Source organism: Bombina bombina, chromosome 7 (genome assembly GCF_027579735.1).
Source record: "Bombina bombina isolate aBomBom1 chromosome 7, aBomBom1.pri, whole genome shotgun sequence".
NCBI lineage: Eukaryota > Metazoa > Chordata > Amphibia > Anura > Bombinatoridae > Bombina > Bombina bombina.
The window spans coordinates 513,132,996-513,258,944 of NC_069505.1; the positions used below are offsets into that span (position 1 = coordinate 513,132,996).

General features: G+C 41.0%; 1 protein-coding gene across 1 annotated transcript; it reads left to right on the forward strand.

Moving 5' to 3' along the window:
* The first annotated feature begins 1,820 nt into the window (after positions 1 to 1,820).
* LOC128666924 (oocyte zinc finger protein XlCOF6.1) lies at positions 1,821 to 108,988 on the forward strand. Its single transcript, XM_053721745.1, has 4 exons — positions 1,821 to 1,860; positions 45,483 to 45,609; positions 55,283 to 55,393; positions 107,939 to 108,988. The coding sequence occupies exons 2-4, from the start codon at positions 45,489 to 45,491 to the stop codon at positions 108,964 to 108,966; spliced, it is 1,260 nt and encodes a 419-aa protein (XP_053577720.1). The 5' UTR covers positions 1,821 to 1,860; positions 45,483 to 45,488; the 3' UTR covers positions 108,967 to 108,988.
* Positions 108,989 to 125,949: the final 16,961 nt, after the last annotated feature.

Sequence of the window (125,949 nt, forward strand, 5' to 3'; positions counted from 1 at the left end):
GAGAACAGATCTAACAAGTTTAGATGTTATACAGTGCTTGCAAACAAATAGCCGTTATTTCTAACAAGGTCAGGCCGGCTGTCATCACTTATAGATTATGTGCAAACCCCAGCAAAGGGAAAAAAAGAATAAGTAATAAGGGTCCAATACTGAGCCAAGTCATTCCAGGGTAGAGGCGGCTGAAAAGGAAAACAAAACTGCAAGTTTTATCCCAGGAGTTCTACGTTACCCAGAACCATTAGCCCAAGATTTGAGCAGGGGATAACCAGCGGTCATCAGCCTCAGCCCCCCCTCACGCAGCATCGGTGGGAAGGGGAGCGTCTTCCAGGTCGAGGGGACAACAATTGCCGGGAAACAAATCAGCAGGCTGTGCTACACAGAAACCAATATCCTCGTCTCCTGCGACTTTTTCAGAAAAGCCGGTCAGCTACTCTCAAGGGTGTGACTCATATGCTGCCACAATCACTCTATCAGCCGACATCAACAATACTCCTGAGTCTCAACACCTTGGCAAGAGGCAGAAGAAAGAAGGCAGAGGCGGGAGGGAAGGCATCCACAATTACCGCTCCAACAGCTCCACGTTATCCTTCCCGGAACCAGCCCTGCACCAGGGATCGACCCGTCTCCTCCAGCAGTGGCCCCCCCTCACGCAGCACCGGTGGGAGGGGGAATGGCACTTCAGCGCAGAAATGCAGAAAAGAAAAACAGCGGGCTACACCATCCACACCCACTGGACTAGCCACATTGCCGGTACGATGCACAGGTAACTCCAGCTCCAACTCCTAGGTATTCAGTAAAGCTGCACTCAGGAGAGCGGTAAGTTCTCAGAGACCACACAGCTTATGATAAGTGCAGCGCCTCTCAGCTCCGTCCTCCATTTCAATTTATTCGGCAGTGATCGGGGATTTGACTTGCCTGTTGGTTTAACTGAGCACTTCTTCTTGGGTTACCCCGGGTTAATAAGGGGGTTGTGTGACAGCAAGCGTTTTTTTTTTTTTTTTTTTTTAACGGGTATTAATTTTGCTGTAATGATAGGTCCTTTTTCAGGGCTTCCAGTTTCCAGCAGCGGTGATATTCAGCAATACAAGCCACCCTAAACTAGAGGGTTTTAGGCGTGGTTCCACACCAACAGCTTGTAGGTAGGAGAGATCAGGACAGGTGCAGCACCTGAACACACACCTGTGCTCCTCCTCCGGAAGCTCCAAGAGCATGCAATTTTAAACAACTTTCTAATTTACTTGTATTATCTAATTTGCTTCACTTTCTTGGTATACTTTGCTGAAAAGCATATCTAGATAGGCTCAGTAGCTGCTGATTGGTTGCTGCACATTGATGCCTCCTGTTATTGGCTCACCCATGTGCATTGCTATTTCTTCAACAAAGGATTTATGAAGAATGAAGCAAATTAGATAATAAAAGTAAATAGGAGTGTTGTTTAAAATTGTATTATCTACTTGAATCCTGAAATAAAATTGTTGGGTTTAGTGTCCCTTTAAGGGTAAGAAAATGTAACAATGGTCTGGTCACTAAGGGGTTAATGTTCATTCACAGTGGTTACCTTATAAATCGCAATCTGCATAAAACACTGTGAATGAACATCAAGAAGAACAAGAAAGCTACAAAATGTTTCGTTTTCATAATCATTGTCACAATCTATAGCTTGTTTGTTACATTAAAGTTGATTTAAAAAAAAAAAAAAAAAAGCTTTGAGTGGAGGTCACATGCTTCCTGTCTACAGTGGAGCTCCACTCTGCAGTTGGACCCTTCTCAAAAAAAACGTTGAGTGGAGGTCAGTCACATGTTTCCTGTCTAGAGTGGAGCTCCAGTCTGCAGATGGTAGTTTCAGGAAGGTAACTTTCTGTAAGTATAATCACCCTTGTATAATGCTAAATATCTTTATATACTAAAGCAATAATAGTCCCTATTTGTAAGGCAGAAGGAACATATAACTTTATATATATGAATAGAACATACTGGGCTTTGTGTATGATATAAAGGAAATATATATGTACTATATCTGTATATGATTTGCTAGAGATGGGCTCTGTGTGTCAGGTAGTTTGAAAAGTTTATAGATCCTGTGTATAAAACCTCCCAACATTTCTCAGAGGCTGTCCAGGATGCAGAGGTTAAAAAGCCTGCGGGCTATAATATGCATATAATCTGTATATATATATATATGCTACTAGGGTGTGAGGCACAGAGACTCTATAATATATGGCTGTATATAACTTATTAGGCAGGGGTTTGTGTGTGTGTGTGTGTGAGGCACAGAGTTTGTATATAAGTTACTATGGAGGGGCCATATATCTGTGTGTCTTTATATACACTGTGTGTGTATGAGGCACAGAGACCCTTTCTATAATACATGTCTGTATACACACTACTAGGGAGGGGGCTGTGTGTGTGAGGCACAGAGACCCTCTCTATAATACATGTCTGTGTATACACACTACTAGGGAGGGGGCTGTGTGTGTATGAGGCACAGAGACCCTTTCTGTAATACATGTCTGTGTATACACACTACTAGGGAGGGGGCTGTGTGTGTATGAGGCACAGAGACCCTCTCTATAATACATGTCTGTGTATACACACTACTAGGGAGGGGGCTGTGTGTGTATGAGGCACAGAGACCCTCTCTATAATACATGTCTGTATATACACACTACTAGGGAGGGGTCTGTGTGTGTATGAGGCACAGAGACCCTCTCTATAATACATGCCTGTGTATACACACTACTAGGGAGGGGGCTGTGTGTATGAGGCACAGATACCCTCCCTATAATACATGTCTGTGTATACACACTACTAGGGAAAGGGCTGTGTGTGTGAGGCACAGAGACCCTCTCTATAATACATGTCTGTGTATACACACTACTAGGGAGGGGGCTGTGTGTGTGTGAGGCACAGAGACCCTTTCTATAATACATGTCTGTGTATACACACTACTAGGGAGGGGGCTGTGTGTGTGTAAGGCACAGAGACCCTTTCTGTAATACATGTCTGTGTATACACACTACTAGGGAGGGGGCTGTGTGTGTAAGGCACAGAGACCCTTTCTGTAATACATGTCTGTGTATACACACTACTAGGGAGGGGGCTGTGTGTGTGTGAGGCACAGAGACCCTCTCTATAATACATGTCTGTGTATACACACTACTAGGGAGGGGGCTGTGTGTGAGAGGCGCTGAGACCCTTTCTGTAATACATGTCTGTGTATACACACTACTAGGGAGGGGGCTGTGTGTGTGTAAGGCACAGAGACCCTTTCTGTAATACATGTCTGTGTATACACACTACTAGGGAGGGGGCTGTGTGTGTGTGAGGCACAGAGACCCTCTCTATAATACATGTCTGTGTATACACACTACTAGGGAGGGGGCTGTGTGTGTGAGGCACAGAGACCCTTTCTGTAATGCATGTCTGTGTATACACACTACTAGGGAGGGGGCTGTGTGTGTGTGAGGCACAGATACCCTCTCTATAATACATGTCTGTGTATACACACTACTAGGGAGGGGGCTGTGTGTGTGTGAGGCACAGAGACCCTTTCTGTAATACATGTCTGTGTATACACACTACTAGGGAGGGGGCTGTGTGTGTGAGGCACAGAGACCCTTTCTGTAATACATGTCTGTGTATACACACTACTAGGGAGGGGGCTGTGTGTGTGTGAGGCACAGAGACCCTTTCTGTAATACATGTCTGTGTATACACACTACTAGGGAGGGGGCTGTGTGTGTGTGAGGCACACAGACCCTTTCTGTAATACATGTTTGTGTATACACACTACTAGGGAGGGGGCAGTGTGTGTGAGGCACAGAGACCCTCTCTATAATACATGTCTGTGTATACACACTACTAGGGAGGGGGCTGTGTGTGTGTGTGTGAGGCACACAGACCCTTTCTGTAATACATGTCTGTGTATACACACTACTAGGGAGGGGGCTGTGTGTGTGTGTGTGAGGCACACAGACCCTTTCTGTAATACATGTCTGTGTATACACACTACTAGGGAGGGGGCTGTGTGTGTGTGAGGCACAGAGACCCTCTCTATAATACATGTCTGTGTATACACACTACTAGGGAGGGGGCTGTGTGTGTGTGAGGCACAGAGACCCTCTCTATAATACATGTCTGTGTATACACACTACTAGGGAGGGGGCAGTATGTGTGAGGCACAGAGACCCTTTCTGTAATACATGTCTGTGTATACACACTACTAGGGAGGGGGCTGTGTGTGTGTGAGGCATAGAGACCCTTTCTGTAATACATGTCTGTGTATACACACTACTAGGGAGGGGGCTTTGTGTGTGTGAGGCACAGAGACCCTCTCTATAATACATGTCTGTGTATACACACTACTAGGGAGGGGGCAGTATGTGTGAGGCACAGAGACCCTTTCTGTAATACATGTCTGTGTATACACACTACTAGGGAGGGGGCAGTATGTGTGAGGCACAGAGACCCTTTCTGTAATACATGTCTGTGTATACACACTACTAGGGAGGGGGCTTTGTGTGTGTGAGGCACAGAGACCCTCTCTATAATACATGTCTGTGTATACACACTACTAGGGAGGGGGCAGTATGTGTGAGGCACAGAGACCCTTTCTGTAATACATGTCTGTGTATACACACTACTAGGGAGGGGGCAGTATGTGTGAGGCACAGAGACCCTTTCTGTAATACATGTCTGTGTATACACACTACTAGGGAGGGGGCTTTGTGTGTGTGAGGCACAGAGACCCTCTCTATAATACATGTCTGTGTATACACACTACTAGGGAGGGGGCTGTGTGTGTGAGGCACAGAGACCCTCTCTATAATACATGTCTGTGTATACACACTACTAGGGAGGGGGCTTTGTGTGTGTGAGGCACAGAGACCCTCTCTATAATACATGTCTGTGTATACACACTACTAGGGAGGGGGCTGTGTGTGTGTGAGGCACAGAGACCCTCTCTATAATACATGTCTGTGTATACAAACTACTAGGGAGGGGGCTATGTGTGTGTGTGAAACACAGAGACCCTCTCTATAATACATGTCTGTGTTACACTATCACCAATAGGGTGATTCGCATTAGCTGGCACGATTCCATCGCCTGAATACCACAACCATTACTCTGTTGTGAATCCGGATATCCCTGAGTACAGACGGTTAGCGGGAGACGTTTAACAGCAGTCTTATTTGGGCGTGTGAGCAGTTTGCCAGGATTTTAACTCTTTATGAGCTTGAATAGTCTAACTCAGTGTGAGTAGATAATATTATGCGTGTCATTGTATACTAATAAAACTACACTTGAATATCCTTTGCGCTCTATTTCTTGTTTTGCATGTTCATACTGTTTAACAAAGCCGTGTAAAGGAAGGACGGCTCAAAGGAAGCAGCAGGGTGAATCATTCCTGGGAAGGTGAAAAAAATCATATCTCAACCTCTATATTACGCAATATGCAAGTTTGATTTTGTACAACTTCAAATTGAGGTACTGTGTTCTGGATTACCACTTATAACCAAGGAGACTTTTTGGGATCTCTTTTGAGAGACTTTTTATGCAAGAGACTTCTCACAGTTATCATTGCATGATAATATATATATATATATATATATATATATATATTTTTTTTTTTAATATATATTTTACATTTGATAACAGGCTTTGTGGCTTTATGGCTTGTTGCATTTAATCTGCCTATTCTTCATTTTTGTATGTTCTCTATGTAGGTTGCTGTGATATTTAATTATAATCATTAATCAATATTTCCTCATAGGTAAAGGACACAATAGTATCTAATTCCCCATTTAACATCTAAGGATACATTTGATATATTTCGTGTATAACAACCAACTAAGATTAGACTGTTGGCTTAGCGCTTTAATAGTTTTTTTGTTGATGTCTGTGTATGCACACTACTTGGGAGGGGGCTGGGTGTGTTTGAAGCACAGAGACCCTCTCTATAATACATGTCTGTATATACACACTACTAGTGAGGGGGCTATGTGTGTGTGTGAGGCACAGAGACCCTCTCTATAATACATGTCTGTGTATACACACTACTTGGGAGGGGGCTGGGTGTGTTTGAAGCACAGAGACCCTCTCTATAATACATGTCTGTATATACACACTACTAGTGAGGGGGCTATGTGTGTGTGTGAGGCACAGAGACCCTCTCTATAATACATGTCTGTGTATACACACTACTAGTGAGGGGGCTATGTGTGTGTGTGAGGCACAGAGACCCTCTCTATAATACATGTCTGTATATACACACTACTAGTGAGGGGGCTATGTGTGTGTGTGAGGCACAGAGACCCTCTCTATAATACATGTCTGTATATACACACTACTAGTGAGGGGGCTATGTGTGTGTGTGAGGCACAGAGACCCTCTCTATAATACATGTCTGTGTATGCACACTACTAGTGAGGGGGCTATGTGTGTGTGTGAGGCACAGAGACCCTCTCTATAATACATGTCTGTGTATGCACACTACTAGTGAGGGGGCTATGTGTGTGTGTGAGGCACAGAGACCCTCTCTATAATACATGTCTGTGTATACACACTACTAGGGAGGGGGCTGTGTGTGTGTTATGGTGACCACGTGTCCCGTATTGCCCGGGACAGTCCCGCATTTTAAAGGTCTGTCCCAGGTCCCGGGTGCCTCCATTCATTGTCCCGGACTGACTGACTGCTTAAACTGACAGTACACTGACAGCACTGACAGCCACGCGGATTGACTCTCACTGATCTTTAGTTAGTCTCAGCTTGTTGCCGGCTTCCCGCAGCGCAGATAGATAGTGAGGTGAGATTGTGTTGAGACTCCAGACAACATCATCCCAGGGGGCCAGACTTTACTGCAGACCAGAGGCGCCGGATATTAATTTAATTTATTTAATACAGTATATTATATGCAAGCAAGATTTCTGAGGCCGGCCCACCCACACCCCTATGGGTTGCTGTGACTGTCTAGTCTAGTCTTCTCTAGCTCTATATAATGTGAGCCATCCAGTGGCGTGGGCTACTACTGATGACCTGCCTGGTGCCCGTGGAGGACGTTACTAGTAGTGGAGTGACTCGAGGAGACCGGTGGAGGAGAGAGTGACTGTGACTGCTGTTGCTGAGTGACTGTGCCGCAGCCGTTGTCAGAACTCCGTTGGACTGCAGCCAAACATTAGGTAAGTTAAATTTAGCGGTCATGCATGCAGGCAAAATTTTCATCTTTGCACTCGCTCCAATGACAACATTTCCTCCTAAGGTAAGGTAAATCAAACGGTTCTCTCCAACCGAGAACTGTTTGATTTACCTTAGGAGGAAATGTTGTCATTGTTTGTAAAAGGGAAAGTGCTGAAGGGACTGCTGGGTACTAAGAAGTTGCTACGGAGATCACTGTGGTCCTGGTTTACTAATCTATAGCCCTTGGCTCTGTCTGTTTGAAACAAGTCTGGATTGGCCCCTCTGAAAAGGCAAGTGGTGAAGGTAGTTTGGCTAATATAGAAAAAATTGCAGCAAATAAAGTGTAAATGTATTAAAGTAATCACCTAATATTACAATTTAATGCAGGAAAGTGGAAAGGTGTTTTTAAAGGTCTTTACTGCCCCTTTAAGGTATTGTGAGTGTGTTAAATACAATAATAATATGATTTTGTATTTCACCCCTTAATGAGGCTGTTTTTAGAAAACAAACAAATGCACAATAGTTCAGGGACTTTGCTGTGCGTTAACCCTACAAAACAAAGCTGTTTTTTTTTTCTTTTAGCAGACACTGGAACCAAGAGTATTCACATTCTTATTTACCATAATAGTAAATTATGATATTTTAGTATAAACTTCAATATCAGAAAATATATAAATATTGTACAATTGGTAAAAACAATATGCCATTTTTTTCTCCTCCTCTCTCCCTTATTCTTCCTTCTCTCATAGGTCCTGAGTCTGGACCACTAGCTCCTATTCTGCCTCTTTAGAGAGTAGCTAAGACTGACGCACATATTTATTTAGTTGCCTATTATTCCCCTTGGTACCCTTCCCCTTCATTGCCCCTCATAATTCACTACATACTCACTCCATTTAGGGAAATAGTTTGGTTTATTGTTACCACCGGTCAATAACAAGGGCATTTGATGATGGTTTTCTGTGTATGTCTGTCTGTTAGTAAGTTTTAGTATAGCTTTAGTTTAATCATGTGTGTTATTCATATAAAAACCTCAATAAACCATAGATGAACAACTTTGATAATTAGTTTATGAAACTTTCTATATGCAATATGCATTAGACTAAAAATTATGCCATGCAGGTGAAAGAATAGTATTTTAAAATAATAAAATATATTCCTTTATTCCTGGTTTCTATATTGTATATTCCTTTATTCAGTTATAAACCAGGAATAAAGGAATATATTTTATTATTTTAAAATACTATTCTTTTTTAGTCTAATGTATATTGCATATAGCAGATACGATCCATCTACATAGCCTCATGTAGGGAGTGTTATCACTATAATCATTTGAGTTGATACCTATTTTTGATGTCAGTGTTGCTAACAGTGCAGATACATTATTTAATTTTACCTCAATAGATCAGTCATTTCTTCTGTTATGTGCGATCAGTCCACGGGTCATCATTACTTCTGGGATATAACTCCTCCCCAACAGGAAATGCAAGAGGATTCACCCAGCAGAGCTGATATAGCTCCTCCCCTCTACGTCAGTCCCAGTCATTCTCTTGCACCCAACGACTAGATAGGATGTGTGAGAGGACTATGGTGATTATACTTAGTTTTTATGACTTCAATCAAAAGTTTGTTATTTTACAATAGCACCGGAGCGTGTTATTACTTCTCTTTTTTTACTATGATTTTAACCGGAGTAGTTAAGATCATATAGCTGTTCTCGGCCATCTGAGGGAGGTAAAGGCTTCAGATCAGGGGACAGCGGGCAGATGAATCTGCATTGAGGTATGTAGCAGTTTTTATTTTCTGAATGGAATTGATGAAAAAATCCTGCTATACCGTTATAATGACATGTATGTATACACTTCAGTATTCTGGGAATGGTTTTTCACCGGAACTACTCTGTTAAAGGTCACTAATCCTTTTAATAAATATTGTCATGTTAAACGTTTTTGCTGGAATGTAGAATCGTTTACATTGCTGAGGTACTGAGTAAATAAATGTTTGGGCATTATTTTCCACTTGGCAGTTGTATGCTTTAAATTGTGACAGTTTCGTTTCTCCTCACTGCTGTGTGTGAGAGGGAGGGGCCGTTTTTGGCGCTCTTTTGCTACGCATCAAAAAATTCCAGTCAGCTACTATTATATTTCCTGCATGATCCGGTTCACTGACAGATCTCAGGGGTCTTCAAACTTTTTTGAAGGGAGGTACATTCTCTCAGCAGAGCTGTGAGAATTTTTATTGACTGTGAATAAAAACGTTACTCTTTTTATGTCAAATTTAGTTATTTACTAATGGGAACAAACCTTTGCTAAAAGTTGTGTTATTTTAAACTTGATGCTATAACTGTTTCAGTTCATTATCTCAACTGTCATTTAATCGTTTAAGTACCTCTTTGAGGCACAGTACGTTTTTGTTAAAAAAGATTATAACCAGGTTGCAAATTATTGCTAGTGTGTTAAACATGTCTGACTCAGAGAATGATATCTGTGTCATTTGTTCCAATGCCAAGGTGGAGCCCAATAGAAATTTATGTACTAACTGTATTGATGCTACTTTAAATAAAAGTCAATCTGTACAATGTGAACAAATTTCACCAAACTGCGAGGGGAGAGTTATGCCGACTAACTCGCCTCACGCGGCAGTACCTGCATCTCCCGCCCGGGAGGTGCGTGATATTATGGCGCCTAATACATCTGGGCGGCCATTACAGATAACATTACATGATATGGCTACTGTTATGACTGAAGTTTTGTCTAAATTACCAGAACTAAGAGGCAAGCGTGATCACTCTGGGGTGAGAACAGAGTGCGCTGACAATACTAGGGCCATGTCTGATACTGCGTCACAGCTTGCAGAGCATGAGGACGGAGAGCTTCATTCTGTGGGTGACGGTTCTGATCCAAACAGATTGGATTCAGATATTTCAAATTTTAAATTTAAATTGGAGAACCTCCGTGCATTACTAGGGGAGGTCTTAGCAGCTCTCAATGATTGTAACACCATTGCAATACCAGAGAAAATGTGTAGGTTGGATAAATACTTTGCGGTACCGGCGAGTACTGACGTTTTTCCTATACCTAAGAGATTAACTGAAATTGTTACTAAGGAGTGGGATAGACCCGGTGTGCCGTTCTCACCCCCTCCAATATTTAGAAAGATGTTTCCAATAGACGCCACTACTCGGGACTTATGGCAAACGGTCCCTAAGGTGGAGGGAGCAGTTTCTACTTTAGCTAAGCGTACCACTATCCCGGTGGAGGATAGCTGTGCTTTTTCAGATCCAATGGATAAAAAATTAGAGGGTTACCTTAAGAAAATGTTTGTTCAACAAGGTTTTATATTGCAACCCCTTGCATGTATCGCGCCGATTACGGCTGCGGCAGCATTTTGGATTGAGTCTCTGGAAGAGAACCTTAGTTCATCTACGCTAGACGACATTATGGACAGGCTTAGAGTCCTTAAACTAGCCAATTCATTCATTTCGGAGGCCGTAGTACATTTAACCAAACTTACGGCTAAGAACTCTGGATTCGCCATACAGGCACGTAGAGCACTGTGGCTAAAATCCTGGTCAGCTGATGTTACTTCTAAGTCTAAATTACTTAATATACCTTTCAAGGGGCAGTCTTTATTTGGGCCCGGGTTGAAAGAAATCATCGCTGACATTACAGGAGGTAAGGGCCACGCCCTACCTCAAGACAAAGCCAAAGCTAAGGCTAGACAGTCTAATTTTCGTCCCTTTCGGAATTTCAAACCTGGAGCAGCGTCAACCTCCACTGCACCAAAACAGGAAGGAGCTGTTGCTCGTTACAGGCAAGGCTGGAAACCTAACCAGTCCTGGAATAAGGGCAAACAGGCCAGGAAACCTGCTGCTGCCCCAAAGACAGCATGAACCGAGAGCCCCCGATCCGGGACCGGATCTAGTGGGGGGCAGACTTTCTCTCTTCGCTCAGGCCTGGGCAAGAGATGTTCAGGATCCCTGGGCGCTGGAGATCATATCTCAGGGATACCTTCTAGACTTCAAATTATCTCCCCCAAAAGGGAGATTTCATCTGTCAAGGTTGTCAACAAACCAGATAAAGAAAGAAGCGTTTCTACGCTGTGTACAAGATCTGTTATTAATGGGAGTGATCCATCCAGTTCCGCGGTCGGAACAAGGACAAGGGTTCTACTCAAACCTGTTTGTGGTTCCCAAAAAAGAGGGAACTTTCAGGCCAATCTTAGATTTAAAGATTCTAAACAAATTCCTAAGAGTTCCATCGTTCAAAATGGAAACTATTCGGACAATCTTACCTATGATCCAAAAGGGTCAGTACATGACCACAGTGGATTTAAAAGATGCTTACCTTCACATACCGATTCACAAAGATCATCAACGGTATCTACGGTTTGCCTTCCTAGACAGGCACTACCAGTTTGTAGCTCTTCCATTCGGATTGGCTACGGCCCCAAGAATCTTCACAAAGGTTCTGGGTGCTCTTCTGGCGGTACTAAGACCGCGAGGGATTTCGGTAGCTCCGTACCTAGACGACATTCTAATACAAGCTTCAAGCTTTCAAACTGCCAAGTCTCATACAGAGTTAGTTCTGGCATTTCTAAGGTCGCATGGATGGAAAGTGAACGAAAAGAAAAGTTCTCTTTTTCCTCTCACAAGAGTTCCATTCTTGGGGACTCTTATAGATTCTGTAGAAATGAAGATTTACCTGACAGAAGACAGGTTAACAAGGCTTCAGGATGCATGCCGTGTCCTTCATTCCATTCAACACCCGTCAGTAGCTCAATGCATGGAGGTGATTGGCTTAATGGTAGCGGCAATGGACATAGTACCTTTTGCACGCCTACACCTCAGACCGCTGCAATTGTGCATGCTAAGTCAGTGGAATGGGGATTACTCAGATTTGTCCCCTACCCTGAATCTGAATCAAGAGACCAGAAATTCTCTTCTATGGTGGCTTTATCGGCCACACCTGTCCAGGGGGATGCCATTCAGCAGGCCAGACTGGACAATCGTAACAACAGACGCCAGCCTGCTAGGTTGGGGCGCTGTCTGGAATTCTCTGAAGACTCAGGGATTATGGAATCAGGAGGAGAGTCTCCTTCCAATAAACATTCTGGAATTGAGGGCAGTCCTCAATGCCCTTCTAGCTTGGCCCCAATTAACAACTCAGGGGTTCATCAGGTTTCAGTCGGACAATATCACGACTGTAGCTTACATCAACCATCAGGGAGGGACAAGAAGCTCCCTAGCAATGATGGAAGTATCAAAGATAATTCGCTGGGCAGAGTCTCACTCTTGCCACCTGTCTGCAATCCACATCCCGGGAGTGGAGAACTGGGAGGCGGATTTCTTGAGTCGCCAGACTTTTCATCCGGGAGAGTGGGAACTTCATCCGGAGATTTTTGCCCAAATACTTCGACGTTGGGGCAAACCAGAGATAGATCTCATGGCGTCTCGCCAGAACGCCAAACTTCCTCACTACGGGTCCAGATCCAGGGATCCGGGAGCGGTTCTGATAGATGCTTTGACAGCACCTTGGAACTTCGGGATGGCTTATGTGTTTCCACCCTTCCCGCTGCTTCCTCGATTGATTGCGAAAATCAAACAAGAGAGAGCATCTGTGATTCTAATAGCGCCTGCATGGCCACGCAGGACTTGGTATGCAGATCTAGTGGACATGTCATCCTGTCCACCTTGGTCTCTACCTCTGAGACAGGACCTTCTGATACAGGGTCCATTCAAACATCAAAATCTAACTTCTCTGAAACTGACTGCTTGGAAATTGAACGCTTGATTTTATCAAAGCGTGGTTTTTCTGAGTCGGTTATTGATACCCTGATCCAGGCTAGGAAGCCTGTTACCAGAAAGATTTACCATAAAATATGGCGCAAATACCTATACTGGTGCGAATCCAAACGTTACTCCTGGAGTAAGGTTAGGATCCCTAGGATATTGTCTTTTCTACAAGAAGGTTTAGAAAAGGGTTTATCGGCTAGTTCATTAAAGGGACAGATTTCAGCTCTGTCCATCTTGTTACACAGGCGTCTGTCAGAAAATCCAGACGTCCAGGCTTTTTGTCAAGCTTTAGCTAGGATCAAGCCTGTGTTTAAAGCCGTTGCTCCGCCATGGAGTTTAAACTTAGTTCTTAACGTTTTACAAGGGGTTCCATTTGAACCCCTTCATTCCATTGATATAAAATTGTTATCTTGGAAAGTTCTGTTTTTAATGGCTATTTCCTCGGCTCGAAGAGTCTCTGAGTTATCAGCATTACATTGTGATTCTCCTTATCTGATTTTTCACTCAGATAAGGTAGTTCTGCGTACTAAACCTGGGTTCTTACCTAAGGTAGTTACTAACAGGAATATCAATCAAGAGATTGTTGTTCCATCCTTGTGTCCAAATCCTTCTTCAAAGAAGGAACGTCTTCTACACAATCTGGATGTAGTTCGTGCCCTCAAGTTCTACTTGCAGGCAACTAAAAATTTTCGCCAAACTTCTTCCCTGTTTGTCGTTTATTCTGGACAGAGGAGAGGTCAAAAAGCTTCTGCTACCTCTCTCTCTTTCTGGCTTCGTAGCATAATACGTTTAGCCTATGAGACTGCTGGACAGCAGCCTCCTGAAAGAATTACAGCTCACTCCACTAGAGCTGTGGCTTCCACTTGGGCCTTTAAGAATGAGGCCTCTGTTGAACAGATTTGCAAGGCTGCAACTTGGTCTTCGCTTCATACTTTTTCCAAATTTTACAAATTTGACACTTTTGCTTCTTCGGAGGCTATTTTTGGGAGAAAGGTTCTTCAGGCAGTGGTTCCTTCTGTATAATGAGCCTGCCTATCCCTCCCGTCATCCGTGTACTTTTGCTTTGGTATTGGTATCCCAGAAGTAATGATGACCCGTGGACTGATCGCACATAACAGAAGAAAACATAATTTATGCTTACCTGATAAATTCCTTTCTTCTGTTGTGCGATCAGTCCACGGCCCGCCCTGTTTTTTAAGGCAGGTAAATATCTTTTAAATTATACTCCAGTCACCACTTCACCCTTGGTTACTCCTTTCTCGTTGATTCTTGGTCGAATGACTGGGACTGACGTAGAGGGGAGGAGCTATATCAGCTCTGCTGGGTGAATCCTCTTGCATTTCCTGTTGGGGAGGAGTTATATCCCAGAAGTAATGATGACCCGTGGACTGATCGCACAACAGAAGAAAGGAATTTATCAGGTAAGCATAAATTATGTTTTTTTGTCAGTTATTTGGAACAGTTCCAGATAACTTATTGAGGTAAAATTATATAATGTATCTGCACCGTTATGGAACTGCATACTAAAATAAACCCATTAAATGTATTTTTTATTTGTGCCATGTTAAAGGGTTAGACGTATTTAAAAAAAAAACATATGTTTTTTCAAGAGCAGTTGTTTTTGTACATATGTAAATATTTGTATGTGTTTATTTTTGTAAATGCTTGCCCTGTCCACCAAATAGAGTTGCAGGAGGTGTCCTTACTAGTCAGGTAGCAACTGAGTGAACACATATGCAGCGGCAGCCAGCACTTCCTGCTTTTTTTCAGAAATTAAAGGGACAGTTTATCCTATTTTTTTTCTCCCTCTTAATTTATGTCCAATGATCCAGTTTACCTGACTGAGGGCTAGATTACTAGTGGTGACTGCACTAGCTTGCACGCGTATTACAAATTGTAATAAATGCGTTAATTCAAGCACAAACTAAATTTGCGCTTGCCAGGATAGCGTGACTGAAGACTTTAAAAAAACACAAACAAAATCTGGTACACTCATATATACACCATCTGATAAAAATTATTAATATAAATATTTTTTTATAAAGGTTTAAAGGTACAGTATATGGTTTATGACAAGCTATTTGAATGGAAAGGGCTATATTTTCTAAATATGTGTATGGAGATATATATATATATTTATATTTGTATATATCATCAATAGCAAATGAAGATAAACAAGTATGTCATTTAAAGGGACATGAAACCCAACAAATTTCTTTCATGATTCAGATAGAGAATACAATTTTAAATAACTTTCCAATTTACTTCTATTATTTAATTTGCTTCCTTCTATTGTTATTCTTTGCTGAAAGGTTTATCTAGGCAAGCTCAGGAGCAGCAAAGCACCTAGGTTCTAGCTGCTGATTGGTGGCTGCATATATAAACTGATTGTCATTGGCTCACCCATGTGTTCAGTTAGAAACCAGTAGTGCATTGCTGCTCCTTCAACAAATGATACCAAGAGAATTAAACAAATTACATAATAGAAGTAAATTTGAAAGATGCTTACAATTGTATGTTCTACCTAAATCATGAAAGAACATTTTTGGGTTTCATGCGCCTTTAAGATAATTATTAGGCTGATTGGTTCAGTTTAAACATAATTTTAATTAGGTGCAACAGCAACATATCAGCATGTAATTTAATTGTGCTGAAATCAAGATAATAGACCGACTTACTGTTTGTGACTTAATTTTTTATTTATTTATTTTTGTATCAGTTCATAACTGTATTAAACTCTAATTGCCTTATACCTATCCCTTTAATTTGGACAAGACTTGCTTACAATTCATTTTACACTGATAGTCACTTACCTAGCTCTCTGAGTACAGACACTCACACATATGTACTATTTACCTGTATAAATATGCACACTCACTGATAGTCACCTATCTCTCTATGAGTACAGACACTCACACATACTGTATGTACTATTTACCTGTATAAATTCTCAGCATGCCTGATTCCCAAAATGTCCTGACTGCTTGCAACACCTTACATCACCTTACATCAAAGAAGTCAACTCCCAGTATGTGACAGTGATTAATGCAATCAAAACAGACCACAATGAAGTCATTATTTCCAGAAACCACTGAAACACCTGCGTAGATGTTTGCAGAGTTTATGTGATACAGTGGTAAGAAAGTATTATGTTCTGAATCTATTTTTAGAGGTTTTACTAAAATTGGTACAGCAGATTTTAACAAATCCATATAGCTAAGTTAGTATAGACTAATAATATATGGAGAGAAAAAAACTTAGTAGGAGAATAAAACTCTGCGGTCACATTCAAGTTTTATTCTCCTACTAAGTTTTTTTTTTCTCCATATATTATTAGTCTATACTAACTTAGATACAATGGGATGAATAGGCATTTAATTTATTCTTTTTTAAATAAACGTTTTTAGAACTTTTAAGCTAGTCAACTCCATACCTACCTTTTTTCTGTGGGAAGTGTTGCTTTTCAAAAAAAGTATAGACGCTTAGAGCATTTGCTTTTCTAGCTACTATGGGACAGTAAAAGATTATCAAGAATGTTGACCGTGCACCATCCTGTCAGTCTGTCTGAGTACCAATGTAATATACATGTGAACGCTCCTAAGCCCCTATAATCCTATCTCAGTTTAGTCTTTAACAATGGATACAAAGAAAACAAAGCAAATTTGATAATAGAAGTAGGTTGTAAAGTTATTTGAAATGACATACTCTGTTACTCACGGAAGATTAATTTTGACATTACTGTCCCTTTTTTAAAGAATTTTAGCTGTTCATTTATATATATATATATATATATATATATATATATATATAACATCTGCGATCGGAATCGTGCGATTGGTGCTAATATGGATAGCAGCGGGGATGAACAAGGGCCTTCGACTTCTGGAGCAGCAAAATCAAAGAAGATAAAGCGAATGTGCCGTTTCCGAGACTCATGGAAAACAACTTACACATGCATTACCACAGTGACTGGTAACTATCATAGAGCATATTGTACTCTGTGTAGGCGGGAGTTTGGAATTGGTCATGGTGGTGAAGGTGACATCAAAATTCACATATCTAGTGAAGGTCACAAAAATGCTGATCGGGCTGCAAAACAAAGTGGAATGCTTTCCAAATTCATGATTCCCTCTAAGGATATGGCAATGCAAGAAGAAATAATAGCATCTGAAATCTCAATGGTTTACCATTCCGTGTGCCACAGTCATTCATATAGATCTTTGGACTGCACCATGAAACTTCTTCCTGTTATATTTCAGGATTCTGCTAAAGCCGCTAAGATGTCATGTGGTCGAACCAAAGCTGAAGCCATTGTGACAAACGTGCTGGCTCCTTACAGTGTGGAAGCGGTAGTTAACGATTTGAAAAACAGTTATGCTTATTTCAGTGTTGCATCAGATGCATCTAACCATGGACACACTAAACTTTTCCCCTTAGTTCTGCGTTACTTTAAACCTTCCAAAGGAGTGGTAACAAGTTTGTTGGATTTTTATGAAGGTGATGAAAGTGCTGCTTCAATTACAGAGCAAATTTTAAATGTGCTTAAAACAAATGGCCTATCTGTGGATATGATGTCTGCATATTCTGCTGACAATACAAGTGTGAACTTTGGTAAGCATAACGGTGTGTACCAGAAGCTTCATGCTGTAAATGATCGGATATTGCCAGCTGGCTGCCCAGCTCACATACTCCATAATACAGCTAAAAAGGCTTCAGATGTTTTAAATTTTGATGTGGAAAGTCTAATTTTAAAATTATATAATTATTTTTCAATATCAGCCAAGAGAGTTGCCACACTGAAAGAAATGTTTGACTTTGTTGACCTTGAGTGGTCAGAACTTCTTCGCCATGTACCAACAAGATGGCTGTCACTTTATCCAGCAATTGACAGAGTTTTAAAAAATTGGCCAGCTGTAAAAGCTTACTTCCAAAGTATTGGTGAGGATGAAACGCCTAAAGTTATATGGCAATTTATTGTGGATGAAGACAGTGAGACAATAGAACAGGACCCGCCATCAGTTCCTGAGTTATATCTCCAGTTTTTACACAACTGCTTGCCTATTTTTCAGACGGCCATATTAAAACTGGAGCGTAATGACTTGATTGCAGTTGAGGTTTATGAGATCATGACAACAGTGAAAGGCAAACTCATCCAAAGACAGACAGACCATTTTTTTGGATACCTTGTTGGGAAATCTTTAAAAAAACTACCTAATCTGCAAGCAAGAAAAATAGAATTAGAATTCCTAAACTTTTATAAAAAAGCTGTTCAATATTTAGAACAGTGGTTTGATTTTTCAGAAAACAACTATTTATCTAAAATCCAGTGCTTAAACTTGAAGGAGAACCTTACATTTAATAACCTGGTGGCAGCAGTTGAAGCTCTAAATTTAGACTCTCTTTCAATAGATGACCTTTATGAGGAATATGCTTGTATTTGTCCACACTTTGCAACGATTTTTAACAGTACTGAAGAGGATGATGATCTCAACATGGATGTTAAATGGTCAACAATATTCATGAAAGCTGGACCTCAGAAACTTCCAAACCTCTTGAAAGTGGTTGCATTTGTCATCAGCATTCCATGCTCAAATGCAGCAGTTGAAAGAGTCTTCAGCATGATGGGCTTGTGCTGGTCTGACACAAGAAATAGATGTAGAATTGAGCTAATAAAATCGGAACTTCAGGTGAAAATAAATTTTGACATGGGTTGTAATTCTTTTTACAGCTTCGTAAAACAAAATAAAAAACTCCTTCAATGTGCAAAAAGTGACAAGAAATACACATTTAGACATCATTGTTGAAAACAAGGTACTAAGCTCGTACCATGTGGTCTAATATGTAAGGATTTGAGTACAGTGAGAAAACCATAAAAAATTATTTTTTTTTATTGCAACTTGTTTTGTCGTCTTTTTCTATTTCTTAAGAGATGTCGAACACATTAAGTATAATATGTTTAGGTAGACACTACCTAGAATCTTAGCGGCGGAAATCACAAATAATAAAAACTGCACATGCAGAAATATGTTTATAGCACTAGAGCATAAATTCGATACAGTGCGCTCATGAAAATAAGTATCCCTGATGGGATGGATGGGTAATGTACAAAGTATGCCACAGCTGACTTAGTTAAAGCAGGTACACATTGTGTAAACCTGTCTAAAGTGGTGACCCTTTTTTTCCCCCTTTCAAAATTTGGCTCAAAAATAAAAAGGTATCAAAATCACCTTTTTTTTTGGGGGGGGGGGTTGCGGTCCAGAGGGGGGGGGGGCTTTCCAGGGGGGGGGGCTGAGGGGCGTCCCTGAATGGCAGTTTGGATATGTGGTCACCCTAGTGTGTGTGAGGCACAGAGACCCTCTCTATAATACATGTCTGTGTATGCACACTACTAGTGAGGGGGCTATGTGTGTGTGTGAGGCACAGAGACCCTCTCTATAATACATGTCTGTGTATACACACTACTAGTGAGGGGGCTGTGTGTGTGTGAGGCACAGAGACCCTCTCTATAATACATGTCTGTGTATACACACTACTAGGGAGGGGGCTGTGTGTGAAGCACAGAGACCCTCTCTATAATACATGTCTGTGTATACACACTACTAGGGAGGGGGCTGGGTGTGTTTGAAGCACAGAGACCCTCTCTATAATACATGTCTGTGTATGCACACTACTAGGGAGGGGGCTGGGTGTGTTTGAAGCACAGAGACCCTCTCTATAATACATGTCTGTGTATACACACTACTAGGGAGGGGGCTGTGTGTGAGGCACAGAGACCCTCTCTATAATACACGGTTTATACACTACTAGGGAGGGGGCTGGGTGTGTTTGAAGCACAGAGACCCTCTCTATAATACATGTCTGTATATACACACTACTAGGGAAAGGGCTGTGTGTGTGTAAAGTACAGAGACGCTTTCTGTAATACATGTCTGTGTATACACACTACTAGGGAGGGGGCTGTGTGTGTGTGAAGCACAGAGACCCTTTCTGTAATACATGTCGGTGTATACACTACTAGGGAGGGGGCTGTGTGTGTGTGTGAAGTACAGAGACCCTTTCTGTAATACATGTCGGTGTATACAGTACTAGGGAGGGGGCTGTGTATGTGAGGCACAGAGACCCTTTCTGTAATACATGTCTTCATATACAGTACTAGGGAGGGGGCTGTGCGTGTGAAGCACAGAGACCCTTTCTGTAATATATGTCTTCATATACAGTACTAGGGAGGGGGCTGTGCGTGTGAAGCACAGAGACCCTTTCTGTAATACATGTTTTCATATACAGTACTAGGGAGGGGGCTGTGCGTGTGAAGCACAGAGACCCTTTCTGTAATACATGTCTTTATATACAGTACTATGGTGGGGGCTGTGTTTGTGAGGCACAGAGACCCTCTCTATAATACATATCTGTATATACACACTACTAGGAAAAGGGCTGTATGTGTGAGGCACAGAGACCCTCTCTATAATATAATATGCCTGTATATACATTGCTAGGTATGAACCTGTATGTGTGTGAGAGGCACAGAGACCCTTTCTGTAATACATGTCTTTATATACAGTACTAGGGAGGTGGTTGTGTGTGTGAGGCTCAGAGACCTTCTCTATAATAAATGTCTGTATATACACACTACTAGGAAAAGGGCTGTATGTGTGAGGCACAGAGACCCTCTCTATAATATAATATGCCTGTATATACATTGCTAGGTAACTATGAACCTGTGTGTGTGTGTGAGAGGCACAGAGACCCTCTCTATAATACATGTATGTATATAAATGTCAGGGTGCCAGGAGTCAGACTGAGACGAGAAGTGCAAAAATAATCACACCTTTATTAACAGCAAAAAATAATAAAAAGTCCACAAGTCAAATAACAAGCCAGGAGTCAAAACCAGAGCGGGTAGTCAGACGAGCCGAGTCAGGAGCCAAAGCGAATAGTCAGACGAGCCGGAATCAGAAACAAGGAAAATGGCAGAGTCAGGAACAAGCCAGGGATCAGGAACCAGGAAGGACGTCAGGCAGCCAGGTAAAACACAGGAACACTCACAAACAGGTCTGAGACAACGCAAAGGCAAAGCATACTGAACAGAGACCCTTTAAATAATAAGTGATGACATCACAATTTTGAGACTGCATCCTGTCTCACATGGATGATGCACACCAGTCTGGCCATAAAAGGAAGTGCAGGAAATGAGCAGCATCCCCCACAATGCACCATAGTCAGGAACAGAGGTGAGTAAAATGGCTGCCAGCAGCACATGGCAAACAAAACAGGGAAAAAACCCTGACAGTACCCTCCCCTCAACGACCCCTCCCCCGCAGGAGGACAAAAGGCTTATTAGGGAAACGGGCATGGAAGGCACGGAGGAGGGCGGGAGCATAAACATCAGAGGAGGGAACCCAAGAACGCTCCTCCGGACCGTAGCCCCTCCTGTGAACCAAATACTGTACACGACCCCTAGACATACGAGAGTCAATAATGCTGATGACCTCATACTCCTCATGGTTGTCAACAAAGATAGGACGGGGATGAGGCAACACAGTGGTAAACCAATTACAAACCAATGGTTTCAAGAGTTAGACATGAAAAACATTGGAGATGCGCATAGCAGGAGGAAGGTCAAGAGCGTAGGCCACAGGATTAACCCGTCAGTTAATCGAAAAGGACCAACATAACGGGGAGCCAATTTATTGGAAGGCACACAAAGGTTCAAGTTGCGGGAGGACAGCCAAACTCTCTCACCAACCTGGTAGGAAGGTGCAGGCAGACGCCTACGATCAGCCTGGAACTTTTGGCGCTGCATAGAACGATGAAGGCAATCCTGAATCTGCACCCACGTGGAACGGAGTTGCCGAAGATGCTCCTCCAAAGCCGGAATACCCTGAGACATGAATGAATCGGGCAACAAGGATGGTTGAAACCCATAATTCGCCATGAACGCGGATAACTTGGAGGAAGTATTAATAGCACTATTACGAGCAAACTCTGCCCAAGGTAACAGTTCAATTATTGTGGTGATCTGAGACATAGCAACCGAGGAACTGTTCCAGAGCTTGATTAGACCGTTCCGCAGCCCCATTGGAGGGTGATATGCCGAGGAGAAGGAAAGCTGAATCCCCATTTGAGCACAAAAGGAAAGCCAAAATCTGGAGACAAACTGGCTACCCCGGTCCGACACTATCTACTTGGGTAACCCATGTAAAAGGAAGACCTCCCGGGCAAAAATTGAAGCAAGCTCCTGAGCAGTAGGCAGCGTAATCAAGGGAATGTAATGTGACATTTTAGAAAAACGGTCAACCACCATAAGTATTGTATTTGGAAACAGGGAGCTCGACAATGAAGTCCATGGAAAGATGTGTCCAAGGATGCTCACCATTAGCAACAGGTTGAAGAAGACCCACAAACTGTGCACAAACTGAGCAGGAGGCAACATACGCAGCAACATCCGAACGAAGACCTGGCCACCAGAATTGTCGAGTGACAGACCAAATCATTTGGTTCTTGTCTGGGTGACCTGTGGCTTTAGGATAGTGGTAAGTGTGCAAAAGTTTAGTTAGAAGATTCTCAGGAACAAAACACTTACCACTAGGTTTCTCAGGAGGTGCATTAGTTTGTGCAGTCAGAATCTCCTCCCCCAAGGGAGAAGTCAAATTAGTACGTATGGTAGCCAAAATATGGTCAGGAGGTATAACAGGAGTAGGTACAGACTCCTCCTTGGACAGAGGCGAAAATTGTCGAGAGAGGGCATCAGCCCTAACATTCTTACTACCAGGCAGGTAGGAGACCACATAATTAAACCGAGACAAAAATAGCGCCCATCTGGCCTGTCGGGGCGACAAACGTTTTGCTTCAGATAGATCATTTAAATTTTTGTGGTCAGTAAGAATGAGCACTGGCACGCTAGTACCCTCGAGAAGATGCCTCCATTCCTTGAGTGCCAAAATTATGGCCAGTAATTCCCTGTCACCAATTTCATAATTGCACTCCGCTGGAGACAATTACTTAGAGAAGAAACCACACGGATGCAAGGAACCGTCAGGCGTAGGACGTTGAGACAAGAGAGCACCTACTCCAGTCTCAGGCGCATCGACCTCAAGAACGAAAGGCAGGACAGGGTTAGGATGAGCCAGAACTGGAGCTGCAGCAAAGGCAGTCTTAAGACTATCAAAGGCCTTGATGGCAGTAGGTGACCAATGGAGTGGATCATTCTCTTTACGGGTCATGTCTGTGATAGGTTTGACCAAGGAAGAAAAGTTTTTAATAAACTTTCTATAGTAATTGGCGAACCCCAAAAAACGTTGAATAGACCGAAGACCAACTGTGCGAGGCCACTGCAGAACTGCAGATAACTTGTCAGGATCCCTGCAACGGAGATAACATAACCTAGGAAGGTTACTTGAGTCTGATGGAACTCACATTTCTCGAGTTTACAAAACAGGCCGTTCTCACGTAGTCTCTGAAGAACCCGTGTAACATCAGAACGATGAGCCTCAAGTGTGGGTGAGTGTATGAGGATGTCGTCTAAGTACACCACAACACACTGTTGCAACATATCTCGTAGGACATCATTAATAAATTCCTGAAAAACAGCAGGAGCATTACATAGGCCAAAGGGCATTACAAGATACTCATAATGCCCGCTCCTGGTGTTAAATGCTGTTTTCCTAACGAGATTGTACGCTCCTCTCAAATCAAGTTTAGTAAAGACCGTAACTCCCTTGAGGCGGTCAAAGAGTTCCGTAATGAGCGGAATAGGGTAAGCATTCTTAATGGTAAGACGATTAAGACCCCTATAATCGATGTATGGTCTTAACTCGCCACCCTTTTTCTTCACAAAGAAGAAGTCAGCCCCTGCAGGCGAGCAGGATTTGCGGATGATCCCCCGCGACAGAGCATCGGCAACATACTCATCCATAGCACAATTCTCTGCAACAGACAGAGGGTACACCCAGCCCCGAGGAGGAATGGCTCCGGGTTGCAGGTCTATGGCATAATCGTAAGACTGGTGAGGAGGCAACGTACCGGCACGCTCCTTGTCAAAAACGTCTAGTAACTCTCGGTACTCCTCTGGCAATTGAGATACCGAAGAAGTGCGCAAGACTTTAACTGATTTCCGAAGACAAGTGGAAATACATTGCGGGGACCACGACAAAATTTCGGACCTGCACCAGTCGAGACTGGGATTGTGCTTTTGGAGCCAGGGATAACCCAGAACAACCGGAAAATGCGGAGAGTTTATCACCTGGAACTGGAGGGTTTCAAAATGGAGAGCCCCCAACAGCCATGGACAAGAGAGCAGTTTCGTGAGTAACGAGTGCGGGCTGAAGGGGCCTGCCATCAATGGCCTCAATAGAAGTGGAACGGACCGAGTCAAAACAGGAATAGAGTGCTTTGATACAAACAAAGGCGACAACAAGGGCTTCATTGTTCCAACCTACCTCTGTGGCAAGCGTACGGAACTCAATAGCATACTGAGCAACAGATCTTGTACCTTGCAGAGTGGACATGAGTCGTTTAGCAGCAGAGGAGGAGCGAGCTGGAACATCAAATACCCTTCGAAAGGAGGCCACAAATTCAGGGTAATTTGAAATCACAGGTTTATTAGTCTCCCACAAGGGATTAGCCCAGACAAGAGCTGTGTCAGAGAGTAACGAGATGAGAAATCCCACCTTAGCACTGTCAGAGGGAAACGCCTGAGGTAACATCTCAAAGTAAATGCACTAAATGCACACCTGGTTCAAAAACCCTCTGCACTGAATAGGATCGCCTTCATATCGCTGAGGTAGAGGTGCAGAATCGGACATGCTCCTGGTAGGCATAGGTGCAGCAGCGGAAACAGGAGCAGCCATAACTTCCTGGACACTTTGGTCCAAATGTGCAGTGTGAGTCAGCAGGGTTTGCAGGGCTAGTGCAAATTGATCCAAGCAGTTATCCTGTACATCCATCCTGGAAATGATGGCAGGTGAAGGTGGATTATTAGCACCATCAGGATTCATGGCCTTTGCGCAATGTCAGGGTGCCAGGAATCAGACTGAGGCGAGAAGTGCAAAAATAATCACACCTTTATTAATAGCAAAAAATAATAAAAAGTCCACAAGTCAAATAACAAGCCAGGAGTCAAAACCAGAGCTGGTAGTCAGACGTGCCGAGTCAGGTGCCAAAGCGAATAGTCAGACGAGCCGGAATCAGGAAAACAGCAGAGTCAGGAACAAGCCAGGGATCAGGAACCAGGAAGGACGTCAGGCAGCCAGGTAAAACACAGGAACTCTCACAAACAGGTCTGAGACAACGCAAAGGCAAAGCATACTGAACAGAGGCCCTTTAAATAATAAGTGATGACATCACAATTTTGAGACTGTCTCACATGGATGATGCACACCAGTCTGGCCATAAAAGGAAGTGCAGGAAATGAGCAGCATCCCCCACAATGCACCATAGTCAGGAAGAGAGGTGAGTAAAATGGCTGCCAGCAGCACATGGCAAACAAAACAGGGAAAAAACCCTGACAATAAGCTACTAGGAAGGGGGCTGTGTGTGTGAGGCACAGAGACCCTCATTATAACATGTCTGTGTATTAGTTTATAGTTAGGGGCTGTGTGTTCTTCTCCTCAGGACCTTTTAAAGTGAATGTAAAGTTTCATCAAGTGGTGCCCGGTTTTTAAAAATACTATTAAAAACAGGGCACTTTCATTGATGAAACTTTACATTGCACCATATTTGTAGAAATACTGCTTTGTCTTGAAAGCCTCGCCAGCCCGTCGCAAGCCTCTTCCTACGTCAGAAATGATGATTCCGGCCTTCCTCCAATCACGGCGTTGCTTTAGGCAATGCTTCCCCCGGGGGGGGGGGGGGGAGCCGTGATTGGAGGATGCCGGAATCGTCATTGCTGACTTAGGAAGAGGCTTGCGACGAGCTGGAGCGGCTTTCAAGACAAAGAGGTAAGTATTTCTACAAATATAAAAAAAATAGAGAGTGGTGTACACAAACGTATACCCACACCGCCCAGTAGGGCGCTTCCTACTAGCTATATGAACAAATGATATATATAAACATAAAATATTACAATAAAAATGTCCGTAATCCACAAAGTGAGGCAGCTCTCTGTCAAAGGATGGTCAAATCCTGATATCGTGATCTGCAGAAAGAGAACAGAGGTGCCACTGTGGCCTAGTACCACCAAAGCAAATGTACAAAAAAGCAGATGAATGTATATAATCACAAACAAAAAGCACCCAGCGGTGCTATTGGGGCAGACTGGAACTTCACAGTGGTCCAGCTCACTGAATACACCCAGCAGAGATCCAGTCAGATTGCCTTGAAGAAGCCTGTTGCCTTTATGAGCACAAAAGGCAAACAAACATAGCCCAGTAACGTTTGGACAAGATGATCATAGCCTGATAAAACAGCCCCTAGGAGGCTGAGAAACGCGTCACTTTTTAAATAAAGAACATTTTTTATTATACACTTGCTATTGTGGTGTATGTCACCGTTTTAACATTTCTGGAGAATACTGGGACCATTTTTTGGTGGCTGCTGCTGCTCGTTTGGTGCTATAAGTCTACTGGGCGGCTGTGAGGTTCCAGTTTGCTTCTATTGCACCTGGAGGTGCATCTTATCCTGTAAGTGCAATCTTATAGTTATTTATTGTTCTTGTCCAAACGTTACTGGGCTATGTTTGTTTGCCTTTTGTGCTCATATAGGCAACAGGCTTCTTCAAGGCAATCTGACTGGATCTCTGCTGGGTGTATTCAGTGAGCTGGACCACTGTGAAGTTCCAGTCTGCCCCAATAGCACCGCTGGGTGCTTTTTGTTTGTGAGTATATACATTCATCTGCTTTTATGTACATTTGCTCTGGTGTTACTAGGCCATGGTGGCGCCTCTGTTCTCTTTCTGCATTTCTACAAATATGTTGCAATGTAAAGTTTCATCAATGAAAGTGCCCCTGTTTTTAATAGTATTTTTAAAAACCGGGCACTACTTGATGAAACTTTACATTCACTTTAAGTGGGTGCACCACCCTGCTAAAATTTTAGCCACTATCAAGCTAATATTAAAAATGTTCAATTTTTATTGTACATATTATCATTAAATACATTTTTGTTTAGTTCAGCAGTTAACTTGTGCTTTGGATAGCAGAAAATTATATTATAATAGAAAATATTACACTGTACCCACCTGGCTACTTCATAATGCCACATTGCCGGCAAAGTTTTCTATGGAGAATACTGCTGTATATAAGTTACTAGGGGGCTGGGGTGTGTGTGTGTGTCTGTGAGGCACAGAAACCCTCTCTATAATATGTCTGTGTATAAGTTACTAGGGAGGGGGTTGTGTGCGCGAGGCAGAGAGAACCCTCTATATAATATGTTTGTGTATAAGTTACTTCAGAGGGGGCTGTGTATGTGTGTGTGTATGGGGTCAAAGCACACCTCATACAAATTATATGGTCTGTATATAAAACAAAAACAGTATTAACAAGGCGCTTTAAAAATATAATCTATAGAAATAATCACTAATAAATAGATGTCAGTCTTATTGAGCAACGTCCTCTTAGTTCTTGGAATAAAAAAAAAAACCTTTTAAAAGAGACTCATACAATTTAGCTAGAGAGCCAAATGGAGAAAACATAGTAGTGCAATAATACCACAAATTTATTGTAATCATTTTATGCACTGCAACGCCTTGAGGAAGCTGCAGTGAATAACCTGAGACAGCGAAACCTGTGTAGTGCGACCCTGCAGTTTATGCTATGCTGGGCCAGCAGAGCGATAATCATCTGGTGATATACTGACTATACAAGTCCTGTACAGAAGCCACTAAGGGATTTCACCCAGTGGAGGAGGTGCTCTGTAACCGGCTTTTCGATTACTCCGGGACTTTGAGGAGGATTGGATCCATGGATCGTCCCTGACTATTGAGGTTTGCCGCATGCTTTTGGCTTATTATTAAGACTGTGGGGTCGATTTATCAAACGTCTGCAGATAGGGGCATATATATGCGCCCCTGTCTACCGCAGCTCGCCTCTGCCGGAATTTAGCATTGCACAAGAGTGCTATTTTGCGCTATTGTGCAAGCCTGTCCGCGAACAGCCAATCGCACACGGGCAGGAGCTGTCAATCTCCCCGGTTGGACGAGATCGGGGAGATTTAAATTCTCCACCTAAGAGGTTAGGGAAGCAGTGGTCTGATGACCACTGCTTGATAAATACTGACTGCAGGTTCTCTTGTGAGAACCTGCAGTTGAATGACGGCGAAGGGCTTGATATATCGAGCCCTGTGGGGGAAGTCTTGGGGGAGAGGGTTGGCCCTCTGTGGACCCCCCAGGGTGAGGATGATGAATATATGTTACACATACTTGCAATGCTGGTGTTATTCAATATAAGTTTATACCTCTATAACTGTGACCATTTTCTAATTAAAACTACACCTCCTTAACAACGTTGGGTTTGCCTTGAAGGCACATTCCTGTCAAAATTTAAATGCACAACGATGAATTAAATCTTTGAATAGAAACATATTTACAATATACACCTATTGGCAAAAATTCTTCTCGTAAAAGTTATCACTGTTTTAGTGTTAACATTTTTCTCTGCACGTGCATGTGAAGTATAGCTAGATATTCTCAGTGCAGCGTTTTAAATACTGCAGCTGCTCAGAGTGCCAGTGGGGCCTGTATCATGTCAGTAATTAACTGAGTCATTGCCAGATGGTACAAGCACCTTAGGCTCTCTGATCATGTGCTCTGTTTAAAATGCTGGTGCACGGTGCATACTTAAATACACTTTTGAGACAGCTATAGCTTTTATTAGAAGCATTTTTGCTAATACATGTATAATAGAAAAATGCTTCTATTCAAAACTGAAATGCATTCATATGGATTCCAGTTTTTGGCTGGAATGTCCCTTTAAAGGGATACTAACCCCTCATTTTTTCTTTCATGATTCAGATAGAGCATGCAATTTTAAGCAACGTTCTAATTTACTTCTATTATCAATTTTTCTTTGTTCTCATGTTATCTTGATTTGAAAAAGCAGTAATAAAAGGTTAGGAGCCGGCCCATTTTTTAGTTCAGCACCTTGGTAGAGCTGCTGATTGGTTTGCTACATTTAGCCACAAATCAGCAAGTTCTACCCATGTGCTGAACAAAAAATGGTCTGGCTCTAAAGCTTACAGTACTGCTTTTTCAAATCAAGATAGCATGAGAACAAAGAAAAATTGATAATAGGAGTAAATTAGAAAGGTGCTTAAAATCTCATGCTCTATCTGAATCATGAAATAAAAAAATTGGGTTTAGTATCCCTTTAAATTACTAGTAAATAAACAAAAAAAATACTAGTTTTTCCCTGCCTGTTTTTTTTTTTGTGTTCTAAAATGCAAATAATAGTCTATATTTTTTTTTCAAACAAATATTACCATTCTGATTTACAGTACTGTACTATCTTTTTTATGGTACCATGTATACAAAAGTATTCAAAATGATAAAACTACCTTTAGGTTACATGTATAAGATGCAAAAGGACATGTAAATATTGCCTAAATGACATAAGATATTGTTGTTTACATTTTGTTCCATCCCCTTTCTAAACTATCCCATTTTAAACTACAAATATTCCAAAATCCCAACCTTTTCCGGGGGCCTAAGAAGGTTTAGATAAAGGGGCTTCTACCTGTATATGTGTGTGTGTATGTACATGTATATGTATATATGTATGTATATATGTATATATATATATCTGTGTATATATATATACATACAGTGTGTGTGTATGTGTATATACATATATATATATATATACAGGTATACCTCACTTTACAGCGCTTCACTTTACAGCGATTCGCTAATACAGCGCTTTGTGGAGCTGAAGTTCAACCTCCAAGGATTTTGAAACAGTGCTGTAATCATCGTGAGATTGCGAGAAAAGTGACTGGCACCATTTTGTTACGCTTAGTTCACTCTGTTTATAGCATTGCAGTGCAATCTGTGTCTCAGTGCTATAGTCTCGCAAATTTTACTATAGTAATTGTCACAATTTTACAGGTACTGTATTTATTGAATACTAATTGAATACTTGCTGTGCTAGTGTTAAACTAAACGTAGCACTATTGCATCCCTAATATATGTTAGTTCAAACATGTTTTCAGGATTTTAAACACTGAAAAGAAAGCTAAAACTGCCTTGTTTCACTTTAAGGCGGTTTTCACTTTACAGCGGGGCTCCGGTCCCTAACCCGCTGTATGAGCAGGGTATACCTGTATATATATATATATATATATATATACATACATATACATACAGTGTGTGTGTGTGTGTATATATATATATATATATATATATATATATATATATATATATATATATATATATATATATATATATATATATATATAATGTATACACAATAATTAGTACACATTTCATATGTATTTTACTGCAAAAGGATATATATTTATTGTTATTTTTTTTTGCAATAATGGTTCACTTTCAATAATAAAAAACCTTTTATGTGTTGTTGAAATGTTGAGTGTAATGCTCCTTTTAACAGGACATTGTACACTAGATTTTTCTTTGCATAAATGTTTTGTAGATTATTAATTTATATAGCCCATCTGGGAGTGGTTTTGTAACTATCTTTAGTTTTGCTTATTTTTATATAACATTGTGCTGATTTTCAGACTCCTAACCAAGCCCCAGATTTTTAGATGTATACTGATGTCTACAGATTCCTGCGGCTTTGGTTTGTATAATCTGTCTTTTCATATGTAGGGGAGGGGGGTCTGCTGTTCCTGTTTTTCCAGCCCCTTTCACTGGGTGTCCCAGCCTAACCTCATCAACAGTGCTAAACTGGGAGCTTCTAAGTTTTTAAAAGGTTTTATACTTTATTTTTAGATGAATATCTGTGCACATAGTAACATAGTAGATGAGGTTGATAAAAGACTGAAGTCATCAAGCTCAACCTATACAAATCTAAAATACTTACAAAAAGCTCCAGTTAAGCTTAAATAACCCCACTAAAAGGTGACCCATTTAATACAAGCAATTATATCCATGAATTCTGTTTCTAGCCATAAATGTATCCAAAATTTTTTTAAATGTATCTAGGGTTTTGGCATTCACTGCCTCCTTTGGTAATGAGTTCCACAATTTTATTGCTCTTACAGTGAAAAAATGTTTCCGTTGCAGGAGGTTTAATCTCCTTTCCACCAACCAAACACCTAGATTACGAGTTTTGCATTAGGCTTAAAAAGCAGCGTTGGCCGGTCCTAGCCGGTATTACGAGTCTGACAAAAAGTTAGCGGTACACCCTCTCCTGTCAAGACTGGTACCGCATTTTAAAGTCAGTAGTTAAGAGTTTTACACTACAACGTCGTAGCATAAAACTCTTAAAGTGAAGGTAAAGTTAACTACATATAACAATATAATAACACTTGTCACACAAATTGAATATGAGTTTCATTCATCACTTTTTGTAATTTTAATTAGACAGAAAGTTATTAACGTTTTTACTCACAACTTTTAGATAATAAAATTCAACCCGTAAATTTTTTATTTTTTTTCCCTAGGGTCACATTTTAGGAATCAATGGGGATGCGTTAGGAGCTAAACGCTGCTTTTTTGCAGGTGTTAGACTTTTTTTCAGCTGGCTCTCCCCGTTGATTCTTATGGGGAAATCGTGCATGAGCACGTTACACCAGCTCACCGCTAACGTAAGCAGTGCTGGTATTGGAGTGAGATGTGGAGCAAAATTTTGCTCAACGCTCACTTCTTGTCTTTTGTAAAAACCCGTAATACCAGTGCTTTATGTAAGTGAGCGGTGAGCATAAACTGCTCGTTAGCACCGCATAGCCTCTAACGCAAAACTCATAATCTAGCTGTTAAATTGTGACCTCTTGTCACAAACAATTTTCTTGGAATAAACAGAGCTTCTGTATATGGGCCTTCAATATATTTATATAAAGTAATCATGTCACCTCTCAAGCGCATTTTATCTAGTGAAAACAAACCCAGTTTGGCTAGCCTCTCCTCATCTTAAATTTTCCATTCCCCTTATTAGCTTTGTGGCCCTTCTCTGAACTTTTTCTAGTTCTGCAGTGTCTTTTTTTTTAGATCAATCCCCAGAACTGCACTCCATACTCAAGGTGAGGTCTTACCAGGGATTTATATAGTGACAGAATTATTCTTTTCTCCCTTGAATCAATGCCTCTTTTAATACATGCTAGTATCTTATTAGCATTTGAAGCCGCTATCCTGTATTGTGCAACCATCTTTAGCTTGTTATCTATTACTACTCCCGAATCCCTTTCCTCCTCTGTTTGACTAAGTCTTGTCCCATTTAAATAATACATTGCCTGCTTATTTTTACTTACAAAACGTAGAACCTTGCAATTTCCCGTATTAAATCTAATTTTCCATTTACCTGCCCATTCTTCTGATTTTTGCAGATCCCTTTGTAACGAAAGTTCATCCTGCTCTGACCTAATGACCTTACTTAACTTAGTAACATCTGCAAAAATAGAGATGTCGCTATTTAATCCTTGCTCCAAGACATTAATAAAAATATTAAAAAGAACAGGGCCCAGTACTGATTACTTCTGTCCAATCTGAGTATGATCTATTCACTACTACTTGTTGCTCCCTATCTTTTATCCAGTTATTTATCCTTGAGCTAAAATTTTCAGTTATTCCCAGTCCCTTAATTTTTGCCACATGCCTTTGCAAAATCTAAGTATATCACATCAACTGATTCCCCTTTATCTATATTTTTACTTACTTCCTCATAGAATCTAATTAGATTAGTTGACATGATCTATTTTTCATAAAATCATGCTGATTTGAACTCATCTTGTTTACACGAATATGCTCATCAGTATAATCCTTTATAATCCATTCAAATATATTTCCCCACTATTGATGTCAGACTAACTGGTCTATAGCTTCCTGGATCATCCCTGCTTCCCTTTTGAAGAGTTGCACCACATCAGCTTTACGCCAATCCTGGGGTACTATGCCTGAGGAGAATGAGTCTTGAAAAATTAAGAGTAGAGGTTTGTCTATAACAGTGCTAAATTCCAGTAACACACACAGTAGTATCAAGGATACCACTAATAAACCCCTGGCGGTGAAAAAACTGCTTAAATTGGTGAAATGGTTAAATCTATATTTTTATAAATAACTTTGTATCAATTGATTTTTAATAAGATGAATAAATTCTCTTAAATATGTCAGATCTATATATCCATAAATAACCTCATATACATAGACTTCTATATTATATAGCCTATAATCAATGGCAGAACCGACAGAAATATGAATTGGTTCAAAGGAGAGGAAGAAATAAAATTAAATATTAGTTTATTACAATTTCATACATCAAATTCACACATACAGCATAAAACAAAACATCCTAAAAAACACGCTGATCAGGCGTTTACAGGTGTAGTATCAACACTAAAAAACAACAACCACTAAGAATTAGGCAAACGAGGATCCCGATATGAATCAAATGGAAAACCATGTCAGCTGGAGGTTAATGTCGTCCGGAGCTGCAACGAGATTGAGATCCAAATCAACAGACAGGAAGAGAGCCAGAATTTAAGGTGTTCACTTTTTACTTACACCATAACGGTTCTCTGAAATCCCAGCTGTCTCTCTATGGCAGTTGGAAGATGATCGCCACAGTCCCTCCTTTCTTTAGGGCTTACAGCAGCGCTTGCAGCAAACAGACCCGACTACTCTCTGAAACTCGTGCAGTGTCGACGCTGGAGGTCAATCAGGATCACCTGAGTAGTGGAAAAGTGGGCGGAGCAACGCGTTTCAGCCCGTTCTGGGCCTTTGTCAAGCTCCTGATAGACGGAGTATCTGGTCTTTTAAACCGTCACTCTCTCATTTGATTGGTTATGCCTCAAGTAAAACAAAAGAGAGTTTTAGTGAAACCGCCAATGCAGACTTGATACATTTTTGCCGTTTTCAGTTATCATTGCATTCGGCTGTTACATGCAGTATCTTCACTTATAATACATTGTTTCCATCGACATTGGCAATTTCATATATAACCTTCAAAAGATAACAGCAAATATTTAATATTATACACATAATGGTGATGTTACATATATCCTTCAACATGGTAAATATTTTTATACATACTACGCTAAAATATTTAAGACGTTTAATTATAAAATTATGCAATTCATGTATACTACACTAAAATAAAGCCCTAAAGAAAGGAGGGACTGTGGCGATCATCTTCCGACTGCCATAGAGAGACAGCTGCGACTTCAGAGAACCTTTATGGTGTAAGTAAAAAGTGAACACCTTAAATTTTGGCTCTCTTCCTGGACGTGGTTTTCCATTTGATTCATATCGGGATCCTCGTTTGCCTAATTCTTAGTGGTTGTTTTTCTCTGTGCATAGGAAGACTTTTTGTTTTTTAGTGTTGATACTACCCCTGTAAACGCCTGATCAGCGTGTTTTTTAGGATGTTTTGTTTTATGCTGTATGTGTGAATTTGATGTATGAAATTGTTGTAATAAACTAATATTTTATTTTATTTCTTCCTCTCCTTTGAACCAACTCATATTTCTGTCGGTTCTGCCATTGATTATAGGCTATATAATATAGAAGTCTATCTATATGAGGTTATTTATGGATATATAGATCTGACATATTTAAGAGAATTTATTCATCTTATTAAAAATCAGTTGATACAAAGTTATTTATAGAAATATAGATTTAACCATTTCAACAATTTAAGCTGTTTTTTCCGCGCCAGGGGTTTATTAGTGGTATCCTTGATACTACTGTGTGTGCTTACTTTGTCTTGTGGAGTCAGAGGAAACTCCATTTACCCACTGGCTTATTGGTAAATATTCCCAGCGCAGATTGAACACACTTTTTTATATAAATTCCAGTAACACCCTTGGATGTAATTCCATATGGGCCTGGAGTTTTATTTACCTTAATTTCTCCAACATAGGTGTGTCCGGTCCACGGCGTCATCCTTACTTGTGGGATATTCTCTTCCCCAACAGGAAATGGCAAAGAGCCCAGCAAAGCTGGTCACATGATCCCTCCTAGGCTCCGCCTACCCCAGTCATTCTCTTTGCCGTTGTACAGGCAACATCTCCACGGAGATGGCTTAGAGTTTTTTAGTGTTTAACTGTAGTTTTTCATTATTCAATCAAGAGTTTGTTATTTTCAAATAGTGCTGGTACGTACTATTTACTCAGAAACAGAAAAGAGATGAAGAATTCTGTTTGTATGAGGAAAATGATTTTAGCAACCGTAACTAAAATCCATGGCTGTTCCACACAGGACTGTTGAGAGCATTAACTTCAGTTGGGGGAACAGTTTGCAGTCCTTTGCTGCTTGAGGTATGACACATTCTAACAAGACGATGTAATGCTGGAAGCTGTCATTTTCCCTATGGGATCCGGTAAGCCATGTTTATTACGATTGTAAATAAGGGCTTCACAAGGGCTTATTTAGACTGTAGACATTTTTTGGGCTAAATCGATTGATATTAACACTTATTTAGCCTTGAGGAATCATTTATTCTGGGTATTTTGATATAATTATATCGGCAGGCACTGTTTTAGACACCTTATTCTTTAGGGGCTTTCCCAAAGCATAGGCAGAGTCTCATTTTCGCGCCGGTGTTGCGCACTTGTTTTTGAGAGGCATGGCATGCAGTCGCATGTGAGAGGAGCTCTGATACTGATAAAAGACTTCTGAAGGCATCATTTGGTATCGTATTCCCCTTGGGTTTGGTTGGGTCTCAGCAAAGCAGATACCAGGGACTGTAAAGGGGTTAAAGCTTAAAACGGCTCCGGTTCCGTTATTTTAAGGGTTAAAGCTTCCAAAATTGGTGTGCAATATTTTCAAGGCTTTAAGACACTGTGGTGAAAGTTTGGTGAATTTTGAACAATTCCTTCATGTTTTTTCGCAATTGCAGTAATAAAGTGTGTTCAGTTTAAAATTTAAAGTGACAGTAACGGTTTTATTTCAAAACGTTTTTTTTGTACTTTCTTATCAAGTTTATGCCTGTTTAACATGTCTGAACTACCAGATAGACTGTGTTCTGAATGTGGGGAAGCCAGAATTCCTATTCATTTAAATAAATGTGATTTATGTGATAATGACAATGATGCCCAAGATGATTCCTCAAGTGAGGGGAGTAAGCATGGTACTGCATCATTCCCTCCTTCGTCTACACGAGTCTTGCCCACTCAGGAGGCCCCTAGTACATCTAGCGCGCCAATACTCCTTACTATGCAACAATTAACGGCTGTAATGGATAATTCTGTCAAAAACATTTTAGCCAAAATGAACCCTTGTCAGCGTAAGCGTGGATGCTCTGTTTTAGTTACTGAAGAGCATGACGACGCTGATATTAATATCTCTGAAGGGCCCCTAACCCAATCTGAGGGAGCCAGGGAGGTTTTGTCTGAGGGAGAAATTACTGATTTAGGGAACATTTCTCAGCAGGCTGAATCTGATGTGATTACTTTTAAATTTAAATTGGAACATCTCCGCATTTTGCTTAAGGAGGTATTATCCACTCTGGATGATTGTGAAAATTTGGTCATCCCAGAGAAACTATGTAAAATGGACAAGTTCCTAGAGGTGCCGGGGCTCCCAGAAGCTTTTCCTATACCCAAGCGGGTGGCGGACATTGTTAATAAAGAATGGGAAAGGCCCGGTATTCCTTTCGTCCCTCCCCCCATATTTAAAAAATTGTTTCCTATGGTCGACCCCAGAAAGGACTTATGGCAGTCAGTCCCCAAGGTCGAGGGAGCGGTTTCTACTTTAAACAAACGCACCACTATTCCCATAGAGGATAGTTGTGCTTTCAAAGATCCTATGGATAAAAAATTAGAAGGTTTGCTTAAAAAGATGTTTGTTCAGCAGGGTTACCTTCTACAACCCATTTCATGCATTGTCCCTGTCACTACAGCCGCATATTTCTGGTTTGATGAACTGATTAAGGTGCTCGATAGTGACTCTCCTCCTTATGAGGAGATTATGGACAGAGTCAATGCTCTCAAATTGGCTAATTCTTTCACTCTAGACGCCTCTTTGCAATTGGCTAAGTTAGCGGCTAAGAATTCTGGGTTTGCTATTGTGGCGCGCAGAGCGCTTTGGTTGAAATCTTGGTCGGCTGATGCGTCTTCCAAGAACAAGCTACTAAACATTCCTTTCAAGGGGAAAACGCTGTTTGGTCCTGACTTGAAAGAGATTATCTCTGATATCACTGGGGGTAAGGGCCATGCCCTTCCTCAGGATCGGCCTTTCAAGGCAAAAAATAGACCTAATTTTCGTCCCTTTCGTAAAAACGGACCAGCCCAAGGTGCTACGTCCTCTAAGCAAGAGGGTAATACTTCTCAGGCCAAGCCAGCTTGGAGACCAATGCAAGGCTGGAACAAGGGAAAGCAGGCAAAGAAACCTGCCACTGCTACCAAGACAGCATGAAATATCGGCCCCCGATCCGGGACCGGATCTGGTGGGGGGCAGACTCTCTCTCTTCGCTCAGGCTTGGGCAAGAGATGTTCTGGATCCTTGGGCGCTAGAAATAGTCTCCCAGGGTTATCTTCTGGAATTCAAGGGACTTCCCCCAAGGGGAAGGTTCCACAGGTCTCAGTTGTCTTCAGACCACATAAAAAGACAGGCGTTCTTACATTGTGTAGAAGACCTGTTAAAAATGGGAGTGATTCATCCTGTTCCATTGAGAGAACAAGGGATGGGGTTCTACTCCAATCTGTTCATAGTTCCCAAAAAAGAGGGAACGTTCAGACCAATCCTAGATCTCAAGATCTTAAACAAATTTCTCAAGGTCCCATCTTTCAAGATGGAAACCATTCGAACTATCCTTCCTTCCATCCAGGAAGGTCAATTCATGACCACGGTGGATTTAAAGGATGCGTATCTACATATTCCTATCCACAAGGAACATCATCGGTTCCTAAGGTTTGCATTCCTGGACAAACATTACCAGTTCGTGGCGCTTCCTTTCGGATTAGCCACTGCTCCAAGGATTTTCACAAAGGTACTAGGGTCCCTTCTAGCTGTGCTAAGACCAAGGGGCATTGCAGTTGTACCTTACCTGGACGACATTCTGATTCAAGCGTCGTCCCTCCCTCGAGCAAAGGCTCACACGGACATCGTCCTGGCCTTTCTCAGATCGCACGGCTGGAAAGTGAACGTGGAAAAGAGTTCTCTATCCCCGTCATCAAGGGTTCCCTTCTTGGGAACAATTATAGACTCCTCAGAAATGAGGATTTTTCTAACAGAGGCCAGAAAGACAAAGCTTCTGGACTCTTGTCGAATACTTCATTCCGTTCCTCTTCCTTCCGTAGCTCAGTGCATGGAAGTGATCGGGTTGATGGTAGCGACAATGGACATAGTTCCTTTTGCGCGCATTCATCTAAGACCATTACAACTGTGCATGCTCAGTCAGTGGAATGGGGACTATACAGACTTGTCTCCAAAGATACAAGTAAATCAGAGGACCAGAGACTCACTCCGTTGGTGGCTGTCCCTGGACAACCTGTCACGAGGGATGACATTCCACAGACCAGAGTGGGTCATTGTCACGACCGACGCCAGTCTGATGGGCTGGGGCGCGGTCTGGGGATCCCTGAAAGCTCAGGGTCTTTGGTCTCGGGAAGAATCTCTTCTACCGATAAATATTCTGGAACTGAGAGCGATATTCAATGCTCTCAAGGCTTGGCCTCAGCTAGCGAGGACCAAGTTCATACGGTTTCAATCAGACAACATGACGACTGTTGCGTACATCAACCATCAGGGGGGAACAAGGAGTTCCCTAGCGATGGAAGAAGTGACCAAGATTATTCTATGGGCGGAGTCTCACTCCTGCCACCTGTCTGCTATCCACATCCCGGGAGTGGAAAATTGGGAAGCGGATTTTCTGAGTCGTCAGACATTGCATCCGGGGGAGTGGGAACTCCATCCGGAAATCTTTGCCCAAGTCTCTCAACTTTGGGGCATTCCAGACATGGATCTGATGGCCTCTCGTCAGAACTTCAAAGTTCCTTGCTACGGGTCCAGATCCAGGGATCCCAAGGCGGCTCTAGTGGATGCACTAGTAGCACCTTGGACCTTCAAACTAGCTTATGTGTTCCCGCCGTTTCCTCTCATCCCCAGGCTGGTAGCCAGGATCAATCAGGAGAGGGCGTCGGTGATCTTGATAGCTCCTGCGTGGCCACGCAGGACTTGGTATGCAGATCTGGTGAATATGTCATCGGCTCCACCTTGGAAGCTACCTTTGAGACGAGACCTTCTTGTTCAGGGTCCGTTCGAACATCCGAATCTGGTTTCACTCCAGCTGACTGCTTGGAGATTGAACGCTTGATTTTATCGAAGCGAGGTTTCTCAGATTCTGTTATCGATACTCTTGTTCAGGCCAGAAAGCCTGTAACTAGAAAGATTTACCACAAAATTTGGATAAAATATATCTGTTGGTGTGAATCTAAAGGATTCCCTTGGGACAAGGTTAAGATTCCTAGGATTCTATCCTTCCTTCAAGAAGGATTGGAAAAAGGATTATCGGCAAGTTCCCTGAAGGGACAGATTTCTGCCTTGTCGGTGTTACTTCACAAAAAACTGGCAGCTGTGCCAGATGTTCAAGCCTTTGTTCAGGCTCTGGTTAGAATCAAGCCTGTTTACAAACCTTTGACTCCTCCTTGGAGTCTCAATCTAGTTCTTTCAGTTCTTCAGGGGGTTCCGTTTGAACCCTTACATTCCGTTGATATTAAGTTATTATCTTGGAAAGTTTTGTTTTTAGTTGCAATTTCTTCTGCTAGAAGAGTTTCAGAATTATCTGCTCTGCAGTGTTCTCCTCCTTATCTGGTGTTCCATGCAGATAAGGTGGTTTTACGTACTAAACCTGGTTTTCTTCCAAAAGTTGTTTCTAACAAAAACATTAACCAGGAGATTATCGTACCTTCTCTGTGTCCGAAACCAGTTTCAAAGAAGGAACGCTTGTTGCACAATTTGGATGTTGTTCGCGCTCTAAAATTCTATTTAGATGCTACAAAGGATTTTAGACAAACATCTTCCCTGTTTGTTGTTTATTCAGGTAAAAGGAGAGGTCAAAAAGCAACTTCTACCTCTCTCTCTTTTTGGATTAAAAGCATCATCAGATTGGCTTACGAGACTGCCGGACGGCAGCCTCCCGAAAGAATCACGGCTCATTCCACTAGGGCTGTGGCTTCCACATGGGCCTTCAAGAACGAGGCTTCTGTTGATCAGATATGTAGGGCAGCGACTTGGTCTTCACTGCACACTTTTACCAAATTTTACAAGTTTGATACTTTTGCTTCTTCTGAGGCTATTTTTGGGAGAAAGGTTTTGCAAGCCGTGGTGCCTTCCATTTAGGTGACCTGATTTGCTCCCTCCCTTCATCCGTGTCCTAAAGCTTTGGTATTGGTTCCCACAAGTAAGGATGACGCCGTGGACCGGACACACCTATGTTGTAGAAAACAGAATTTATGTTTACCTGATAAATTTCTTTCTCCAACGGTGTGTCCGGTCCACGGCCCGCCCTGGTTTTTTAATCAGGTCTGATAATTTATTTTCTTTAACTACAGTCACCACGGTACCATATGGTTTCTCCTATGCTATTATTCCTCCTTAACGTCGGTCGAATGACTGGGGTAGGCGGAGCCTAGGAGGGATCATGTGACCAGCTTTGCTGGGCTCTTTGCCATTTCCTGTTGGGGAAGAGAATATCCCACAAGTAAGGATGACGCCGTGGACCGGACACACCGTTGGAGAAAGAAATTTATCAGGTAAACATAAATTCTGTTATTATCCAGTTTTTTCCTGATATCCTCCAGACATAACTCGGTTAATGGTATGGGCTGACATGTTCTAGTTTGTTCCAAAGTATCCTCTATTGGTTCCTCCCTTGTGTATACTGAATAAAAGAACTGGTTTAGTACCTCAGCCTTCTCCCTGTCATTGTTAATCATTCTACCCTGCACGCATTTTAATGTCCCTACAGTATTTCACAAAAAGTGAGTACACCCCTCACATTTTTGTAAATATTTTATTACATCTTTTCATGTGACAACACTGAAGAAATGACACAATAAAGTAGTGAGTGTACAGCCTGTATAACAGTGTAAATTTGCTGTCACCTCAAAATAACTCAACACACAACCATTAATGTTGGCAACAAAAGGGAGTACACCCCTAAGTGGAAATGTCCAAATTGGGCCCAAAGTGTCAATATTTTGTGTGGGCACCTCTATTTTCCAGCACTGCCTTAACCCTTTTGGATATGGAGTTCACCAGAGCTTCAGAGGTTGCCACTGGAGTCCTCTTCCACGCCTCCATGACAACATCACGGAGCTGGTGGATGTTAGAGACCTTGCACTCCCCCACCTTCCATTTGAGGATGCCCCACAGATGCTCAATAGGGTTAAGGTCTGAAGACATGCTTGGCCAGTCCATCACCTTTGCCCTCAGTGTCTTTAGCAAGGCAGTGGTCGTCTTGGAGGTGTGTTTGGGGTTGTTATGTTGGAATACTGCTCCTGCGGCCCAGTCTCCGAAGGGAGGGGATCATGCTCTGCTTCAGTATCTCACAATACATGTTGGCATTCATGGTTCCGTCAATGAAATGTAGCTCCCCGTGCCAGCAGCACTCATGCAGGCCCAGACCATGATACTCCCACCACCATGCTTGACTGTAGGCAAGACACACTTGTCTTTGTACTCCTCACCTGGTTGCCGCCACACATGCTTGACACCATCTGAACCAAATAAGTTTATCTTGGTCTCATTGGACCACAGGACATGGTTCCAGTAATCCATGCCCTTAATCTGCTTGTCTTCAGTAAACTGCGGGCTTTCTTAATCATCTTTAGAAGAGACTTCCTTCTGGGACGACAGCCATGCAGACAAATTTGATGCAGTGTGCGGCGTATGGTCTGAGCACTGACAGGCTGACCCCCACCCTTTCAACCTCTGCAGCAATGATGGCAGCACTTATGTATATTTCCCAAAGACAACCTATGGATATGACGCTGAACACATGCACTCAACTTCTTTGGTCGACCATGGCAAAGCCTGTTCTGAGTGGAACCTGTCCTGTGAAACTGCTGTATGGTCTTGCCCACCGTGCTGCAGCTCAGTTTCAGGGTCTTGGCAATCTTCTTATAGCCTAGGCCATCTTTATGTAGAGCAACAATTATTTTTTTCAGATACTCAGAGAGTTCTTTGCCATGAGGTGCCATGTTGAACTTCCAGTGACCAGTATGAGAGAGTGTGAGAGCGATAACACCAAATTTAACACACCTGCTCCCCATTCACACCTAAGACCTTGTAACACTAACGAGTCACATGACACCGGGGAGGGAAAATGGCTAATTGGGCCCAATTTGGACATTTCCACTTAGAGGTGTACTCACTTTTGTTGCCAATGGTTTAGACATTAATGGCTGTGTGTTGAGTTATTTTGAGGGGACATCAAATTTACACTGTTATACAGGCTGTACACTCACTACTTTACATTGTAGCAAAGTGTCATTTCTTCAGTGTTGTCACATGAAAAGATATAATAAAATATTTACAAAAATCAAATTAGCCAAAATTGAAATTGAAAAATGAATTGCAAACAATTCTAAGTCTAACCTTAAAAGGTTCTTTAATTACATAAATAGCAACATATCTAAGAAGGACAATAGTCCTTCTTAGATATTTTGCTATTTATGTCATTAAAGAACCTTTTAGGGTTAGACTTAGAGACCCATTTATCAAACTCTGAATGGAGCTTGAGGGCCCGTGTTTCTGGCGAGTCTTCAGACTCGCCAGAAACGCAAGTTATAGAGCAGCGGTCTAAAGACCGCTGCTCCATAACCTGTCCGCCTGCTCTGAGGAGGCGGACAGAGATCGCCACAATTCAACCCGATCGGGTTGATTGACAACCCCTTGCTGGCATGCCGATTGGCTGCGAGTCTGCAAGGGGCGGCGTTGCACCAGCAGCTCACAAGAGCTGCTGGTGCAATGCTGAATACAGAGAGCGTATTGCTCTCCGCATTCAGCAAGGTCTGTCGGACCTGATCCGCACTGTCGGATCAGGTCCGACAGACCTTTGTTAAATAGACCTCCACCTTTACAATTAATTTTTCATTTTCAATTTTGGCTAATTTGATTGCTTTTTTGCATGCTTTGTTACAGTCCTTAAAAATACGGTATGTTGAGTCTGTACTATTTTCTTTGAATAATTTAAATGCCCTACATTTTTTCCTTATTCCTCTTAACACATTTTTATTTTGCCACATTGGCTTGGATTTTTTTTTATAACCATATGGTATTTGTTGATATGTATATTTATTTACAAAGTTTTAAATGTTATCTATTTATCCTCTGTATATTTATTAGAGAATACTTTGTCCCAGTTTATGTTATTTAATGATTTTCTTAAATCGTTGAATTTTGCTTTCTTTAAACTAAAAGTCTAAGTTTAACCTTTAAGACACTTCTTATGAAAAGAGATTTCAAATGTGACCATGTTATGATCACTGTTACCCAAATGTTCTTTGACTTCTATGTTTGATATTATATCTGTATTGTTTGATAGCACTAAATCCAATATAGCATTACTCCTAGTTGGCTCCTCTATTAATTGTGACAAGAAGTTATTCCTGAGAACATTTAAAAACCTACCCCCTTAGCTGAATTACTAGTTTCATTGGCACAGTTTATATCAGGGTAGTTTAAAATCTCCCATAATTACAGCACTGTTATTAGCAGCCTTACCTATTTGCATTAGTAGTTGAGTTCCTCCATGTCACTAATGTTGGGGGGGCTAAAACAAATATTACTTGGAACATGCTACAGCATGTTCCAAGTAATATTTGTTTTAGGATTTTTCCCCCCACTCATTATTTCAACCCACATGGTCTATACATTGTCACCTGTATCATCATAAATATCTTCCCTTATTGTAGGTTTAAGGTTAGGTTTAATATACATGTAGATTCCTCCACCTCTTTTATTATTCCTGTCCCTCCTAAATAAAGTATAACCCTCTAAGTTAACTGCCCAGTCATGTGAATCATCCCACCAAGTTTCAGTTATACTAATAATATCATAGTCCTCTTCTGCAACTAAGAGCTCCAGCTCCCCCATTTTACTCGTCATGCTTCTTGCATTTGTTGCCATACATTTAATTTTCATGTGCTTTCTGCTGCTACTTGGTGCGCTTTCCTCCATACTTTCTAATGTGACATTTCTTAAGTCACCCCTTCCTTGAGATATTATAGGTGTGACATATTCACAGACTAATCTCTCTGTTCTATTGTGTTCTAACTGACCCCCCCCCTTTTGCCTAGTTTAAAAGCTTCTCTAAACGTGCTACCATCCTTCCCCCAACACACCTGCATCCATGTCATTCAGGTGCAATCCATCCTTATTATACAAATTGTACCAAAGTGAAAAGTCAGCCCAATCCTCTAAAAAGTCAAACCCCTTATTTTTACACCATGATTTTAACTTTGAATTACCTGACCTTAGTTCCTTCTGCCTTACTGAGTTAGCAACTGGTAATATCTCCAAAAATATTATTTTGGAGGTCCTTGCTTTAAGCTTGCTACCTAACTCCCTGGACTCTCCATCTCCTGCTGATTCCTTCATTAGTACCAATATGTTCCATGACTGCAGAATCAGACCCACATCCCTCTAACAATCTATCAGTACGTTCCACAATATGCCTGACATGAGCCCCTTTTTACTAAAAGGTTTAATTTAAAAATATAAAATAATTATATTTACCCCGGTTACTCCAAACCCTTGTTTGCCCAACTACCTTGTTTACTTAAACAGAAAATCTTACTTTAACAGCAAATCAATGCAGTGACCCTTTCAGAGCAGGCTCCACTAGTTACTGCTTTAAATGTATAGTCTATGTAGGCCCACACAGGTAAAACTCATTCCTCCCCTAATTACACACACAGGAAACAAACAAAAAAAAAGGTTAGAAACAAGCTTAAATAAAAACAGTTATTTTTAAAATGCACCCCTTACACAGCAAACAATTTAAAAGTTCCCTTGTTTAGCTAACTGCTTTACTTAAACAGAAAATCTTACTTTAACAGAGAAGTAATGCAGCAGACCCTCTCTTAGCACTTAGCACTGTTATAGACAAACCTCTGCTCTTAATTCTTCTTTATAGTAGTGTCTATTCCTTGCAGTTCTATGAACATTGGTGTATATTGTCCCTTTGATACACACCCTCCTCTTTAGTTATATGTCATTGTTATTTAGAGTCTTTGGCCTTGTTCAGGTTTCACCAATAAGTAGATGACTAGGAACATGCTACACGCTGAGGCGGTAAATACGATTGATCATATTGTCACGTGGCACAAATCCAAGGGAAACTAAACAAACTCATATGGGCTCCTCCTGGTCATTAGGCAGACTATGTCACATTTTATTTGTCACACAATCAAGCTGATTGTTATGTGTAGTTTAATAGTTGTTGTTATTTTTTTCAAGAAAGAAATGGAATTTGATGAAGTTGCAATGTATTTTTCCAAGGAAGAATGGGGCTATTTAAACAAAGAACAAAGAGCCCTTTATAAGGATGTGATGTTGGAGAATTACCAAACCCTCTGTTCTCTAGGTAAGAACTTATTGTATACGTTGTAGGAGATAGGACAGAGAAGAAATCACAATTAAAGAGATATAAAACCCAAATTTTTCATGTTTCAAATAGAGCATATCATTTTAAACAACTTTTCTACTTTACTTCTATTATTTGTAATTTTCTTCATTCTGTTGGAATCCTTTTTTGCAGGAGCAGCAATGCACTACTGGAAGTTAGCTGAACACATCAGCTGAACCAACGAGAAGAGGCCTATATGTGTAACCACCAATCAGCAGCTTGTCCCCAGTAATGCATTGCTGCTGCTGAGCCTGCCTAGGTATTCTTTTCAACAAAGGATACCAAGAAAACAAAACAAATGACACAATAAAAGTAAATTGGAATGTGTTTTTTTGTTGTTTTTTTATTTTAAATTTGCATGCTCTTGTCTGAATTATGAAAGCAATAATTTGGGTTTCATGTCCCTTTAAGCACACAATTGGGATTGATATTGAATTGGGTTGTGTTTTATTATGGTATATTATTCTAAAGTTAAATCATTAATTGACCAGGGCTTGACAGATCCAGGGTGCCATGTCTCTTATTCATTTATATCCTAATGTTACTTTTCCCCCCTTTTTAAATAATTATACACAAACACTTGCCTGTTAAAGTGATAGTAAATCCTAGTGTTTTTTTAAACGCTAGGATTTACCAGTCGAACAAATACTTCATGCTGAAAGTTCCTTTATTTGTCTGAAGCATTCACCTTGGTGATAGCTTCAGGCAGCCCGCAGCAGAATGCTATTATTCAGTGAGGTGACATTTCCACCTTTTAGCCAATAGCCATACGGGCCAGCTGGCATTATGCCTGATAGCTACCACGCTATTGGCTAAAGTCACTTCAGTAATAAAATAGCGTTCTGCCGTGGGCTACCACCCTCTTCTTGAGATAGATAGCCTTATATACTCTTCCCTTACATGTTTCCCTGGTTGATCATCTTGCTGAGATCCTGTCTACTTTTTGTGCACCGTGCAGGTTGCATGTAGTGATTCTATTATAGATGTGTGTGATGATATAACACCAAAAGGGTGGTTCCCTGATTCATAGGCTCTTCATTGCAGATACAGGGGCCAGGGGCTATAGCTGAGCTCCTCTATTTATTAAGAGGGGCATGTGACCTGGTTTTCAAATTAGTCTAGTGCCTCTATAAGATGTAAGTAATAGTTGTAGAAACAAATGTTGCCTGCAACACTATACAAGGACAATATTGCATGGGACACAAGGGTCCTAACAAAGACCTTATCCGTCTCATAAATGTATAATTTTTCTCATTTACCATTGAGAAGTATCTAATCCCTATCAGTGAAATGTGATGTAAAAAATGGCAAAAGTTACTTTTCCATAAAGACATATTCACACACAGACTCGCATGCATTCACAAACTCACACATGACCACAGATAGCAGATGACCATATCCACACAAAAACACATTTCTGATGCATTAACACTGATACAAACTACAAAAAAACAGTTTAAGGGACAAAAAAGTGCAATTTTTTTTTATTTAAAGGGACACTCAATCAAAATTAAACTTTCATTATTCAGATAGAGCATGCCATTTTAAACAACTTTCCAATTTACTTACATTAACAAAATGTGCAGTCTTTTTATATTTAAACTTTTGGAGTCACCAGCTCCTACTGAGCATGTGCTAGAATAAGTGTGTATGCATTTGTGAATGGCTGATGGCTGTCACATGGTACGTGTATGCATTTGTGATTGGCTGATGGCTGTCACATAGTACAGGGGGAATGGAAAAAGACATAACCTTTAAAATTGTCAGAAAAAAAAATCTACTACTCATTTGAAGTTTAGACTAAGTGCTATTGCATTGTCTTGTTATCTTGCATTTATTGATTATACAAATCTACTGTGTTGACTGGTCCTTTAATTTGTTGCAAAACTTTCATATTGCATTATTGCTTGTATATAACTGTTTAAGTCCTGCAAAAGAGGTTATACATAGTTGAAGTCCGCTCTAGAGCAATGCACTACTGGGAGCTAGCTTAACTCATATGGTGACACAATGACAAGGCATATCTGTATAGCCACCAATCACCAGCTGTGGAGCTGACATTAATTATGTCTTTAATCCCTTTGCAGCTGTTAAACACATGGGGTTCAGCTTCTACTAGTAAATCATACATTGGGGATATGGAATGAAGGCCTTGCTTATACAAAGAGCAAAACATGTCCCAGTTTGATTTGTCCCTCAGTGTAGGGTCTCATCTAAGTAAACTGTCAATATAATGGTGAGCCTGTAGGTACGAAAAACAGTGTTGACTAAGGATCCAACATTTGCCCAATGGTCAATAGTCCCTGTGTTCCCCACTGCAGAAAAGGCCCAGTTAAGAGCCTTGGCATAAAGTCTATATTCACACAATTGGATCAATCTTAAGTGAGCCCCCCCAACAACCTAGCTATCTGCTTCCAGGCCAGTATTAGTCCCTTAAATAAGGTGTTATTTTCTTCCTAAATGGAAAGAGTCCACAGCTGCATTCATTACTTTTGGGAAATAAGGACCTGGCCACCAAGAGGAGGCAAAGACACCCCAGTCAAGGCTTAAATACTCCTCCCACTTCCCTCATCCCCCCAGTCATTCTTTGTCTTTTGTCCCAGGAGGTTGGCAGAGAAGTGTCAGAAGTTGTTTTGTCTCTTATGGAGGGTAGTACTCTTCGACATGGGACAGGACCTTTAATTAATCCTATCAGTCTCTCAGTGAGGGCCTGTATGAAAGTTAGAGTCCGGAGATGCAGGAAGAGTCTTTCTGCGAAACCATCCCAACTCATATTAACAGCTCCACTAGCAATCGGTGTTGTCAAACTTTGCTTCGCTGCCTGCTTCTCTCAAGTCCATGAGGCTGCTACTATTCGTCACACTTGAAGAGCCGTGTTCCTGTTTCACGGCATAAATTCTGGTAAGATTGTTTCATTTTACTTCTTCAGAATGTACTGTAACTTTTTGTTTCCTGTAAGGTACTATCTTGTGGGACTTATTAAGTATATTTATAGGGCCTCAGTGAGGCTCCTTTTGGTATATTGGAATCAAGGGTTAATATCTCCTGATGGGGATTATGGAACAGGGTTTTAATCATGTTTATTATGTGATTCAATCTGGTTATGTGTAGTGTTAACTGAGCTCTTGGCTAGAACATAAAGGCCTTTGGAAGTGATGCGACCTTATGGTTGGGCGCGCTCATTGGACTGTACGGCTCACCTTGTGACTGGATGTGTTTACGTTCTGGTCTTCCATTTCCGCATTCCTGACCGTGTGGCGACTGAGTAATTAGAGTCTGCTAGTGTCTGGTTCTAGGAGGTGGTAAGTGCCCCAGCCATTGTGGGTGTCAGGTGCCGTTTAAGTTTTTTCTTTAGTTCATATTATTTAATTCTCTATCTAGTTATGGAGGATTCTGATGCTGAGACTGTTCAAATTTCAGATTCTTCGACTTGTGAAGAATGCGAATTGGCCCAGTTGACACAAGTCAATCAGTTATGTTCGATATGCCGTATTAGAGCGCCCTGTTCCTCGGGCTCGGGGAATCAGGGTTCTGCTGAGCCATCCGCTTCTGGGGGTTCTGTCCTTCGAGAGGTGAGTTTCCTTACCGCTCCCGACTACTACACATGCAGGTGACCCAGATTATGTTTATCCCTCCTTACAGGGTGGCTTGTTCCCCCCCGGAGGTTGCAGTTCGTTTTTGCTTTCACATATTTTTGGCGATTATGCGTTTGCAAAGTCCAGACGTTTATTTGCATTTGTGCTTGTGCCCGATTGTCCCGGGTCTACTTGCCTTGCGTGCGCCTATACAGTTCCCTGCGGGTGCAGCTGTTCCTGAGTGTTGTGCCTTTCGTTACAGAATAGCACGTCTTCGCGTTTTACTCAGACACGTTTTTTAGTTATTAGAGGACCCTATCCTTAACGGATACAGGAACCCGCAGTATTCTACTTCGAATGGCTCACCTCATTAGACATGAGGGGATGAGGTAATCTCCAAACTGTCTGCTTATTGAGGTCTTTCCCAGTTTTTTGTTGGGAGATCAGGGTTCCATTTGGCTGGTCCTGCGGGTATGCCTGTTTTCTTCCTGGGCGTTAACCTATGGAAGTTTGTTAAGGGACACGTTAGTCATATGTTTGTCTGTTTTACCTTCCTCTCTGTGGGAGGATTTAGGCAGCTTGACCGTTATGACCCCAGCTGCGGCTGGTCCTGCTGGGATTCAGATCTTCTGTCCTGTGGCTTATTCAGACACGTGGCGCCTGTTATGCCTGGCTGGTCCGGTGGGGCGCTGAGTGCCCACAATTATTATTTGTGTGTCTTCGTGTTCTCTTTATAAGTTCAGCTAAGCTCTCTAAAAGGATCCGTATGGCTTGAAGGATTGTGTCAGTCCTAATTCAGCCTTCAAGCTGATTGACCGGGTCAGTGGAGTTCCGCTGCTTCACTCTTTTTGCTTCGATTTCCTCGGGGCCTAGAGTTCTTTCCTCTCTTGGGAGGATTTGGGGGTTTAGCGCCTCCTTACCGTCGTTTGAGCGGTTTGGCCTCTAAGGCTCTGGAATTGTCCTTGGACATGTTCCTGCTGTGGTTCTCTTCTGGAGATCTGTCGGACTTCGTCCATTCCTCGGGGACCTGGTTTTCTTCGGGAGTTGTTCCTTTGTAGGGACATGGGCAGTGTGGTCTCCTCAAGCTCTGTTTAGGGTTCCTTCACCGGAGCTGGAGGATGCTCCGCATCCTTCTTTCATCTTCTCCTCTGATTTTAAGGTGGGGGGGATGTGGAGACTAGCCTTTGTTCGAGTGTCTTGTCCTCAAGGTATCCCCTTGTTCGCTAGTGGCCTTGTTTCTGTCTTTTGCTTCCTTAGCTCCTTGGAGCATTGGACTCTGGCAAGGGATGGTCTCGTCTTGGCGGGACTTGCGAGTTTTCTCATTGTCTACTATTGTATACTATGGACATTGTATGGTTATCTCCCGGGGGTCTGCCTTTTATATCAGATGGGGGATTTAAGTTTCCAGGTTCTCGTTTTGGGGGGCTCAGACCTCCTCGCTCTGGTTCTTCCGGTGGCTGAGGTTCTCACTCAGCGCCTCCTTTGTGGATCCCATTGCAGGTTGTACCGGACTGTAGAATATAGAGTGGGTAGGGGGTTCCCCAGTTCCAGGAAACTTGGGCTGTGTCTTATGGTTGGGCTAGTTGATCTGTTTCCGGCTGGTGAGGTAGCTCAGTGGGTAAATGCCCTGACTACAAGAAAGCCTGTTAAAGGATACAAGGTCACAGGTTCAGATCATGGCAGGGCTGACTCAGCCCTTCTTCATTCAGAGGTCAATAAATGAGTACCATTATAATTGGCCAGGTTTTTCTGGGTGCGATGCCCCTTGGTCGGCTGGACTTTTGTGATGGTTTCGCTGCTCTGCTAGCAAAAACAACTGCAGCTACGGCGCCTTGTCTGGTGCTAGCAAGTTAAAATATCGGGGGATTCCTTCTAGTTCAGGGCGTTAGAGATTTGTTCTCTCGGTTCAGCTTCTGGCTGTGTCCTGGGGGCAGGGGCTTTGTCCTTTCCGACTTTTTTGCCGGCCCCTTTGGTTGGGGGGGTTATATCCTTATTTTGGAAATGTTGTCCCTATCTTAGGGCTTCTCCTGTCTTCAGGAGGTTGGGACAGACAGGTTACCCTATTTCGGTGAGAGGTACGCGCTCTGGTTTGTTCTGTCCATCTGGAGAGTTGCTGGCTCAGTCTTGAGTCTATGTTGGGCCTTTAGCTAGATCTAGCTAGATCTCTAGGTCTACGACCTTGTAGACAGTCTCTATGCGGTGTTATGGTTGTCATCCGAGCACTGTTGTAATGGCGGTGCTTTCTTGCCGCTCGTTGTTTGAGTTCTCTGGTTTCAGACCTGCCAATGCTTGGGTTTCCCCGGCTGGAGGTAGGTCCTGAGATCCGTTGTTCTTCTCGGATCTTGGGGATGCATTGGTCCTCGTTGAGGTTCTGGGCTCTCCTTGTTTTTCGAGACCTAGGTGTAGGTCTGGCGGTTTGGTTGCTTAGAGTGTGCCTTCTGCAATGGAGGTTTAGCACTTTACATTTTGGTAGCCGATTCTAGCAGTATTCTTCTGTGTCATCCTATGGATGTCTGCGTGTTCTTGACTCAGGTGTTTACCTTCATCTGGGTCTGCTACATGTAATTTTGCCTGAATTTTTCAGTTGTCCCTAGGCACTGGTTGACTTGCTGCCTGGCAAGTGAGGGGTTGCTCCTTTGAAACCAGCTGCAGCTGTTTGCACTTTTATTGTGTGCTAGCCAGCTGTTCCAATCCTTTGCAGGATGTTGAGAAAACCTTCTCTGTTCTACTACCTGGTTGTAAACTTTGTGGTTTCTATTTGGATTAGGAGTTGCCTTCCATTGTTGTCAGGACCCATTTGGGTCTTGCGAGCTTGGTTATTTTGAGGGTTTTCCTTTTTATAACGTTTATGGTAACCTTCGGTTTCTATTTGGTTCTTCTTGCCTTGTTCCTTTGGAAGTTCGGCTGGGGTTTCCTTCGGTAGTAAAGGGTGTGTGGTGGGAGATCGACTGTTGGGTGACGGTGTCTCCTGGAAGATTAGCAATTAGCAGTGATCAAGTGCGTGAAGCACGAAACGTTTGCTGTTTTTTGCACCTGTTCTTTTACTTGTATTTTGCACAACTGTGCTGACCATTTTTTACATATTTTGCATGTTTTTAATCATGTTGGAATAAAGCTGAACTTTAAACTTTTTTCTGGGCTTGGAGCGCTGTTTTTTTGCTCCCTCTCTGGATTTCCTGTGATCATGGGTGTGTGTGCAGACACACAGGGAACTATGGCTGCCGTCTGGAATCTACTATAAAAGATAGTTATCCCACTGTGGAAATTAACTTTATACCCTCTCTCTATTTTGTGCCTAACTCACACCTTTTAAGAATCATCTAACTACCCCAAGGGCGCTCCGTTGTGCAGGTTTGTTTGTTACTTTGTTTCTCCCGGAAGACTGTTGGCTCAGTTGAGTCTGAGTTGCGGTCTCTAGCTAGGCTTCCAGGCTATCTGCTGGTCAGTGTCCTTGGGGCCTTTTCCCCTTCCTGTTTTTTTTTACTTCGGACGAAGCAGGGTTTTTTTGTGGGGTAGTGTTTTTTAGGCCTGGTGCCCTCAGAATGGGCCGCCTATTGTACCCTCCCATTTTGGCATTCAGTGTCCTATATAGCTTGGGTATTGTTTTCCCAAAAGTAATGAATGCAGCTGTGGACTCTTTCCATTTAGGAAGAAAAACATAAATTATGCTTACCTGATAATTTTCTTTTCTTCCGATGGAAGGAGTCCACAGCTCCCCACCCGTCTTTTTTATGTGGGGCGTCTTTGTTTTTATTCTTCTGGCACCTTTTCACCCTGATATTTCTTCTACTGTTTCTTGTTCCTTGGCACAATGACTGGGGGATGAGGGAAGTGGGATGAGTATTTAAGTCTTTGGCTGAGGTGTCTTTGCCTCCTCCTGGTGGCCAGTTTCTTATTTCCCAAAAGTAATGAATGCAGCTGTGGACTCTTTCCATCGGAAAAAAAGAAAATTATCAGGTAAGCATAATTTATGTTTTTTAATACACTTAGGCAATTTAGACAGGGTGGCCAAAAACAAAAATGGTGCATGCTCTATCAAAATAATGGGGTGGAGGGGAAGATATCATGTCCCCTTGATTCAAAACAATGCACACTCACTGTCTAAGCCCTCATCATAGTGAGATATACATAAGTAGCAGTTTAAGCTTCCTGTCTGGATTCCCTCTTAAGGTAAACTTTCCTTGTCCAGCAAATTTAGTCCTTTTTTAACTATTGTTATAAAGTAATTTTCAAATATCAACATAAACAAGCTTCATAAATGTGGAGAATCCTTTACGTCAATGCCGCTATTATTGAGTGCACTAGTAGACATAGCCAGGGGTCGACAAATCGGTTTACAATTTTGGAGCCAATAGGAATATTTAGGAGCCAGACAGTGGTATTCGTATATAGATATATGGAGAATAACCCAAAAAGTTAGGAGCCAGGGTTAAAATTCTAGGAGCCAGTGGCTCCCCGGCTCCTATGGGACACACTTGATAAATCGAATGCATGGCCACTTCCACTACTCATTACTATTTCGGAAATATTCAAAAGGTAATTTGAACTAACTTATATGATAACCATGTTGGTATATATCAACGATTGATAAATACTGTGTGTGATGGGATGTGAGGGCTTGGACCCCGATGTGAAGCCTGCTGTGTTGTACACCGTTCTCCAAGTGCCACTGCTACTTAGCTCAGTGATTAAAGAGACAGGAAAATCAAGGCTCAAGGAGCTAGTTGTTGATTGATGGTTGCACATAAATATGAAAAGAGAGAGAAAGAGACGCACTCAGCTGAGACAAAACAAAAGCTAGAATAACTTCTATGCCTGTTCATTTTCAGGCCACTCAGGGAGCACACTCATTTAGCACACGTTGATGCCTTTTCACAGAGAACAAAATATCCTGTAGCATATCAGTCTGACCCTACCCAATGACACTCCAGCACCAAAATACCAGGAAATTCCCCTCTGAACAAGAGAAACAACAACCCCAGACGATCATTTCGGCCTTCTGTGGGCCTCTTCAGTGAGGTGCAGTTGTATCTCTCTAAGGGCATGTGTGCAAGGAGTCCACGTCTGGTTTCCCTATTACTCTTAGGGAGACCCAAGAGTAATTTGCATAAATATAAAAACGATCGTCTGGGGTTGCTGTTTCTATTGTTCAGAGAGGAATTGCCTGGTATTTCGGCACTGGACTGTCATTGAGCAGGATCAGACTGATATGCTACATGATATTCTAGCTTTTGTTCTGTCTCAGCTGAGTGCATCTCTCTTTCTTTTCTTATGTATGCAAATTGCTCTTGAGTCTCCCTAAGAGTAATCGGGGAAACCAGACATGGACCCCGTGCACAGATGCCCTTAAAGAGATACAACTGCACCTCACTGACAAGGCCCATAGAAGGCTGAAACGATTGTGTGGGGTTGTTCTTTCTCTTGTTCAGAGAGGAATTGCCTGGTATTTCAGTGCTGGACTGTCATGGGGCAGAGTCAGACTGATATGCTACAGGATATTTGTTCTCTGTGAAAAGGCATCAATGTGTGCTAAAAGAGTGTGCACCCTGAGTGGCACTGAAAATGAACAGGCACGGAAGTTATTCTAGCTTTTGTTCTGTCTCAGCTGAGTACATCTCTCTTCTTATGGTTGAACATAAATCCCATTTGTCAATAGCTCAACTGATGTGTTCAGTTAGCTCCCAGTAAATGAAGCAAATTTGATAATAAAAGTAAATTGGAAAGTTGTTTAAAATGATATACTTTATCTGAATCATGAAAGAATTTTTTTGTGTTTTATATCCCTTTAAGTTCTGTAGCAAAAAAGTTATTTCACTCTCATACATACACCAGTTATGACTTAGTCCAGTAACTCCCTTTTAATGGTCAGGACACAGTTTTTTTTTTTTTTATACAGTACAAGGTGTAAAATGTATGCATGCAATAGCTAATGACATACAGTCTTCTGCTTTCCCACATTGTGTCCAGATCAAAATAGAAAGCTAATTTATTTTATTCTGCCCTGAGCTCATCTCGCCCTCTCTACTGCAATTACCCCCACATCTATGTCTTCACAGGATATGTTCATGTGAAACCTTCACTTGTTACAAAGATTGAGCAGGGAAAGGAGCCATATGTGAGTGGTATCCAGTGGATTCCTCAGGAAGAACTTCACTTAAGCAATAACGGTAATGAACTGCTAAAGAAAATATTCTGTGACAGTTGTCTTATAGGGACAGTTTACTCAAAAAGTGATAACATTTGAGAATCAAAAGTTAAACATAGAAGTGTTGAATATTGTTTGGGAATAGTTTGTTTCAATAAATAATTTATTGTATAGAAAAAAGGGAGCACCACAAATAGGCCTAAGTGAGAACGTAAATAGAAAGTATAATTATATTATAACTGTATACAATATATAAAATATAACATTTATTTGAACATCAAAATTAGTTAGAAAAAGTTAACAACAAAATAGGGTACCCTATAAAAAATATATATAAAATAGCTATATATAAAATAGCTATATTAAAAACAATGTTGTTGGAAGGATCCTACTATGTTAGACATACAGGGGGGTAGTTATCAAGCCGTCAACCTCAAATACGCTGGAATTCCGCAGCGTATTTGTGGCGAGGCTGATTCGCCTTAGTTATCAAAGGCTAGAGACTGGCAAAAGTAGAATTTTGTGACGTAAGCTTCGATCCGCCGGACTCAGTCCGACACAGATCGATTTTTACGTCACTCCAGATGTTCCGCACACAAGTGCGGCACTATCTGACTACTTTTGCTAGTTATTAAAAAACTAGCAGGTACGCTCGGCACTTTTCCGGCCCAGCGTACCTGGTCCCATAGGAATCAATGGGAGTCTGACCATAGAGAGTCTAAACACCCCTAAGCTGTCCCCCCTATACCGCCGCAGCTAAATAAAGTTATTACCCCCTAAACCGCCACTCCCGGAGCCCACCGCAAGCTACTCTATACATATTAACCCCTAAACCGCCGCTTCCTGACCCCGCCGCAACTATAATAAATGTATTAACCCCTAAACCGCCGCTCCCGGACACCGCCGCAACCTACATTATACCTAGTAACCCCTATCCTGCCCCCCTATACCGCCGCCCTCTATAATAAGGTTATTAACCCCTATCCTGCCGATCCCGCACCTCGCCGCAACTAAATAAATAGTTTAACCCCTAAACCGCCGCTCCCGGACCCCGCCGCAACCTATATTAAATGTATTAACCCCTAATCTGCCCCCCTACACCGTTGCCACCTATAATAAATTTATTAACCCCTAATCTGTCCCCCCTACACCGTCACCACCTATAATAAATTTATTAACCCCTATCCTGCCCCCCACTACACTGCCGCCACTGTAATAAATTTATTAACCCCTAAACCTAAGTCTAACACTAAATTTATTAACCCCTATCCTGCCCCCCACTACACTGCCGCCACTGTAATAAATTTATTAACCCCTAAACCTAAGTCTAACACTAACCCTAACACCCCCCTAACTTAAATATTAATTAAATAAATCTAAATAATATTTCTATTATTAACTAAATTAATCCTATTTAAAACTAAATACTTACCTGTAAAATAAACCCTTAGATAGCTACAATGTAATTAATAATTACATTGTAGCTATTTTAGGATTTATATTTATTTTACAGGTAACTTTGTATTTATTTTAGCTAGTTAGAATAGTTATTAAATAGTTATTAACTATTTAATAAGTACCTAGCTAAAAGAAATACAAAATTACCTGTAAAATAAATCCTAACCTAAGTTACAATTAAACCTAACACTACACTATCATTAAATTAATTAAATAAACTACCTACACATAACTACAATTAAATACAATTACATAAACTAACTAAAGTACAAAAAATAAAAAAAGCTAAGTTACAAAAAATAAAAAAAATAAGTTACAAACATTTAAAAAATATTACAACAATTTTAAGCTAATTACACCTAATCTAAGCCCCCTAATAAAATAACAAAGCCCCCCAAAATAAAAAAAATCCCTACCCTATTCTACATTAACCCCTTAACGACCGAGGACGTGCAGGGTACGTCCTCAAAAAAAAGGCAGTTAATGCCTGAGAACGTACCCTGCATGTCCTCGGTTTGGAAAGCAGCTGGAAGCGATCCTGCTTGCTTCCAGCTGCTTTCCGGTTATTGCAGTGATGCCTCGATATGGAGGCATCCTGCAATAACCTTTTTAAGCCATCCGGTGCAGAGAGAGCCACTCTGTGGCCCTCTCTGCACCGGAGATCGGTGGCTCCCTGCGTTGGTGGGTGGGAGCCGGACTGGGAGGCGGGTGGCGGCCATCGATGGCCCTGGTTATGTGCAGGGGGGGGCAGGATCGTGGGCGGGGATGGGCGGGGGCGCGCGCGCGTGCACGGGAGGGCGGGGGCGGGCGCGTGCACCGGGAGGGCGGGGGCGGGCGCGTGCACGGGGAGGGAGCGGGTGGGAACCGCTACACTACAGAAAATTTGTTAATAAAAAATGTTTAAATGCCTAAATATTTAAAAAAAAAAAAAAGATCAGCAAGGTGGTGGGGGTTTGTCTGTGTGGGGGGGGAAGCTACACTACAGAAAAAAGCCAAACAAAAATAAAAAAAGCACTTTTTTTTTGCAAACTGGGTACTGGCAGACAGCTGCCAGTACCCAAGATGGCCCCCAATGAGGCAGAGGGGATGGTCAGAGAGCGGTTTTGGGGGGGATCAGGGAGGTTGGGGGCTAAGGGGGGGATCCTACACCATAGCATATGTAAATATGCTAAAAAAAAATTTTTTTTTTTTTTAAAAAACCCTTTTATTTTAGTACTGGCAGACTCTCTGCACCGGAGATCGGTGGCTCCCTGCGTTGGTGGGTGGGAGCCGGACTGGGAGGCGGGTGGCGGCCATCGATGGCCCTGGTTATGTGCAGGGGGGGCAGGATCGTGGGCGGGGATGAGCGGGGGCGCGCACGGGAGGGCGGGGGCGGGCGCGTGCACGGGGAGGGAGCGGGTGGGAACCGCTACACTACAGAAAATTTGTTAATAAAAAATGTTTAAATGCCTAAATATTTAAAAAAAAAAAAAAAGATCAGCAAGGTGGTGGGGGTTTGTCTGTGTGGGGGGGGAAGCTACACTACAGAAAAAAGCCAAACAAAAATAAAAAAAGCACTTTTTTTTTGCAAACTGGGTACTGGACAGCTGCCAGTACCCAAGATGGCCCCCAATGAGGCAGAGGGGATGGTCAGAGAGCGGTTTTGGGGGGGATCAGGGAGGTTGGGGGCTAAGGGGGGGATCCTACACCCTAGCATATGTAAATATGCTAAAAAAATTTTTTTTATTTTTTTTTAAAAAACCCTTTTATTTTAGTACTGGCAGACTTTCTGCCAGTACTTAAGATGGCGGGGACAATTGTGGGGTGGGGGAGGGAAGGGAGCTGTTTGGGAGGGATCAGGGGGTGGGATGTGTCAGGTGGGAGGCTGATCTCTACACTAAAGCTAAAATTAACCCTGCAAGCTCCCTACAAGCTCCCTAATTAACCCCTTCACTGCTAGCCATAATACACGTGTGAGGCGCAGCAGGATTTAGCGGCCTTCTAATTACCAGAAAGCAACGCCAAAGTCATATATGTCTGCTATTTCTGAACAAAGGGGATCCCAGACAAGTATTTACAACCATAATTGCACAAGCTGTTTATAAATTATTTCAGTGAGAAACCTAAAATTGTGAAAAATTTAACTTTTTTTTCAATTTGATCGCATTTGGCGGTGAAATGGTGGCATGAAATATACCAAAATGTGCCTAGATCAATACTTGGGGTTGTCTACTATACTACACTAAAGCTAAAATTAACCCTACAAGCTCCCTAAAAGCTCCCTAATTAACCCCTTAACTGCTGGGCATAATACACTTGTGGTGCGCAGTGGCATTTAGCGGCCTTCTAATTACCAAAAAGCAACGCCAAAGCCATATATGTCTGCTATTTCTGAACAAAGGGGATCCCAGAGAAGAATTTACAACCATTTATGCCATAATTGCACAAGTTGTTTGTAAATAATTTCAGTGAGAAACCAAAAGTTTGTGAAAAAATTTGTGAAAAAGTGAATGATTTTTTGTATTTGATCGCATTTGGCGGTGAAATGGTGGTATGAAATATACCAAAATTGTCCTAGATCAATACTTTGGGATGTCTACTAAAAAAAAATATATACATGTCAAGGGATATTCAGGGATTCCTGAAAGATATTAGTGTTCTAATGTAACTAGCGCTAATTTTGGAAAAAAGTGGTTTGGAAATAGCAAAGTGCTACTTGTATTTATGGCCCTATAACTTGCAAAAAAAGCAAAGAACATGTAAACATTGGGTATTTCTAAACTCAGGACAAAATTTTGAAACTATTTAGCATGGGTGTTTTTTGGTGGTTGTAGATATGTAACAGATTTTGGGGGTCAAAGTTAGAAAAAGTGTGTTTTTTTCAATTTTTCCTCATATTTTATATTTTTTTTTAAAGTAAATTATAAGATATGATGAAAATAATGGTATCTTTAGAAAGTCCATTTAGTGGCGAGAAAAACGGTATATAATATGTGTGGGTACAGTAAATGAGTAAGAAGAAAATTACAGCTAAACACAAACACCGCAAAAATGTAAAAATAGCCTTGGTCCCAAACGGACAGAAAATGGAAAAGTGCTGTGGTCATTAAGGGGTTAAAAAAGTTCAAAGCTCTTTTACCTTACCAGCCCTTAAAAGGGCCTTTTGTGGGGCATGCCCCAAAGAAAACTGCTCTTTTGCCTGTAAAAGAAAAATACAACCCCCCCCCCCACATTAAAACCCACCATCTTCCATCCGGGCGATGTCATCTTCCAAGCGGCGCTGAAGAAGTCTTCTATCCGGGCGATGTCATCTTCCAAGCGGGGTCTTCAATCTTCTTTCTTCAGGATCCATCTTCATCCCGCCGACGCGGAACATCCTTCTTTCCAGACGGACTACCGACGAATGAAGGCTCCTTTAAGGGATGTCATCCAAGATGGCGTCCCTTCATTTCCGATTGGCTGATAGGATTCTATCAGCCAATCGAAATTAAGGTAGGAAAAATCTGATTGGCTGATTGAATCAGCCAATCAGATTGAAGTTCAATCCGATTGGCTGATCCAATCAGCCAATCAGAATGCGAGTTCAATCTACCTTAATTCCGATTGGCTGATAGAATCCTATCAGCCAATCAGAATTGAAGGGACGCCATCTTGGATGACGTCCCTTAAAGAAGCCTTCATTCGTCGGTAGTCCGTCGGGAAAGAAGGATGTTCCGCGTCAGCGGGATGAAGATGGATCCTGAAGAAAGAAGATTGAAGACCCCGCTTGGAAGATGACATCGCCCGGATAGAAGACTTCTTCAGCGCCGCTTGGAAGATGACATCGCCCGGATAGAAGACTTCTTCAGCGCCGCTTGGAAGATGACATCGCCCGGATGGAAGACTTCTTCAGCGCCGCCTGGAGGATCACTTCATCGGATGGAAGACTTCTTCAGCGCCCCTTGGAGGATCACTTCTGCCGCTCCGGATCTCCTCTTCAGTTCCAGCGGTGGCTCGGCTGAGTGAAGACGACTCAAGGTAAAAGAGCAGTTTTCTTTGGGGCATGCCCCACAAAAGGCCCTTTTAAGGGCTGGTAAGGTAAATGAGCTTTGAACTTTTTTAATGTAGAATAGGGTAGGGAATTTTTTTATTTTGGGGGGGGTTTGTTATTTTATTAGGGGGCTTAGATTAGGTGTAATTATCTTAAAATTGTAATATTTTTTAAATGTTTGTAACTTATTTTTTTTATTTTTTGTAACTTAGCTTTTTTTATTTTTTGTACTTTAGTTAGTTTATGTAATTGTATTTAATTGTAGTTATTTGTAGGTAATTAATTTAATTAATTTAATGATAGTGTAGTGTTAGGTTTAATTGTAACTTAGGTTAGGATTTATTTTACAGGTAATTTTGTATTTCTTTTAGCTAGGTAGTTATTAAATAGTTAATAACTATTTAATAACTATTCTAACTAGCTAAAATAAATACAAAGTTACCTGTAAAATAAAAATAAATCCTAAGATAGCTACAATATAATTATTATTTATATTGTAGCTATATTAGGGTTTATTTTAAAGGTAAGTATTTAGTTTTAAATAGGATTAATTTAGTTAATAATAGAAATATTATTTAGATTTATTTAATTAATATTTAAGTTAGGGGAGTGTTACGGTTAGTGTTAGACTTAGGTTTAGGGGTTAATAAATTTATTATAGGTGGCGACGGTGTAGGGGGGGCAGATTAGGGGTTAATAAGTTTAATATAGGTTGCGGCAGGGTCCGGGAGCGGCGGTTTAGGGGTTAAACTATTTATTTAGTTGCAGCGAGGTGCGGGATCAGCAGGATAGGGGTTAATAACTTTATTATAGAGGGCGGTGGTATAGGGGGGGGGGGCAGGATAGGGGTTACTAGGTATAATGTAGGTTGCGGGGGTGTCCGGGAGCGGCGGTTTAGGGGTTAATACATTTATAAGAGTTGCGGCGGGGTCTAGGAGCGGCGGTTTAGGGGTTAGTAACTTTATTGAGTTGCGGGGGGCTCCGGGGGTGCCGGTATAGGGGGTAGAACAGTGTAGTTTAGTGTGGGTGCTTAGTGACAGGCTAGCAATAAAGCTGTAAAAAAGCCGAAGAGCAGCGAGATCGGATGAGTGATAACTCTCACAGTCCATTGCTCATCGCCCCGTACTTGGTGCGCGGCTTTTTGACAGATTTATTGATAACTTAGGAGAATTTTTTCAGGTCCGCGGCGGCGATGGTAGGCGAGCTTAGGCGGGCGTATTGGGCCGGTGAAGGCAGGAAAGTTGACACGTTGATAACTATCCCCCACAGAACGGTGTGATCTAACTGCCCAGATACTGATATAAAATAAAAAAAAGTCCAAAAAGTCCCATATATGTCCAACAAATAAAGGATCTTCAGAAAGGCACATGCCAGGGCCGAAACACGTTGAGGAAGGCACTGCTCGAGTTTCCTTTATGGTGAGCTCTGTTTCAATCACATATCACTTGTATTTTTAGTATTATTGCACTATTTTGTGTATTTTCTATATTCGATTCTGGATTTTTTTCACTTTTTATTTTTATTCAATCAATTTAATTTTATTCAATCAATTTTTTTACCACGAAGATGAACAATATTTGATAATCTACACACCACGAGGGACATTGTCAGGTTAGGTAATGTCCAGAAGAAGACCCAAATGCTAGGGCGAACTAAAATAACACCCTACAATAACACGTGACCCCACGACAACTTCTATAAAACTAGGTACTCACGATATGGAGCAGTGTTGATCTGAGTCCTCTGGATAGAATAATGAAAAACTTAATAGCAGAAGAATAAACCACAGACTTGGAAATTATAATCAAGCAGTTCAGGAATAGACCACAACAGAACCAAATGTGCAGATTAAGACAACTTTGTAATCAAGCAGTTTGAGGGTTAAACACAGCGTGGTCAGTAATGCAGAGTTTGGCAACTTGTAATCAGGCAGTTTGAGGGTTAAGCACAGCGTGGTCAGTAATGCAGAGTTTGGCAACTTGTAATCAGGCAGTTTGAGGGTTAAACACAGCGTGGTCAGTAATGCAGAGTTTGGCAACTTGTAATCAGGCAGTTTGAGGGTTTAGCACAGCGTGGTCAGTAATGCAGAGTTTGGCAACTTGTAATCAGGCAGTTTGAGGGTTAAGCACAGCGTGGTCAGTAATTGAGAGTTTGGAAACTTGTAATCAGGCAGTTTGAGGGTTAAGCACAGCGTGGTCTGTAATGCAGAGTTTGGCAACTTGTAATCAGGCAGTTTGAGGGTTTAGCACAGCGTGGTCAGTAATGCAGAGTTTGGCAACTTGTAATCAGGCAGTTTAAGGGTTTAGCACAGCGTGGTCAGTAATTCAGAGTTTGGCAACTTGTAATCAGGCAGTTTGAGGGTTTAGCACAGCGTGGTCAGTAATGCAGATTTTGGCAACTTTGTAATCAAGCAGTTTGAGGGTTAAACACAGCGTGGTCAGTAATGCAGAGTTTGGCAACTTGTAATCAGGCGGTTTGAGGGTTAAGCACAGCGTGGTCAGTAATGCAGAGTTTGGCAACTTGTAATCAGGCAGTTTGAGGGTTAAACACAGCGTGGTCAGTAATGCAGTTTGGCAACTTGTAATCAGGCGGTTTGAGGGTTTAGCACAGCGTGGTCAGTAATGTAGAGTTTGGCAACTTGTAATCAGGCAGTTTGAGGGTTAAACACAGCGTGGTCAGACAGGAAAAAGTTCATAACAAATTATCAAGAAGGATTGGAGTAGGCAAACAACGAGGTCGATCAGGCAGAGGTCCGGTAACAGAAGGCAAATAGCAAACAGTTCAGAGTACTCACGAAAAGCCACAGGAGATTAACACACAAACGGGCACCAGAGGATCGAGTCACCTGGATATGAACCCAGCCTGACGTCAGCAGCATGGGACATTGCTAGGCAACTCAGCCGGAAACCCAGAAGGCGAAAGCGGAGCGTGACAGTGCCCCCTCCTCAAGTACCCCTCCGGGAGACCCGACCAGGCTTAGTAGGATACTTCATATGAAAAGACTTGACAAGAGCAGGAGCATGAACATGAGAGGCAGGTTCCCAAGACCGTTCAGTAATAGGATAACCCTTCCAATGGACTAAGTAGTACAACCGATTGCCCTGTAACCTGGAGTCTAGGATTTGACTGACCTCGAATTCCGAAGTCCCCTTTACAAAGAGCGGAGGAGGAGGTTTCAGTTTGATGGAGAACCGGTTCTTAACTACTGGCTTGAGAAGAGAAACATGAAACACTGGATGGATCTTAAGGGTTTTGGGTAAGGCCAGATGATAAGCTGAAGAGCAGACTTTGGAGACAATTCGGAAAGGTCCAATGTATTTGAGACCCAATTTTGTACAAGGCTGTTTTAGATGTATGAATCTGATGGATAACCGTACCCTGTCTCCAGTGCGAAGTAAAGGAGCCTTACACCTTCTGCAATCAGCATATCTTTTGTACTTTATGGAAGAAGAGAGTAGATGTTGACGGATGTCTCTCCAATGATTACTGAGATCTTTTACCATGCGATCTGCTGCAGGAACTTCAGTAGAACTGGTAATCATAGGAAAAGTTCTAGGCTCAAAGCCATAAGCTGCCTTAAAAGGTGAGGTCTGTAAGGAGGAATTGAAGTGAGAGTTGTGAGCTAATTCTGCTAAAGGTAATAACTGTGACCAGTTAGAATGTTGATGGTTTACATAGTGTCTGAGATAAGACTCCAATGATTGATTTACATGCTCGGTCTGTCCGATGGACTGCGGATGATGTGCAGTAGAAAGAGATAAGTTGATTCCGAAGTGCTTACAGAAAGACCTCCAAAATCGAGAGACAGATTGAACACTGCGATCAGAAACTATGTCAGAAGGTAATCCATGTAATCGAGAGATATGAAGAACAAAAAGTTCAGAAAGCTTTTGAGCAGAAGGCAATACAGGAAGAGGAATGAAATGAGCAGACTTGGAGAATCGGTCCACTACTACCCAAATGGTCGTATTTCCAACACAAACAGGAAGATCCGTAACAAAGTCCATGGATATATGGGACCAAGGGTAATGAGGGACTGGAAGGGGTTGTAACAATCCAAACGGTTGATGAGTGGACTGTTTATTAGATGCACAAAAGCTACATAGCCCAACTATGTCAGAAGGTAATCCATGTAATCGAGAGATATGAAGAACAAAAAGTTCAGAAAGCTTTTGAGCAGAAGGCAATACAGGAAGAGGAATGAAATGAGCAGACTTGGAGAATCGGTCCACTACTACCCAAATGGTCGTATTTCCAACACAAACAGGAAGATCCGTAACAAAGTCCATGGATATATGGGACCAAGGGTAATGAGGGACTGGAAGGGGTTGTAACAATCCAAACGGTTGATGAGTGGACTGTTTATTAGATGCACAAAAGCTACAAGCGGCAATGTACTCCTTAACGTCCCTCCTCATGGTGGACCACCAAACATGCTGCTTAAGTCTCAGAGTGCTCCAGGATGACCTGCCGATTTATTATCGTGAGCCCAACGTAAAAGCCTAAGACGTAATTTACTGGGTACATACAGGATCCCAGAAGGAAGTTTGTAAGAAGACGGTACCTGGTCTTGATTTGAACGTAAGGCCTGTACAGGAAAAGAGGATACTTGAGCCAGAACTCTGACAGGACGTATTATGGGTTCAGAATCCAGTGGAGTAGGTTCTCTAGATTGGAATTGCCTGGATAATGCATCTGCCTTGAAATTCTTGGAACCAGGAACATAGGAAAGTACAAAATTGAACCTGGAAAAGAACAAGGCCCACCGAGCCTGACGAGGATTGAGGCGTTTAGCTTTATGGAGATACAGGAGATTCTTGTGGTCAGTGAGGATGAAAAACGGTTGACTAGTACCCTCTAACCAATGTCTCCACTCATCCAAAGCAAGTTTTATAGCCAATAGTTCTTTATTGCCCACATCATAGTTTAACTTGGTAGGAATGAATTTCTTTGAAAAAAAAGCCACCGGATGTATCTTATAGGGCTGCGCATCTTCACTGTTCTCACGATTTGATTACATGGTAACAATTCAATTCGGCGATGTATTGCGATGCATCACGATTACTGCCTATGATTTTCATGAACTTGTTCTATTCCATATTATATATATATATATATATATATATATATATATATATATATATATATATATATATATATATATATAATGCTACTGCTCCATAATGAGTATAAGCATGTGTACCTGTGTATAAGAAGAGTACCAGATGTATATGCACACACATACATATAGTATACATACACATGCATATACATATATACATATATACATACATACATACAGATAGATATACACACACACACACACACACACACACACACACACACACATACATACATGCATACACACACATACATACAAGCATATAGAGTACATATAAATACACACAAATATATATGCATACACACATATGCACACACATACATACATACAGACACACATACATATACAAAACACATTTCAGAAGTACATGTATTATTTGTGCAAAGAGGGTGTACTTAATTCTAAACAGCCTGCATTTGCAGGGATTCCTGCTTCCTGTCTTCACTTCTATATACAGGACTATAGAATATGCTGGTCCTGCAGGAGCGAGTTGTTTATATAAGGAACAATGATCTTATGACAACTTCCAGCAGTGCTGACAATAGCACTTCAGTTTCTATGCTCTTCTGCTCTTTAAAAAAGTTGAGTAGGGGGGGCGGAGCCTACTAGCAAAGAGAATGGACGCATCTCTGCAGAGCTCCCACATATAACACTAAAAAGAAGCTAAAAAACAGCTATCAGGGATACAGGCTGCCAGACAAAAGTAACTGGGACTGTAGTAGATCCAAGACTAGTAAGATTTATATGACTTACGACTCTTCTACCGTCTTCCTAATGCCAGATCGCATTCTGCAAGGAGGGCAGACCAGAGACGGTAAATAACGAGTGCCAAAGCCTTACTGGACCTCTAAACACCCCAAGGATTCCACAGACCTGCAAATAATTGCGCATAGAAGGAGTGATATATGGGAATAGAGCCATGTCTGCTCAGGATTAATGGCTAGCCTGCAAGTTGAAGGAACTAATAGCGCGAAAACCGCCATTGCTATAAGTGACGTCACCATATCTGAGGCCTGCTTTAGCGCAATTTATCTTGAAAGCCGAAGCACAGATGGATCTCATTGCTTTACTTATAGAAGAGCTGTCTATCCGTCTAGATTGGCACTATTTGGCCTGCACTGAAGCGCTAAATGACAGAGACCACTTACCACTGGAAGTTCCTCTTCCAAACTCACACGATCTCAGCATTGGTGCCCCTGTTACCCGGAGTGATGCAGTGGGGTCTTGGTGTTGTTCCCAGGCGGCGGACGCCATGTGTTCCCTGTGCGCACAATGGAGAGTGCCTGTTACTAATCTAACCGATCCTAACTTAGCCCACAAAGAAGAAGAGGTAGTACCCGTTGAGATCTTTCCTTCTGCTGCTGTCGCGGAGCAGCTAATGGCTACAGAAGTGGCTCTAGTACTTGGGGACATCCAGCAACCGGTAAACATTTGGTCTCCGGATGAATTCACAGCAGTAGCCAGTGTGCACCGCTCAGAGACATATTCCTCAACTCACCCACATCGCGTCTCTGCAGTCTTGCTGGAGTCCCGAGGAAAGAGTACCATCACGCTCCCAGAAGTAGTATACCCAGTCTATCCGCAACTGACCTTCCTCACCCCAGCTCTAATTGAGAAAGTGGCAGCCTCCCTCTCATCTCCATGCCCTTGGTCGGAGAATACAGCCAGCTACCAGGAGGGACATGCGGAACTCTTGCGGTGGTACATTGCTCCAGAGCTCCCGAACGAGAAAGAGAGTATTTCTGCTACAGCGGTTTGTCTGACCTGGTATGTAGCAAAGTTCACTCGGGTATCTTCATTAGACATTGTCGCTGATATTGACAAGAACTGGGACTTATATCACAGTACCTTAATCCGGACTCGTGATGGCATAGGTTAGAATTGGAGTGGTTCTAATAAAGCACAAATCGGTTAAGACTGGGTTTCAATTACCGGACAATGATCTCTTCATCTGATCCTATAATATGTTTTATTTGTTAAATGTTTATGGATGTAGCATATAGCTGTTGTGTAGCGATCTAATAGTTAGCTTTTTTTTAAAAAAAAGATATGTAATTAGTAACTAGAGGCCTTTGTGTAGGAAAGTTTTTAGAACAGATTCTGTGCAGAGTTAAGTGTTTGCTTATTGACATGTATCTAAATTGACAGCCTCCAAACAATGACTCTAGATCCTCTCACACATATGTTATATTTCCTTAATCTTGTATTTCTTTTCGCCCTATATCATGTCATCAGGTGTAATTTGTGGAGTTCTCTCTAGCTGCTGAGAATCTAAGGGAGATATTGGGATATGATGTTACAGAATTTATGTTAAAAGTTAAGATATTCCAGACAGTAGTTTTTAGATTCTAGAGATACTAGAAACAGATCCCCTATACTTTCTCTGATACCTAATGCTCCTTGGCTCTCATATGCCCCTCTCGTCTAATTTTGGATAGGATTTTATGTCTACTAAGCCAAAGAAGGACATACTCATGATTTGCTTGACCTCAGGTCAGGGGGCATTAGCCCAATATAATTCATGTACGTTGTAATTCCCCTACTTCGGTTCACCATGGACTTGGGAAAAGATTTAACTGTTCATAATAGAGTTATATGAATGTTTTTTGGTTGTCTTGCTCTTCTTCTTCTCAGGGTTTCTTTTTGTTTTCTAAGTTGTATGAAGAAGACAAGTCCAAGATCAGGATGCAGACCGGGCAGGTTGGCAAAGTTATTTGACCTCAATATATATGTTTTTAATGTTGGGTTTAGTTTAAAGGTTATTTTTTATTATAGTAAAAATGTTGATGTACTTATACATATATGAAGGAGTAATATGCTTGTTGTATTGCTTGTTACCAATATTACTTTTATTTTACGCAATTTAATCCCCAATACAGCTTTTTCCATTTCACTATTTAACCCTAGCATATAGCGCTAGCAAATTTTGCTAAACTATATAGACTAGCCATATACTTTAATACGCTTACTCTCCTGTGTCCCTGGGTGTTTTCCTGCCTGCAACCGGCTAACATGCCCTGTGTCATTGCTGTCCTAAATAGGTATATTATAATGTGGTCCCCATGCATAATCATGGTTCTGCTAATGCTTACTCCTTCTTTAACCATATACAAAAACAGCTTAGGTTCAGGAGTATTATTTCAGCGTAGCTAATTATGCCATGAAACTAATGGACTTATTAGAGATCTGTTAACTAGTCAGCCAGCTACGCCATTTTTCTCACCTATAACCTGAAAACCTATGACCAGAAACTAGTATATTGATGGTCTCGCTTGTAACATCCCACTATCCAGGTACCCCACATGGCTCCGCCCCCCCCCCATCAGGGTTCACCCTTATTGCAAGTGAACAAATCAGCGGTATTTATCCGCAATTGCTGATATATTGTCATAAGTTTTCCTTACATTTGTATGTTATATTTAGTTTACCATACTATAGGACGTATATGTTACAAGAATGTCCAATATATTTCTACTCACAGCTATGGTTATTACTATCATTCCTCTTTCCTATATCATTAGCCTTGACAGGTTCAAGAGCATTACTTCAAGCAGATGAGGAACATAGCTAAAGAAAAAGAGGTTTCATTATTATGTATATGTTTTCTCTCTTGTTTTTATTTTTTGTGTAGACTTAACTATCTCTAGAAATGGCATAATATTCTTTATGCATTGTGTGTTGCAAAGATCATCCATAGTGGCATATGTCTGCAGAATTAATATATATGTTGTCATGTAATGAATGATGTATTGCTAATAACCTCAATAAAAAACTTTGATTTAAAAAAAAAAAAAAAAAAAAGTTGAGTCACTCTTTTTGCACAAAGCGAGTCGCTCCTAACCGGTAGTAAGATTACTAAGGGACATAGAGGTAAATATATTCAGGAAGGAGTACATTATTTAATCAGACAAACACAAGGAAACGAGTTTGTATACAACGATCATGAAAGTGTCTGCTCTCTGGCCCCGGGTAAGAGTAGATTGTAGAAATCAGGGGATTCATTAACCAGAAGTTGAGGAAAAAATATGCAGATATTAAACAGTGACATTAATAAAGGATGTGAAACCCTTTACTAGAGCGAGTTGTTCCTATGAAGAAACGCAGGCTTCAGTGTAGAGAGGGGTGGGCGGTACTTGGCAATTCTGAGCGGCCACTTTCATTTCAAGCCTCTGTTTAAAGCACGCCTGCTCTGAACATGCAACTACCGCTCACCCCTCTCTACAGAAGCCTGTGTTTCTTCATAGGAACAACTCGCTCTAGTAAAGGGTTTCACATCCTTTATTAACGTCACTCTGTTTAATACCTGCATATTTTTTCCTCAGAGAGCAGACACTTTCATGATCGATGTATACAAACTTATTTCCTTGTGTTTGTCTGATTAAATAATGTACTCCTTCCTGAATATATTTACCTCTATGTCCCTTAGTGATCTTACTACTGGTTAGGAGCGACTTACTTTGTGTAAAAAGAACGACTCAACTTTTTTAAAGAGCAGAAGAGCGTAGAAACTGAAGTGCTATTGTCAGCACTGCTGGAAGTTGTCATAAGATCATTGTCACGGCAGGACCTACACATTCTATATTATATATTTACCCTGCCTGCTGACTGTCAGAGTTGGATGTAATTCACATCTGCAAACATTTGCTGTATATGAGGGCTTCTTTCCCCACTACCGCAACGCCCCTGCTGGCCGCTATTAAAATGACAACAAAAAAAAACTTTATTTCTGGAGGAGGGGTCACGTGACATTGCGTGAATCGATTCGGCTCTTCACTGCATTGATGCAGCATCGTTAAAGGCTGCATCGTGATGCATCGTTGTGCCAATTATTTTCAACACCCCTAGTATCTTACTGGTAGTCGGATTTCGTTGAGAGAGTACAGCTCCAGCAGCAATAGAAGAAGCATCAACCTCCAGGATAAATTGGAGATCAGGAATGGGATGACTAAGAAGAGGTGCCGAAGAGAATGCAGATTTCAGAGTTTCAAAAGCCCGTACAGCCAAATCAGACCAGTTCCTACAATCTTGACCCTTCTTTGTAAGATAAGTGAGAGGAGACGTGATGTCAGCAAAGTTTTTTATAAACTTTCTATAGTAATTGGCAAAGCCAAGAAACCTTTGCAAGGATTTGAGGGTGGTTGGTCTGGGCTAGTCCTTGATTGCTGAAAGTTTAGCAGGATCCATCTCAAATCCAGATTCTGAAATAATATACCCCAAGAAGGGAATGGAACTCTGATGAAAAAGAGCATTTCTCTAATTTAGCCAAAAGGGAGTTATCACGTAATCTTTGAAGCACAAGTTTTACATGGTGTACATGTTCCTGTAATGTTCTGGAATAGATCAGTATGTCATCAAGATAAATTATAACAAATTGGTTTAAATAATCTCTAAAGATGGTGCATTGCACAATCCAAAAGGCATTATAAAATACTCGTAGTGACCAAATCTGGTGTTAAATGCTGTCTTCCATTCGTCTCCCTTACAAATTCTGACCAAATTATATTTGGAGAAAACAGAAGCACCTTGAAGACGATCAAATAGCTCAGGGATGAGTGGAAGAGGATAACTGTTTTTGACAGTAATCTGATTAAAGGCTCGATAATCAATACAGGGACGAAGCCCTCCATCCTTTTTCCCAATGACGAAAAAACCTGCTCCCACCGGTGATGATGAAGGACGAATAAATCCTCTGGCCAAGTTGTCTTTAATGTATTCTTCAAGAGAGATGTTTTCTTGACGAGAGAGGATAGGTCCTCCCTTTAGGTAGAGGTGTCCCGGATAACAGATCAATAGGACAGTCAAAAATCCGGCGAGGAGGTAACGTTTCAGCCTCCTTTTTAGAAAAAACATCACAGAAGTCATGATAGTGGTTAGGCAAAGACTCAGGAACATCCAAAAGAGCCACGACAGGACTGGACGGTTTGGAAGGATATTGCAGACAATGTTTAAAACAGGTAGTACCCCAGGAAATAAGCTCTCCTTTAGACCAGGAAAATGCTGGATCATGAAGCTGCAACCACGGTAACCCCAAAATTAATGGGATGTTGGAGGAAGAGATGACATCGAAACGAATAATTTCAGAGTGGAGTATGCCCACTGGCAAAAGAAGAGGTTTAGTAGAATGTTGGATGATTCCAGATCCAAGAGGCTGCCCACTAACAGTAGTAACCTTGATTAATTGTTTCTTGGCTAGAAGAGGAATACCGAGAGAGTCAACAAAACTTGAATCAATGAACACTCCAGCAGCTCCAGAGTCGATGAGAGCTTGAGCCTGAAACCTGGTATTACCAAATGTGATGGTTACAGGAACAAAGAGTTTAGGATTGAGGGATGTCATAGGATTCTGGCTTAACTCCGACCCTCGATCAATAGTTAAGCCTTGGCTTTTACTGGCCGGATAGGACAATCCTTCAGTAAGTGTTCTTTGATGCCACAATACAAACATAACCCAAGGGTATGCCTTCTATGGCGTTCAGCTTCTGTCAACTTAATAGCTCCTACTTCCATGGGTTCTACAGACTCAGAAGAATGGGAGTTGTTATTAGAAAGACTTGGGGTACGAATAGGAGGACGATAAGTAGATCTAGAAAAAGGTCTCCGATTTCGGTCTCTCTCCTGTAGGCGTTCTGAATGCCGAGCGTTGAGGTTAATACATAAATTGATAAGATTCTGCGGCTAAAGTCCTGAATTCAATAGGATATTGAGCTACAGAAAGGGACCCTTGTCTCAAATCCAACAGCCCTGCCTCAGCAGCAGCTGACCTCCCAGGCTTGTCAAAAACAGAGGAAAAAATAGACATAAATAACTCCACATCCTGAAGAAGAGGATCGTCTTTCTCCAAAAGAGGAGATACCCAGGCCAAAGCCTTACCCTTCAAGAGGGATATTATAAAGGTGATCTTGGAAGAAGAATTGACAAATACTTGAGGATTGTTTCTGAAGTGTAAACAACACTGATTAAGGAATCCACAGCATTCTTTCAGTCATACTTATCAGGAAGAGGAATTCTAGGAATAAATTGTCCCACTGACTGAGGTGGATTATAAACAGCATTGGAGCTGGCAGCAGCAGGAGTAGCCGTAGCTTGAGAAGGAGCAGAGAGGTTATGTAGCGGAGCAGAAATCTGGTCAAGCTTGGAATCCAAGCTTGGATTGCAAATGTGCAGAATGATTACCAAGAAGTTGTCCTTGGAGAGCCACGGCCCTGGATAACTCATCGGGGTCCATATTATGACCCGTTTGTTATGTCAGGTTAGGTAATGTCCAGAAGAAGACCCAAATGCTAGGGCGAACTAAAATAACACCCTAGCACTCTGAGTTTAATCCAGGACGTGACCCCACGACAACTTTTATAACACTAGGTACTCACGATATGGAGCAGTGTTGATCTGAGTCCTCTGGATAGAATAATGGAAAACTTGATAGCAGAAGAATAAACCACAGACTTGGAAATTATAATCAAGCAGTTCAGGAATAGACCACAACAGAACCAAAGGTGCAGATTAAGACAACTTTGTTTGAGGGTTAAACACAGCGTGGTCAGTAATGCAGAGTTTGGCAACTTGTAATCAGGCAGTTTGAGGGTTTAGCACAGCGTGGTCAGTAATGCAGAGTTTGGCAACTTGTAATCAGGCGGTTTGAGGGTTAAGCACAGCGTGGTCAGTAATGCAGAGTTTGGCAACTTGTAATCAGGCGATTTGAGGGTTAAGCACAGCGTGGTCAGTAATGCAGAGTTTGGCAACTTGTAATCAGGCAGTTTGAGGGTGAAACACAGCGTGGTCAGACAGGCAAAAGTTCATAACAAATTATCAAGAAGGATTGGAGTAGGCAAACAACGAGGTCGATCAGGCAGAGGTCCGGTAACAGAAGGCAAATAGCAAACAGTTCAGAGTACTCACGAAAAGCCACAGGAGATTAACACACAAACGGGCACCAGAGGATCGAGTCACCTGGATATGAACCCAGCCTGACATCAGCAGCATGGGACATTGCTAGGCAACTCAGCCGGAAACCCGGAAGGTGAAAGCGGAGCGTGACAGACATATCTTCACCATCTGGCAAAATTGTTATTAATTTGATCATTTTTTCCATCAATTTGAAAAAAAAATTTCTATACACATTTGGGATATATCACAGTCACATCATCTAATTTATTTTCTCTGAACTTTATTTGTTGGACATATATGGGACTTTTTTGGAGTTTTTTTTATTTTATATCAGTATCTGGACAGTTAGATCACACCGTTCTATATGTCTAACATAGTAGGATCCTTCAGTTCTTTTCCAACATCATTGTTTTTAATATAGCTATTTTATATATACAGTAGCTATAAATGTTAAGAATACATTAAACTGTAGAGAATCTTATAAATAAATATATGCTCACAATACGTTTCTTACTCCCAACTTGAACCACATGGAAACTGCCACACCAAGGCCTGTTGCTGCTGTTGCCACTACACAGTCTGCGCCATACCTCATAACATTTACAAATAGGAAAACACAATTTATGCTTACCTGATAAATTTATTTCTCTTGTGGTGTATCCAGTCCACGGATCATCCATTACTTGTGGGATATTCTCATTCCCAACAGGAAGTTGCAAGAGGACACCCACAGCAGAGCTGTAATATAGCTCCTCCCCTAACTGTCATAGCCAGTCATTCGACCGAAAACAAGCCGAGAAAGGAGGAACCATAGGGTGCAGTGGTTACTGTAGTTTAAATTTAAAAATTACCTGCCTTAAAATGACAGGGCGGGCTGTGGACTGGATACACCACAAGAGAAATAAATTTATCAGGTAAGCATAAATTGTGTTTTCTCTTGTAAGGTGTATCCAGTCCACGGATCATCCATTACTTGTGGGATACCAATACCAAAGCTAAAGTACACGGATGAAGGGAGGGACAAGGCAGGAACTTAAATGGAAGGAACCACTGCCCGTAAAACCTCTCCCCCAAATATAGCCTCCGAAGAAGCAAAAGTATCAAATTTGTAAAATTTTGAAAAAATATGAAGCGAAGACCAAGTCGTCGCCTTGCAAATCTGATCAAAAGAAGCCTCATTTTTAAAGGCCCAAGTGGAAGCCACAGCTCTAGTGGAATGAGCTGTAATCCTTTCAGGAGGCTGCTGTCCAGCAGTCTCATAGGCTAAGCGGATTAAGCTTCTTAGTCAAAAAGAAAAAGAGGTTGCCGAAGCCTTTTGACCTCTCCTCTGTCCAGAGTAGACAACAAACAAAGCAGATGTTTGACGAAAATCTTTAGTAGCTTGTAAGTAAAACTTTAAAGCACGGACCACGTCCAGATTGTGTAACACAAGGATGGAACAACAATCTCTTGATTGATATTCTTGTTAGATACCACCTTAGGTAAGAACCCAGGTTTGGTACGCAGGACTACCTTATCCGTATGAAAAATCAGATAAGGAGAATCACATTGTAAGGCAGATAGCTCAGAGACTCTACGAGCCGAGGAAATAGCTACCAAAAAAAAAAAGGACTTTCCAAGATAAAAGCTTGATATCTATGGAATGAAGAGGTTCAAACGGAACTCCGTGAAGAACCTTAAGAACGAAGTTTAAGCTCCATGGTGGAGCAACAGGTTTAAACACAGACTTGATTCTAACTAAAGCCTGACAAAATGCCTGAACGTCTGGAACATCTGCCAGACGCTTGTGCAAAAGAATAGACAGAGCAGAAATCTGTCCCTTTAAGGAACTAGCTGACAATCCTTTTTCCAAACCTTGGGGGGTAGTTATCAACGTGTCAACTTTCCTGCCTTCGCCGGCCAAATACGCCCGCCTAAGCTCGCCTACCTTCGCCGCCGCGGACCTGAAAAAATACGCCTAAGTTATCAAAAAAAGCTGTCAAAAAGCTGCGGGGCGATGAGCAGCGGACTGTGAGAGTTATCACTCATCCGATCTCGCTGCTCTTCGGCTGTTTGACAGCTTTCTTGCTAGCCTGTCACTAAGCACTCACCCTAAACTACACTGTTCTACCCCCTCTACCGGCGCCCCCGGAGCCCCCCACAACTAAATAAAGTTACTAACCCCTAAACCGCCGCTCCTAGACCCTGCCGCAAGTCTTATAAATGTATTAACCCCTAAACCGCCGCTCCTAGACCCCGCCGCAAGTCTTATAAATGTATTAACCCCTAAACCGGCGCTCCTAGACCCCGCCACAAGTCTTATAAATGTATTAACCCCTAAACCGCCGCTCCTAGACCCCGCCGCAAGTCTTATAAATGTATTAACCCCTAAACCGCCGCTCCTAGACCCCGCCGCAAGTCTTATAAATGTATTAACCCCTAAACCGCCGCTCCTAGACCCCGCCGCAAGTTTTATAAATGTATAAACCCCTAAACCGCCACTCCCGGACACCGCTGCCACCTACATTATACCTAGTAACCCCTATCCTGCCCCCCCTATACCGTCGCCCTCTATAATAAAGTTATTATCCCCTATCCTGCTGATCCCTCGCCGCAAATAAATAAATAGTTTAACCCCTAAACCGCCGCTCCCTGAACCTGCCGCAACCTATATTAAATTTATTAACCCCTATCCTGCCCCCCCTACACCGTCGCCACCTATAATAAATTTATTAACCCCTATCCTGCCCCCCACTACACCGCCGCCACTGTAATAAAATTATTAACCCCTAAACCTAAGTCTAACACTAACCCCACCCCCCTAACTTAAATATTAATTAAATAAATCTAAATCATATTTCTATTATTAACTAAGTTAATCCTATTTAAAACTAAATACTTACCTTTAAAATAAACCCTAATATAGCTACAATATAAATAATAATTATATTGTAGCTATCTTAGGATTTATTTTTATTTTACAGGCACCTTTCAATTTATTTTAACTAGGTACAATAGCTATTAAATAGTTATTAACTATTTAATAGCTTACCTAGCTAAAATAAAGAGAAATTTACCTGTAAAATAAAAACTAACCTAAGTTACAATTACACCTAACACTACACTATACTTTAATAAATTATTCCTATTTAAAACTAAATACTTACCTGTAAAATAAACCCTAAGATAGCTACAATATAATTAATAATTACATTGTAGCTATTTTAGGATTTATATTTATTTTACAGGTAACTTTGTATTTATTTTAGCTAGTTAGAATAGTTATTAAATAGTTATTAACTATTTAATAACTACCTAGCTAAAAGAAATACAAAATTACCTGTAAAATAAATCCTAACCTAAGTTACAATTAAACCTAACACTACACTATCATTAAATAAATTAAATAAACTACCTACAAATAACTACAATTAAATACAATTACATAAACTAACTAAAGTACAAAAAATAAAAAAAGCTAAGTTACAAAAAATAAAAAAAATAAGTTACAAACATTTTAAAAAATATTACAACAATTTTAAGCTACTTACACCTAATCTAAGCCCCCTAATAAAATAACAAACCCCCCCCAAAATAAAAAAATGCCCTACCCTATTCTACATTAAAAAAGTTCAAAGCTCTTTTACCTTACCAGCCCTTAAAAGGGCCTTTTATGGGGGCATGCCCCAAAGAGTTCAGCTCTTTTGCCTGTAAAAGAAAAATACAACCCCCCCAACATTAAAACCCACCACCCACATACCCCTAATCTAACCCAAACCCCCCTTAAAATAACCTAACACTAATCCCCTGAAGATCATCCTACCTTGAGTCGTCTTTACTCAGCCGAGCCATCGATGGAACTGAAGAGGACATCCGGACCGGCAGAAGTGATAATCCAAGGGGCGCTGAAGAAATCTTCCATCCGATGAAGTGATCCTCCAAGCGGCGCTGAAGAAATCTTCCATCCGGGCGAGGTCATCTTCCAAGAGGCGCTGAAGAAGTCTTCTATCCGGGCGAGGTCATCTTCGAAGCCGGGTCTTGAATCTTCATCCCGCCGACGCGGAACATCCTTCTTTCCCGACGGACTACCGACGAATGAAGGCTCCTTTAAGGGACGTCATCCAAGATGGCGTCCCTTCAATTCCGATTGGCTGATAGGATTCTATCAGCCAATCGGAATTAAGGTAGGAAAAATCTGATTGGCTGATGGAATCAGCCAATCAGATTCAAGTTCAATCCGATTGGCTGATCCAATCAGCCAATCAGATTGAGCTCGCATTCTATTGGCTGTTATTGGCTGTATTTGAGGTTGACGGCTTGATAACTACCCCCGCTTCTTGGAGAAAAGATAATATCCTAGCAATCCTGACCTTACTCCATGAGTAACCCTTGGATTCACACCAATAAAGATATCTACGCCATACCTTATGGTAAATTTTCCTGGTGACAGGCTTTCGTGCCTGTTTTAAGGTATCAATAACTGACTCGGAGAAGCCACGCTTTGATAAAATCAAGCGTTTAATCTCCAGGCAGTCAGCCTCAGAGAAATTAGATTTGGATGGTTGAAAGGACCCTGAAGTAGAAGGTCCTGTTTCAGAGGCAGAGACCATGGTGGAAAGGATGATATGTCCACTAGATCTGCATACCAGGTCCTGCGTGGCCACGCAGGTGCTATCAGAATCACCGATGCTCTCTCCTGCTTGATCTTGGCAATCAGTCGAGGGAGCAGAGGAAACGGTGGAAACACATAAGCCAGGTTGAAAGACCAGGGCGCTGCTAGAGCATCTATCAGTGTCGCCTTGGGATCCCTGGACCTGGATCCGTAACACGGAAGCTTGGCATTCTGGCGAGACGCCATGAGATCCAGTTCTGGTTTGCCCCAACGATGAATCAGTGTTACAAATACCTCCGGATGGAGTTCCCGACAGGAATTTAGAAGCTTTGATAACCTGGACTCTGTCAGGTGAATTTTCATTTCTACAGAATCTATCAGAGTCCCTAGAAAGGAAACTCTTGTGAGTGGGGATAGAGAACTCTTTTCCTTGTTCACTTTCCACCCATACGACCTCAGAAATGCCAGTACTACGTCCGTATGAGACTTGGCAATTTGGAAGTTTGATGCCTGTATCAGGATGTCGTCTAAATAAGGGGCTACTGCTATGCCCCGCGGCCTTAGGACCGCCATAAGCGACCCTAGAACCTTTGTAAAGATTCTTGGGGCTGTAGCTAATCCCAAGGGAAGAGCTACAACTGGTAATGCCTGTCTTGAAAGGCAAACCTTAGAAACCGATGATGATCTTTGTGTATCGGAATGTGAAGATAAGCATCCTTTAGATCTACTGTAGTCATATATTGACCCTCCTGGATCAGTGGTAGGATGGTACGAATAGTTTCCATCTTGAACGACGGAACTTTGAGGAACTTGTTTAAGATCTTTAGATCCAAAATTGGTCTGAAGGTTCCCTCTTTTTTGGGAACCACAAACAGATTTGAGTAAAAACCCTGTCCCTGTTCCTCCTTTGGAACTGTATGGATCACTTCCATAACTAGGAGGTCTTGTACACAGTGTAAGAATGCCTCTCTCTTTATTTGGTGTGCAGATAATTGTGAAAGGTGAAATCTCCCTTTTGGGGGGGAAGCTTTGAAGTCCAGAAGATATCCCTGGGATATAATTTCCAATGCCCAGGGATCCTGAACATCTCTTGCCCACGCCTGGGCGAAGAGTGAAAGTCTGCCCCCTACTAGATCCGTTCCCGCATAGGGGGCCATTCCTTCATAGGGGGCCGTTCCTTCATGCTGTCTTAGAGGCAGCAGCAGGCTTTTTTACCTGCTTACCTTTTTTCCAGGTCAATTTTGGTCTCCAGACCGTTTTGGATTGAGCAAAAGTTCCCTCTTGTTTATTATTAGAGGAAGTTGATGCCGCACCTAGTTTTGAAAGGTACATAAATTAGACTGTTTGGCCCTAGATTTGGACCTGTCCTGAGGAAGGGCATGACCTTTTCCTCCAGTGATATCAGCAATAATCTCCTTCAACCAGGCCCGAATAGGGTCTGCCCCTTGAAGGGAATATTAAGTAGCTTAGATTTTGAAGTCACGTCAGCTGACCATGATCTAAGCCATAGCGCTCTGCGCGCCTGTATAGCAAAACCAGAATTCTTAGCCGTTAGTTTAGTCAAATGAACAATGGCATCAGAATAAAAGAATTGGCTAGCTTAAGTGCTCTAAGTTTGCCAAGTATGTTATCCAATGGAGTCGCTACCTGTAAAGCCTCTTCCAGAGACTCAAACCAGTGCGCCACAGCAGCAGTGACAGGGGCAATGCATGCAAGGGGCTGTAGGATAAAACCTTGTTGAATAAATATTTTCTTAAGGTAACCTCTAATTTTTTATCCATTGGATCTAAAAAAAGCACAACTGTCCTCGACAGGGATAGTAGTACGCTTTACTAGAGTAGAAACTGCTCCCTCCACCTTAGGGACTGTCTGCCATAAGTTCCGTGTGGTGGCGTCTATTGGAAACATTTTTCTAAAAATAGGAGGGGAAGAGAACGGCACACCTGGTCTATCCCATTCCTTATTAATAATTTCTGTAAACCTTTTAGGTATTTGGAAAAACATCAGTACACACCGGCACTGCAAAGTATTTATCCAGTCTACACAATTTCTCTGGCACTGCAATGGTATCACAGTCATTCAGAGCAGCTAAAACCTCCCTAAGCAACACGCGGAGGTGTTCAAGCTTAAATTTAAATGTAGAAATATTAGAATAAGGTATCTTTCCTGAGTCATTAACATCACCCACTGACTAAAGCTCTCTTTCCTCAGCTTCTGCATATTGTGAGGCAGTATCAGACATGTTTCTTTAAGCATCAGTATGCTCTGCATTTTGTCTCACCCCAGAGCTATCTCGCTTACCTCTAAGTTCAGGTAGTCTGGCTAATACCGCTGACAGTGTATTATCCATGACTGCCGCCATGTCTTGGAAAGTAAACGCTATGGGCGCCCTAGATGTACTAGCCATTTGAGCGTGAGTTCCTTAAGCGGGAGTCAAAGGGTCTGACACGTGGGGAAAGTTAGTCGGCATAACTTCCCCCTCGTCAGATTCCTCTGGTGATAAATTTTTTAAAGACAGAAAATTATCTTTATTGCATAAAATGAAATCAGTACATTTGGTACACATTCTAAGAGGGGGCTCCACCATGGCTTTTAAACATAATAAACAAGGAGTTTCTTCTATGTCAGACATGTTTATACAGACTAGCAATGAGACTAGCAATCTTGGAAAACACTTTAAATCAAGTTAACAAGCAAATATAAAAAACGTTACTGTGCCTTTAAGAGAAACAAATTTTGTCAGAATTTGAAAAACAGTGAAAAAATGCAGTAAATCAAACAAAATTTTTACAGTGTGTATAATAGGCTAACAGAGCATTGCACCCACTTGCAAATGGATGATTAACCCCTTAGTTCAAAAAACGGATCAAAAAAACGAAATAGACGTTTTTTAACAGTCACAATCAACTGCCACAGCAAGCTGTGGCCCTACCTTCCCCAATAAACGACTTTGGAAAGCCTTTGGGCCCTTTAGAGATGTCCTATAGCATTCAGAGGGCCTTTGAGGGAAGCTGGATGTCACAGTTTGTAATTTTAACTGCACCAACTGTAACTTTTATACTATAACAGTGGAAAGCCTCAGGAAACTGTTTCTAGTCAAAATTTAAGCCAGCCATGTGGAAAAAACTAGGCCCCAATAAAGTTTTATCACCAAAGCATATATAAAAACGATTAAACATGCCAGCAAACGTTTTATATTGCAATATCATAAGGGTATTACCCCTGGGAGTAAGCATGATACCAGTCGTTATTAAATCACTGTATTCAGGCTTAACTTACATTAATCTGGTATCAGCAGCATTTTCTAGTGTTTTCCATCTCTAGAAAAAATTATAACTGCACATACCTGATAGCAGAATAAACTGCACGCCATTCTCTCGCTGAAGTTACCTCATCTGTGTAATCCCCTCAGACATATGTGAGAACAGCAATGGATCTTAGTTACAACCTGCTAAGATCATAGAAACCTCAGGCAGATTCTTCTTCTATTTACTGCCTGAGATAAAATAGCACAACTCCGGTACTATTTAAAAATAACAAACTTTTGATTGAAGAAAATAAACTAGCTATATTTAACCACGCTCTCCTACAATGTCCTTGCTTGTTGAGAGTTGCAAGAGAATGACTGGCTATGACAGTTAGGGGAGGAGCTATATTACAGCTCTGCTGTGGGTGTCCTCTTGCAACTTCCTGTTGGGAATGAGAATATCCCACAAGTAATGGATGATCCGTGGACTGGATACACCTTACAAGAGAAAGAGGCACACCCCAAAATAATCCCCCTAGGCAAAAGTATTATGTATTGGGCAGGAACAGGGATAGGAAATGGCTTAAATTCAGTCATAAATATATAATTAAATACTCGTAGCAATCCAATACTCAGTGAGAGTGGATGGCTGATGTCTGTCCCTAAATCCTGTCACACACACTGCAGAGCATACAAATAAACATGCGCGCACACACAGCAACACACACTAGACAACATACACACACTGCACACATGTACACAGTCTCAAATACCCAGCAACACACATACTGCAGAGCATACAAATAAACATGCGTGCGCACACACAACATACACACACCACATACATGAACACACACACACACACAAAATACACACACCACATACATGCAGACATACAACATAGACCACAGATACATTTATGCGCACACACACAACATACACACACCACATACATTCTCACTCACACAACATACACACTCCACATACATGCAGCCACACAACATACACACACACCACATACATGCAGACACACAACACACACACACCACATACATGCAGACACACAACATACACCACATATCATACATGCAGGTACACAACATACACACACCACATAAATTCTCACTCACACAACATACACACACCACATACATGCAGCCACACAACATACACACACACGCACCACATACACGCAGACACACAACATACACACACACGCACTACATACATGCAGACACACAACATACACACACCACATATACACATATACAAACATGCAGACACACAAAATAAACACAACATACACACAAAAACACATGCACATTCAAGTACAACTAAGCATAGCATACATCCTATATTATAAAAGGCCAAGTGTGTTTGTCCGAAGCTGTCATGCGCAGTAGAGACAGCACGAGGACAAACACACCTGGCCTTGGATTCCCTAACTGATCTGCCGACTGCCACGAGAAGAAGTGGGCGTGGCCAAGCGTGTGTGGGGGCGTGGCCTAGAGTGAAGACCCCGTGAAGGAGGCGGGGCCGGGAGCAGGGCCGTGAAAGGCCGTGGAGAGAGCTCAAACAGCTCAAAAGAGGGGAGAGGGGGGAGAGAGAGATCAAGAGGGGAGAAAGAGACAGGGGAGAAAGAGAGAGAGAGGGGGGAGAGAGAGAGAGGGGAGATGGAGAGAGGGGAGAGAAAAAGAGGGAAGATGTGGAGAGAGGGGAGAGAAAGAGGGGAGAGAGAAAGAGAGAGGAGGGGAGAGAGAGAGGGGGGAGATGGAGAAAGAGAGGAGAGAGAGAGAGGGGAGATGTGGGGAGAGAGACAAAGAGGGGAGAGAGAGAGAGGGGGGAGATAGAGAGAGGGAGAGGGGGGGGAGAGAGAGAAAGGGGAGAGGGGGAAGAGAGAGAGACAGAGGGGAGAGAGAGAGAGAGAGACAGAGGGGGAGATAGAGAGAGGGGAGAGAAAGAGGGGATAGATAGAGAGAGGGGAGAGAGGGAGAGGGGGGGAGAGAGAGAAAGGGGAGAGGGGGGGGAGATGGAGAAAGAGAGGAGAGAGAGAGGGGGGAGAGAGAGAGAGGGGAGATGTGGGGAGAGAGAGAGGGGAGAGAGAGAGGGGGGGAGATAGAGAGAGGGAGAGGGGGGGGAGAGAGAGATAGGGGAGAGGGGGAATAGAGAGAGACAGAGGGGGGGAGAGAGAGAGAGAGAGAGACAGAGGGGGAGATAGAGAGAGAGAGGAGAGATAGAGGGGAGAGAGAGAGGGAGAGGGGGGAGAGAGAGAAAGGGGAGGGGGGGAGAAAGAGAGGGGGGAGATAGAGAGAGGAGGGAGAGATTGGAGAGAGAGAGAGGGAGAGAGAGGGGGGAGGGAGAGAGAGAGAGAGAGAGAGAGAGAGGGGAGAGAGAGGAGAGAGAGAGGGGGAGAGAGAGAGAGGGGGAGAGAGGGAGGAGAGAGAGAGAGAGAGAGAGAGAGAGGGGGGAGAGAGGTTGATAGAGGGGAGAGAGAGAGAGGGGGAGAGAGAGAGGGGAGATAGAGAGAAAGAGAGGGGAGAGAGGGAGGAGAGAGAGAGAGAGATAGAGGGGAGAGAGAGAGAGGGGGGGAGAGAGAGAGGGGAGATAGAGAGAAAGAGAGGGGAGAGAGAAAGAGAGGGGAGAGAGAAAGAGAGGGGAGAGAGAAAGAGAGAGGGGAGAGAGAAAGAGAGAGGGGAGAGAGAAAGAGAGGGGAGAGAGAAAGAGAGAGGGGAGAGAGAAAGAGAGGGGAGAGAGAAAGAGAGAGGGGAGAGAGAAAGAGAGAGGGGAGAGAGAAAGAGAGGGGTGAGAAAGAGAGAGGGGAGAGAGAAAGAGAGAGGGGTGAGAGAAAGGGGAGAGAGGGGAGAGAGAAAGAAAGAGGGGTGAGAGAGAGGGAGAGGGGGGAGAGAGAGAGGGGGGAGATAGAGAGAGGAGGGAGAGATTGGAGAGAGAGGGAGAGAGAGAGAGGAGAGAGAGGGGGGAGGGAGAGAGAGAGAGAGAGAGGAGAGAGAGAGGGGGGGAGAGAGGGAGGAGAGAGAGAGAGGGGAGAGAGACAGAGGGGGGAGATAGAGAGAGGAGAGAGAGAGAGGGGGGGGGAGAGAGAGGTTGATAGAGGGGAGAGAGAGAGAGGGGAAAGGGAGAGAGGGGGAGAGAGAGAGGGGAGATAGAGGGGAGAGAGAAAGAGAGAGGGGAGAGAGAAAGAGAGAGGGGAGAGAGAAAGAGAGAGGGGAGAGAGAGAGAGAGAGGGGTGAGAAAGAGAGAGGGGAGAGAGAAAGAGAGAGGGGTGAGAGAAAGGGGAGAGAGGGGAGAGAGAAAGAGAGAGGGGTGAGAGAAAGGGGAGAGAGAAAGAGAGAGTGGAGAGAGAAAGAGAGAGGGGAGAGAGAGAGAGAGAGAGAGAGACGGGAGCGAGAGAGACGGGAGCGAGAGAGGGGAGAGATAGGGAGAGGGAAGAGAGAGGGGAGATAGAGAGGGAGAGAGAGAGCGCAAAAGAGGGGGGGAGAGAGAGTGCAAAAGAGAGGGGGGGGAAAGAGAGAGCGCAAAAGAGAGGGGGGAGAGAGAGAGCTCAAAAGAGAGGGGGAGAGAGAGAGCGCAAAAGAGAGGGGGGAGAGAGAGAAAGCAAAAGAGAGTGGGAGGGAGAGAACGCAAGGGGTGGGACCACTGTACTGCAAAAAATGGCCCGTGTGAACGGGCTTTAGGACTAGTATTTATATAATACAGAAGGGACAACTAAGTAGCATCTCACAACATTAATTGAGATGGGGCTGTTTATTTTTTTCAGGCGTTGTATAAACTTTGGATTGTGTGGCCTGCAACTAGGATAATTAAGAATGTCAGATATGTTAGCCCAGTGTCACTGACCTGTAAGTGCTGAGTTCCAGAGAGAACAAAACTGCTACAGATATAATGTGCTTCCTTATTCCTTGCTATGTGATTCATATATAGAAGACCTCACTGGGTCATTCAAGCAGCCAATACAGGCAGCAGGAGGACAAGAGAGGGCAGTGTGATGCTGCTATAAATTTGTCAAAGTGAACTATTTCTGCATCTCCTGCTGATAACGAAACGGCCGAAACAGTAAGAAACATAAACAAAACTGGCTGCTCGTTCTTACCTGGCTCACTGCTCTGTACTATAGCTCTTTAATGCTTGTGGGATGTTCCTCTATCAAACCAAACTTGGCCAGTATTCTTCTTATCCCGGTGTCAAGTGGAGTGATAGAAAATATCCCAGAGCAGAGAAAGTTTGTAAAATGAGGTAAGCAGTACTCACACGAGCAGAGTTCAGCAGCTGTATATCAGTTCAGCAATAATAAAACCCAGCAGCATACTAAGTAACACCTATACTTGGGCAGGGGTAGCAGGAAAATGAGAGACTTACATAGGTGCATGCTCAGAGGAACTGCTGCATCCCTAGCAACAGCCAGAGCATCCTTGGCAACAGCCAGAGCATCCCTAGCAACAGCCAGAGCGAAGCGGCGGTGCAAGGAGGCGTGACACTGTCTGCCTGCAGGGTAAGTAACAGGACTTATGGCTCTCACATTGTAGCATGAGTCTGGTTTTTAGCATAATGTGCTGGGTGACATGCAACAGGAGCAGCTCATCAGCCCCTCCTGCTTATGCTCCAGATCTGTGGGTGATGGTACATGTAGAAGCCAGAGCTACAACCCTAATGATCCAAGCTGGAAACAAAGATTAATAGCTAGATTACGAGTTTGGCATTATGAGTGAAAAAGCATCATTATGCTTCATAACGCTGCTTTTTCCCTAACGTCGCTTTTACAAGTCTTGTAGGTATAGCTGTACCGCACACCTTTTTGGCTGCCACGCAACTTCAGTACCGCACTTTTTAAAAAGTCCTTTTTCAATGGGACTCCCATAGCGCCAGTATTATGAGTTTGCCTGGGAGGCCAAAAAGTGAGCGGTACACTATATACTGACAAGATCCATACCGCCATCTAAAGTCAGTAGTTATGAGTTTTACGTTACAAAGCTGTAGCATAAAACTCATAACTAAAGTGTTAAAAAAAACACTAACACCCATAAACTACCTATTAACCCCTAATCACTATTTAAAGATTATTAACCCCTAATCTGCCGTCTGCCCACACCGCCGCTATAATAAACCTATTAACCACTAAACCGCAAGCCCCCCCACAAAAAAATATACTAAAATAAATTATTAACCCCTAAACCTCTGACTCCCACATCACTAACTCTACATAAATATATTAAACCGTAACGCAACCCTAACCCTAAGTCTAACCCTAACGTAACCCTAAGCCTAACACCCCCTAACTTAAATATAATTAAAATAAATCTAAATAAACCTTACAATTATTAACTAAATAATACCTATTTAAAACTAAATACATACCTACCTGTAAAATAAAACCGAAGCTAGCTACAATATAACTAATAGTTATATTGTAGCTATCTTAGGTTTTATTTTTATTTCGTAGCTATCTTAGGTTTTATTTTTATTTCACAGGTAAGTTTGTATTTATTTTAACTAGGTAGACCAGTTAGTAAATAGTTATTAACTATTTAATAACTACCTAGCTAAAATAAATACAAAGTTACCTGTAAAATAAAACCTAACCTGATGGAGTTCCGGAGGAGGAGCTAGTGCATGAGGCTGTGCTGCACAAGCTCTGCTCATCTCCTTCATGCAGGTTACCTTTGGCGGTAGAAACACGCGCCAGGTGCCCCAGCAGCCGTGGGGATAGTATCGCAACCAGCAGAAACATCACTGGAGGAACTCACACAGTGCTGTTGAAACCTAGCACCACAGATCACTACACGGTGTGGTGAACCTCGCGAAGCCCATCTCGCAAAGAGGTCACACACAGAAGAGGATATCAAGAGGCAGTCCCCCCCTCCCACCGGTGCTGCGTGAGGGGGGTAGATAGCCTAAAAATAACATAGGAGACATCACCGGAATTTTCTGGCCAAGCTACCGGCTTCCTCACCGCCCTGAGATACAGAACACCTTCTTCCCAATTGGGCCCTGTGCGGTTCACATACCTGTCAGGGGCTGGCGAGCGTGTGCGCAGAGAGGGCGGAGACAAGGTAACGCACGGCCGGCTGACGAAGTCTGGCTGCTTACCGCCCTGGAGCAAAGGCCGCAGCTTGAAGGAAGGCTGTAATCCCGGATCTGTGTTAAGCTGCTGTGAAGAGCTGCTCTACTTTTCTTACCTGTGCAGCCCTCACTCTTTTCCAAGGAGCCGGCCACCATACTGGGGAGACATAAGGTACCGCTACTGACCTGGCCCTGAATAGCGGTGAAACAGGCGGGTAATTGACACTGATATCGCATTACCCTGAGAAACCACAACCACACCGCACGGAACTCGAGGAACTAAAAGTACTGCTTACTATCACTATTGCAATAGCTTCCTTAGCATGACCCTAACGCCTACTAAACTTATATTTTGACTTTACCCTAAACAAACCTGCTAAAACTGTTCTACACTAACAGAGCTTACTCCTAATTGCTGTGCTTTATTATTTCTGCACACCGGACAGGACGTACTTATTGCTAAGAAGGGACCTGCAGATGTTGGGGGCTTAAAACTTTGTTCTTACAGCACCTGAAGCTTTGGGGAATACCTGGACATATTAACTAGAGCTAAAGGAATTGCTTGTAATCAATCTAAAGCTATTTTGAGTCGAAAGCACTAATTCTCATTTGTAATGGTTAACAATGTACTAACGCCTTTAGAGAAAGCATTTTTTTTTTTTTAAATATAAGGCTGATTAACACGGTTGTAAGCTTGCTATAAATAATATGCTACAGTCTGCTTCATACTAACCTGATCTGGGTATTATTAGGCATACTGCATTGGTAACTTGCAACTAAAAGGACAGCACACAGCTTATACCAACAGCTTTTTTTTTTTTTTTTTTTTTTTTTCCTTTTTTTTTTTTTTTTTCTTTTTGTTGTTTTTTTGTTTTGTTATTCATTGCATGTTGAATAATCTTAAGACAGTTATATACTTGAAAAGTTATTACATAGTGCCATTTTTATGGGGGCATGATACAGAAGTGGAAATTGTAAGGCAACAATTTAAATAAGTTTTCTAAATAAGATGCAAAGGTATTCACCTGTAAAATTCATTACACCTTAATTAAGAGCACTTAGCCCCCACACTCCCAAGAGGTGCTACTCTTGTCGCCTCTTGTAAGTACAAGAGTAACTATAAGTAAAAAAGTATTTGGTTTTTTTTTTTTGTTTTTGTTTTTTTGTTTTTTTCCCCGGTCTCTGGGCTTGTGAACCCTGGCTTTATCACTGGTTTTTTTTTCTTTTTTGACACTGGTCACTTGAGGGGTTCTCCCCTCCCTCCTTTCCCACTTTTTTTTTTTTTTTTTTTTTTTTTTTCCCTTCACAGATAATTCCCCACCTCACTATCCCACAAACACTCACTCTCACGCCCTAACCTCTGCCCTTCTTCTTCTACTCCCACCTTCTCCTCTTTCTCTCTCTTTCCCCCCCCCCCCTTCCTTTTCTTTTTCTCTTTCTTCTTTTTTTTTTCCCTCTCCCTCTTCACTGACTGCTACACAAACTACTCTCCCTTTTTAAGCACTCATCTATGGATAAATTTTTAAATCCACTCACACACACAAAAAATTTCTCACCAACCATGGCTTCCAGGCCCAGAGACAAGAGGAATAAAAACTCAGCTGAAACCATAGCTGAATTACACTCAGAATTAGATCCCGTTACAAAATCGAAAGAGGCAATTAACTCACAAATAATTGTAAAAGATATTCTAGAAGCTCTGAACCCCAAATTTGAATCACTTAGAATGGAAATAAAACAAGATCTACACACACTATCTATGGAGGTCAAGCAATTTTCAATAAGAATCCAAGAAGTAGAGCAAAGGGTGTCTGACCTTGAGGATCAATCGGTCATAAATGATACCAAACTACAGGCACATTCTTCTACTCTTAAGGCTCTTCAGAATAAGATCGAGGACCTAGAAAATAGATCTCGAAGAAATAACATTAGAATAATTGGGGTCCCAGAAACTTTACAGAGCACAGATCTAGTCCAGTTTGCAGCTGAAGTTTTACCTCAACTGTTAAAGATTCCCCAAGAAATTTTGCCCCTAGTGGTCGAGCGAGCTCACAGATTGGGGAGACTTCCCCCGTCAAGCGGCGACAGATTGAGGTCTAGACCTATAATCGTGAAATACTTGAATTTTCAGGATAAAATCAAGGTCATGCAATTCTCTCGCAGGAATGCTCCCATCCTTTTAGATGGGAACAAAATTTTAGTGTTTCAGGATTTTGCCTATGAAACCTCCCTGAAAAGAAGGGAGCTCTCCCCAATCTGTGGCCGAATGATTAGGGAGGGTCTCACTGCAACGGTTATTTACCCAGCCAGGTTGAAAGTAGAATTTCAGGGTCAGATATATCTCTTTGACACTACCTCAGAGGCAGAAAAGTTTTTTGCAGGAAAAACTGCTAAGTAACTTGAGTTATTAGTTTAACTTCAATTTGAACTGATTGATGATATTGTTAAAATATAACTATGACTTGTACTTGGTGGCTTCTACTATTCTTACTAGTACTCTTCGGGCGTCAATAGCAAATAAGCATTGTTATATGGATGACTGGCGCGGGGGGAGCGGTAGGAGAGAGGGGAGGCCTTCCCCCCCCCCTTTTTTTTTCCCCTTTTATTTATTTATTTATTTATTTATTTTATTTTTTTCCTCTCTCTCTCTCTCTTCTCTCTCCAACTCTCCGGAAGGGAACAGCAGGAAAAGAAGGGTTAAATTATGGCTAATATGAAAGGGTTGACTTTATCTTCTTGGAATGTTGGTGGGGTCTCAACCCCAATGAAACGAAAATTGATAATCTCTCAATTAAGGAAACTTAACTCTGATATTGCATTTATACAAGAGACACACTTAAGTGCAGAAGAATCCGAAAAGTTGAAATTCTCGTGGGTAGACAAGGTATTCTTTACACCAAGCATAGGCAGAAAGAGGGGTGTAGCCATTCTGCTAGGTAAAAAAAATAAGTATGAAATTTTGGCAGAATATAAAGATCCCGAAAGTCGAATTTTGATTCTAAAAATAAGAATGGCTGGCTCAATCTTCACCCTGTGCAATTTATACGCCCCGAATAACTTTGATAGAAGTTTCTGGGAAAATCTCCAAACTAAAATATTACAAATAGGCGAAGGTTATATAATTATAGCAGGGGATTTTAATATGACCCCTAGGGTCCAGATAGATAGACACAGGCAAAAATCCACTAAAAGCATGGCCAAAAGAGATAAGCTTGAAGGCAAAATGTTTAAAACTCTATTCAAAAACTTAGCCCTTAAAGACATTTGGAGAGTTCGCAACCCGGATCAAAGGGAGTATACGTGTAAGGCTAAGAGTGTAAGATCCTTCTCTAGAATTGATCTATTTTTAGTAAGCGAGAATTTATTAAGAATTGGGACAACATCAAAAATAATGCATATCACTGTCTCTGATCATGCTCCCATTATACTGAAAATACCATTAAATGGAAAAAAATCTACTACAAGACGATTTTTTTTTCCCCAAATTTTTAACAAAAAACATAAAATTCAAGTCATGGCTGAATTCCAAAATGAATGAATTCTTCACTTTAAACGCTCATACTGTTAATGATCCAAACATATTATGGGAAGCTGGTAAGGCTGTAATGAGGGGGGAAATTATTGCTTATCTGGCAGATTATAAGCGGAAGGCGGCTCTTAGAGAGAATGAAGTCTCGAGAGCACTTACCAATAGTTATAGTAAATATATATCCCAACCAACATCAACAAATTGGAGGAGATACGCCTCTGCTAAGAGAGAGAGAGACAATTTTTTACTACACACTGTAATTCAAGAGGATTATAAAACGAGAGCTAAATTTTATAGGCATGGAAATAAGGCAGGCAAATTAATGGCGAACTTAGTTAAGAATATACAGGGAAGCTCTATTATCGACTCACTCTTAGAACAAGGATCCATATTTCAGAATTCTAGAGAAATTATTGAAGTTTTCTTCACTTATTATAGAGATCTCTACTCACATAGGGAATCAGATGAAGAAATTTCAGAGCTATTCTGGGAAGGATTGAACCATCCAGTTTTAAATGAAGAGGCAGTAGGTAAAATTAACGCCCCTATATCTGATCAAGAAATTATTTTGGCAATTAAAGAAGCCCGTCTAGATAAATCACCTGGCCCAGACTTTCTCCCTAACGAGTTTTATAAGCTCCTTGGCCCAACTATAATACCCCATTTAAGAAGAGTATTTAATCACTTTTATGTTGATAATAAACCTATACCCATGTCTTTTACAGTATCGACAACAACGTTAATCTTGAAACCGGGGAAGGATCCTCTGAATAAAGAGTCATATAGACCTATAGCACTACTCAACTCGGATTACAAGTTGCTGACATCAATCTTGGCTAAAAGACTCCAAAAAGTGATAGGGGATCTTATTAATAAAGATCAGGCAGGCTTTATATCGGGGCGCAATATAGCAGCAAAGATCAGAGAACTATGCTTAGTTCTAGATTATTTTTACAACTCCCCAGAAACCACAACCCAAAACCAATCTGACGTAGCAATAATTGCATTAGACGCAGAAAAAGCGTTCGACTCGGTTTTCCATCATCATATTATTGATTCTTTACAGCGGTTCGGTTTCAAGGATAATTTCCCTCTTTTCATTAATAACCTATGTTCTAAGTCCACAACCAAACTGGTGGTTAATAAACTGGAATCTGACTCAATTAACTTACAAAGGGGCACAAGGCAGGGGTGCCCCCTGTCACCACTTTTATTCGATTTAGCGATTGAGCCATTGGCTATTAGAATTAGACAGAGGATACAAGGGATAAGGATTGGTTCAGTCGAACCAAAAGTTGCTTTATACGCTGATGATGTTTTAATTTATATGTCCAATACAGCAGTCAACATCCCGAGATTGATCTCGATAACTAATGCATTTGGCTCCTTTTCAGGCTATAGGCTAAATGTCTCTAAGTCAGAGATACTATGGGTAAGGAAGAATGAGCTCTCAATTAACAAGACACCATTTAGAGAGGTGCTGAGCCATCTTAAATACTTAGGGATCTTTGTTTCGCCAAATCCACATGAATGGTATAATCTTAATATTTCTCCCATCCTAGCCAAAATCAAAGAATACATGTTAAGCTGGCAAAACCTTCCAATATCCTTATCAGGGCGCATTGCTCTGTTTAAAATGATTCTATTACCTAAAATTCTATACCCTCTCCAAAATATTCCAGTGATGCTAAAAGTCAGAGATTGGAAAAGTTTAAATAGGGCGCTGCGATATTTTATCTGGAAGTGCAAGAGACCTCGAATTTCTCTAAATAAACTCCACCTTCCTAGGAGGTATGGCGGATTGGCTCTTCCGGATCTTAACAAGTATAACCTGGTTTTCCTCTCACGCATTGTAATAGACTGGATCCTAAATAAGGATTATTTTACTAATAATAGCCTGGAGAGGAGCATTATATTCCCCTACAATCCCTCAGCTTTAATTCACTGCCCGACACAGTTAATCCCAAAAAAAGTGAGGGGTATTCAATCAATTTATAAGGTTATACAAGCCTGGAAAAAATTAGGACGCAAACTAGACATTGATTTAACTATTCCAAAGTTTCAAGGACTATGTGGCAATCCAGAATTTCAGGAGGGCATCCAAGCACAAGTGTTCCAAATTTGGCAGAGAAAGGGTCTCTTTCTCATGACTCAATTTATCGACCAGGGTACTGCATCGATCAAAACCTTTGAAAGGTTGAAACAGGAATTTGATTTAAGCAATAAAGATTTTTTTGCTTATCTTCAAGCTAGGCATTATCTATTCTCGTTAATACAGAAGTTCGGCTGGTCATGGTCGTGGGGAGAGTTAGATAACTGGCCTACTCTGGCTAAAAATGAACTATCGTCGATATCGCGCTGGTATAACTTGTTGATAAGTAAAGATGGGGAATCCAATCTTCAACAGATAACTCAAAAATGGAATCAATTAGTACCAGGTCTAGACATTGAGATAGAACAGGTGGAGAATTCTATAGATATTGTAGCTCAGACTACACTATCCACAAACTGGAGGGAGTCACATATTAAACTACTTTATAGAACATACTATACTCCTCTCAAAGGGTTTAAGTGGCACAATTATGACTTCAATGTTTGTCCTAAATGTTCTTCTCCGGCTGTGGACATAGTCCATATGATTTGGTCATGCCCTAGGATTAGGCAGTTATGGAAAAAGGTAGAGTTTTGGCTAATTAATACACTGAAGCTTCCTACTTTCTCTCTCTCTCTGGCAGGGGTGGTATTCTTAACAGAACTCTCTCCGGAGCAAAAAAAAATTAGGAATGGGGCAATCCTGGCAACGAGGAATTTAATTTTTGGAAAATGGAGAGACTTCTCAATACCTAGCATTCAAGAAATTAAAAATTTTATGAAAAAACAATGCGTTATTGAACAAATGGATGTATCTCTAACTTCGGAAAAGGAAGTAATCTCATTTTTTAAAAAATGGGCAGCCTTCATTAAAATATTTACTCCAGAAGAAATAAATCAACTAATATACCCTTTTAGACACTCAGAAATAGTCATATTAGGACTATGGTAATAATTGGATTGTGAATAATCTTTAAGCTCCCATCTAATTGGAGGGGGTTTGTGGGAGTTGGGAGGAGAGAGAAAGAGAAGGAGAATAACTCTTTTAAGGAAAGGGAAGGAAAAAGAAAGAAAAGAGGAAAATTTTTCTTTTTTTTTTTTTTTTTTTTTTTTTCTCCCCCTCTCTCTTTTCCTCTCCCCGCGCCTCTCTCTATACCTAGACTAGGTTTTTTTGATTTGAATTTTTTGCTGTTGCCTATTCTGAAGATACTAGATGTAGAACATTATTGACAAAGCATAGACAGGGAAAGGAAAAAAAGAGAAAAAGAGGCTTTGATTACTGTTTTATTTTTGACACATCTTCGATATATCTTGAGTGAAGTATGATCATTGTTTGCCGGGTCATTTTGTCATTGTAGCCGTTTTTTTTTTTTTTTTTTCTTCATTTATATTTCCCTGTATTGTTGATCTGATTTCATCACTGTACATAATTGTATTTTACGTTGCCTCAATAAAAATAATTTAAAAAAAAAAAAAATAAAACCTAACCTGCCTTACACTAAAAACTAACATTACAATAAAATTAATTAAATTATTAAAATACAATTTTCTAAATAAAAATAAATTACAAAAAATAAAAAACGAAATTTTCAAAAATAAAAAGGAATTACTCCTAATCTAATAGCCATATCAAAATAAAAAAGCCCCCCCAAATAAAATAACCCCTAGCCTACCCCAAAGAAATCCGCTCTTTTACCTGTAAAAAAAAAATACAAACACCCCCCAAAGGTAAAACCACCCAACCAACCAACCCCCCCAAATAAAAACATATCTAAATAAACCTAAGCTAACCATTGCCATGAAAAGGGCATTTGTATGGGCATTGCCCTTAAAAGGGCATTTAGCTCTTTTACATTGCCCAAACCCTAAGCAAAAAAAAAAAAAACCCACCCAAAAAAACTTTAAAAAAAACCTAACACCCCCGACGATCCACTTACAGTTATCGAAGTCCGGACATCCATCCTCATCCAGACGGCGAAGTCATCATCCAGGCAGCAAAAAGTCTTCATCCGGGCGGCCTCTTCCATCTTCATCCAGACAGTGAAGTCCTCATCCATACGGCAAGAAGTCTTCATCCAGATCTTCTATCTTCATCCATCCGGCGCGGAGCTGGTCCATCTTCAAGACATCCGGCGCAGAGCATCCTCTTCTTACGATGGTCGCTGGAAAATGAAGTTTCCCTTTAAGTGATGTCATCAAAGATGGCGTCCCTTACATTCCTATTGGCTGAAAGATTTCTATCAGCCAATTGGAATTTAAGGGGAAAAAATCCTATTGGCTGTTGCAATCAACCAATGGGATTGAGCTTTAATCCTATTGGCTGATTGGAACAGCCAATAGAATGAGAGCTCAATCCTATTAGCTGATTGGATCAGCCAATAGGATGAAAGCTCAATCCTATTGGCTGATTGCAACAGCCAATAGTATTTTTGGATGACGTCACTTAAAGGGAAACTTCATTTTCAAGCGACGATCATAAGAAGAGAATGCTCCATGCCGGATGTCTTGAAGATGGACCCGCTCTGCGACGGATGGATGAAGATAGAAGATGCCGTCTGGATGAAGACTTCTTACAGTCTGGATGAAGATGAAAGAGGCCGTCCGGATGAAGACTTCTTGCCGTCTGGATGAGGACTTCGCCGGCTGGATGAAGATAAAAAAGGCCGCCCTAGCTTCTGGGCAACTATCTTCAGGCAAATGTCTACTGCCTTGCAAACGGTGATCCCAGCCTCCCCAGAGACACTCCTTTTTCTAAATCTCCCCAAGATCAAAACCACGCACAAACAATCTCTCCTACTAATAATGCTCACAGGAGCAAAGCGATTGATACCTAGAAGGTGGAAGTCAACTGACATCCCCACAGTCTTGGACTGGCGTACCACAGTGACTGACTTGCTTGCCCTAGAAAAACTACATTACCTTAAAACAAACCAAATAGAGATCTATGAGATGATGATAGCACAGTGGAAGGGAACACCGTTGTAATTAGGAAGTCTGGCGCTGCCCAGGCACAGGGCCACGAGCCACTGCTGAATGCCCCCCCTTTCCCTTTTTTTTTTTTTTTTTTCCCCCCCCCCCCCATCTTTTCTCTTTCTCTCTTATTTCCCCTTTCCCCCTAGTCTGCTTTCTCACTTCTACTAGGCTATATTCTACTTCTCTCCGAGAGGATATTTGTATAAAATAATTAACATCAAAGGACTTTGACGTACCAGAATCTGTTCTTACAGTTGTGTTATACCTTTTAATGAGTAAAGAAGTTAAAAGAGAAAAAAAAAAAAAAAAAGAGAGAGGTGACTTTTGCAACTACAAGCTCTCTGGAGTCATGATGGCAAAGAACAGATATGGACTTTACCAATAATCAAGTTCGCTTTGCTTGATCTGTATAGAAGAACTGTTGTCAGATGTCACTTTGATTTTTGTTGATGTTACTTATACTTGATCAATAAAAGAAATAAAAAAGAAAGAAAAAAAAAAAACTCCCCCACCAAAGAATCTTTTATTACACCTTTTTAAATTCTGTGGTGTGGGATTTTTTTTTTTTTTTACATTTTTTAGTGTTTGATTGGAAACTTAAAATCTGATAGTAAATACATTTTGTTGGCCTGTGAAAAAAAAAAAAAAAAAAAAAAAAAGGCCGCCCTAATGAAGACTTCTTGCCGCCTGGATGATGACGACTTCGCCGGCTGGATGAGGATGGATGTAAGTGGATCGTCGAGAGTTAGTGTTAGGTTTTTTTGGGTAGGGTTTTTTTTTTTTAGCTTAGGGTTTGGGCAATGTAAAAGAGCTAAATTCCTATACAAATACCCTTTTCAGGTCAATGGTTAGCTTCGGTTTTTAAATAGGTTATTTAGGTAATAATTATAAGGTTTATTTAGATTTATTTTAATTATATTTAAGTTAGGGGGTGTTAGGGTTAGGGTTACGTTAGTGTTAGGTTTAGGGGTTAATATATTTTTTTAGTGTTAGTGATGTTGGAGGTTAATAACTTTAGTATAGTGGCGGCGACATTGGGGGCGGCAGATTAGGGGTTAATAACTGTAATGTAGGTGGCGGTGATGTCAGGGGCGGCAGATTAGGGGTGTTTAGACGTGGTTTTTATGTAAGGGTGTTAGGTTTAAACATAACTTTTTCTTTCCCCGTAGACATCAATGGGGCTGCGTTATGGAGCTTTTGGTTCCGTGATCGCAGGTGTTAGGCTTCTTTTTTGGTGGCTCTCCCCATTGAAGTCTATGGGGAAATCGTGCACGAGCACGTCAAAGCAGCGCTTGTATTTTGGTGTGGTATGGAGCTCAACGCAACCATATCGCCCGCACAAGCCTGCTTTTTCAAAACCTGTAATAGCAGCGCTATAGGGAGGTGACATAACGTCGCTTTTGTGTCGGTCGTTAATTTCCCTATAGCGCTGAAAATTCGTAATCTAGCTGTTAGTGTCAATCTGCTACGGAGCAGTACCCAATGCTGTACAGTTATATCACAAAATGTAGTTACTTTTGATGCAACATATAGAACATTGTTTATTTAACCCATCTTGCCACAGTCTTTTGTAATGAAGCAGAAACATTTGTGGCTTGTTTTAGTATGTCCTCCACCAAATTTTAGCTGATACCTGTAGCCTCTAGCAATAAAATCTCCAGTGGTGTTCCATGCATGCAGTACCTCAAAGGGACATACCATAGGCCAGAGATTCCCCTCATACATTCAGCAAATCTATAGATCTTACCTTGAGTGTTGTCCAGAGTTAGGAGTAAATCCAGCTAGAAACTGGAAGATACAAAATCCGTACTTTGTTAGACTCGCAGACTCCTCTGGAGCTTCTTAGGGCAGTTCAACTTGAAACCTTGAATTCTAGAGAATCTGGCTCCAAAATGCGCCCCCTCACAGATTCTGAAGTCCCCCTCCTAGACCTTGCATGTCGCTCTGTCATTTAGAGTTCAGCTCCAAAGCAGCAGTGCACTACTGGGACCTAGCTGAACACATTTGGTGAGCAAATGACAAGAGACAAATGTGTGTTGCTGCCAACCACCAGTTAGCTCCTAGTAGGGCATTGCTGTGGCTAAGGATATGTACATATGCTTTTCAACAATGGATACCAAGAGAACAAGAATAATAGAGTTGTCTTCAAATTTTTTGCTGTATCCTGAATTATGAGAGTTTCATTTTGACTTTCCTATCCCTTTAAATGTGTCCTTTTTCTACTACGTTTTTTTCCAAATATATTGATATTATCTAAAAATATCTTTTACTAATTGCCATTCTATTCATACTTTTCTCATAGCTATGCATATTTATTTGTTTAATGCATATCAATCCCTTTAAATTCTTATCCAAAATGTATCTACAAAACGTCCAATAGACTTTAAAGTTGAACTTTGCAAAAAAGTCTTCAGGTAAGTTTTTCTAAAGGTTTGCAATATGTCACTGGGTGTGTTTGTAACATATTTAGGCATCTATTACAATTATTTAGAAAAGTTATAACAATTTTTTTTTTTTTACAAAATTCACTATTAAAGTCTATGAGATTTTTGCACATAAAGAATTTGATAAAGAACTGTAATAGCTGTTTATTTTTCAAATATACTATACACACAGGCAGTAATAGACATAGATATGCACTCACAGAAAGAAATAGACACGTGCACACACAGACATTAATAGACAGAGACAAGCACTCACAGACAGTAATAGACAGACATGCACACACAGACAGTAATAGACAAAGACATTCACACACAGGCAATAATAGACAGAGACATGCACACACAGACAGTAATAGACAGAGACATGCACACACAGGCAGGGAGGGATAGCTAGGCATACGCACACACAGGCAGTAATAGACATATACATGCACACACAGGCAGTAATAGACATATACATGCACACACAGGCAGGGATAGATAGGCATACACACACTCAGGCAGCAATAGACATATACATGCACACACAGGCAGGGATAGATAGGCACACACACACACACTTAGGCAGTAATAGCAGACACAAGCACTCACATGGGAGTTTGTGAAAACTTGCCATTGTCATTATGGAATAAATGACACATACACACACCCATCACTATTAGAGGGACATTATACACTCATTTTTTCTTTGCATAAATGTTTTGTAGATGATCTATTTATATAGCCCATAATGTTTTTTTTTTTTTTTTAAATGTATAGTTTTGCTTATTTTTTTTATTTTTTTTTATTTTTTTTTATTATTTTCAAAAGCTTTATTAAATATCTTGCATACATACATCAAAATTTACATGTTTCTCCAGTTTGTTCGTTGCAAGCAAAGGTACAAAATAACTGATACAATTTACAACTGTGCTGATATTCTTGAAATGTCCGATTAAGGATTCTGTTCTCCACAATATAAAGTCCTTATACATGTAGTGTACCTTAAGGTACGAATTGTATGCAAACATTTTTAACTCATAACAAAGAATGTTGCATCAACAGTAAACATTTTCAACTCGTTCTCCTGTTGCTAACTTCACTTTTAGTGTCATTCCAAAATCTAAATTTAACTAATATGATCAGTAGTCACCACGCACCGCCCCAGCCCGTCGCCTTCTTACCTCAATTACCTGCAATCCTCAGTCCTCCAATAACTCACCCTTTGTTTGTTTATTCTCTCCTTCAGCCCTAATCTGAGAAGCTTTCCTTCCACTGCATTATCATTAACTCATGTGTGTCTAAGGTGTCTCTCTGCATGTGGTGATACCTTTCTAAGTGCAGCATGTTGTCCACTTGCCTCCTCCACTCTGCCACCGTGGGCAGTGTTTTGGTTTTCCAATGTTTGGGTATCAACATTTTGGCTCCGTTCAACATAACCAGCTTTAGAGCCCTACTTACTTTACTCTCAAGTGTAGGTAGTGATATGAATAATAGAGTTTGCACGCTATTTGTCAATGATTTTCCGGTGACTTTTCTAACGTGTTCCAAAACATCCACCCAGAATTTGTCTAGTCCGGGGCAGTCCCACCACAGATGCATTAAAGTACCCTCACCTCCGCATTCCCTCCAGCACTTCCCTGTGGTTGTTCTATATATGTGTTTTATCCTACTGGGTGTGAGATACCATCTCGCTAGAAATTTGTAGCTGGATTCCTGCACCCTGCTTGAGATGGATGTGTGCTTTGTTGTGTGGAATGCTGTCAGCCAGTCACGCGGTTCTATGTCTTCATTTAGCTCCTTTTCCCAGTATTTAGTGTAAGAGGGTAGTATCTGAGTTCCTCCCCCTAATAGTAGTTTATACAAGATGGAAATTGCATGTTTTGTCTGCGTCTCTCGTATGCACAGTGTCTCGTACGCGGTTAGCTGTCGGAAGAAGTCGGTTTTCTGTTTGTGAGTGTTTAGAAAGTGGTTCATCTGTGAGTGAGCTAACCAGTCTATGCCCAAGTCTGGTCTGGACTCTTTTAGTTGGGCCAGAGGTCTCATTGAGTTGCCCTCAATTAATGCAGCGAGTGTCCATGCCCCATATGCTGTGTTTTCTTCTTGTCGTGTGTCTCTGTGGTTCCAAGGTATGGATGTATTCTGATATATAGGTGTTAATGGAGATGGCCTAGTGGATATGTGCGTGGAGATGTTAAGTAGCTTGTCCCATGTGGAGAAAAAATCCACTAATAGTGGTTGTGTATGTGCGGCCGTAGGCCTGTCCTTCCCTGGTATCCAAGCCAGACCTCCCGCGTTCCTTGTACTTAGTGTTGCGCAGTCTAGTTGCACCCACAGTTTAGTAGAATCATTGCTACACCAATCTAATAGTTTATGTAGAGTTATGGCCTGCTTATACGTGCTTATATTAGGCAGTCCACGTCCACCTTGGTCCCTAGGCATGTAAAGTGTTTTCCTTGCGATTCTGGGTTTGGTCCCCCCCCATATGTATTGTTCTAAAAGTCCTTGTATTTTTGGTAGAAAGTTAGAGGGGAGAGGTATAGGAGTAGTCTGTAGAATGTAAAGGAGTCTGGGTAGAACGTTCATTTTAATCACGTTTACTCTCCCTAACCACGAAATTGGTTTATTTTTCCAATTGAATAAGTCAGCTATTAGCTCAAGCTCTAATCGTTTGTAATTGGCTGTGAAAATTTCCTGTTGGTCCGAGGATAGATAAATACCAAGGTATTTCATTTTAACTCCCTGTACCTTGAGGTGGCAATTCTGCGTAATTTGATCAAAGAGGGTGGGGTCACATGTGATGTTTAATATCTCGGACTTTGTGCGGTTTAATTGGAAATTGGAAACTACGCCAAAAGCTTTGAGGGTTTTTAATGCTTTGAATAATGACGTGCTAATATTTGTCAACGTGAGCAGAACATCGTCCGCATATAAAGCCAATTTGTAATTGTTGTTGGCAATTGCCAAACCTCGTATTTGATTGTCGCTTCTCATTTTTTGGGCTAAAGCCTCTATGCTTATGGCAAAGAGGATGGGTGACAAAGGGCATCCCTGTCTAGTACCGTTTCCGATAATAAATCGGTCTGAAAGCAGTCCATTTACCTTGACTCGGGCTGTAGGGTTTTGGTAAAGTGTAAAAATCAAATTTATAAAATTGCTGCTAAATTTCATTTTGAGTAGAACAGATTTAAGAAATCCCGAATGAACCCTGTCGAAAGCTTTTTCTGCATCTGTGGAGATCAGGGCCATGGGGATATTTCTAGTCTGGGCATAGGATATTAGTTGAAATGTTCTTAATGTGTTATCTCGAGCTTCCCGCCCAGGTATGAAACCCACCTGGTCTGGGTGTATCAGATCAGGGGGATGCTTATTAATTCTTGTGGCGAATATTTTTGCGAATATTTTAACATCTGAATTTAAAAGAGATATGGGCCTATAGTTTTCTGTCTTTTCTGGGTTCCTTCCCGGTTTAGGGAGTACTGTTATATGTGCTAGCAGCATATTTTCTACGAAGCCCTTTTCTGTTAGTAGGGAATTGAATAGGGACAGTAAGGGAGTTCCTATGTGGTGTAGGAAAGTTTTATAGTACCGTATGCTCAAACCGTCCGGCCCTGGGCTCTTGCCGTTAGGCATGTTTTTGATGGCTGTCTTAATTTCTTCCATTGTTATCTGTGAGTCAAGTAAGTCTATATCTTCCTGTTTTAATTCGGGTAGGTGTATGTCGGCTAGGAAGTTGTCAATATCTTCCTGTTTACAGTCAGTCTGGATGTTATACAACTCGCTATAGTATTTCCTGAATATCTCCGCTATAGCTACGCTATCTCTATGGACCTGGCCTTTAGAATCTTTCAGTGAGTGAATGTATGTGTCTAGTTGTTTTCTTTTGAGGGCCTTCGCTAGGGAAGATCCTATTTTGTCGTTCATGTCGAAATATCTCTGTCTCAGCCTGTCTGCTTTGTTCTGATATTCTCTCACCAAGTGGTTATGGAGTTCCTGTTTAGTTGCTGTTAGTTTTCTTAGTGTGTCAGCTGAGTTTGGGGACGCCTTATGTTTTGCTTCCCAGTATCTAATTTGGGATGTTACCGAGTTTACAAATTGTCTATTGTTTTTAGTTTCCTGTGCCTTAAGTCTTATGACCTCTCCTCGCAAAACGCACTTGTGTGCCTCTCAAATTGTGGAAGATGTTAAGTCTTTTGTCGTGTTCTCTTGGAAGTAATGCCCTAGTGCCGTGTCGATTTCTGTCCTAGTCAACGTATTGTCATGCATATGTTCATCTAATCTCCACATAAATGGTTTAATTGGAACGGTCGGCCATTTTAATGTGCATGCAACTGGGGCTTGGTCAGACCAAGTGATCGGTAATATGCTGGAGTTCTCTATTAATGTAAGCCCTATTTGATCGGTGATGAGATAATCTATCCTTGTGTAAAGGTGGTGTGGGTGTGAGTAGAAGGTGTAGTCTCGTGCGTGAGGGTGCCTGTCCCTCCATATATCATGCAGGCGCAGTTGTTGTAGCTGTGTGTGCATGGACTTAATCACTTTTTGTGGGGTGCTTGTGGAGCCTAATGAGGTGTCTTGGGCTGGGTCCAGTGGCATGTTGAAATCCCCCCCAAGCAGAATTATCCCCCTTGAGTGCTCCAATAGCAATTGTGCAATCTGTTTAAATACCCTTTGCTGCCCTTGGTTAGGCAAATACACATTCACAAGTGTCACTTGCATGTTAAATAACAATCCCACCGCCACTATGTAAGCTCCGTTTGGGTCTTTAATTATATTTGACGGAGTGAAGCTAATATTGTTCTTCAAGAAAATCCCCACTCCTCCTCTTTTGGAACTGCCTGAGGCTAGGGAGATAGTTTTGTATCTGTGACTCACCACCTTAGGTTCCCTCCCTCTTTTAAAATGTGTTTCTTGAATATATAATATGTCGCCTGCCTCTCTATGTAAATGACTAAATGCTATCGACCTCTTTTCTGGGCTATTAAGCCCTTTGGCATTGATAGTTATCAGTTTTAGGGATTTCTGTGTCATGACTTTTGTTGAATTATTGTTACTTAGATAGGATGTGGAGCGTTAGGCAAGTCAGGGGTACAATACTTCTGTGACGTGCCTTCTTGTGACTAGTTACACGTCGCCGCAGAGACCGAATCGCCTTTTTTGGAGGCTTAGTGTGTGTTTGTGAGATTTACTAGACTGTACGGGCAATGCTAACTAATGGCGGTGCGCTATAACCTGTTTATATGGTATGACACTCTCTATTAGCTGCTACGGAGAAATATATTATATGAGGTTATCACCACTTGAGCTTCCTTAAGCTAAATACAGGTGTCAACAGTGTGTTATATTGCTCAAGAAACGATAAAGTGATTTGAACAGTGAAATACAATACAATTCAATGCAACACAATGAGGGCAATATCCCCGGCCCCAAGTCCCGTTACAAAAGGAGAGAACAGTTCAACTTCTTAACTAGATATATATACAATTATGTATCACATTCATACGACCTGCTCTTCATGCTAGTCTCAAGAAGATCCCTTGTATCTCTCCGTGTACATTTCAAGCAGTCTGTGAATTAAGAACCTCATTGTCCTTTAAGTTGTTGGTTTCAGGTAGTGTGTCTGCTGCTGTTTTGTCTGCTGTTTCTTTGTTATTTGAGTGGGTTCGGTGTCTACTTTGGCGGTAATTATTTTCCATTTGATCTTCCTGTTCCGGAGGCTGTATGTCTAGTTGGAGGGCATCACAGAAATGTGGCAGATCTTCCTTGCTCTTAAAAACAGCTGTGGTGTTTCCTCTTGTAGCAATTATACTGACAGGGAAGCCCCATCTGTATGTTATTTTCTGGTCTCTCAAGACATTTGTAATGTATGAAAGCTCTCTTCGTTTTTTGAAGAGTGGCTGGGCTTAAGTCCTGAAATATCTGAATACGATTCCCGGCATGCCTGATATCTTGTTTTAATCTTGCATGTTTCATGAGTTCCTCTTTGTCTTTGAAATTAAGTAATTTTATTATTACATCCCTTGGGGGTGCCTTAGGGTGTGGTTTCGCCCGTAGGGCCCGATGTGCTCTTTCAATTATCAAGTCAGGAGCGCTGTTATTACCCCTGACAGTCCTGAACAAATCTTGTAAACAGCCTTCTAATGCCCCAGGCAGAATAGATTCTGGAATGCCTCTAATCCTCAGGTTGTTCCTCCTGCCCCTGTTGTCTAGGTCTTCAACCTTTTCCAATAGGTGGTGTATGATTCCTTCTTGTTCATAGGCCAGTTTTGATATATGTTGTATGTCGTTATCCATAACATTGTGACTCTCTTCTAATGTGGTAACTCTGTGGGTTACTCGTGATAGGTCCCTCTTCAGGTCCCCGTACCAATTTTTAACCTCGGCCATTATTTCTTTGATGTCATTTTTCGTACATAGGGGCAATAGGTCGTCTTTTGTGAGGCCTGATCCTTGGGGTGCTTGGACTGCCTGACTTGCGTGTTCAGTTTGTGGTGTTTCTTTACTCTGTGTTACAGACTGGATCTCCAGCGGAGATTCAAGTGGTCTTAAGTATTGTTGTAGCATCCTGGAGCGTGGCGTGGTATCTGATTTGTTAGCTTTCCGCCCTGGCATATTACTTGAGCCTATGCGTTGGTCGCGTGGCTGGCAGTCTGGTATAATTTGTCTGTGTTAAGTGCCTGAATTAGCAAAGAGTTCAGATGTGATACATCTTTCCCACAGTTTCTTGTATCTATATAGTTTCAGTGTGCTTGAGTTCTAAGTGTAGGTCTTTTCGGGTATCACCCCAAAACACTTCCAGGGCATTAACAGTCTTATTGTTTTGGGGGTAACTTTGCTGCAACTCTGTTTATCTTTGAGCTCTTTCTCACTATTTTTCATTCCTGTGCTTTACACTAGAGTTTTAGTTTCCTTTCTTTTCTGTGTCTCTTATGGAAGAGTGTTGCTGTATGTCCAGTGTCTGTGTGATTAAAGTTGGGAAATATCCTTCCTCTTTCAGACCTAAGGCCCCCTGTTGTGCAAGCCCTTCTCACTTTTTTCTTCTTATTTTTTTTTATTATTTTTTTGCTTTTTATCCCTTTTATGTTAATTAAAGTTTATTTGCCCAATGCCTGTGAGTTTTATGTTGTACAGCCCTTAGTAGGAGATATTGGCATAAGTGTGATCTTTGTCTGAGATAAATTTTGGACCCCTTGTTTGTCTTTTTGTGCAAGGGCTTTAGATTCGTGCACCACACACCACGCTTCTTACCCTGTTGTGACAGCTTGTTGTTCCTTGCGGTAACGTGGGGCTTCTCCATTTCGATGCCGGAAGATTTTGTGCGCCTCGCCTCCTGTCTGCTGGCTGTCCGGTCAAATGAATCTGTGTCTGCGGACTCCCCGAACACCACTTACACTACTTTCCTGGGTAAGGTACACGCCGCTTCTGAGATGTGCGCAATGGCGCGCCTGCAGCTCTCTGCTCACTTCTGGCGGCTGATTCCGCCGTGTACCAGGTCGCTGTCTGTTTCTTTCTGAGTCACTAAGTGCCCGCTAGTGACTACTGTCTGGGATTCTCCTCTGGCTATGGTTTCTTACAGGTTTGCCTGCTTTTTATTGGGACTTGGGAGTCTGGGGCCTAAGAGCTATCTACTCACACGGCCATCTCCCTGACCGGCCAAGCTCAGCCTCTAGTTTTGCTTATTTTTAAATAACATTGCTCTGATTTTCAGACTCCTAATCAAGCCCCAAAGTTTTATGAGAATACTGTCAGATACCTACTTCAGCTTGCTCCTGTTTATGTAAAGGGTCTTTTCATGTGCAAAAGAAGGGGGAGGGGGAGTGTCTTATTTTCCACTTGCAGTGAGCTTTCCAACTACCTTTTAAACAGAGCTAAACTAAGTGCTTCTAAGTAAGTTTTTAAACAGTTTTATACTAGATTTTTATATCAGTATATGTGCATCCTATTCTTTATAGTAGTGTCTATTACATGCAGTTATATGAAAATGAGTGTATACTGTCCCTTTAACCTTTATTAAACAATAAGTTATTTTATTCAACAGTCCTTAACAGAAAACCTGTTCCTTAGTATGTGGAGACCAAAGTTTTATAAAGCACATTTTTTAATTAGCTCAGTAAAACAAAAAATATGTACATATCATTATGTAAAGACCATGTATAATTTGTCATATGCATAAAACATCACCTATTTAGTCCTCAGGGTGATTCCTCTCCTTTTTACTTTCAGTTTTAGCTCTAAGTAGTTATTCAGTCTTAACACCCCCCCCCCACTGTAATCTTGTTGCTCCATTAGTATGATTGACTTTCAATGCAGTCAATTAACATAACAGCTTCCTTTTATATATATATATATATATATATATATATATATATATATATATATATATATATATATATATATATATATATATATATATATATATATATATACAGGTCAAATAACAGGCGGGGGCCAACGACTTGCGGGCAAAGAAGGGTACAAAACTGTTATCCAGAGACAGGTCAAATTCAGGCAGTGGTCAGAAACTTACAAATCAGAATCAAAAAATGGTAAACAGGTCAAAAACACAGAGCAGGAAACCGATCACAATATATATTGCAAAAAGTGGGAAATCTGATGCCATGAAGATGCAAGAAAATACAAGATATTAACTATGATGTAGCTTACCTTTTTACATAGCTGTTTAGCAGATTTTGGAACAAATACTATGTTATGTAAAGAACTTTGTACACAATTTTTTGCAATCCCCTATTGTGAGTTGTTCATTTGTAAATTGTGTGTGTTTATATATTATGTTTGATCAAGCATTCACTGTTAAATCCTATTTCTAATCCTGAGAACATTGGAATTTGATAGTTTAGTGTATATTGTTAATTTTACTTTTCACTATTGCCATGTGAGAAACTATAGCAAAAGCTATCAATCCTTATAACTATAGGTATAAAAATAGATCTAATGGGATAGGTTAAACCTTTAATAAGTTTTTTTAAAAAATAGTAGTAGTTAGAAAATGACAGCTGTACATTTTTTAAATATTATATTTTCAAAGTATTAGGGATTGGCCTATTTTCATTTAAACACCAATTCTTTTTGAAAGTTATCTAATTTAAGATAACCTACCCAAAAATGTCTTAAAAAGTTAACTTTCGTTGTATTTCTTTCCAACAGATATTCCTAAACAAGGATACAGTAAATGTGCATCTTACAGTCTTGTTCAAGATCAAAGAAATCATGTGGGAAATAAACCATTTCCATATTCTAAATTTGGAGATTTTCTCATCCCGCAATCAAGACCTATTAAATGTCTGCAAGTTTACACAACAGAAAAAGTATTTTCATGTTCTGAATGTGGAAAATGTTTTGTCAAGAAATCAGCTTTAATTAAGCATAAAAAAAATCATACAGGAGAGAAAGCGTTTCCATGTTATGAATGTGGTAAACATTATGCCCAAAAATCAAATCTTGCTACCCATCAGAAAATCCATACAGGAGAGAAGGGATTTTCTTGTTCTGAATGTCAAAAATCTTTTATCTGGAGGTCAAGTTTTATTAGACATCAGAGAGTTCATCGATCAAATCTAATTATTCATCAGTTTGTTCATACATTAGATAAACAATTTTCTTGTTCTGAATGTGGGAAATGTTTTCCCTTGAAATCAACTCTTGTGTCTCATCTGAAAATTCATACTGGAGTGAAAGCATTTTCATGTTCTGAATGTGGCAAAAGTTTTCTTCGGAAAGCTGATCATAATATGCACATGAAAATTCATACAGGAGAGAAACAATTTTCATGTTCTGATTGTGGGAAATCTTTTACACAGAAATCTACCTTAATTTATCATAAAAAAATCCACACAGGAGACAGAGCATTTTCATGTTCTGAATGTGGAAAATGTTTTTCCTTGAAATCAAGTCTTGTTAAGCATCAGACAATTCATACAGGAGAGAAAGCATTTTCATGTTCTGAATGTGGAAAATGTTTTACATTTAAATCAAATCTTGTTTCTCATCAGAAAACCCATACAGGAGAGAAAACATGTTCATGTTCTGATTGTGGGAAACTTTTTACTCGTAAGTCAAGTCTTCTTTCTCATCAAAAAATACATACAGGAGAGAAGGAATTTTCATGTTCTGAATGTGGGAAATGCTTCTTTAGCAAATCAAATCTGACTAAACACCAGAAAATTCATATCTGAAATAAAGTTTTTATGTTTCCAATGTGGCAGATCTTTTCTCAGGAAATCACAACTTAATAAACACATTTTTAGTTTCAAATTCAATCAAGCCAGATTACTCATGTCATACAGAAGAGAAAGCATTTTTTTATATTCTGAATATCCAAAATGTTTTTACTCACAGACAAGTATCAGAAACCAGAAAATTGGGAAGGAAAAAAAAATCTGAATGCACAAAATGTTTTAATTAGTTTCAGAACAAATTAAAAATCAGAGAACACAAAGATAAAAAAACGTTAAGGCTGGTATCCCTCTTTACTCCCTTGTCCATGTAGAGATAAAAAAAACATCTGCTAGCTAGGGCTGGGTGATATGGAAAAAAAATCAAAATGACAATTTTGTCCCTAAAATATTACAATTGCGATTTTAATCGCGATTTTTAAAAAATAACTTTACTTATCTGTCTGTTATATGACACACAGCTCTCTAAAACCTTACAGTTGTGTTAGTTACAGCTATTTTGTGATCAGAGGTTACTTAGTTGTGCAACATCAGCCCATGATGTTCTTACACTGCATGTTACCTGCTATCCCCCCCGGCTGTCTGCGCTCCCACAGAGGCCCTAGCAAAGTATCTTATACACGCCTACTACATTATGAAGTAGCACGTTGCTTATGCACAAACCCTCACATCGTTCCTGTACAAATTTACTTCGAATGCAGATCATTAAGTAAACACTCATCTTCCAGTTGGGAGAGTAGCGAGGGTGGGGTCGTGCTGGGATGAGCAGGGAGCTCCGGTGCTGAGGATGAAGTCACAGCCCGAAGAGGAGGCGCCCCAGACTGGGGGGCTCACTGTTTCCGTTGGCTGCCGCGGTACACACACAGATGCTGTGTTGTCAGTGGCATGTCTGGAAGTTGTTTGAGGGTTTCTCTCGTGCCTTACAATAGGGAGCCCAGAGTTACTGCACTGGGATCTTTAATGGACCACAAACAGCTAAAGCAAATATTTACCCCCAGGCCTGCAGCATAGTTAATATCAAAAATAAAAAACTGCAGAGAGATCACGAAGATTACGTGAATAACTGTGTGTATTCTTTTAATCGTCAGAATGACACACAAGAAAATAAGAGTAACCCCAATAATATACAGAATGAATGGAAAACTGTCCAATATGGAAAAGGGAAGAAGCCAAAAACCATGCAAAATAATCATTACCTTAATCACCCAGACAATTACTCCAACTTTTCCTATCAATCAGATAACAAGAATTTTTCACAACATTCTAGAACACCGCACAATGGTCATAACAATAGAAATTCTTGGACAAACAATAGAGGATATAACAACACACCCAATCAATACAACCAATTTAGACAATATGCACCACAGCACAGTTCACTACAATATCATTCACGCCCCAATTATTATTCTAACAAACCACACAGTTCACACTCCTCTTTTTCCTCTGTCCCATCATATCAATCCTATCAAACTCAACGACACCACCAACAAGAGCCTCAGCATGTACACCAATCAGAAAGAACACACTATAATCCTAAAAATCGAACATTTGAATCTTCTAACTATATTGCTGATCAATACCCTTCAACAGACCAAAATTCACCGAGTTACAATTACCAGAAATCCCATCATATGGGACCGAGGGTCAATAATTCTAACACACATCATACAAAAATGCATTCAAATGGACAACAAGAATACTATGAACATCCAAATAGGTTCAGTATTTTGTCATCAGAACCCAGAGTTTCAGTTACAGATCCTGAAACTCCCAGTACCAGCAATAATTCAGCTCATTTTTTAGGAATAGGTCCCAATATAAGAAACGACAGCCCAATAATAAGAGCAGGCAAAAGACCTCATATTACAGAAAGCGAGGCTCTAGAGGTAGAGCCATTGCCACCAAGGAAAAGAAATTATCCAGATTAGACCAAGGGATCTTTAATTTATCATCCTATAAATTATCTATTCCTGAAAAAAGAGTTTTAAAACAAGGCCTGTCGTTTTGTCCCCCTAACACACCTAAAATGTTTGATATTTTTGTAGACCTCAATCATTTCACACGAAAGTTGACGTTGCAAAAATATTTTGCAAATAAAAAATTAAAATCCAGCAAAATAGCCAACTCTAATATACAAGTCATATTAACTGAATCTATGCCATCCAATAATAACATAACTTGCATCTACTCACAAACTGAAGAACTTACTACCCATTTATTTGACGAATACATACATACCGATGTTAAAAATAAATCTAATTTCAATCCCACTAATGTAAAAAAAGATTACATCGAACTCTTCCAGAGCATGGTTCTGGAAGATTTCGAGAAAATATTACACTCCAAAAAACAAAAGAAGAATTATTCCTATTTGAGCCACAAAAAAGCTATTCAAAGTTTACAGAATAATCCTAACATTATTATCCGCGATGCCGATAAAGGCGGCGGAATAATCATTCAAAATTTAGAGGACTATCTCAAAGAAGCGAATAGGATATTGGGGGACAATAACTATTATAAAATTTTACACCAAGATCCAACAAACACATACTTACAAGCATACACCAAACTTATAGACAAAGGTTTTTCTTTGAAGATATTAAATAAAAATGAAAAAGATTTTTTGAAAACACAAAATCCCAGTATAGCTCATTATTACCATTTACCAAAAATACACAAAGATAAAAATAACCCACCAGGGCGTCCGATTATTGCTGGAATAGGCAACCTCACATACAATCTGTCATATTATGTGGACCAATACCTTCAAAAATATGTAATAACATTACCCTCATACATTAAGGACAGCTCTCATCTGTTACAACTTTTAAATAACATTAGTATAGAAGATAAAAATCTATTGTGGATAACATGCGACGTTAGTTCGCTATACTCTAACATCTCACACACATTAGGTCTACAAGCCATTAAACATTTCCTCAAAAAAGACATCTATTTACCGGACCAACAATGTGAATTTATTTTAGAAAGCATTTTATTTATACTTCAACACAATTATTTTATTTACCAAGACACTTTTTATTTACAGACTAAAGGTACGGCCATGGGGACCAGGTTTGCCCCCAGCTTTGCCAACCTATTTATGGGACTATTTGAAGAAAAATATATATACTCGGCAGACTTGGGGGCAAGCCTGGTCTTCTATGGCCGCTATATAGATGATTTGATTTTTCTTTGGGGGGGGGACAACACTACAGCATTGAATTTCATAGATTATCTTAATCAAAATGACATGGGCATCGAATTCACAGCCAACATACAAACATCCAATATTGAATATTTAGATCTGTATTTAAGCATTGATAACAATCAAATTAAGTCAAAAACGTATTTCAAAGACGTTGACAGTAACAGCTTTCTTAACTATAACAGCAACCACCACAAAAAGTGGTTACGCAACATCCCTTATAGCCAATTCCAAAGGATCAGACGCAATTGTACAGACCATAACATTTTTTTGGAACAAAGCAAAATCTTATACAATAGGTTCTTAGAAAAAGAATACCCCCGATATTTACTTGATAGGGCTTTAGAAAAAGCATCACAAATAAACAGAGAGGACACTCTTGCTAACACAAAAGATAATAGTAAATCACACAACACAATGATGAGAGAGACTCTGTTTATAACACAATTCAATTCTGATTTTCAACAATTAGAACATATATTATATAAACATTGGCACATCATCCTAAGAGATCCTATACTAAAACATCTGGTTAAAGACAAACCTACAATAGTTTACAGGAGAGCACCCACAATAAGAAGCAAACTAGCTCCAAGTAAAAAAGTCAAACATATTCAGAGGGAAAACAAAAATCACACTCAAATACGAAACAAAGGTTTATTTGGCTTATGTGGGATGTATAAATGTGGTAAATCAGGTTGTGGAACATGCAAAATTATCAAATCTGGCATAAAGAATTTCAAATCTACAGTTACAGGAGAAAATTTTCAGATTCCCATTTTCTTTAACTGTGAATCTTCTTATACAGTATACCTTATGGAGTGCATATGCGGCCTCCAGTATGTAGGCCGTACCTCAAGAACACTACGTACGAGATGGGGGGAACATCATCGAAATTGCAAGAATAGTAAGAAAAAGAACATTAAACATAGCATACCCCATCATTGCCTGAAAAAACACAATGGAAATCCTCACATTTATAAATACATTCCGATTGATTTTGTCCCTAAAAACAATGATTACAATAGATTACTCAAATTAAGACAACGAGAAACATTCTGGATATACCGGTTAAGAACACTATATCCATTGGGATTGAATGCCAATCTAGATCTGGCAGCTTTTAATTGACCTTGATCTTAACATGGCCACAGCAAGCCAGCCTTCCCCCTAACCATTACAACAAGCCAACCTTCCCCCTAACCATCAAACATTGATACATCTCTTAATGCAGCACACATTCTACCAATACATCTTCATTCCTTTTTTCGTTCATATACACCGATTGTCATTTGTTGCATAATAGATCAACACATTCACATATTATTACAGATACACTCTTTACTACTCAACACAAATTCCCATTCTTTTAAACTAGAGACCAACACATCTATTTGTCTGCTATGATAGATATAATTTTTAAATCCTCTTGTGCATCCATCTATCATGGACATACTAACATCTGAATATTCATACATATTACACATACACCTTGATTACTCTCATATACTATATATACCACTAATATTATAGTCTACATACTGTCATCAAGATAAAATATAGATCCCAAACTCTTTTTTGAGAGACACACATTTTTAAGACAAATATTTTCTACACTTTACAAGTTCCCACAATAGCAAGACTCTGTCATCATCTGTGTCTATTATACACTTAATATATTCACAACATTTTCTTATAAATATAATCACAAAATATCAGATATTTATACAAACAATCCGAGATATGTTTCAATAATCTGGATTCTGCACTGGAATATTACCACAAACCAAATATAAATAAAAAGGAACGAACAAAATCATAAATATTTCCGTTCAACCATGCAAATTTCACCTCATATATTGTCTAGGTTACAACTGACAATATAATTTACAGATCAGACTAAAAAGGTATATTTTACCAATACCTAATATAGTCTAAAGTAACATGATATCTAAGAATACATTACTGTTGATAGATTAGATCAAAAAGGTATTATTATCAATACCTAATATAGTTAAAAGCAATATGACACTTCAGAATGCATTACTGTTTCCCATATAACAGACATTTTACTGAAATGGACAATTTTTAAATTTATGTGTAACAACAACAAAAATAAGGATTAATAAGAAATGTCCATGGGGCACATCGTTCAACGTTTAAGGAATAGATGTCTATGATTGACTATGTTAGTCTCTTCCTCGAGTCAATTAACACAAAAAAAAAATTTTTTAGTTAGGTTAGCTATCACACACTAGCAACATTGATACACAAGTTCATACATCAACATCACTCAACCTCTTCCTTGTATTAACGAATATACTATTTCTATCAGATTATTTCTTACACATTTGCATCACTCATATGCAAATAATCCTTTGCAGCATACAGCACAAAGACAGAGCATTTTGGTTTATTATTTTTTAATCTATCATATTATGGCATCGACATTATATATATGTTTTCTTATGGTACATTGTTTTTCATAACATTTTGTGTCAACTGTAACCATTCCAAATTGGAACCTAGAAACTCTGATTGTATCTTTTTCTTTTTAAACATTTAGTATTGTTAAATCGAAGGCCTCTCTTTTTCAACTAAAGTTTACAGCTGTTTGTATTTCTAAAATCATGACTTTTCCATGCTGTGCAAATTCACACTAATTGTAACACCTGTCAAGCCTTTTATTCGGCTTGCTCAGTTGAATCATGTAATGTTTTCTCATGGGTTTGCAACTTTGTGACAACTTCCTTTTTTAATCAAACAAATGTGTATAAATTGTACCAATTTGTAACATTTTTTATTCGCTTTGATATCTGAAGAAACGACCCTTGGTGGTTGAGAAACGCGTTATAATAAAGCCTTTTAAAGTTTTCTTTTAAAAACCTGGAAGTTGTGCACTTTTTTATGAGTTTTTAACTTAACCGAACAACACATGGGAATAGCTGAACAGAGAAACGCTCACAGCACGATTCCCTTATCCAAGGATCAGTTCCGGGAAGGATCGCATCCAACAGTGTACTAGCCACTGATTAAAGTGCTAGCAGGCGAGATAGTACTGGTCACAGAACAGTACCACAAATATTGGTAAGCACATTACCTCTCTGTCTTGTGTTATCCTTTTCTTTTGTCAAACAATATCACGCTATGTGGCGCCCTCTTTATCTTCAATTTTAAACAGTTACACCCCTGCTCTCTGGGAACAAGAGGAGCTGCCTACACAGAAGAACAGCCTATACTACAGTCTGCCATCCACTATTATTTAAGCAGTGGACTGAGCGAGAGCACTCGACGAAGATCAAGACCAAGTGGCTTATTGTGAGAACATTATACTCTCTGGGATCATAGATCCATTTTCTATGTTTATTTTTTTTTTAATATATATAAACAGCGCGCCTTTTTATCTCCTTGTGAGATACTACACTGCAGCAGAGAGGGCTGATACCACTGACAAATGAAGCGCGGGCGCAGCTTTTTTTCCCCCTTTTAAACAGATTTACTCGGTTGCGGAGCCCTCCTGTATGTCATAGGTGACTTCGTAGGGGGTGGGGTTATAAATCTCATACTCTCGCAATTCGAAATCGTGACGATTTTAAAATCGCGATTAATCGCATCATGCGATTAATCGTGCAGCCCTACTGCTAGCTAAGGAGTCATATAAACTCAGTTAAAATTTAATTGACTGTAAGACACCATAAGCAATTAGCAGCATGGAGATCAGCAAGCCAATAAAAGCGGGTCAAGCAAGTTAACACATGATTGGGTAAGCCCAATCATGTATTAACTTGCTTGACCCGCTTTTATTGGCTTGCTGATCTCCATGCTGCTGATTGCTTATGGTGTCTTACAGTTATGTTTCTTGACTCCTTATAGTCATACATCTAAGAATGCTTTTTTTTATTGCTTCCATGTTAATGGTGGGAAATAAGTATTGTATATCCCCCTCTATGTTGGTAAATAAGACATATCTTCAGAATGCTTGTTTCTACTATCTCACTGGATTAAATATCCTATTTCTTTTTAATGACACAATGAGTCCACGGATCATCTTAATTACTAATGGGATATTCACCTCCTGGTCTGCAGGAGGCGGCAAAGAGCACCACAGCAAAGCTGTTAAATATCACCTCCCTTCACTCCCAACCCAGTCCTTCTCTTTGCCTACATTAGTGCTAGGAAGTGGTAAAGTTATGTGTTAGAAAAGAATCTTCAATCAAGAGTTTATTATTTTAAAAGTGGTACAAGATTGTGCTGCCTTGTCCTAGGGTGTAGCCGTAGTCCATATCAGTCTCTTCAGTAGAGCAGTGGTGGCTTTAGAGCAATGGGAACTTGTGGGACATAATTCTTACTGCGCCTCCCATGTTTTATGCTGCCCTAACTCCTAAAGCCTGAGGGACATTACTCAGTCTTGTATTTCTCCACAGGTCGGTGTGAGGGAGAGGACCTCTCAAGCGTATCAGTTGCCTTGCTGTCAGGCAGATGTACAAGGTAAGTGCTGCTTTTTTATTTCTGGGGTGAAAAGAAATATTCTCAGAGAAAAAGTGAGCATGTTAAGAAAACAACATAGAGGGCACGTGAAGGAAGGGGCACTTTATGTTGGTGGGACACTGTAAACTCTCCTAGGCTGGAGAGGAATTTTTGACAGCTCTAGTATGCAGGCACTGGGGCTGGGAGAGAAGCGCATGACTGGCTCTGGTGGTTAGAATCTCCCGGCGGTTTAACTTAACAAAATGCTGATCGGGAGATTATTTCTTTTAGCAACGCCCATGATGGGCATGATCTTACTGAGTTGCGCACCACTTTCATTGCGCCTCAGTCTGGGACAAGTAAACAGACAGAGTTCATCAGGGCTTTACTAGAAACGCATCGTTTACGTTAAAGCAAGTGTTCCTAGAATTGAACGATGTCGGTATCCTCTCTGCTGAGTTCCGGATCATCTCCTGCATCATAAGAAGGGAAGATTAGCTCCGGATTAGCAAGTCAGGTAGGCACCTCAGCAAAGTTGCTGAGGTATAGAGGTGTCTATATCGTTTTTAAATTGTGCATTTACTAATTGACAAAATTTGGTAAAAAAGTTACATTTAAATTTTAAAGAGACAGTAACGTTTTTTCATGGTAAAAAAATTTCTTTAAATTTGGGGGTTTTATTTGTTAAATTAACCATTGTGAAACAGTATGGACCAAGGGGCCTTGCAAGATGTCACTTGCTCCTTGTGTTTTGATGCCAATGTTGAACCACCAATCCCTTTCTATTCCTCATGTATTGAGAGGACTTTAAATTATAGGGGGGGGGGGAATTTCGGAGCCAATTTTTTCTAAAGCGGATGTTGTCCAGGAGTCTTATGACGAGGTTCAATATATGCCGCAGCTTTCTCCTCAAGCGTCCCAAATTTTACCGCCCTCACAAGCAGTGCCCTGCGCTTCCTCTCTAACTCCCGCTGGAGTTACTTTAAGGGACATTGCTTCTCTCATGTCTTCTACAATTTCTGATGCATTGTCTGCTTTTCCAATGTTGCAGGGAAAGCGTAAGAGGAAAATTAGACATTCAGTAAGCAAGGTTTCTGACACAGTTGTTGCACTTTCGGAGGTCCCCTCCCAGAAGCCTGAAGAGGATACCGTAGTAGCATCTGAAGGTAAAATTTCAGATTTGGAAAGTGTAATCCCTCTTGCTGATACTGAGGTTGTATCTTTTAGGTTTAAGCTAGAACACCTCCGTCTGTTACTTAAGGAGGTTTTAGCTACTTTGGACGACAGTGATTCCACGGTAGTTGTTGTTCCTAAGAAGTCCAGTAAGCTGAACAAATATTTTGAGGTTCCTTCCTCGACAGACGTGTTTCCGGTCCCAGACCGTGCTTCTGAGATCATTGCTAAGGAGTGGGAGAGACCGGGTATACCTTTTTCTCCATCTCCTATTTTTAAAAAGATGTTTTCCATAGCCGACTCTATTAAGGAGGCTTGGCAAACAGTTCCCAAGGTGGAAGGAGCCGTTTCCACCTTAGCTAAGAGAACTACTATTCCCATAGAGGATAGTTGTGCCTTCAAAGATTCTATGCACAAGAAATTAGAGGGTTTACTCAAAAAGATGTATGTACACCAGGGCTTGCAATGGCAGCCAGCTGTGTGCATTGCTACCGTCACTAGTGCGGCGGCGGCATATTGGTTTGATGCGTTGTCTGATGCTATCAGGACAGAAACTTCTTTGCATGAAATCCAAGATAGGATAAAAGCTCTTAAACTAGCTAATTCCTTTATTACGGATGCTTGCCTTCAAGTTATCAAACTGGGAGCAAAGATTTTGGGTTTCTCTATTCTAGCTCGCAGAGCCTTATGGTTAAACCTTGGTCTGCGGATGTGTCCTCTTAGTCTAAGCTTCTAGCTATTCCTTACAAGGGGAAAACCTTGTTTGGACCTGGCCTGATCGAAATTATCTCTGATATCATGGGAGGTAAAGGTCATCTTCTCTGTCAGGATAAGAGAAACAAACAAAAAGGACAAGTAATTTTCATTCCTTTCGAAATTTCAAGGGAAATTCTTCCTCTACCGCCTCCAAACAGGAACAGTCTAAACCTGCATGGAGACCCAAGCCTGTTATTGCATAAAAGACAGCATGAAAGGCATGCCCCTGATCCGGGACCGGTTCTTGTAGGGGGCAGACTTTCCTTCTTCGCTCAGGCTTGGGTTAGAGATGTTCAGGATCCCTGGGCAATAGAAATTGTGTCCCAGGGATACAAATTAGAATTAAAAAGTTTTCCTCCCAGAGGCAGGTTTCTGCTTTCAAGATTATCTGCAGACCAGACAAAAAGAGAGGCGTTCTTACACTGCGTAGGAGACCTCTCTGACCTGGGAGTGTTTGTTCCAGTTCCAATACAGGAACAGGGTCTGGGTTTTTATTCCAATCTGTTTGTGGTTCCCAAAAAAAGAGGGAACCTTCAGACCAATTTTAGATCTCAAGAGTCTAAACAAATTTCTCAGAGTACCGTCCTTCAAGATGGAAACTATTTGTTCCATTCTTCCTTTGATCCAAGAGGGTCAATTTATGACAACAGTGGATTTAAAGGACGCGTACCTGCATGTTCCCATTCACAAGAATCATCACAAGTTCCTAAGGTTTGCCTTTCTGGACAAACACTTCCAGTTCGTGGCTCTTCCTTTCGGTCTTGCCACAGCTCCCAGAATTTTCACAAAGGTTCTGGGATCGCTGTTGGCGGTGCTTCGGTTATGGGGCATTGCAGTGGCGCCCTATATGGACGACATCCTAGTCCAGGCGCCATCCTTACAACAAGCAAGATCCCACATGGACATTTTGTTATCCTTCCTGCGATCTCAAGGGTGGAAGGTAAATTTGGAAAAGAGTTCCTTAGTCCCAAATAGTCCCTATCAATGAAGATTTTTCTGACAGAAGTCAGGAAATCAAAGATTATCGATAATTGTCTAGTCCTTCAGTCCACTCCTCGGCCATCAGTGGCTCAGTGCATGGAGGTAATTGGGCTGATGGTGGCGGCAATGGACATCATCCCATTTGCTCGGTTCCACCTCAGACCTCTGCAGTTAAGCATGCTCAGGCAATGGAACGGAGATTATGCGGATTTGTCTCCTCTAATACTACTGGAGCAGGAGACAAGGGAATCTCTTCAATGGTGGTTGTCTCTGGATCATCTCTCCCAGGGAACCTGCTTTCGCACACCATCTTGGGTGATTGTGACAACAGACGCCAGCCTTCTAGGGTGGGGAGCAGTCTGGGGCTCCCTAAAGGCTCAGGGAGTTTGGACTCAGTCAGAGTCTGTTCTTCCTATAAACATTCTGGAGCTGAGAGCGATCTTCAATGCTCTTCTGGCCTGGCCCCAGTTAGCCTCGGTCCAGTTATGAGGTTTCAGAGGTAACCAAAATAATTCAGTGGGCGGAGGCCCATTCTTGCTGTCTGTCGGCGATCCACATCCCAGGGGTGCACAACTGGGAGGTGGACTTCCTGAGCAGGCAGACATTTCATCCGGGGGAGTGGGAACTCGATCCGGAAGTGTTCTCCAGTCTGATTTTCAAGTGGGGTCAGCCAGAATTAGATCTCATGTCATCTCGACAGAATGCCAAGCTCCCAAGATAAGGATCGAGGTCCAGGGACCCCCAGGCGGAAATGATAGAATGATAGAATGATGATAGAAATGATAGATGCTCTGGCGGTTCCTTGGACCTTCAGTCTAGCATACCTATTTCCTTCGTTTGCTCTTCTTCATCAGGTCATTGCTCAAATGAAGCAGGAGAGGGCATCGGTGATCCTCATTGCACCAGCTTGGCCTCACAGGATTTGGTATGTCATCTCTGCCACCTTGGAGACTTCCGTTAAGGAAGGACCTTCTAATTCAAGGGCCCTTCCTTCACCCAAATCTAGTTTCTTTGAAGCTGACTGCTTGGAGATTGAACGCTTAATTTTATCCAAGCGGGGCTTTTCTGAATCGGTCATTGAGACCATGATTCAGGCTCGTAAGCCTGTAACTAGAAAGATTTACCATAAGATATGGCGTAAATATCTCTATTAGTGTGAGTCCAAGGGCTACTCTTGGAGTAGAGTTAGGATTCCTTGAATTTTATCCTTTATCCAAGAGGGTTTGGAGAAAGGATTATCGACGCCTGGCAGATGTTCCAGATGTACAATCATTTTGTCAGGCCTTGGTCAGGATCAGACCTGTGTTCAAACCAATTTAGTTCTTAAAGTTCTTCAAGGGGCTCAGTTTGAGCCTATGCATTCCTTAGATATTAAAGGGACACTGAACCCAAATTTTTTCTTTCATAATTCAGATAGAGTATGCAATTTTAGGCAACTTTCTAATGAACTCCTATTATCAAATTTTCAGCATTCTCTTGGTATCTTTATTTGAAATGCAAGAATTTAAGTTTAGATGCCGGCCCATTTTTTGTGAACAACCTGGGTTGTTCTTGCTGATTGGTGGATAAATTCATCCACCAATAACAATCTGCTTTCTAGAGTTCTGAAACAAAGAAAAAAGCTTAGATGCCTTCTTTTTAAATAAAGATAGCAAGAGAACGAAGAAAAATTGATAATAGGAGTAAATTAGAAAGTTGCTTAAAATTGCATGCTCTATCTGAATCACAAAAGAAAAAATGTGGGTACAGTGTCCCTTTAAGTTGTTATCTTGGAAAGTTTTATTTCTTGTTGCTATTTCTTCTGCTCTCAGAGTGTCAGAGCTCGCGGCATTGCAATATGAGTCCCCTTACCTTATTTTTCATTCTGATAAGGTAGTTTTACATACTAAATTTAGGATTTCTTCCTAAGGTAGTTTCTGATCGGAACATTAATCAGGAGATTGTTGTTCCTTCTTTGTGTCCCAATCCTACTTCTCAGAAGGAACGGCTTCTGCACAATTTGGATGTGGTTCGTGCTTTAAAGTTTTACCTGCAGGCGACTAAGGATTTTCATCAGTCTTCTGCATTGTTTGTAGTTTTCTCAGGAAAACGTAAGGGACAGAAAGCTACGGCTACTTCTCTTTCTTTTTGGCTGAAGAGTATAATAAGTTTTGCATATGAGACTGCTGGACAGCAGCCTCCAGAGAGAGTTACGGCTCATTCCACAAGGGCTGTTGCTTCCTCATGGGCATTCAAGAATGAAGCTTCGGTGGAACAGATTTGCAAGGCTGCAACTTGGTCCTCTCTTCACACTTTTTCAAAATTCTACAAGTTTGACATTTTTGCCTCGGCTGAGGCCGCTTTTGGGAGAAAGGTTCTTCAAGCAGTGGTGCCTTCCGTTTAGGTTCCCTTTCTTGTCCCTCCCGTATTATCTGTGTACTCTAGCTTGGGTATTGATTCCCATTAGTAATTAAGATGATCCGTGGACTCATCGTGTCATTAAAAAAAAAAAGAACATTTATGCTTACTTAATAAATTTATTTCTTTTTTGACACGACGAGTCCACGGCCCGCCCTGTTTTATAGACAGGTTATTATAAACTTCAGACACCTCTGCACTTTTTTACTTCCTTTCTCTCCTTTACTTCGGTCGAATGACTGGGTTGGGAGTGAAGGGAGGGGATATTTAACAGCTTTGCTGTGGTGCTTTTTGCCACCTCCTGCAGACCAGTAGGTAAATATCCCATTAGTAATTAAGATGATCAGTGGACTCATCGTTTCAAAAAAGAAATACATTTATCAGGTAAGCATAAATTTTCTTTTTCAGTGAATGTATCTGATATTTTCTTATGGATTGTCTGAACCTGAGTTCTGCACTATAGGCCTTGTCTGGTACTGAAGATTACCATAGTCCCCTTGCTATATTTTCAAGCCTTTCCAGTACTCTCAAGCAACAACGGCAGATGCTTCACTACAACTATTTTATGCGCTAAACTCTCTGCTGGATGCTAATTCCTAGTTACAACAACAGAAGAAGTTATTGCCATCTTAGTAATGATCTTCAATGGAAGTCCTTTGGAAAAGCAGACAGCATAACTGATACCTATGAGTATCTAACCTTGGGTGAAGATTACGGTGTTTAACTACAGATATTTTATGTAACATACATATATATTAGAATCACATTTGAATTACCCAGTTAAAACCCCATTGTTGTAATATGGTCAATGGACATACAAGCTCAATTAGGCCATCTAACATAAGTCAGCATCCAATATATAGATGTTAGTTTCCCTCTGCATAGATAGGGATTTGGAGAGTAATTGGCCTTAAATGAAACTTTTTATCAAATTAGAAATTATGAGATAGTCTTGGATTATGCTGTGTCAGATCATTGTCCTTTTTTTATCAGTGTAATGTCACGCAATGGCCTTTTCAGTGTTGGTCAGGTAGCTAAAGACTAGCCAGTCTTGCTATTATTTACTGACCACAAGTTTTTTACTTTTTTCTGGTCCTTGTTGTTCCAGGATATCTAGCACTACTGCAAGTACTGTGATACCTCTCAGATGATTGACATTGTGACCAAACACAACCCTAGTCCATTATATGAGACTTGTGATCTCATAGAAGCCCTGAAATGAAATTAAGCCTAATTAAAAAATGTATTTATGGATATATTTAGGGGTGATAAGAAATTTGTGAGATTGTTATATATTCACAAGATTAGCCAGATCTGGGTGCAGTATGTTATGGCAACATGAATAAGCAAACAATCATATACAAATGGGCACTCACTTGGTGAAACCTCAATCAGTATGAGGTAAGGTACTGGCGTGGAGGCTCTATATAGCCTGAAGCAGCATCCAACGTTGTTTCTCACTGTTCAGAAGTTGCCCAGCAAAGAAATATGCTTCCCCTTCAGGCAGGCTTTTCATCCGTGTATAAGACCAGTCAGTGTCTCCTGTGTCCCCTTCTATGAGATGAGAAGGAGGGGATGGGGGGGCGCTAGCTGGCTGAACAGACCAAATGTGTAAAATATATACAAAAGTCTTGCTTTATTTCAAAACCCAGCGTGTTTCAAATAGAAATCACACTGATAGAGCACTTATAAACAACTCGTATTGGCATTCCCAATATACATGGAATAATAAAACAATAGTGCGTTATAAAATCTGTAAATATATATATAAATATAAAAACCGCTACTGAAGGTGTGCTCTAAACGTTAAGGCTTGTCCGCAGAAGCTTACCCACAAAAAACAAGATAAAGGACATTTCGAATAGAATATTTTCTGTTTAGTCAAATGTTATATATTATATGATTTGTCCCCCACTACTGCAAAGCAGATTGGTATTTAATCAGTGCGCTGTTTTTACATTAATTCTTCGCTTTCATAATTATTTACAACAGTGTAAAGGGTACATTGTATTAGTTACATGCAGCACGATTACACACACACACACATATATATATATATATATATATATATATATATATATATATATATATATATATATATATATATATATATATATATATATATAGTGTTTATCCTGAGAGAAAAACAGACTGTACACGATTGCAAGACAGACAAACTTCTCATATAAATTTCCCATAGAAAAGTTTGAGCGCTGGTGGCTTTTCCTTGAATACCAATATGTGTGTGTATATATATATATATATATATATATATATATATATATATATATATATATATATATATGTGTGTGTGTGTATATGTATGTATGTGTATATGTATGTATGTGTATATATATATATATATGTGTGTATATACTATTTTGATTGCTTAGCCTCTGACACCACACTCGGGTTACCAACTGGAGACACGTATTCTATCTTCCCTAGCCTAGTCCCTGGTATCTTGTTATCATTTAGCACATCCGACACATCTGCCCAGATACGTGCCATAAGGTCGTCCACAAACACACTCATTCAAGCGGAAGTTGAATTTCTCTCCCTACCAAGCCCTGGAGTAACCCAGGCCCCCCACGTGGGCTGCAGGATAGGGATATAGCTCTCATTCAAGGGCTGAGGATTCCTAGTAGGATCTACTATAGACTATGTACATGGGTCCTCCACAACGGTCTGACTGTTTGGGCCTCCCAAGTATGATCTTAGTAAATAAGTGAGGCAGGAAGAGCAGAGTTTTACTCATAGAGACTATGCTACAGAGTAAACATTTATTATTGGGAATAGAACCCACCGAAGAAGGTTCCACTAGACTCTCCATGGAGTCGTCCATTGCTATCTAGTCAGATATCGTAAACAGCACAGAGGGATAATTGTTTCCAACACACAACTGCCCCCTTGAAAGGCAATTTTAGGGCATCTTACCACCTCTGGACCAACCAAGTCACATTGATATCGCTCTCTCACCGAACTATTGCGCAGAAAATACGACAGGGAGCAATGTCTCCGCCCAAGGTACGACTCAAGGTAGGGAGATCTTCAGGGGGGTAGTGTTAGGTTTATTTAAGGGGGGTTTGGGTGGGTTAGAGTAGGGGTATGTGGGTGGTGGGTTTTAATGTTGGGGGGGGTTGTATTTTTTTTTACAGGCAAAAGAGCTGATTACTTTGGGGCATGCCCCGAAAAAATCCCTTTTAAGGGCTGGTAAAAGAGATGATTACTTTTTAATTTAGAATAGGGTAGGGGCCTTTATTATTTTGGGGGGCTTTTTTATTTTATTAGGGGGCTTAGAGTAGGTGTAATTAGCCTAATATTCTTGTAGTCTTTTTTTATTTTTTGTAATTTAGTTTAGTTTATTTGATTGTATGTAATTGTAGGTAATTTATTTAATTAATTTATTGATAGTGTAGTGTTAGGTTTAATTGTAACTTAGGTTAGGATTTATTTTACAGGTAATTTTGTAATTATTTTAACTAGGTAGCTATTAAATAGTAAATAACTATTTAATAGCTATTGTACCTAGTTAAAATAAATACAAAGTTGCCTGTAAAATAAATATAAATCCTAAAATAGCTACAATATAATTATTCATTATATTGTAGCTATATTAGGGTTTATTTTACAGGTAAGTATTTATTTTTAAATAGGAATACTTTTAGTTAATAAGATTTAATTTATTTCGTTAGATTAAAATTATATTTAATTTAGGGGGGGTTAGGGTTAGACTTAGCTTTAAGGGTTAATAAATTTATTATAGTAGCGGCGAGGTCCGGTCGGCAGATTAGAGGTTAATACTTGAAGTTAGGTGGCAGCGACGTTGGGGGAGCAGATTAGGGGTTAATAAATATTATGTAGGTGTCGGCGATGTTGGGGGCAGCAGATTAGGGGTTCATAGGGATAATGTAGGTGGCGGCGGTGTCCGGAGCGGCACATTAGGGGTTAATTGTGTAATGCAGGTGTCAGCGATAGCGTGGGCAGCAGGTTCGAGG

Coding starts and splice junctions, on each gene's coding strand:
- LOC128666924 (XM_053721745.1), top strand. CDS start 45,489: ATGGAATTTGATGAAGTTGCAATGTATTTTTCCAAGGAAGAATGGGGC. Junction 45,610..55,282: donor CCAAACCCTCTGTTCTCTAG/GTAAGAACTTAT, acceptor ATGTCTTCACAG/GATATGTTCATGTGAAACCT. Junction 55,394..107,938: donor ACTTCACTTAAGCAATAACG/GTAATGAACTGC, acceptor TCTTTCCAACAG/ATATTCCTAAACAAGGATAC.